The sequence below is a fragment of the Amblyomma mixtum genome, chromosome 3, assembly GCF_055824585.1.
Source record: "Amblyomma mixtum isolate Tamu chromosome 3, ASM5582458v1, whole genome shotgun sequence".
NCBI lineage: Eukaryota > Metazoa > Arthropoda > Arachnida > Ixodida > Ixodidae > Amblyomma > Amblyomma mixtum.
In genome coordinates this window covers 55,930,705-56,073,066 of record NC_143014.1, presented here as the reverse complement: position 1 = coordinate 56,073,066, position 142,362 = coordinate 55,930,705, and the positions used below count along the sequence as shown (strand labels likewise).

The 142,362-nt window shown below is 48.3% G+C and overlaps 7 protein-coding genes and 1 long non-coding RNA gene across 45 annotated transcripts; 4 read left to right on the top strand and 4 right to left on the bottom strand.

Annotated features, from left to right (window-relative positions):
• The first annotated feature begins 8,863 nt into the window (after positions 1-8,863).
• On the top strand, positions 8,864-11,089 carry LOC149350266 (uncharacterized). The gene is made up of 2 exons (XM_089579253.1): positions 8,864-10,060; positions 10,151-11,089. Exons 1-2 carry the CDS (start codon positions 9,396-9,398, stop codon positions 10,731-10,733), a joined length of 1,248 nt encoding a protein of 415 aa, XP_089435379.1. The 5' UTR covers positions 8,864-9,395; the 3' UTR covers positions 10,734-11,089.
• Positions 11,090-33,824: 22,735 nt separating this feature from the next.
• On the bottom strand, positions 33,825-69,253 carry LOC149350265 (uncharacterized). Of its 7 annotated transcripts, none has more exons than XR_016290310.1 (5): positions 69,189-69,252; positions 61,767-61,983; positions 58,892-59,051; positions 52,623-54,141; positions 33,825-35,514 (listed from the first exon to the last, which is right to left on the bottom strand). It is a non-coding gene; the product is annotated as an uncharacterized LOC149350265 (long non-coding RNA). The 7 variants fall into 7 exon arrangements; XR_016290313.1 differs by lacking the exon at positions 33,825-35,514 and adding an exon at positions 42,856-45,966 and having other exon boundaries at positions 68,405-69,253; XR_016290311.1 differs by lacking the exon at positions 33,825-35,514 and adding an exon at positions 42,856-45,966 and having other exon boundaries at positions 56,734-59,051.
• A 41-nt stretch (positions 69,254-69,294) lies between these two features.
• LOC149350264 (uncharacterized) lies at positions 69,295-75,227 on the top strand. The gene has a single exon (XM_089579248.1). The coding sequence runs from the start codon at positions 69,584-69,586 to the stop codon at positions 71,762-71,764; it is 2,181 nt and encodes a 726-aa protein (XP_089435374.1). The 5' UTR covers positions 69,295-69,583; the 3' UTR covers positions 71,765-75,227.
• Positions 75,228-75,334: 107 nt separating this feature from the next.
• Positions 75,335-99,133, bottom strand: LOC149350263 (uncharacterized). Of its 19 annotated transcripts, none has more exons than XR_016290286.1 (9): positions 99,067-99,130; positions 91,659-91,875; positions 86,626-88,943; positions 84,200-84,304; positions 83,881-84,033; positions 76,654-80,059; positions 76,428-76,593; positions 75,735-75,830; positions 75,335-75,556 (listed from the first exon to the last, which is right to left on the bottom strand). XR_016290286.1 is itself a non-coding variant. In XM_089579250.1 (7 exons), exons 4-7 carry the CDS (start codon positions 77,052-77,054, stop codon positions 75,504-75,506), a joined length of 363 nt encoding a protein of 120 aa, XP_089435376.1. In that variant the 5' UTR covers positions 77,055-80,059; positions 83,881-88,943; positions 91,659-91,875; positions 99,067-99,130; the 3' UTR covers positions 75,335-75,503. The 19 variants fall into 19 exon arrangements, 1 of the variants encoding a protein (XP_089435376.1); XR_016290291.1 differs by having other exon boundaries at positions 88,784-88,943; XR_016290276.1 differs by having other exon boundaries at positions 76,654-76,882; positions 76,952-80,059; positions 83,881-88,943.
• Positions 99,134-99,172: 39 nt separating this feature from the next.
• Positions 99,173-105,106, top strand: LOC149350262 (uncharacterized). The gene has a single exon (XM_089579249.1). The coding sequence runs from the start codon at positions 99,463-99,465 to the stop codon at positions 101,641-101,643; it is 2,181 nt and encodes a 726-aa protein (XP_089435375.1). The 5' UTR covers positions 99,173-99,462; the 3' UTR covers positions 101,644-105,106.
• A 107-nt stretch (positions 105,107-105,213) lies between these two features.
• On the bottom strand, positions 105,214-129,008 carry LOC149350261 (uncharacterized). 13 transcript variants are annotated; one of them, XR_016290304.1, is made up of 8 exons: positions 128,942-129,005; positions 121,534-121,750; positions 116,502-118,819; positions 114,075-114,179; positions 113,756-113,908; positions 106,527-109,932; positions 105,608-106,466; positions 105,214-105,435 (listed from the first exon to the last, which is right to left on the bottom strand). XR_016290304.1 is itself a non-coding variant. In XM_089579251.1 (7 exons), the coding sequence occupies exons 4-6, from the start codon at positions 106,925-106,927 to the stop codon at positions 106,373-106,375; spliced, it is 426 nt and encodes a 141-aa protein (XP_089435377.1). In that variant the 5' UTR covers positions 106,928-109,932; positions 113,756-118,819; positions 121,534-121,750; positions 128,942-129,005; the 3' UTR covers positions 105,214-105,435; positions 105,608-106,372. The 13 variants fall into 13 exon arrangements, 1 of the variants encoding a protein (XP_089435377.1); XR_016290305.1 differs by lacking the exon at positions 113,756-113,908 and adding an exon at positions 112,390-112,608; XR_016290298.1 differs by having other exon boundaries at positions 114,075-118,819.
• Positions 129,009-129,047: 39 nt separating this feature from the next.
• Positions 129,048-134,999, top strand: LOC149350260 (uncharacterized). The gene has a single exon (XM_089579247.1). It carries the CDS (start codon positions 129,338-129,340, stop codon positions 131,516-131,518), a length of 2,181 nt encoding a protein of 726 aa, XP_089435373.1. The 5' UTR covers positions 129,048-129,337; the 3' UTR covers positions 131,519-134,999.
• A 91-nt stretch (positions 135,000-135,090) lies between these two features.
• LOC149350259 (uncharacterized) lies at positions 135,091-136,901 on the bottom strand. Of its 2 annotated transcripts, XR_016290307.1 has the most exons (5): positions 136,707-136,901; positions 136,410-136,638; positions 136,184-136,349; positions 135,491-135,586; positions 135,091-135,312 (listed from the first exon to the last, which is right to left on the bottom strand). XR_016290307.1 is itself a non-coding variant. In XM_089579252.1 (4 exons), exons 1-4 carry the CDS (start codon positions 136,807-136,809, stop codon positions 135,260-135,262), a joined length of 363 nt encoding a protein of 120 aa, XP_089435378.1. In that variant the 5' UTR covers positions 136,810-136,901; the 3' UTR covers positions 135,091-135,259. The 2 variants fall into 2 exon arrangements, 1 of the variants encoding a protein (XP_089435378.1); XM_089579252.1 differs by lacking the exon at positions 136,184-136,349 and having other exon boundaries at positions 136,528-136,638.
• Between the last annotated feature and the right edge of the window lie 5,461 nt (positions 136,902-142,362).

The following is a 142,362-nucleotide window of genomic DNA, read 5'->3' as shown; positions in this document are numbered from 1 at the left end:
TTCAGCGACAAGTAACGCTCTCGCATTTATACATCACAAGGATTGCTTAAGTGCCCCCATAATCGAAATGGACTACACTTTTCCTTTACTTTACTATGAAGGAGAATTGTTTGCGCCATTGTGAAGAGATTTCATGTTCATTGTTTAAAGTTAAAATGCAGTCAGTGAGTCAGAACAGCAGGCGCACCAAAAACAGGCCTCAAACTTTTTTCAGCGAGAAAGTCTCATTGAAAGGAAAATACTCGAACAACGCCCTTTTTTTTCTTTTTTGCAGTCCATCTCGTCGAGTGAATGCGGGCATTTTTGTTTTCTTAGAAGGTGCGGAACTTTCCGGGCAGTGATACTTGTTCTGTGAGCAATCTATAATTTGCTCCCAAATTCGCCACACAATCCCTGTGCACCAAGTTGCTAATCCCCAGCGGCACTTAATTTCAGAGCGATAATATTTACATTTCCCTGTTCAGACCTTCCACACGTTCTCTCAATAAAAATAAATTGCGTACCTCAACGGCACGCACATGCGAATCTTATGGCGTACGAAGGAAAGTTTTACTCATGCTGCAAATGCACGATGTGTTTGTCTGCTGCCACTTGTCGCGCTTGGTATTTACTGTCCAAAGCAGCCTTCTCTTGGGGTCCCTCGGGAACTGAAATATTCTCCATCCATTTCTGGAGTGGTTGGTGCACTGCGGCACACAACAACCCGGCATTTTTCGATGTGCGCCCGGTCAGCACCAAGAGAAAAGGCGACAAAGCGAACGCACGTGTTACGGCCGCCGCGCCGCCGCGAGAAAGGGCATGAAAATGGCCGCCGATGGACTGTCACGGCCGGCGAGGCGGCACTCGCCCTCCCAAAGGGTGACGCCACCCTAGAGGGGGCGCGCGCGCATCGAGGCACCCTACACAAGGCCTATTTGCAAGGCTCGGGTTGTATGAAAGGCTCCTCCATTCTGCTTTCCTGCGGCGGAAGGCTGTCTCGCACGCACTGTTCCACCATGGGGATGGTGATTTACTACCAACAGCAGACCGCACAGTGAACTGGGAACTCTCAGTAGCGTTCAGAATTGAGGAAAACACCCGCTGTGCCCTGTCGATCCTACATGAACAAGAATGAGACGTAAGGGAGGAACGCAACGAAGGTTTGTGAGCTGCATGATTCACTAGTTTTTGGGCAGAGCCGTTACCTCGAAGTGGGCACACCAAGGTGGTGAAAGTAATTGTAAGACGGTCACTCGATGTACCAGAGTCAACTGTGGATCATGCCCCTATACCTACCCCACCTGCTGCCAAGGACAAATCGAGAACAACTGAACGAGAATTTCCACGGATGAAGGTTATGGCCCGATAATTGTAGCAGCGCACACAATTTACTGACATCCATGCCCATAACAGCTGACCACATGAGTTAGAGTAGTTACCCCAGACAACATGATACGAGGTGAAGACCCCTGCAAGGATGACCCAATTAGAGTTGCCAAGAGATCTATCTAAACAGTCTATTCTACATACACCTGTTGGAAAATAGTCGTTAGTGGCTGTGACAGTGGCACATTGCGGGAGGTCTACAGCTAAAGGCTCACAGTCAGGAAGCATTACCTTTTTACTTATTGCTGCCCGGTGACACAGTTTTGAAGAAATCAAGGCTAATAACCCGCCGCCCCTGCCATTTATGCGATCCGCTCGAAAGACATGAAATTCTTTTTAATGAATATGACTTTATGGGGGATCCAACCAAGTTTCTTGTAACAGCGCTACGTCTCTGTTTTGAGAAGACCAGAGAAGTTTTAAACCTGGAAGAGAAGATACAATAGAGCGCCCATTCCACTGAAGAGCCTTTACACCTGCCATGATTACTTTTCGAAAATAGAAGCTGTAACAGCCCCTTGTAGGATATCAGATTTTGGAGAGACTTCGGAAGGCCCACTTTTAGTTTTTACCTGGGGATGGGAGGACTTAGAGCGAGAGGTAGAAGCACGACGCTTCTGCGCAGGGCTGGCATGCCATTTCCACATCATTCATTCAAACACTGTTGCGAGAAAGACTGACAGGGACGCTGTCGAGAGGCGGCACGTGAGACGGCACTTTGAGTGATGACATGCCAATTAAACATTCAGCACAAGTTTGGAGTGAAGCTTGTGTTAGTGGTAATTGTTATGACCGGGCCTACAGTGACCATGAGATGCCATCCGCCGGTGGAGCCTCTCATCGCCCTTATAAAAGTGGTCTATAGACTTTCTATAGACTTCTTACAGACTCTATTGCCTTCCTATAGAAATTTGCTTTCGTCTATTCGTAGTCTAAAAATTGTATAGACAAAACTCTTACTAAAAGTGTATGGTTATAAATCTATAGACTGTGAAGACGAAGACGACCGTTCTGCTTAGCGGCGGCGCTGCCATCGCCGCGCGTGCTGTGTTCTCGCCTTCGCCGACCACGGACTGTTGCCTCTCTGCTCCTGAGGTCCCAGTGCCTTTAACAAACCCCCATCCTACATTTGGTGGAGGTGCTGGGTAACGATATCGGCTCTGGAGCTCCGTAGCCGCACTCTTCCGACACCTGCTATGCCTGTAGACATCCAACACCAAGCCGTGCAAGCAGGCCCACCGACTGTCATCTGTGCCGGCTCCCTTCGCCAAAGGGACCCGGCTATCTTCAGCGGCACAGATGACCATGACGTGGAAGACTGGCTCGCATCGTATACGAGCGGGTGAGCCTGTATAACAAGTGGGATGACGACACAAAGCTCAACAATGTAATTTTTTATCTTACCGGCGTCGCAAACTTATGGTACCGCAACCATGAAGGGGACGTTGCGACTTGGTCAGCCTTCAAGACGAAGTTCTCAGAAGTGTTTGGTCGCCCAGCTGTCAGACAACTACGCGCCGAACAACGCTTGCGTGAACGGTCGCAGCAGGTCGGCGAAAGCTTCACTAGCTGCATAGAAGATGTAATCGCCCTCTGCAACCGAGTGAACGTCAGCATGCCGGAAGCTGACAAGATCACGCAGATCTTGAAAGGCATTGATGATGACGCCTTTCAAATGCTGCTCGCTCGGGACTTGCGCACCGTTTCGGAAGTCATCACGCTGTGCCAGAGCTTCGAGGAGCTGCGTAAGCAGAGGGTCCTGACTCGTCAGCACTCAGCTCAGCCAGAGTCACTTTCTGGACTGACACCCACATCTGACAGCTCCTATCTGCTGCAGCAAATGAAGGACTTTGTACGTGAGGAGGTGGCCCGTCAGCTTTCGCTTTTGCCTAGCCCTCAAGGGTCGCCACCATATTTGGCCCCGGCTCTCCAACATGCAATTCGAGAGCAGGTTGCTGAGGTGCTTCCGTCAGCGCATTCATCACCACCTGTCGCAGCTCCGCTGGCGTACGCTGACGCCGCCCCAAGACCAGTCGCCACCCCTCTGAATTATGGCAACGTCGCCCCAAAACCTGTCGTCCGTCCAATGACTTACGCTGAAGTCGTCGCACAACCTCGGCCGCCTACGTACCCTATAATGTCAGTGCCCGTACAAGCGCCGGCACCTTATCTGCGACCATCTCCACGAGACCGAGATCCTTGGCGCACGACGGATAACCAGCCTATTTGCTACACTTGCGGATTGCCTGGCCACGTAGCCCGCCATTGCCGTCGCCGTCTCCCAGTTTCGGCACCGCCGGTCGGGTACTGGCCTTCAGCGCGTCAGTACCCCGCGTCTGCTGAGCCCCGTGCGTCCACTCGTCCTTTCTCCCCCGACCGTTCAGCGATTACCGACCGCCGTTCCCCTTCGCCGCGACGACGCTCCATTTCACCGATGCGTCGCCGCCCAAGTAATTCTTAAGAGGAAAACTAGATGTCGCAGTTCCTGACGCAAGAACTGCGTCCTCGTCGAACTACCAAAGACCTCAGCTGTCCCCTGCGAACCTTATTGACGTTTCGGTCGAGGGAATTTCTGTCATGGCCCTTGTAGACACTGGCGCCGCAATTTCAGTAATAGACGCACAACTTTGTCGCCGCTTGAAGAAAGTTAAGACGCCAATTGCCGGTCTCTCGCTGCGCACGGACAGCGCTCAGCACATCAAGCCGTCGGCAGCTTGCACCGCTCGAGTTTTAATTCAGAATGTCCTCTACACGATCGAGTTCGTCGTACTGCCGTGTTGTTCTCACTCTGTTATTTTGGGCTGGGATTTCCTTTCTCGTCATGCCGCTGTCATCGATTGCGCTCGCGCTGAAGTTGGGTTCTGTGCTCTGCCCCAATCCCTGCCGGACGCCGCTCCTTCACCGCCATGTATTAAAGCCCTCGTCACCGAAGACATCGACCTGCCTCCATGCTCTTCCGTCCTTGTGCGCCTCTCTTGTGCCCCTTCTCGTGATGACACTGTTCTTTTCACGCCAGCCCATACTTTTCTCCGGCGCAAGTGCCTTCCTCTGCCTTACGCCGTGTTGACTATTTCTGCTGGCCTTTCCGTACTGTGGGTCTGTAACCCGTTTCCCTACCCTAGTGCTTTGCGCCGTGGCGAATGTGTCGGCAGTGTCCAACCTGTCGCGTCTATTTTAACCCATGAGGAGACTGCCGGTTCATCGCACATCAGTCTCGCTGCGCTCAGCCCACCATCTTCTACACCCACTCCTTCATCTACCGAACTATTTCTCCGCTCCATCGAAGCAGATCTTCCATCGCCGCAGCGCACGCAGCTTCTCGACTTGCTCAACCAGTTCCGCGCCTCCTTCGACTGTCATCACAGCTCACTGGGCCAAACGTCGACTGTCACACATCGCATAGACACAGGTGCCCACGCTCCTCTACGGCAGCGCCCCTATCGTGTGTCAGCACCCGAGCGCCAAGTTATTGAAGATCAAGTCGACCAAATGCTCAAGAGCGGCGTGATTAAACCCTCAAGCAGTCCATGGGCTTCGCCAGTTGTGCTTGTCAAAAAGAAAGACGGCTCCGTCCGTTTCTGTGTAGACTACCGCCGCCTTAACAAGATTACGCGCAAGGACGTATATCCCCTGCCACGCATCGATGACGCGCTAGACTGCTTGCAAGGTGCCGAAATGTTTTCCTCTTTAGATTTACGTTCCGGGTACTGGCAGGTACCCATGGAAGAGGCCGATCGCCCCAAGACAGCTTTTGTAACACCTGACGCCCTATATGAATTTACTGTAATGCCTTTCGGTCTTTGTAATGCTCCCGCCACGTTTGAGCGGATGATGGATACCATTCTGCGTGGTCTCAAGTGGAAAACCTGCCTCTGTTACCTCGACGACATCGTCGTGTTTTCGCCTGACTTTGACACTCACCTTTACCGCCTGAAGCACGTTTTGACCTGCCTCTCTGACGCCGGCCTCCAGCTCAACTTAAAGAAGTGCCATTTTGCCGCTCGCCAACTCACCATTTTAGGCCACGTTGTTTCCAAGGAGGGTGTCCGTCCGGACCCGGCTAAACTTCGTTCTGTGGCTGCGTTCCCTCGACCTACTTCTATCAAAGAACTGCGCAGCTTCCTAGGGTTGTGCTCCTACTTCCGTAGGTTTATACGCAACTTCGCCTCAATCGCTGCATCTTTGACACAACTTCTGTCCGGCAGTTCCGATCTTTCGCAATGGTCCCAAGTGTGTGACGACGCCTTCGATTCCTTGCGCCGTATACCGTATTTACTCGCATAATCCTCGCACTTTTTTTCGCAGAAAATCGGTGCGAAGTTAGGGGGTGCGATAACTACGCGGGGAAAATTTTTGAACAATGCTTTGGAGTGCTGAAAGCAAATGTAAATAGGCTGTGAACCGGGGTTCTCAAGCCAGCAAATTTAACCAAAACTTCAATTGCAAGCAGGACTTACGTTTGTAATAAAACCACAGAGACGACAAACACTAGCTGCAGAAACACTTTATTTGCGAAGGCTGGCCGCCCGCAACATCACCATCACTCAGAGTCCCCGGAGTCCACGTCGACATTGCCATCGCTATCGCTGGTCGCTGCTTCGTCGGCTTCCTCAGCTTCACCCTCTTCATCTTCGTCCCACACCAAGTGGTCTTCTGTCGCGTCCAGGGCGTTGGAAATGCCAGTTTTCTTGAAACTCTTCACGACCACGTCAGCGCCAATCATGCTCCATGCATCTGCTACCCAGCTGCACAGCAGCTCCACAGATCTGAGCTGTATTTGTCTTAGGCTGTAGCTGGGTCATCCGCTCCTTTGTATCTGTTAGTCCTTTTATCATTAGTTTGGTAATGCTATATTTTGATAGTGCATGCACTTTTCCTTAGTTCTGTCGAGTGATGTTGGGGATGCGATGATTATGCGAGGAAAAAAAAATTGCAATTTTCGATAGGCAATGTGGGGGGTGCGAGCATTATGCGAGTGCGAGCATTATGCGAGTAAATACGGTACTCACTGCCCCACCGATACTGCGCCATTTCGACCCGACCGCACCCACCGAGGTCCATACTGACGCCAGTGGAGTAGGCCTCGGCGCCGTACTCGCGCAACGTAAACCTGGCTTCGCCGAATACGTCGTTGCCTGTGCAAGCCGCACGATCACAAAGGCTGAATCCAATTACTCGGTCACTGAAAAAGAGTGTCTGGCGATAGTTTGGGCCCTTACCAAGTTCCGCCCTTACCTCTACGGCCGCCCTTTTGAAGTCGTAACCGACCACCACGCGCTGTGCTGGCTGTCCTCTCTGAAAGACCCATCCGGTCGCCTCGCGAGGTGGGCCCTTCGCCTTCAGGAATACGACATCCGCGTCGTGTATCGTACTGGCCGCAAACATCAAGACGCCGATGCTCTATCGCGCTGCCCACTTCCAGCCAACACTTCGAGCCTTTCAACCTTAGACGCCTCCTCACCGATGCTTCACATCAGCGCCATGCCTTTGGCGCAGCGTGCCGACCCATGGATCTCTTCTCTTCTTGACTTCCTCACAAACCCTACGGCTGCTTCTCCGTCGCGTGCTCTTCGCCGCCATGCTTCCCATTTCTCAATTCGTGATAACCTCCTTTATCGCCGCAACTACAGCTCAGATTGCCGCAAGTGGTTGCTAGTTATTCCCCGTCACCTTCGCTCGGAAGTTTGCGCCCATTTTCACGCTGACCCGGAGTGTGGTCATGTCGGAGTGTTCAAGACCTACGCTCGCATCCGGCTACGATATTATTGGCGTGGCATGTACACCTTCATCCTCAAATACGTGCGCTCGTGCCTTACCTGTCAACGTCGCAAGCGCTCAACGTTCTGCTGGAGAATTGCAGCCGCTACCCTGCCCGCCACGCCCATTTGACCGCGTCGGCATTGACTTATACGGCCCCCTTCCGTACACTTCGGCCGGCAACCGTTGGGCTATCGTCGCGGTTGACCATTTGACAAGGTATGCCGAAACCGCCGCCCTTCCAGCTGCCACAGCCTCCGAAGTTGCCTCGTTTATTTTAAACCGATTCATCCTTCGTCATGGCGCCCCTCGCGAATTGCTGAGCGACAGAGGCCGCGCCTTCTTATCCGATGTTGTGAAGGCACTGCTCACCAAGTGCAATGTAATTCATCGCACCACCTCCGCATATCATCCGCAAACCAACGGCCTCACCGAGCGCTTTAACCGTACCCTCGGTGACATGTTATCTATGTACGTCTCTTCAAACCAGTCTAACTGGGATCTTGTGCTTCCGTATGTAACCCATGCGTACAATACCGCAACGCAGTCCACTACTGGCTTCTCTCCTTTCTTTCTCCTTTACGGCCGTCACCCTTCTGCTACCATCGACACCATTCTGCCGTACCAACCGGACGCTTCCGAGTATACGCCTCTATCTGAAGCCGCCCAGCACGCCGAAGACTGTCGCCGCATCGCCCGTGCTCTCACAACTGACAACCAGTGCAGAGAGAAATCCCGCCACGACCTCAATCAAACAACGCCACACTTCCCCAATGGCTCCCTTGTGTGGCTCTGGGTTCCGACAAATACTCCGGGCCTGTCGTCAAAATTTCTCGCCAAATACCATGGCCCATACCGTGTCCTGGCGCGTACATCTCCAGTTAATTACACAGTGTTAAGAGTGGACAACGTGGTCCTGAGAGCCGGGTGTGTCTCATCGCAAAGCAAGGGATATGACGAGGCCTGGCGCCGGCGGCAGAAGCATTGACGACGACGGACGGGGTTGTTGCACTCCAAATCACCGAACCTCCGAACCGATCGAAGGGCGCTGGTCCCACGGACCTGGGAGAAATTACTGTCAGACGAGTGTCGTCGTTAGGCAAAGATGCGGCGACAGCTTGCGACAGCAGCGGCAACGGTGAAAGCAGAGATGCACAGCAGCACGGCGGAAGCAGCGGTATACGTTGGCCGAGTCGGCCTTCGGGTCACCGGACTGGATGATGCTACGCAAGGTCACGCTGAGCGAGGCTGCTAATTGAAAGACGCTGTGTCGAAGGGGTCTCGTGCTTCGGCCATTCGGCGGGGGAGTTCGAGAAGGTTCAACCACCTGCGAGGAGACTGCGGGATTCTGCTTTCCCACGGAGGCAACGCACAGAAAACTTGCGGCAGTGGTCAAGGTGACGCATCTGTGTTTGATGACTGTCTTCCCCTTCTCATCCCCCGAGCTGTGAGAGAGCGAGAGAGCTTCAGCACCGCCCCGTGCCGTGGGTGGTACCGCCAGCGTCATCAATGGCCCATCCGATTGGACAACGTTATTCGAACTAAGTTCCCCAGTCAGGGATCTGGGGAACGCGAACCGTATTTAACGGGATGTTGTTGTGTGATCGGAGCTTTGCATAGCATTCGATTCCATTCTCTTCTGTAAATATGTAGAATAAACCCTTCTGTACAGTTTCCTCGATAGCGCAGTCCGACATCGTCATTCGGAGCCGGTACCTGCGGGGCTAAACGAGTTATACCCCTGTCACACAGGCACCATAAAGCTCCTTTATTATAAAGGCGAGCGAGCCGGTAAAGGTAGCATTATCTTAAAGTACCGGTGTCGGTGCTACACGGCGCAGAGCCGGCCTTTAGCTGCTTTCTTCTCGTGCCACCAGGGGGCCAGCACTTTCGGTTTTGTTTGCATGTTTGCGACAAAATATTACGTTCAGTTAGCATTTTTGTTTTTGTATTAGTTATTTTTGCACCCAGAACGTTTTTTTTTTTTGCAAACTCAGGCAGCGGCCTAGTAGCACAATTTATAAAACGACGTGTTTTAGGTAAATGTAGCCTTGTTCGCGTCTATCCCAGCCACCATGGACCGTTTTGCTTGTTTTGTTATTCATGCGCCTATCCGCCAGTGTCTGCGGTGACATCGTGCCAGATTTCCACAGTTCTCTAACTTTCATGTGCGTATTCAGCAAGACACTGCTAGTTTCTAGTTAACAGAGTGTCTCGCCTGTGCCTGTTGTGTGTTGAATTGTGTTTGTTGCGAGTGTTGTACGAGTGCCGCCATGAGTGACGAACGCGAGCAAGTGCGACGAAAATGCGAGATCGCGCTCGCTGTTGCAGCCATTGTGTCATCGCAACTAGATATCGAAGCTGCACGTGCGCAAGTGCGTGCTATTGAGGAGCGGCTCATCGCAAACAACGCGATACTAACTATGCTCGCAGCGTTGCCACCCCCTATGCCTCGCGAAGTCTGGGCGTACCCGAGAATCGGACGGTGGTTCGAGAACACGTTGCCAAATCTGGGAAGCCGGAATTTCCGGCAGTCGTTTAGAGTTTCGGAGACTACATTCCGGTACTTAGTTGATGCTTGCCGGCCAGAAATGGAGCGCCAACATACAGCCATGCGCGAGGCGATTCCAATCGAAAAGCGTGTTGCAGTGGGGCTCTACAAGCTTTGTTCTTCGGCAGAGGACAGGACTGTTGCCCACTTGTTTGACATTGGGAGGTCCACAGCCAACATCATATACCGAGAGTTCTGCGAAACGGTAGTGAAGGTGCTGGACAGGCAGTGGATAAAGATGGTGGCGGAGGATGACATGCCGGAACATATTATGGAGTTTCAGGCTGTGTGTGAATTTCCCCAAGCTATTGGAGCTTTGGATGGATGCCATTTTCCAGTCTCTCCACCTAAAGAACACGCCAGCGATTACTACAACTACAAGGGCTGGTAAGTGCTGAAAGCATAGAATAAATATGGATGTGTATTCATAACTTGCGATAGAGCATGTTTTTTTCATAATTGAAATTATATTTGCAGGTACAGTGTCATCCTGCTGGCCCTTGTCGACCACAAATACGCCTTCAGATTCATCAGCGTTGGCTCTCCAGGGCGTTGCCACGACTCCCATGTGTACCAAGAATCGGCCTTGGCGAAGGCTGTTTCCAGCTCCATGTTTAGAGCACCCACCGCTGTTATTAGTGGCACTGCAGTACCCCCGTTGATACTATGTGATCAGGCCTTCCCACTAACGCCAAACCTCATAAAGCCTTTCCCCAGTTCAAGCACATTACCAGACCACAAGAATTTCAATTACCATCTTTCCAAATCCCGAAGAATAGTTGAGAATGCCTTTGGGAGGCTTAAGGCTCGATTCCGCTTCACAATGAAGAGGATGGAGTGTGACATTACAAATGTACCGACTGCAATACATGCAAGCTGTGTGCTTCATAACATCTGTGAGCATTTCAAGGACTCCGTTTCGCAGCAGTGGTTGCGTGAAACCGAGATGTATAATGGTATTTTTGAGCAGCCGACACATGCTACGGATGTCCAGATTGGGACAGGAAAAGAAGTTCGAGATGCGGTTGTTCAGTTCTATAAACAACTGGGACACAGCTAAGCAGGGCACAAAAATGTTGCGCAGCTATATTCCATCTCATAAGATGTTTGTAGCAGTACGAAAGGTAGAGCTCTCTCGTCAAATCGGAATGGAGCGCACTATGTTAGTGTATTCCTACGCGCTGTCGCACTGCCAATTACTGACCGGTGGCTCCATCCATGTGAAAGAAAGCATACTAATAGCTTCTTTCTACCTCTAGCAGGTGGGGCTTGATGTCTTTTTATTCTTTCATTTGTTTGTTTTTGGACAGGCGGACGCCCGTTACGAAGGGTTTGGCCCCACTTTTTTGTCGCCACCTGTTCGTATCAGTCCCTCGGTTGTCACGTCACAGTTATTTTCAATGTTCCTGTCATGTGTTTATGAATTTATTCATTCCAGCATGGTTACTACACTATTAAGCTGGGTCGAATGCAGGCCAGGGCAGCGGTGGGCTTGTGGCCCCGTTCCTAACAACAGTCAAACCTCTCGTGCCGTCTTCTGATCGCCGCTGCCGTGGACGCGAGACTGTTCATGTCCAGCGCCTCAAGCCATTCTACGACCCAGCCATCCTGCCCGCACCCTAAGTCGCCAGGTTGGCTCCTCTTTTCCCCGGGGGCAATTGTGAAGACGAAGACGACCGTTCTGCTCAGCGGCGGCGCTGCCATCGCTGCGTGTGCTGTGTTCTCGCCTTCGCCGACCACGGACTGTTGCCGCCCTGCTCCTGAGGTCCCAGTGCCTTTAACAAACCCCCATCCTACAAGACTGACTATATACTATCTATAGAAAGTCGAGAGATTTAATAGACAAAAGTCTATGGACTAGTAATATGCGTTGTGGGGCTAGTTGGTTCATACTCAGATTTCTTTTATGCGCACAGAAAAACGACACAATAAGACAAGGTAGACAGGACGGAGCGCAACTTTCAACTACTGTTTTATTCCGGAAAAAGTACATGACATTTATACCAAAAAGAATGGATAGTCATCAGTGCCATGTGCAAGCCAAAAGCCGGGAAAAGCACATAGGAAAGGCACAGGTGACTCACCTCTTATGTAATTTATCTAAAAAGGCAAAATCTTTATCATATATTGTCACAGATGGTGCACTTACACATGAACTACTGCTTTTCCTTATATGGTAGGCCTCAGCCAATTCTCGCGCAAGCGTGTCAGTGCTCCTGCACAAGATGCTGGTGCCTTGGAGCGTAGCATCACACAGTTTTCGTGCCTTCTGTTTTTTGTCGTTATCTTTTCCACACTTACTGATGTGCGCTGGCAGGTGCGAACCGGTACCGTTCTTCAAAGACAAATTGTGTTCCCTTAGCCGCTCATTAACACATCGGCCTGACTGCCCAATGTACACCTTCCCACACTTCAACGGAATTTTGTACACTACCCCTTTTTCACACTTCACAAACTTATTAACATGTTTGATTTTGCAATCTGAGTTGCGGCTATCATCTTGCGAAACTAGACGACACAGTGAAGAGAGTTTCCTTGGGGCCGAGAAAACCACGGGTACCTTAAACTTGTTAGCCACGCGCTTGAGGTTATGAGCCACTTTATGCTGATATGGGATGACAACAGGTTTCACTTTCTTTTTTGCATCTGCAACCATTGTCTGGTTCCTATTCCTTTCTTATTTGATCTTCTTGAGAAGAGCTTCAGCAACTGAACTCACTACTATCTGGGGAAAGCCTACCTGTTTCAGCTTCGCGACCTGATCGTGAAAGCTTTCCTATGCCATGTGACAACAGAACTTTCTTAGAGATGACTCAAGGCACATCAAAGCGATAGCACGTTTAACAGTTTTCGATTGCTTGGAATCAAAAGGAAACAATCTCTTCTATGCACGCGGTTGGTACTTCCAGCAAAAGCCTTCGTCCTTAAGGGTTATTTTCAAGTCTAAAAATTGTTAACAGCTGTCATTGGTGAGTTCAAAAGTAAAATTGAATCCTTTGGAGAGTCGTCTAAAATTAGTAAGAATGTCCTCCACGACTTGTGGATAGGTCAAAGGTGATTGTTTCTTCGAAACAATGAAAAAGTCGTCTACATATCTAAAAATCTTTAGCGTGCTACCGTTTTCAAGCGCCTCGGCCAATGATCTGTCCACACCTGCGAGAAAAATGTTGCAAAGCACCGGGGCCACGCACGATCCGATACAGATCCCATTTCTTTGTACATAATTATACCCTTTAAAAGAAACAGTGGTGGAACTGAGGTAAAACTCCAGGAGTACAAGGAAGTTGTCAACCGACATACCAGCGCCGTTTTGAAAAGACACCGCTCCGTTCATTTCTATGCACAACCTGACAGCAGCCAACAGCTCGCTCTGTGGAATAGAATAAAACAGGTCAACAACATCTACAGAAACCATGTGTCCTGCAGAGTTTGTTTCATGCAAAAATTCAACAACCTCAAGACTATTCTTAATGGCAAACGGGTCATCTACTACAAGTCTGTTAAATTCCTTTAGCAGGAACCGGCTTAGAAGGTTCTGCCAGGCACCCCTTTCGCTAACTATGCACCTAAACGGAACACGCAGATACCGACGCACAAAGTCGCGCTTAGACCTCAGAGATGCAAGACGCCTGCAGAAGAAAATCCAGCGCAGAATTCAAGCCCTGCAGACACAACGTTGGAGAACATTTTGCGAGACACTTGACCCACGAAAGCCTTTGTCACGCGTTTGGAATGTGATCCGTGGCCTTCGTACGTCCCCTCAACAGCGCCACCCGTTTAAATCCCTCGCGCTCCACCAAAAACGCAGCGAGGTCGCGGTAGCCGAAGAATTTCGCGCAAGGATAACAGGCCAGCCGAACCCATACACAACGCTGCACTGCAGTGATGTTCCACCCTCGCGGGATTCACGAATGGATAACCTGTTCTCCATGGAGGAACTTGACGCTGCGCTGGCTTGTTGCAGAAGGTCGTCATCGCCGGGGCCCGATGGTGTGACATACTCCGCGCTCGCCAACCTTGGCCAAGAGGCTCGACGGGTTCTTCTGGACACATACAACAAGTCATGGTGCGAGGGCATAGTTCCTAATGCATGGAAGACCAGTCGTCTCGTACCACTCCTTAAACCGGGAAAATCGCCACTCGACATTTCAGCATACCGACCAATTGCACTCTCCAGCAGTGTCGGGAAAGTCATGGAAAGAATGTTGTTAACACGCGTGGAATGGTACCTGGAGCGATACCAAATTTACCCTGCATTTATGTCTGGGTTTCGACGTGGCCGCTCTTCCATTGACAATGTGGTTGTCCTTGTATCGTCCGTCCAGCACCAAAAAAACTTGAAAAGATTGACTGCGGCACTATTCTTGGACATCAAGGGCGCCTACGACAACGTAACGCATCAGGCCATTTTGGACGCATTAGAAGCTGCTCAGATTGGAGGCCGCATGTTCAGCTGGATACGCAGCTATTTGTCAGGGAGGTCGTGTTTTGTCCAGACTGAAGACGGACCAACCTCTTCGCATCTAAATTCGCGCGGAGTCCCGCAGGGTGGAGTGCTGAGCCCAACTCTTTTCAACATAGCTCTCGTCGGCCTGGTTGACTCATTGCCACAATCAGTCCAGATCTCAATATACGCCGATGATATCTGTATTTGGGCATCAAGCGTGACCCGTCCCCAAGTTCGTGCGAGACTGCAAAAGGCCGCAACGATACTGACGTTATACCTTCGTCAGCAGGGCCTAAATATTTCAACCGAGAAATGTTCCCTCGTGGCGTTCACGCGAAAAAAAATGACAAGTTACCCCATATATATTGTAGCGTGCAACTCCAAAAAGAACACCAGCGCAGAGACGCAAAAACCTGCGGCGGTCCCTCAGACGTTCGAGCGCGCGCGCGAGAGCCAACTAACTTCTTCCTCTTCTCGTGCATGCACTACTTCTGTCTCTTCGGATGCACGTATCACTGCCCCCCTCTTCTGCAGCATCGACACGATGTGGCTAAGAGAGAAAAGTCAGCGAAAGAGTAGAACACAGCTGCAGTGGACCGCAGTTCAGTCAGGTAGCCGGTCGTGGTAAGGCTTCATGCGAACAACGTGTACGACTTCAGTTCGGTGCGACCGGCGCGATGAACAAGCTGTCGGGGCGGGAGCAACTGCATAAGTCACATCACTGATGCGGCGCACTACTTCGTAAGGGCCGAAGTATCGGCGCAGCAGCTTTTCAGAGAGCCCGCGGCGACGAACAGGTATCCAAATCCACACAAGGTCGCCGGGCGCATAACTGACGAAACGGCGCCCATAGTTGTACCTAGCGGCGTCAGTCTCCTGTTGACGGTGGATGCGCAGGCGGGCCAGTTGACGCGCTTCCTCAGCACGCTGAACGAAGGTATCTACGTCGAGGCCAGCGTCAGAGTCGCAGTAAGGGTCGACGGGCAACATAGCATCCAACGGAGTGGTCACCTGGCGACCGAAGACAAGCTGAAAGGGGGTCAGTCGGGTTGTTTCCTGCAGGGCGGTGTTGTACGCAAACGTTACGTACGGCAGAATGGTGTCCCAAGTTCGATGCTCGACGTCAACGTACATTGATAGCATGTCGGCTAGTGTGCGGTTGAGTCGCTCTACCAACCCGTTTGTCTGCGGGTGATACGCCGTAGCACGTCGATGGCTCGTGTGCGTGAGAGTCATCACGGACTGGGTTAAGCGGGCCGTGAAAGCAGTTCCGCGGTCAGTAACAACAACGGCGGGTGCGCCATGACGCAAGACAATGTTGCGGACGAAGAACTGCGCCACTTCAGCAGCAGTGCCTTTGGCAAGAGACGTGGTCTCAGCGTACCGTGTGAGGTAGTAAGTCGCAACGACTATCCAACGCTTTCCAGACGAAGACTTCGGAAATGGATCAAGGAGGTCCATGCCCACTTGTTGGAAAGGGGTCCTCGGTGGATCGACGGGGTGAAGAAATCCGGCTGGTTTCAATGGAGGAGTCTTCCGACGTTGGCATTCACGGCACGTTTTTACGTAGGCCCGCACCGATGGGAGTAACCTGGGCCAATAATACTTTTGTCGAATCCGCGCGAGTGTACGGCTGACTCGAAGGTGGCCGGCGGATGGTGCATCATGACGGGCACTCAAGATCTCAGACCGCAGCTGTGATGGTACGACAAGTAGAAACACTTCTTCGCTGTTGGCAAAGTTGCGCTTGTAGAGGACACCAGACCGTAAAGTGAAGGTGTGAAGCCCTCGAAGAAAAACACGCGGAATGGGAGCTTCACTGCCTTCGAGGTAATCGATGAGCGGCGCCAACTCCGGGTCCGCCCTCTGAAGCTGCGCCATTTTGGTGGTACTAACAGAGCCCAGGAAAGGAAAATCATCGGTGGTTTCTTCGGTATTGATTGGGATAGGCGCGCGCGACAGACAATCCGCATCCTGATGCTTACGGCCAGACTTGTAAACTACTGTTAAGTCGTATTCTTGCAAGCGTAAGCTCTATCTAGCCAAGCGTCCTGAGGAGTCTTTGAGGCTCGCCAGCCAGCATAAGGAGTGGTGGTCGCTTACTACACGGAAGGGTCGTCCGTAGAGGTACGGTCGGAATTTGCAGATGGCCCATATCACTGCAAGACATTTTTTCTCCGTCGTAGAATAGTTGGTCTCGGAGCGCGTAAGTGTTCGACTAGCATAACTGATGACCCGTTCTGCATCGTCTTGCCACTGTATCAGCACTGCACCAAGGCCAACATTGCTGGCGTCAGTGTGGATGTCCGTGGCAGCATGCTCGTCGAAATGGCCGAGTATCGGAGTGCTTTGCAGACGGCTGCGAAGCTCGGTAAATGCAGGCTCTTCGTCGGTCCCCCACAGGAAGGGCGCGTCGTCACGGGTTAGTGCGTTCAGCGGTTCCGCGATTTTCGAGAAATCTTGAATAAAGCGCCTATAATAGGAGCACAGGCCCAAAAACCGGCGAACGGCCTTCTTGTCAGTTGGGCGTGGAAAACATGAGACGGCAGCGGTCTTATCAGGGTCCGGGCGAACACCTTGTGCGCTGACAACGTGACCAAGAAAGCGAAGTTCCTCAAAGCCAAAATGGCATTTCTCGGCTTTGATGGTGAATTGCGCGGATTTGAGCGCTTGTAGCACAATGCGCAACCGCTGCAAGTGTTGGTCAAAGGTGGTCGAAAATATAACGACATCGTCCAGGTACACCAAGCAGGACTGCCATTTCAAGCCGGAGAGAACAGTGTCCATCATGCGTTGGAACGTGGCCGGTGCTGATCACAGACCAAATGGAAGCACTTTAAACTCATAGAGGCCGTCAGGCGTCACGAAAGCAGTCTTCTCCCGGTCTCGCTCGTCCACTTCGATTTGCCAGTACCCGCTTTTAAGATCTAATGACGAGAAGTATCGGGCATTCCTCAATCGGTCGAGTGCGTCATCTATCCTGGGCAGCGGGTAAACGTCCTTTTTGGTCACGTTGTTAAGTTTCCTGTAGTCCACGCAGAAACGCAGAGTATTGTCCTTTTTTTTGACAAGAACCACAGGCGATGCCCACGGACTGGTGGACGGCTGAATGACATCGTCTGCAAGCATCTCGGCAACCTGATTCTGAATGGCTTCTCTCTCCAGCGGGGAAACACGATATTGGCGCTGGCAGACGGGTCGCGTAGTCTCGTCAGTGATGATACGATGCTTGGCGAGTGGAGTTCGGCCGACCTTCGAGCACGTAGCGAAACAGTCCGCAAAGTCTGCCAAGAGGTCCGACAGAAGATCCCTCTGAACCGACGGCAGGGCAGGATTTATTCTGACGGACTGAAGAACGTGATGTGGGCCAGCATGCTCCGGAGTGGGTCCTCCCACGGTGCACAAACCTGGAACCTCAGCAACGTCTTGGAGGAAGGCAATAGCCATGCCTTTGGCCAGGTGCTGATGTTCGTTGGCAAAGTTAGTCAGGAGGACGTGGGTGCGGCCGTCACGTAGTTGGACGAGACCTCTTGCAACGGCGAGTCCCCGCTTAAGCAGCAGTGGGCTATGGCTGTCCGCTAGGCCCTCGTAGTCGTGAAAGAGGTCATTCCGCACGAGCACCAGAACACTGCACCGCGGCGGCACCGTAACGTCGTTCTCGACAATGCGCAGGGCGTTGCTACAGGGATCGCGGTAGTCAAAGCGCGCCACAGCCTGTTTGGTCGAGAACGTGACACGTGCCTCCTGAAAGTGAATCACAGCGCCGTTCGACTGCAGGAAGTCGATCCCCAGAATCAAGTCTCTGGAACACTCGGGGAGTACGACAAATTCACCAACGTACGTGAAACCACCAATCCCAACTCTAGCCGTACACTTGCCCACAGGGGAAATTAGGTGGCCACTAGCGGTGCGAATGGGGGTCCCCGTCCACGGTGTCAGAACTTTCTTAAGTTCTCCAGCAAAGACACGGCTCATAACAGAATAATCAGCACCGGTATCGAGCAGCGCGGTAATCTCAGTGCCATCAACTGTCACACGCAAATCGGATGCAGCGTATCTGATACTGTCGCTGTCCAGGTATCGTCGGCTCGAGGGTTTCGCGATGGAGGGTCTTGACACGTCCCGACGTCAGCGGCCTTGCCTCCAGAGGTCGCTGGTGTTAGTTTTCCCGATGCGGACTCGGCGAGCGACGGCCAGCAGAGCTACTCTGGCGGCCAGGGCTGGATGAGCGATAACGGAGAGGCGAAGGAGAACGCAACTCGCGCCTTCCAGAGTAGGCAGGGTTCTGGCGTGCCCATAGATGCTGAGCAATCTCATGCGGACGTTCGCCGTTCTGAGGGCAGGGTGCGTCGGGATGGAAACCGCGAAGGCCCACTTGGCGGTACAGACATGCTCGGTAGAGGTGACCGGGCTCCCCACAGTGGTAGCACAGAGGCCTGCGGTCCGGTGTACGCCACAAATCCGACTTGCGAGGCCGTGGCGCAGCTGTAGCAGATGCGGTTGCGGAATATGCGGCGATGTTACTCACGGGGGTCGCCGGGGCCATACCGTAGCCAGGCACGCTTGAGTGACATGTGCCGATGTTGCTCCCGCCAGGCGTTGGGGTAACGGGACCGTAGCCTGTCGTGCGACGTACAACGGATGCGTACGTGGGTCTGTCATCGAACCGGGACGGCGCTTCGGGGACAGGAGGTGCCTGCGCAACCTGTCGCACCTCGTCCCTGACGACTTCAGTCAGTGCTGCCAGCGGCGCAGGTGCAACCTGGGGCAGATGGATCCGTTGGAGTTCCTCCCGGACAACTGAGCGAATTAGTTCGCGCAAGGTGTCTGCACTGCCGCCGAGACACGACGAAAAGCCTTCGGGCACCATGCAGTTGATGTCCCGGTTGTACTGGCGGGCCCGTTGTTGCAGCGTCGTCTCCATCGTGGTCGCCTCGGTTAGAAATTCCGCCACCGTGCGGGGTAGACGTTATTGAGCTTGCGCTCGTCGCACCAGCCGTTGTAGCGTGCGACCCGCTCGAAGGTCTCCAGCCAGTCCTCAGCGTCTTCGAACACGTCACCGTGAAAAGATGGCGGTGTTCGCGGTGGGTGGCAAAGGATCGGCGCCAGGGGCCTGGTGTCAGCGGCCATGGCAGTTGGACTCGACGGTAGAGGCTGGATCGGCGGCGGGGTCCTGGTGTCAGTGGCCATGTCAGTTGGACTCGGCGGTCGAGGCTGCGTCGTCCTTGTTGGCGGGGGAAGGGGCCCAAATTCAGGCGACTCTCCGCGGAGACGGCGGCTGGGTCGCTGGTGAACCGGTGTGAGGTCCGTAGTGACGCTGTACGGAGTGTGCAGGTCAGGAAGCGTACCCAGCACCTCCACCAAACTGTAGCGTGCAACGCCAAAAAGAACACCAGCGCAGAGACGCAAAAACCTGCGGCGTTCCCTCAGAGGTTCGAGCGCGCGCGCGAGAGCCAGCTAACTTCTTCCTCTTCTCGTGCATGCACTACTTCAGTCTCTTCGGATGCACGTATCACTATTAATGGCAACGCCATTCCCTATGAGAAAAACCATCGCTTCCTTGGCGTTGTTATCGATAGGAACCTCTCGTGGAGTCCCCATCTTTACGACATGCGAAAGAAACTGACAGCGATTGTTCATATTCTCTCCTTCCTCGGGGGAAAGTCCTGGGGTGCATCTGTACGCTCGATGCTTCAACTGTACCGTTCGTGTTCCTGGGATACATGCGGTATAGCTTTCCCATTTTAAACAATATCAGAAAGACAAACCTTCAGACACTTCAAAGTGTTCAAGCTCAAGCTCTACGAATCTGCCTTGGGCTACCTAAATGTGCCTCAACGGCAGCCACTATTCTTGTCGCTGGGGAGCATCCTGTTACTTCATACATTGCTGTTGAAACCATGAGAACACACATTCGGCACCTCACGCGAGTTCCGAGTCATCATCTTGCAGCTCTTCCCGTACTCAGACCACATACTGCATTTGCAAATGTAATTCAAGCTCACCGTGCCTATCTTCCTTCGCAGTTCGCCCACCCATCAAGATCATGCTCACCCATATGGAGTCTCCATGAACCCCGGGTGCACCTATCTATTCCTGGTATTAATAAGAAATCTGATTTATCATTGCCTGCTCTCAAGCAACTGACACTGCATCATTTGCATTTTAACCATACACCCCGCATACATGTCTACACAGATGGCTCAGTGACTTCAACAAGCTCTGCTGGGTCTGTGGTGATACCGGCCAGGTCTATTTTATTGAAGGTGAGGACTACCTATCTCACCTTTTCAACTGGTGCAGAACTAGCTGCCCTACGGGCTGCAGTTCAGTTCATTAGTCAGGAATCTGCACATGACTGGACAGTTTTCACCGACTCTAAAGCAGCCCTTCAAGGCCTGCAAACTGCACTACGCCGTGGGTCACACGAACAACTCGTTGCCGAAATCCGCAAGCTGTACCATGACGCCACATTGAAAGGACATGACATACTTTTCCAGTGGCTGCCGGGCCACTGCGGCATTCATGGCAATCACCAGGCTGACGAAGCTGCCCGTTCTGCCCACAATGACGGAATCCCCGTTAATATCCCCGTAACGAGAGCTGACGCAGCGTGTGGGCTTCGTTCCTTGAGGCTGGAGCTCACACTTTCAGCGTGGAACTCTGGTGAGTTGTGCAACCGTCGCCTCAGGACTTTGGACCCTGGACTGCGCCTCCGTCTTCCGTGTAATGTAGCGCGTCGTGAAGCAACACTACTGTGTCGTCTATGGCTCGGTGTTGCCTTCACGAATAAGTATGCTTTCCGGATCGCGATAGCCGACAGCCCTTCTTGTGTGAACTGCGCCTGTGATGAGACAATCACCCATATCTTGTGTGAGTGTCCTGCCTTTGTAGCCGAAAGACATAAGCTGCGATGTGCTCTGGACCACCTGGACCCTCGCCCTTTCACAGAGGCCAAGATCCTCGGTCCGTGGCCACAACAGTCAACTGCCATCAAGGCTTACAAGGCACTCTTTCGCTTTTTGAGAGCGACTGCCTTAATTGACAGACTGTGATTATTTCCCGTTACTTCTCTCTTTCCTCTTTAATTCCCCTCATTCCCTTCCCCTGTGCAGGGTAGCCAACCGGAATCCTTTCTGGTTAACATCCCTGCCTTTCCCTCTCTCTCTCTCTATCTCTCTCTCTCTAAACGGAACACTTTCTTTGTGGTTTTTTGCAGTGGAAAAAACTTGCAAGCTATTACATTTGGTATTCGGAATACTACTGGCTAACTTCTGTAGACCAAGGTTTTCGCATAACGCAATGGCTCGGCTTTTTACCTTTGCTGGTTAAAGGTAGCACGAAAACTGTGTGATGCTACGCTCCAAGGCACCAGCATCTTGTGCAGGAGCACTGACACGCTTGCGCGAGAATTGGCTGACCATATAAGGAAAAGCGGTAGTTCATGTGTAAGTGCACCATCTGTGACAATATATGATAAAGATTTTGCCTTTTTAGATAAATTACATAAGAGGTGAGTCACCTGTGCTTTTCCTATGTGCTTTTCCCGGGTTTTGGCTTGCACGTGGCACTGATGACTATCCATTCTTTTTGGTATAAATGTCATGTACTTTTTCCGGAATAAAACAGTTGAAAGTTGCGCTCCGTCCTGTCTACCTTGTCTTATTGTGTCGTCTTTCTGTGCGCATAAAAGAAATCAGTCTATAGACTATCTAAAAATATTTTGTAAGGGCGAATGCCCGGTGGCGTCGCAGCATTGGTCGCCCGTTGGGGCCCGCGATGGAAATTTCCATCACGCATTGTGCGCGTGCCAGGCCTGCTACCTAGGGACACCGAGGGACACTGGGGAGCCCTGCGGATATAATAAGAGCTGCACTAGACTCAGGAGTGTGGACTCGGGATGGAGTCGTCACGGTGTAGTATTCGATGTGTAGACCCTGTCCAAGTTTTTACTCAGTGATGTTCAGACGCGCCTCAGTGCTCTCTTACATCTTCTGTAAATAATGTACTATCGGGAACAAAAGTGGTATACTCCACGCGGCGGGAGTCAGAGCAACGGAAAACTGCGGCATTTTGGCGAACTAAAGCACGAAACATTGAAACGAGCCAAGCGACATGCCCGCTGATAATAATGCCTTTCTGAAGCAGTACGCGCAATGGTGCTCCAAGTATTTATGTGTCATTTTTAGAAGGTCTATAGAGGAAGGCGCCCTACCCGATGACTGGCGAGTTGCCAGAGTTAAACCTTTACATAAAACTGGTGACAAAACACAGGTGCAAAACTATCGCCCTATTTCACTTACTTCCACAGCGTGTAAGATACTTGAGCACATTATTCATAAACATTTATCTACCTTTCTTGAAGAACATAACGTAATATCGAAAGCTCAACATGGTTTCAGGAAAGGATATTCGACATGTACACAGCTAATACAAACAATTTATGATTTTGCAGAAGCCATAAACGAAGGAAAACAAACTGACGTAATATTTTTAGATTTCCGCAAGGCCTTTGATACGGTTTCTCATAACAAGCTAATATATAAATTGAGTTCTGTAATAAAAAACGATAAACTAATAACCTGGATTAAGGCTTACCTGACAAACAGGCGCCAGTTTGTTACACTAAATGGTGCCCTCTCACATTGCATTCCAGTTGAATCGGGAGTTCCCCAAGGATCTGTGCTTGGACCGCTTTTGTTTATTATTTATATTAACGATATCGTCCAAGATCTCTCTGTTAGTGTTAAGTTATATGCTGATGATTGTGTCCTCTATGAACGAATTAACTCAAGTGAAGATCAAATCAGGCTAAATAATGACTTTCGGAAAGTAATGCGCTGGTGTGATAGGTGGCAAATGGTGATAAATTTTGATAAAACAGTATATATGAGAATAACGCTTAAAAGGAATCCTCTTCTCTACCAGTATGGTACTTTCGATAGTGCACTCTCAGAGGTAACATGCTACAAATATCTCGGCCTATGGATTTCCAATAATCTTTCCTGGAACAAACATATTGATACCATCTCGGCAAATGCTCTGTGCAAAATATTCTTCTTGAGGCGTGCACTACGGTTCGCTACTCCTGAAACACGTTTCCTTGCGTGTAACACTATTGTGCGGCCAATCTTAGAATATGCCGTAATGATCTGGGACCCATATACCAAGATTAACATTAACAAATTAGAAAGGATTCAAAAGAAAGCAGTAAGATTTATTTATAATTCCTATGGCCGCACCTCTATCACTAATCTTATTAAAAAGAGTGGCTTACCATCCGTTACTGATAGAAACCGTATCTGTCGTTTGAAATTCTTTTTCCAGTTAATTCATGGGCAATACAACACTGACATCTCGAAAATTGTTAGTTACTCTAGTGGTTATGCAACACGCCTGAGACATTCTCTTTCCGTAAAACCTTTATCCACAAGAACGAACTGCTACAAATATTCCTATTTTCCGAGAACCATTACCGAATGGAACAACCTTGCTGGTCATATAGTCGAAGAGAATAATTTGTCCCATTTTGAGGAGCTGCTGCAACAAGTGAAGAAATTTTGAATGTTCGGTTGATGAGTAATTTGTTTAGATTTACTTAATTATATGCTTGGCTCTATGACTGCAGTATATATATTCTGAGGTTGTGAATTGATACAGTACAGTGTGATGTACTAATTTCGTTGCTGTGACGCCTTGTCTGCTGTATTTCCTTTTCTTTGTCCTTTGGTGTTACACAAATCATGTACCCACCTGCGATGGTCTTGTAGTTCAAGACCGCAGTATTTATAAATAAATAAATAAATAAGGTCACGCATTGGCTGTCTCGATCCCAGATGCCGCCTGTAGATGGCGTTGCAACGCAGTTTTTTGTTGCTCCGGCTCCCGCCACGTAGAGTATACCACTTTTGTCCCCGACAGTACATATAAACGTTTGTTCGTTCCTTCAACAAGCCCTCAAGAGTGTCCCTTCCTCGCCTGAGCGTGGGACTCGCCTTCAGCTTCCCTCGAGGTACATCACAGTATAGGTTGAAGTGGACAAGCTGCCTGGCTAGCAACAATATAAGACAACGCCTAAGTAACGCTGCATTGCATTCGCTCCACCACAGGTGAAAGAGCTTTTTCAGCTGTTGTCATAATCGTGGCAGACAATGTGGCCTTGAGGTCAGGAGCAGAGGAACGCACAAGGCTGGCGTGTGTTTTTTGCAGTCAAGGAGTGCATGGGCGTCTGCTCTCGAGCAGCGATTCTGTTGAATCATCTGCAATAAGCTTTCCTCCCGTAACCGTTTTTCGCAACTGGCATCATTAGTACTGTGGTCGCTACTGCCTAGACAACAGCTAGGCTTTCCAGCGGTGCAGCTGTCAGAATAGTGGCCTTCACCGCACACCCGGCTTCTAGTCGCCGACTTACAGGCTCTACCACTGTGTCCGAATCGCCAACAGTTGGTACATTGCAGGGGACAAGGATGCAGCGTGTGCACGCGACAGACAAATGGCCGAATTTTTCAACTTCGAGGGACGCGTGCGACCAGCAAAAGTTGTTATAACAGACTCCATTGCAACATGCACCCCAGCCACCTCGCAACACGGAAATAATTAACCCCCGCTCCTGCGCTCTGGAAATTCCTCCAAAATTTCTTGAGTGGTAGATGATGGGCCCACTCCACGCACAATGCCTTCAGCGCACGCCAGCTGTCCAGACTCTTGAGCTTTTGCTGGACTGTCTTAGGGTCATTTTTAGCGTTCCGTCGCCTATTGGTACTAGCGCCACCGGAATTGCATAGACTCAATAGACTCATAGACAAAATCAGAGGCAAGCTTTCGACCGGCAGGCTGACGAACTAAGCTGCCGAGCCCCCTCCCGGGGAGGAGAAAGACATGCCTGGGAACAACGTGACGGCAACCTCACATTACCCAAGCCTGCAAAGCGAGCCTGAAAAAGCCCCCGAACATGGTACGGCCTCACCAGAAAGAAACGCCAGGCAGCACCGGGAGACGAAGCACGCAGTGCCTGTATTCCGAGTTTGTCACAATCGGCTGCAGCGGCCACACCTGATTGGTCGAAACGCCGGAAGTGGGTGTGGTGGTACATATGCAGCGAAAACTGTCGAAGAAACGGGTCTGTTACGCCACACGCATAGCTTGCGCTCCAGCCCAACGTTACTAGAACTTTGCTCAAGCCAACAAGGCGGCGCGCTCTGAAGCGGACATGGAGGAAGGAAAGAACTCAGGAAAGGTGGTTGTGAGATTTTTTGAAGCTGGAGGTAAACACTCTCAGGGTACTAGGCCTCCACATCCAGAACAACGGGAAAAACACACCCACCATACGGAAACTCAAGCAGACGACGGTGTCGATATCCCACCTAATCCGCCGCGTTTCTGCACACCACCGGGGCATGAAAGAGCATGACCTATGTCGTCTCATTCATGCCTTCGTCCTCCGCCGCTTTCTCTTCACGCTCCCCTACCTGAAACTCCAGGCCGGGGAAATCTCCACCCTGGATGCCATGATCCGAACAGCATTTAAGACAGCACTACACCTACCCCCAAATACCTCAACCGAAAAACTTCTCCAACTAGGCCTGCACAATACGGTAGGGGAGCTTATCGAGGCCCACCGACAGGCACAATACATACGTCTCGCGAAAACCACCACCGCCAGACACATCCTACGCACCCTCGGCATCCACCTACCAGCCACGGATCCCACACAGCTCCAGGTCCCCCGCCACATTCACCGCGAATTATTTATTAAACCTCTCTCCAAAAACATGCATCCCACCTACCACGAACCCCGGCCGCAGAGCTCGCGCACGGGCACTCCACAAACACTAAGGCACGGAACCGTATGCCGTTTTGGTGGATGCCGCATGCACGGGCGAGGACGCGGTTGTAGCCATCACGAACCCCTCCGTCCAACCGATTGCCACCCTTCACATAACCCCTACTGCCACTTCGGAGGAGGCCGAAGAGGCCGCCATTGCCCTGGCCATCACACGCACGGAGGCCCGATATATTCTATCCGACTCTAAAACTGCCATACTAAATTTTGCTCGCGGGAGAGTTCACGTCCCTGCATTTCGCATACTGAACTCCCTCGCCGCCCACCCACCCCACCACATGGAGTTGATATGGGTGCCTGCCCACTCCGGGATTCCTGGTACGAGGCCGCCAACGCTTTAGCCCGAGGCTCTCTCAACCGGGCACCGGCGGCCTCCGACCTGGGGTTCTCGCGGGGGCGCATGCACTCATTCAGTGAAATGACGCAGGCCTGCAAAGCCGAGCGTCGGCTCTACCCTCCACCCCATCCCTCCCTTGGCCATTATCATCAGACACTTGGAGGCGGTTTCAAACACGCACCTTACCCTCCCCCTATATACGCTCGCGCTATCACCAAATCTACACAAACCCCTCCTGTACCGTCTGCCACCACCCTAAAGCCGCTCTAGACCATATCCTTTTCCTCTGCCCGGCGGATCCTCCCCCGCGGGGCCTGGAGCACCTTACCACTTGGGAGGCTTGGGAGACCCTACTGCGTTCTGAGGAAGCGGCCAAGCAAGCCATCACCACCGGCCGGGCTGACAGCGTCATGAGCCTCCGAGACATGAACGTTTGAGTGCAGTGGGGCCGTGCGGGGGCCCACGGACCTGTGTGTCCCAAACTCCCCAGTTGTAAATAAAGTTTTCACCACCACCACCACCACCATATATACATTTCTACGAAGAACCTGAATAATTTACAGACAGTCAGATAAAGAATTTATCTGAAAAAACTGACTCTGGAATCACATCGGAGATTTATGAGAAAACGGGAGAACAGTTCTTTAACTCAGTGAGCTTCATGAAAATTTTCGACCAACAAATGCTATCTAGTTTTCACTATCTGCATGTACCTCTTACCAGCCTCAGTTGCTGCTCCTGTCTGTCGCTGTCCAGTTAATATCCAGTGCGAGCAAAGCAGACATTATACGAGCTGTATGATACACGTATTTACACCACGATGTTCCATACTGCGCTATCAGCACACACATTGCGAACTAGCAGCCTTCTTAATACTGCGCATAATGACAACGTGTTTGTACACGCATGTCGATCTGCACTTCAGTTTGATGTCATCGTGTCTCTCATCAAGAGCATAAGGATTGCACCACTGGTAATTCGAACTAAATGCGACGATGCGTAGGGGGTGTGCACCGGGCGCACAGTGTCGGCCCACTACTTTTGACGGAGCTTATATTTGAATAAAGTACACAAGTGAACAATGCGCAGCATTTTTCGCTTTTCGCAAGTTTGAGAAACCGACGTACTCCTCATTAAAGTCGTGCGCACAACTTGCAGCTGTGATGCGACACACCACTGCCAAGACAAGGCCGTCTCAATACTCTGCAACTCCCCTGACTATGCACTACACATGGTGTATAGATGAGTAGGTGTGCCAACCAGCAGGAGAAGTGCGTGCCCTTTTTTTCATGACACAGCAGTGGCGCCACCAGCGAAATCCCAGTTTGCACCCACTTCCTCTGGCTTTTGCTCAGCCTGTATGAAGCTGGTTCACTCCAATCATTTTCAAGTGTGCTTTACTTTATTTCGAGTAAACAGCACAAGAAAAAAAGAGAGAAAAACTTATCTACACTGAAGTGGCAGGGATGCTGAGTTTGATATATTTTACATGTCCAGCCCGGTCTTGATAGGTGCGGTATCTTTTCATCTGAGTGCTGTGTGCTAAAAGGCTCTACCGGCTCTATCCTGCAAACAGGTTCGAACACCACTACGGTAACTGTTTCTAGTTTTCTTCTGGAAATGTCTGCCCCATCACGCAATTGCATATCATGTGTTTTAACACAATGCCTGCTAGTGCATTTACGTGATGAATGATGATCTCGTGAATCGGAAATGATCGATCGATAGAACATGGGCTTGCATTTTGTATTCAAAAACAATACTCTAAGTGAAGCGAATGAGTAAATAAACAAAGTAAATGAGTAAGCAATGAGCAGTTTACCAATACTTATAGTGAAATAAACTACGTGCATCTCCATGCATTCAAGCACGTGCCTCAGTGACGTACTTATTTCCTCACGCTTTAATCACGCACCGTTTTTTACTTTTTTTTAGAGAAGGAGCCTTGACCATAATGAAATGAAGGCTTGCAATAGACTGAAGCTTCCAGTCACTTTTGTTAACTGTTATATGTGCTGCCCACATCAGATCTCATGGCACTTTGAGCTAGATTGGTGAAGTCAGGCAAACTCACCTATGCTTCGTCACAGTAACCGAGCGTACAAATTGCTCTAAAGCAACAGATACAAATAGGAGGCTTCCCATTTCTACACAGGCTGGCGAGTGGCTGCAGCCACAGGGAATAACGGGAGCGCTGGCCCTAAAAAACACAAGTACCCCCCCCCCCCCCCCCCCCCCATAGCGTATTGTTGGAGTTGAGGGTTCAGGACAGGAGTGCCGCTGAGCGAAGAGCTGGGTGATGGGAGGAAGATTACAAGAGGGTTTATTTACATCTTTTTACCCAACAAACACAAAACCTCCTCAAAATCTCCCAAAAATGACCCATCGGGACATCTGGAATCTCCCCAGGAGGTGCTCATTTTTCCCGAACACATCTAAAAAACGTCCCCACAACTAGCAATGTCCAAAAAGTTGTGCGTCCCATGGAAAGCCCCAAAAGGTTAATGCTCGATTTCTCGGCTCTGGTTCAATAAAATTATTCCTTTTTCATGCGGCCGCCGCGGTGGCTCAGCGGTTATGGTGCTCGGCTGCTGACCCGAAAGACGCGGGTTCGATCCCGGCCGCGGCGGCTGGAATTTCTGTGGAGGAGAAATTCTAGAGGCCCGTGTACTGTGCGATGTCAGTGCACGTTAAAGAACCCCAGGTGGTCGAAATTTCCGGAGCCCTCCACTACGGCGTCTCTCATAGCCTCAGTCGCTTTGGGACGTTAAACCCCATAAACCAACCAAACCAACCTTTTTCATGCAGCCTGCAGGCATCCAAGCGCACATATGTGCCAAATTTCAGGTGCATACTTACTTTACAGGTGGTGTAATCCACCTTTCCACTCGTCTGAATGCGTGCTGGCTCGGCCGTTCTGCACTTATCCGTTTACGTGAAATGTCCTAGCATTTTGCACACAAAGGAAATATGAACTCAAAAAGTCACCCGATTTGGCCCATATAAGAGCAAATAGCAGCGCCATACATAAGTAATTTCAGTTTACTAGCTGTGCTCTTAGCACGAATTGCATCCTGTCGTCCATGCCGGCGACCGCACCATACACCACCACAATCAAAATGCATTCATGTTTCAGTCAAAGAAAAACAATACAGACCGAATTGAAAGTCCGTGCCGAACAAAACTTACGTTCAACGGCGCAAATCTGAATGAATACAAATAGCAGACGCAAACGTATGCACCATTTAATACACAGTGTACATACACTACGGCGCCATGCATATAATGATGACCACTTTTTTCTCCAGCCCTGAGAAATCTGCAATATGAAGCAAGTAAAACAGAATACAGGCTGAAAGTTGATGCACCTTAAACGAGCATTCTAAGGGCTACAAAAGCAGATATGCACACGCAAAAGCAAACGTATGTAAAGAGCAACTTGGGTGACAATGAAAAGACGAGATGGGCGTACGCTGCAGACACGCAGTTTCAGGTCACGAATTTTCTTCAAGTTGAAACCCCCCTCACGCTTAGAGACTCGGAGCCAGCTTCAGCGACGTGTTATCAAAACAGAAAAAAAATATTAGTTCTAATAGGCGAAAATAAAAAAATAGTGCGAAAAGGGCCTGCAGTATGCTTAAATAAATAAATTAATTAAATAATTAATTAAAATAAACCACCATACCTTGACGACGTTGCCTACGGAAACCCAGGGATGAAATAACAAGGCTGCAACAGCTGAAACCATAAATTAAACGCAGGCTTCTGTCCTGCGCCTTCTCAAAGCCCAGCGAGCGCTCAAACATACGCGTTACACACTCGTAACGATCCTGGGAGTTTTATTTTCTTGTGACTAAGTGCGGGGATAAGACTGCTTGGAGCCAGGCGGGAAGGTGAACGTGCTCAGGTACGTGCGGTGGCGCGCTGCATCCATGGTGCGGCAGACCGCGCATGCGGCACAGTACAGCTTGGGAGTCGAGATCAAGGCACTATTAATCCAGTGGGAGAGAGTCAATATAACCACGCGAACACTGCACAAACTGTACCGCTGCGGCAGGATGGCTGCGCGGTGGCGAAGTAGGTATAGCAGGCTAATCCATGGCCACTCGCAGAAAGAGAGTGGTGGGTTTCCGAAGGTCCTTCCCGCCTCAGACCGTAGTAGACGGCCACGCTGCCACCCATGGGCGTCCGGAAGGGGGGGGCAAGGGGGGGCGGTTGCCCCCCCTTGGAATTACGGATATTATTTATGCACTAGTAGAAAACAACTACATAGCTGCCGCCTCCCCCATAACCGGCCATCGGGTGCACCCCCCTGGAAAAAGTTCTGCGGACGCCCTTGCTGCCACCACCAACGTGCTGCAGTCGTCGGAGGCGCTGAGGAATGCAGGGTGCGTGCGAGGAGTCACCTATTCCCACGAACTCCGCTGCCGCGAACGCCGCCTCGAACAGCGGCATCAGTAGGGCCGTGGAGCTGCGCAAAGGACTTGCGATGCGCCGCTGCGGCATCAGTTCCAAAAGGAATGGTGTGGGCACGCCGAGGTGCGCGGGAAAACTTTCGTGAATCCGTAGCTACGAAGTCCACGACAGCCCAGTTGGCGCAGTGACGAGAGCAAGAACTGCCGCGCGCTGTGGCTTGTGCTCGAACGTCTCGGGCAGCGCGAATAAGCGCGCGCAAAATGGCGTCCGTCCAGCGAGGAAGCCGGGCGAGCGACGGGAGGCCATTACTGCACTTCTGCTAGACAGCGGCGCAGCGAGGAGTGCCGAGAGTCGGAGACGCCTGGAGGGACCACCACATAATGTTGAAGTTGGGCGCAAGCTGGGAAAACGCTAGAAGACGTGAAAGCTGGCATGGGCGTCCGGAGGGGGGGGGGGGGCAAGGGGGGGCGGCTGCACCCCCCTGGAAAATCACTCACTCTAACCGTGAGTGATGGCCGCACACCAGGGGCGGCGGTGCGCTCAGCAAAAAGAGTAAAAGCGGCCCCGCTTCCAGCTTTGGGTCACATCTGCGAAGTGCCGCGTCCGGGGACGCGTCGTTGCAGACATACAGCGGCACCGGCGAGCATGTGTTTCGAGGCGTCTTGAGATGGGTGCCTGTTTCTTTGATCTCTAGAGAGATAGCCACACGGAGGCAGACAGTGCACAATCCGGCCACCGATGAATTCTTCAGGAGGGAGGGACAAATCAGCCGTGTCCACCCCCGCTTTGTCGGGCTGCTCAAGGGCAAGCAGGCGATGAGTTGGCGCCGCCGCCGCTCGCTGTCTCCTCCGATCCACGGGAGAGCGCAGTTCGGTAGAAGCGCCGCTTTCAGAATCTTCGGCAAAGGGGATTAGCAGTTGCTTTTGTTCACGGCGACGCAGTCTCCAGAGGCGCCCCCACACCAGCGTTCCTTGCATCTTCTCCGGAAGCCAGCGCCTTTGGTCAAGGCAGCCCGATGGCGCCTGCCTGGCTCGCCTGGCTCGCCTGTCACCTCTGGCTGGGCCTCAAATCCCAACAGCGCCCATGTACTGTGCGATGTCAGTGCATGGTAAAGAGACCCAGGTGGTCGACATTATCCGGAACTCTGTACTACTCCGTCCCTCATAGCCTGAGTCGTTTTGGGGCTCTGAACCCCATAAAAACACACAAAACAAATTTTCCGACCGGAGTGGCGAGTGTCCCTTCCCCTCGGAAGTCGCGAGGCGTTCCTTTCACCCCCAAAGTGCTATTAGGAACGACGACAACAAGTCTCGCCGGGTGGCCGCCAGCACGCCTGTTTCTACTGTGTATGGCTGCTAGCGACTTGAGGGTGATTGCTTTCGGGCCTGCCGCCATGGACCACAAGCACCGAGAGGACCCAGGTGCCAGCTGACTTCAATTACGGAGTTTGCCCGGTTGGAGTGCAGGAACAAAACCAGACCCCCTTCACAAAGTGCCTGCACGTGTAGAACGCCGCCGCCGCCTCGGGGAGACGAACGTTATCTTCCCCATTTGCCGTGACCGTGCCAGGGAACAAAGGGCCTCGTCTCCGGTTGCTCTTTGGCGTGCCCAAGCACCGCGACAAGCTGGCGGGCCTCATCTCCGACCCAAGCACGAGGAACCACTTTCGGCGTTTTCGTGACCTCGCGTCTGGCCTCGAGCGGCGGGTGGCATTTGATGATCAACAGATGTCGGTGACCCGCAGAAACCTTCGGCTGGCCGGAGGCCATCACCTACCGCCGTCAACGCTACCTCGACGACAACCTTCTTTCCCTCAGACTCCACATGTGAAGGGGGCGTGACCATGAGTGCAGTGTCGTGTGTGTGCGCACAGGTGAAAGCTCTAGGCCCCTCCCACTCCAGCAAGGGCGTCCTCAACCTAGGGACTTTAGGGAACAAGAAGGATATAAAACTCGACAACGGATGCGGCAGAATCGTCTCACTTCTAACCACCAATGTAAAATGTAAATAAACCTATTCTCCTTTCGCCATCTACCTCTTCGCTCAGCGGCACTCCTGTCCTGAACCCTCAACTCCAACAGTGCGTATTCGGGGATACTGCGGCAAGTAGGCCCTTGCATGTGTGCGCGCCTCTGTGTTTGTGCTTCGGTATTTTTAGTGGCCGGTTGTCAACGAAGCTGAGAACAATCAAGACAGCGGACGAGAAAACGACGAGCGGCGAGCAGTGTGTGTGCGGTTGCTCGACTGTGCGGATGCGCGAGCAAGATGGAGCGAGGTGTATGAAGCTGCGAGCGTGCACTTTTCTTGTAAATAAGTTTTAGTTGTATATATAGTCATCTTTCGTTTTCAACGTACGCGTTCAACCGTTTTTCCAATCAATGTGTATGATGAGTGTGCACCGAGAGCGTGTAATGAAGCACAGAAATGAATTTATCACCCACGTAATCACGCAATTCGCGCAGAAAAGTCCGAGGCGCCTACATTTGCTGTTCAAGGAAGACTGACTGAGTGACTGCGTGTTTGTGACCATATTGAGCTGTGTGGTGGTCATCAATCCGGGTGAGTCGAGAACCCGTATGCAGCAAGACTGAGCACTCTTCTCCACGAAGTGACAGTATCTTTTTGCATTTTTTTATTAATTTTGATTGTTTCTTCGTTGATAAACTCCGATGTATCTCTCCTAGCCACGCTTTAATTTGCTGTTTGTAATTTTTCTTTCATGTGTGCATTTAACTTATTTTTTATTTATATATAAATAAATAAATGTACTCCGCAAATAGTGCCTTTTTGCTACGAACATACCCCCCCCCCCCCTCTCCGGCGCCAACAATAAATGAGGCCCCCCCTGCAAAAAATTCTGCGGACGCCCTTGAAAGCTGGTGACCGCCGCTGCCGGCGGCGCGATGAAAATGCAGACCGCCGCCGCCTGCCTGCAGCATGGAGCCGACAGCCCACGTGCGAGAAACGCATGCGCCGAGAGAGATCCGGGGTCTACTGTTTCCTTCGGCTGTTCGAATGAAACTGCTGTTTCATCTCTCAAAACGGCGAGTGCAAGAGGAAAACCTTCTCTCCTCGCAGCTTGTGGCGCGAGGGAGAGAGAAAAGAGAGCGAGCTGTCAATTTTTATTTCTTGTTGAAAACCATTGGTCCCAAAACGTTATACCCAGTTACCTTTCTGGGACCAAAATGCATTAATTCTTTTTTGTTGCTGCTTAAAACTCTCGAAAGAACGTTTCTAGGCCTTTAGTGGGAGCACTGCCTTTTTTCTTGTGTTTCTATGTCTTGCCTCTATGGTCTGGAAACGTTTTATAAATGCTGTACTGGGACTGGGACATTCCATCCTTTTTTGGAGTTTCTGAGGAGGTTTTGTGTTTGTTGGGTACAAGCATAAGAGACTGAAGTGAGGCTCAAGTGAGGCGAAGTGAGGCTGATCTGCCGCATTCGTTGTCGACATTTATAGCCTTCTCGTTCCCCAAAGTCCCTAGGTTGAGGACGCCCACGCCGGGGTGGGAGGGGCCTAGATCACAAACAACACAAACTTGTGCGCACAAACACACCACCGCACATATGGTCACGCCTCCTCACGTGTTCAGTCCGAGGGAAAGAAGGTTGTCGTCGAGGTAGCGTCGACTGCGGTAGGTGATGGCCTCCGGCCAGCCGAAGGTTTCTGCGGGTCACCGACATCTGTTGATCATCAAATGACACCCGCCGCTCGAGGCCGGAAAGCGAGGTCACGAAAAGGCCGAAAGTGATTCCCCGTGCTTGGAGAAGTTCGCGAAGGTCGGAGATGATGCTCGCCGGCTTGTCGCGGTGCTTGGCACGCCAAAGAGCCACAGGAAACGAGGCCCTTTGTTCCCCGGCATGGCCACGGCAAATGGGGAAGATAACGTTCGTCTCCCCGAGGCGGCGGCGGCGTTCTACACGTGCAGGCACTTCGGAAAGGGGGCCTGGTTTTGCTTAAACTCAGTCCCTTCGTTTTGGTCCTGTACTCCGACAGGGCAAACTCCGTAATTGAAGTCAGCTGTCACCTGGGTCCTCTCCGTGCGTGCGGTCCATGGCGGCAGGCCCGAAAGTAATCACGCTGAAGTTGCTCGCAGCCATATCTATACAGTAGAAACAGGTGTGCTGGCTGGCTTCAAACGAGACCCGCTGACGTCGATCTTAATAGTATGCTCTATATGGCATGTTACGTAGAAAATTATTCTGATAGGCTGAAAGCCTTACATTTAGTGCAAATTGTGTAGTCCCGTTCGATGAACTGCTCCTCGAAGTTTCATTCATGCACAAGGTTTAGTTTGGTTGGCTTATTGGGGTTTAACGCCCCAAAGCGACTCGAGCTATGAGAGATGCTGTAGTGAAGGACTCCTGAAATTTCGACCACCTGAGGTCCTTTAACGTGTTCTGACATCGTACAGCACACGGGCCTCTAGAATTTCGCCTCTATCGAAATTCGATGGAGGAGAAATTCTAGAGGCCCGAAAAAAACTACAGAGGAACTACTACAAGTACGAGAAGACGTGTTGCTGTGCACCACGGCTACATTGTGTCCAGCAAGATTTCAAGTCTCTTCAGTAGCCCGAGCCCACAGAGCGGCCATCAAACTCCTGAAAAAAGTATAAAGACCAAGCAAGCCGTGCGTGGCAAGAAGACAGCGAAGGACGCAGCCCTCCAGGTAGGAGTTGCCAAATGCCAACGCGGCTTCGCTGCTATGCCTACTGGTGCTGCGCTCAGCCTCACTGCAGATGAGGTGTCTAGCATGGGGACGCCACTGGACCCTCGGGTCGTCACTGCCACCTCCCTCTGCAAGTACAACAGCAAGTACCGGAACGGGCCTTTACAAGACTGCTGCCGTTTGAGATACCAAGCCAACACCTGGAGCGAGCACCTGGTCACAGAGCAGCGTGGACGTCCGTTCAAATACAAGGAGAGCACTCAGGCAGCTACACGAGCCCAGAAATACACTGAAGGCTATGGAGGTGCAACAAGAAGTCACTTCACTAGTGACACCTCGCAACAGACACCCCAGCTGGTCAAACTGCCAGGGCTGCCAGTTAATGCACCACCGGCAAAGAAGGTAAGGGCAGCCCCTGATAAGCCAGTTTCTGCTTGTACAACACCAGCCTTGTAGCATTCCTTCAGAGTGCACATCAGACCAACAGTACAGTTTGACATTAAGAAGATACCTACCAAAACTGTACAGAGAGTGATCGACGCAGCACTTGGTACCACAGGTTACCAGGGATTTGTAAGCCACAGGCCACAGGACGTCTAACAAAGTTACAGTGCATTTACCCACACTTCAGGATGCATGAAAAATGTGCACAATAACACAGATTCCAGTCACATCCGAGGAATATCTTTCAGTACAGACTTACTTCGCATCAGGTTCAAATACTCAGCCATGTGCCGTCTATGACCTAGGCCTACATGATTCCCCGGAGATGATGGCAAGAGAACTCATATCAGAAACACCTACTGTGCTGGCCACACGTTATATGAGAAACAGGGGCGCTTTTCTGGTCACATTACAAGGACAAGAAAATTCTACCGCAATGTTGGGCTACATAGTGCGCCCCAAAACATACAAATCTAGACCAGTGCACTGCTACAGGTGCTACAGAGAAGGGCATTTGCAAAAAATTTTGTCCACATAGAGTTAACTCAGACTGCGTGACAGAATTGGGTGAGACGAAATTTAAATGCGGCCTACGCAAATCTAATGATCATGACATCACTTCCTCTCAGTGTCCGAGGAAAAAGTGAAAGCTCAAGTTAGCAAGGGCAGGGCAACAGAAACAATGTGCACTGTTAGTGGCTAAGAACAGATTTGCTGCTCTGTCACAAGACCTGTTTGATGATGCGACTGAAGAAGAAGAGCGTGTCACGGAGGATCCGCAGAACACGATATCTTTTGCTTCAGTGCTGAAGACTGGGCAACGCACAAAACGCAGGACGCCGGAATTAACTGCCGATGATTTTCCGGAACTTGGAGATTGTACTCGCCAGCAGTATGCAATAGACAAGGAAATTGCAATGCTGGCAGCACAACTTGCATAGCTGCACCAGAAGAAAGCACATTTTGCTAAACCACACAAGGAAAGTTCAGAAAAATAGAGAGACACCTGCAGGCAGTAAGTCAGCAAGGTCAGTGGAAATGGAAACCTGCCGCCAGCACACCAATATGAGAGGTGGTACTAGACACTTTTCTGTAACTGACACAACTCATTCACAGCAGTACACATCATGGATAAAAATAGCCGAAAAAATCGGCGACAGATTACACAGTGGAACTGCAGAGGGCTCTCAAGCAAGGCTGGGGAAAGTAAGACAAAACTATTATATGGCAAGCCGCATTCAGGGGCGTTCTTGTTACAGGAACATAATCGGTTGTGTCCCATCACAGGATATATAAGGTACCAGTGCCCTTCCACCCCTGATAAAAGAGCAAGAGCAGAGATGTAAAGTCCACGAAAAGCTGCCATCCATACAGGGCCAACATTTCTCAAACACCACTTAACTTAAGTAAGTGGTGCAACACTCAGCCGGAAGTAGTTGCGGTACTTATGCGCCAATGCAAAATGCCCCTTATACTAGTGTCCGTGTATGCTCGTTCCAGAAACACAGTAATTAATCTTGGATGGGTTAAACATATTTGTCATTCATATCCTGGAACCCCAATACTAACCGAAAGAGATTTTAACGCTCTGCACACTTTTTCAGGATATGATCATGATTACAAAAGTGTTGATCAAGTTCACACTGCCCTCACAGAAATGGAGTTTACACTGCTAAATCACCCAGGGGTCGCAACAATGCCTGCAACATGAACACACTCAGCAGATCTGGCATGGAGGAAGGGCCCCAGTGCACTACAATGGCATGCAGAATTAGATCCGTGGGGTAGTAAGTGACCGTGCCCCCAGAACATAGGTTTCAATTTGAGACATTGGGATGGCATACGGCAGGATACAAGAACTCATGCAGTTAGCCCAAATATTCTTGTGCCCACCCTTCAAACAGTTCACAAGGATTGGTTAAGTTTGTTTAGGAGGTTTAACATCCCAAAGTGACTCAGGCCATGAGCGACACCACACTGAAGGGCTCCGGAAATTTTGACCACCTGGGGTTCTTAAACATGCACTGATATCACACAGTACATGAGCCTCTAGCATTTTGCCTCCCTCAAAATCCAACCGGCGCGGCTGGGACCGAACTCGCGTCTTTCGGGTCAGCAGCCAAGCATCATAACTAATCAGCCACCTCGGCGGCAGTTCACAAGGACCATACCATTATAACGACAGCGAACGAAGATCAGCCAACTCCCAACCTTCACCTTCTACAACTTTGGGTCCGCCGATATCAGGCGGAGATACAAGCTGCTCAGCATCCTGAAGATGTGCGAAGAAAATTTGAGGTGAACCAAGTGATGGCACAGGCATGCCATCATGAAAAGCAGCTAACTCATAAAAGGTGGAACCACTGGTGCAGTCGTTTGGGCTAAGGAACGACCAACAGGTCCCTCTGGAGGACTTTCAGTGGTATGGAAAAGGGGCGGCATATTAAAGAGAATGCAGAGAGTATTAGACTCGCATTACAGCTTAGCGCCAGTGGAGTTTGCAGATCAGGCTTCAATCCTTTTCTTCCAAAATCATGTACAGTAACTGGCTCATCCACCGACAAAGAATGCGGTTGACAAAATGGGGATAACATCACCATTTACCAAATTAGAGTTACTGGCTACTATCGAAGAAGCGAGTGGCAAAACTGAGCCTGGATATGACAATGTTCCTTATGAGGTCATCAAGAACTTAGAAGGAGACACAATTGACAGCCTTTTGGACATAATAAATGAGGTATGGCAAGGATGTGAAATTCCACTTGACTGGAAACACTCAGCGATGGTCCCAATATCAAAGGCTGGGAAACCTCCCATAAGCCTACAAGCCTTGTGGCCTACCTTGCTAATGCCCACATTTCGGAAGATTTATGAAAAGATTATTGCCACGCGCCTATAGTGATGGTTGGAAAATGATCAAAAATATCATGCTAAGGGAATTGGGTTCCGTACAAGCCTCGGCTCAGAAAGTGGGTTGGCTATACTGGCTGAAGAGGTCATACATGTGTCACCTCATAGCCACCTTATAAGCACTAGGGTGGCTATCGACGTGGCAAAGGCATACGACAACGTGTTACATGCTAAGAACCTTGACAGCATGAAACGTATGCGCATTCCCCTACAGGTCATAAAAGCAGTACATGAACTGCTTAAGGAGAGGATGTTTCCTGTCCGGGCAAACGGAAAAAAAAAATCGGCAATTACACCTCAAACAGAGGTGTGTTGCACCTCAAACAGAGGTTCAGTTTTAGCACCTTTGCTATATAGTATCGCACTCATGCCACTGGTGTGAAAATTAGCTGAAATACTAGAGGTGCAAAGGAATAGAAAAACCAGCAAAGCAGGGCGCGTTCACACGGCGAAGAAATACACATGGACAGTGCTGGATCCATGTGTAGAGCGGGAGATATTAGATAGACGCAGATAGAGCGGGAAATATTGGAAGCATTTAAAATTAAGAAGTTAGGCTTTGATTGCGTCAGCGACACTTCGATAAAATTTTCATCTAGAGAGTTTCAGTATATGAGTGGAACATAGTTTTCACGTGCAAGAAAACTTCTTCAACCGATAATTTGATTTTTATCTTTTCCTATGTAGGCATGAGTCTGCTTATGCGCATGTACGCCCTGCTCTGCTCGAGACTTTCAGGAAATAAAATATTCAGTTGTGTTCCAGCACTGTCCATGTGTATTTCTTTGCCGTATGAACCTTCCTGTTTTGCTGGTTTTTCTATTCCTTTGTAACATGCAACAACTGGCCCAACAAGCTACGCTTCTTCAATACCAGAGGTGCAGTTCATTATATACTCAGACGATGCCACGATTTGGACTACTCATAAACAACTTGAGACACAGAATTTCTACCTGCAAGAGGCCTTAAATACACTAGATGAGTATGTCCAGGATGCAGCCCTCGAACTGTCACCACAAAAGTCCAGCTACATTCATGTCGCAAAAAATAATGGAAGAAAGTAATTGGAAACTAAAAGAGTCCCACTAACAATTTAAAATCGGTCATTATAAGACGCAGATGAGTTGAGAGTCCTTGGCCAAGACGTTCATCAGTCTGACAAAGAAACACAATGGCTCCACAGGATGAAAAAAATTGGCGGTGGCTTAGCTCAGTTATGCTAGGATATACCTAGCGAGAGGTACGGTATATCCCTGGTTATGTCTAGTTGTTTTGCTTATAGTCATGGCTTCGACGACTCGAGTTTCTCCCGTCTCATACGCCACACAGCGTCAGCCTCGCTCTCCTTGGCCGCCATGACAGTGTGTTTTAATGGCTCATACTGTCGTCCGTTAACAGAGGGTGTCACACCTTTGGCAGCATTTAACTCATGTTAACTTGGGAACTAAAAAAGACAGGAAAAACGAATGGTTGCTTCAGATAGAGAAAAAAATGAAACTAGAAGCCAAGTTTCATGACTGTAGATTAATTAGATAATTAACTACAGGCAAAAGTGTCAAAACTGTGTCGAAATAGTGTGGACGTCGATATAGCCACGGGAAAGGTGTGAGGTCACATCCACCGGAAGTCGTCATGGCATAGTGAAAATTGTCACAGAATGTTCGGAAAAACGTCGGTTTTGTGTCAAATTATATGGAAAAATGTGTAATTAAGCGCAATTAACACTGAAGATCCCCGAAAGATGTATAATTTAGGTATCGATATAGCCACGGGAACGGTGGGACGTCACATCCACCAGAAGTCGTCACGGCATAGTGTCCTCGGCTTTCACCTCTCAACACTTTAGTTGCCAAGTGTCCTCGCAATTTTTTTTTCCCACCAAAGCATCACCATCACCTCTAGGTCAGAGGCGAGCGGCGCACCAGCTGCACAGCTGTGACGTCACTCGGCTCCTCGCACATGCGCTCAAGTAGCGCTGACGGCCCACAGCGAAACGACAAGACTGCAGGTAATGTAGCTCTCGCTACAATAAGCAGCAGTGACTTCCTCGAACTAGATCAAACACATTTCATCTACAGTTCAGAAGAGTGTATTGTCGGGCTAGTTGGTTCTGCATAGTATATAAGTGAATTGCGTAACAACTTAGAAAGGACACAGAAAGAAACACATACAACAGTTCACGAGCGAAACTACCAACTGTTTAATGGGGTGAAACAACAACAGCATATATACAGAAAAGCAGCGCATGCGTAAAGGTAGAGCAGGCACACACATCACAAAGACCGCAATTTTATACAAACGAATCACGATATGAAACTTCAGCATCATAGATCTGCAACGAAGCATCACTTACGCAGCGATCAGATAGTTTTTTAACATGGAAGGCCTCTAAGACAAGCCGGGCTTTTACATTGGTACTCCTGCCTAGAACCTTAGTCATCTCAAATCTTGCCCTACACGTGCAGGGAAAAATGTGCCTAACAAGGTTTGAATTTTTATCATTATTGTCAACATTTCTTGCATGCTACCGTCGCCGGTCATTAACGCAACGGCCAGTTTGGCCTACATAGGAAGAGCCACAAGAAAGGGGCAAGCTGTATACCACTCCTGTGGCGCACTTAACATAGGACGTGCCATGCCTTTTTTTGCAACCCCTTTCACAAACGCCAGAAATGCGGCAGCAAAGCTTTGATAGCTTGTTGGGGGCTGAGAACACCAAGGTACATGATGTCTACCGGCCACTTTCTTCAGGTTATGAGACACCTGGTGCACATAGGGGACCACAACCGGCTTTGAAGCCGAGTAGTCAGGTCTTTTTTGGGCGCCTTTTTGTTTCTGCAGGAGGGTTTCAGCGACGGCAGATATGACTTGACCAGGGAAGCCTACCGCCAAGAGGCGGGAAACCTGATAGTCGAGACTTTCCTGCATGCTATGAGGGCACGACTTGTGAAGCGCCGACTCCAAACAGAAAGACGCAATGGCTCTTTTTACAACCTTGGAGTGTGAGGAGTCGTATCTCAGTAGCTCCTTGTTAGCACGGGGGGAATACATATGGCAAACGTGGCTGCCACGGAACATAAGTTGGAGGTCCAAAAAACGTAACTCATGATTATCTGGGAGTTCATGTTAAAAACCAACCCTCGTACTAATTGATTAAAAGCAGTTAAAATCTGTGAAACAACCTGGTCAAGGGATGTAAAGGTCCCAGACTTTAAAAGGATTAAAAAATCGTCAACATATATAAAAACTTTTAAAACCGGGCCGTCACCTAGGGTTAGTTGCAATGAGTGGTCAATATAAGATAAAAAGATGTCGCATGAAATGGGTGCTACACATGGACCTATGCAAATGCCTTTGCTCTGCAGATAAAACTGGTTGTCATGAAAGATAAAGGTAACATGCAGGTAATACTCTAAAAGCTTTAAAAAATTGTATGTAGAGATGCCGGCTATGTTCTGGAATGCCACCTCCCCCGAGCTTTCGATACAATCTCTAACAGAGGCCAACAAGTCAGCATGTGGGACAGAATAAAACAAATCTTGAATATCTACAGAGAAGGCAGAACCTATCTGATCGCTATTTTGCAGAAACTCGGCAACATCAGATGACTTTTTTTACCATGAACGGATCGTTAATGGAAAGGCATTTAAGCTTAGCAAGAAGGAATCGGCCGACTTGGTGATGCCAGGATCCCTTCTCACTTACAATAGTCCTAAACGGAAGATCAGGTTTGTGCGTTTTTGCTGTAATAAATACTGACAAAGAATTCTTAGAACTGGCATCGATTGCATTTACTAAAGACATCAGTTGAAAGCTCTTACAAAAGTCAATAAAGTTGGTTTTTACTCTCACTTCGCTTTTTCCCATAGGTGCAAAGTTTTTGCGAACCGCCTCGAGTGCTTTTTTTTTTTATAGAAGTCATTAGGTGAAACTACAAATCTGCCATCTTTGTCGAATTGCAGTAAGCGCGAATCATGACTTTTGAAATGGCGCACAACAGAATTAACGTCCAAACGGCCCTTCTTACAAGTACGATAACTAGCACACCTTTTTAGGCTGTCCACACCTTCTAGGAGGCACCGTTGCTTGTCCTCATCGTTGGTCTTTGAGGCGATCTTCCTGTTCTTCCGTCCTGGAAAAAGGTCCCAAGTTTGGCATCCAACCCCAGGTACCTGCGCATGAGCTCCTCACCATAAACAGGAATATCACCTCAAAGACCAACGATGAGGACAAGGAACGGTGCCTCCTAGAAGGTGTGGACAGCCTAAAAAGGTGTGCTAGTTATCGTACTTGTAAGAAGGGCCGTTTGGACGTTAATTCTGTTGTGCACCATTTCAAAAGTCATGATTTGCGCTTACTGCAATCCGACAAAGATGGCAGATTTGTAGTTTTACCTAATGACTTCTATCAAGAAAAAGCGCTCGAGGCGGTTCGCAAAAACTTTGCACCCATTAGAAAAAGCGAAGTGAGAGTAAAAACCAAATTTATTGACTTTTGTAAGAGCTTTCAACTGATGTCTTTAGCAAATGCAATCGATGCCAGTTCTAAGAATTCTTTGTCAGTATTTTTTACAGCAAAAACGCACAAACCTGATCTTCCGTTTAGGACTATTGTAAGTGAGAAGGGATCCTGGCAACACCAAGTCGGCCGATTCCTTCTTGCTAAGCTTAAATGCCTTTCCATTAACGATCCGTTCATGGTAAAAAAAAGTCATCTGATGTTGCCGAGTTTCTGCAAAATAGCGATCAGATAGGTTCTGCCTTCTCTGTAGATATTCAAGATTTGTTTTATTCTGTCCCACATGCTGACTTGTTGGCCTCTGTTAGAGATTGTATCGAAAGCTCGGGGGAGGTGGCATTCCAGAACATAGCCGGCATCTCTACAGATAATTTTTTTAAAGCTTTTAGGGTATTACCTGCATGTTACCTTTATCTTTCATGACAACCAGTTTTATCTGCAGCGCAAAGGCATTTGCATAGGTTCATGTGTTGCACCCATTTTATGCGACATCTTTTTATCTTATATTGACCACTCATTGCAACTAACCCTAAGTGACGGCCCGGTTTTAAAAGTTTTCAGGTATGTTGACGATTTTTTAATCCTTTTAAAGTCTGGGACCTTTACATCCCTTCACCAGATTGTTTCACAGATTTTAACTGCTTTTAATCAATTAGGACGAGGGTTGGTTTTTACACATGAACTCCCAGATAATCATGAGTTACGTTTTTTGGACCTCAAACTTATGTTCCGTGGCAGCCACGTTTGCCATATGTATTCCCCCCGTGCTAACAAGGAGCTACTGAGATACGACTCCTCACACTCCAAGGTTGTAAAAAGAGCCATTGCGTCTTTCTGTTTGGAGTCGGCGCTTCACAAGTCGTGCCCTCATAGCATGCAGGAAAGTCTCGACTATCAGGTTTCCCGCCTCTTGGCGGTAGGCTTCCCTGGTCCGGTCATATCTGCCGTCGCTGAAACCCTCCTGCAGAAACAAAAAGGCGCCCAAAAAAGACCTGACTACTCGGCTTCAAAGCCGGTTGTGGTCCCCTATGTGCACCAGGTGTCTCATAACCTGAAGAAAGTGGCCGGTAGACATCATGTACCTTGGTGTTCTCAGCCCCCAACAAGCTATCAAAGCTTTGCTGCCGCATTTCTGGCGTTTGTGAAAGGGGTTGCAAAAAAATGGCTGTGGCTCAACTTGGTTAAGCCGGGAAATCGCGAAAGCAATACCCATGGCTACGCTCTCGCTCACATGATAGTCGTACTGTTGTGGTGCTGTGTGAAACTTGTTGTATACCTTGGTGCTGCTGTGGTGATCACTTGGCTATTCTATGTACAACTAGTAGTGAAACTATAATCGCTGCGGCTGTGAGAATATACTTGGTTGCTGGTGATGTTAATGCAGATTGTAGAACTGCTGTTCCTGCACTGGCTACAACGGCATGCTTGGCACTCATGGTAAGTGTCCTGGTAAATCCAAGGTACACACTAGTGACACAAGAAGACACATTGTTACTGTGGTTAATCGGTTTTATTCAAGCCAATAAACACACTTCGGTGGTCCGTGAAGAAGTGACTCTTCACTTGTACCTCTCTTATTGAATACCGGTCTGCGTTTCTGTAGGCGACCAAGTCCAAACTGCTCCCCCATTGAGTAGTTGATCTTGGCTGCTGAGGGCATAGCTGGAGGTAGTATTTTTCGTCCAAGGCCTCGATGAATTTGGGGTCTCTTCTTGGGTCCTTGTTGAAATCACCAGAGCATATGAGCATTCTTTTATCGGTGCGCTTCGGCAGGCCGTTGCGAGGGTTTTGAGTACAGCACCGTCTCCTGTTTGCGGTGAGATGTAGACACCAGCCACAACTAAGTCCAAAGCATTCAATTCAACACACACTGCTTCCCCATCTTCGGTAGGCACTGGGGGTGTCACTACGGTTGCTTCCAAGGGTTGCCTTACGTATATGCATACCCCTGCGTTTCTACTTTGGTTATCGCGCCTAGCCCCCCGACAAAGTTGAACTCAGGTATGCAGATGGGAGTATCCCCAGAGCACCCTGTCTCAGTGAATACTAGCACATGAGCTGACATTAAGAGTGTATCTGTGGCTATGTCGTGTTGATGCGCAGCAAGGGATCTCACGTTCATTGTGACAACCGTGACCTCACTGTTGGCGATTAAGTCTTCACAACGACTGAACGCAGTGACCAACCTATGGTTTTCTAGCCTTTTAAATTCTGCCACGAGAAACTTGTCGGGATTAGGCCCCTTATGGGTGAACTGTCGGCATCCATCCTTGTTTGTTTGTTTGTAGCCTTGTAAACTCGTAGCACGACTCAAGGCTACATACACCAATTTGTGGGGGTGGTTGGATGCATACTCGTAGAGGACTGCATCGAAGGTTCCACCTTGCGACTTGTGTATGGTCATTGCACTGGCAGGTATTAGTGGAAACTGCGTCCGCTTCACCGACATATGTTTGACCAGCTTTCCTTTCAATTGGAACTGCCCCGTGGTCGTGGCCGCCGCGATCTGCTCCGGCGGCGGCGCGCGCCGTTGCTCAAAAGCGCGGTTTGATCGCGGAGCCCACGCCGTGGTGGCACCGCCGCGGCTTGCGACGGCGCGAGTCGGTTGCCCTTCTCTTCGGCGTGACGTCACAAAGCACCTGTTGCGCTCCTAGCGGAGAGCGCAGGAGTTAGGCGCTGGTGGTGGCACCGCCGCGCCACGGCAAAGGCTGAAAGTGCAAGTAGTAAAGCTTTCGCTTTAAAAAGGCCTGGCACGTCCTATGTTAAGTGCGCCACAGGAGTGGTATACAGCTTGCCCCTTTCCTGTGGCTCTTCCTATGTAGGCCAAACTGGCCGTTGCGTTAATGACCGGCTACGGTAGCATGCAAAAAATGTTGACAATAATGATAAAAATTCAAACCTTGTTAGGCACATTTCTTCCTGCACGTGTATGCAAGATTTGAGATGACAAAGATTCTAGGCAGGAGTACCAATGTAAAAGCCCGGCTTGTCTTAGAGGCCTTCCATGTTAAAAAACTATCTGATCGCTGCGTAAGTGATGCTTCGTTGCAGATCTATGATGCTGAAGTTTCATATCGTGATTCATTTGTATAAAATTGCGGTCTTTGTGATGTGTGTGCCTGCTCTACCTTTAAGCATGCGCTGCTTTTCTGTATATATGCTGTTGTTGTTTCACCCCATTAAACAGTTGGTAGTTGCGCTCATGAACTGTTGTATGTGTTTCTTTCTGTGTCCTGTCTAAGTTGTTGCGCAATTCACTTATATACATTTCATCTAGGGGAATAGGAACCCCGAATGGAGATGGCACGACGTCTTGTGCAATCGGTGCTTCAACCCAGGATACACTACCAGACCCAGTTCCAATGACTGACGAGGCAACAATGGGCAGAGTTGGAAACAAAAAACAGGAACGCAATACGCACCATCACGGCTTTATTACCCCCCCCCCCCCCCTCCCGATTCTCGAGGAATTTTCACAGCTGAATACACTGACAGAACTAACTGATCAGCGAGAGACAACAAGAAATCTGAAACGAAAGTATGTTATGCCCATAGCATCCTTGTACAATGCATACATGACAGTGCAAACATGTACAATGGCTGACTCCCCTCCATGGAAATTCACAACTATTACGACAAACAAGCCGACTAAACCTTGTTGTAAAGAGAAGCCGAGAACTCGTCCTCTGGTTGATGTATGCCCAGGAACATGTATTGCATATATAGATGCGTCGATTATAGAAAACGGTGGTAGAACAGCAGCCACTAGCCCAACACAAAGAGAGCTATACATACATCATGAATATTGCTACGGACGCTGGGAGGACGACGAAGTGGTTTTGTTACGAAGACGACGCTGAGGTGCGAGCTTGTGTGCTGTGAGTCTACTTCAAGCCGTCGGTCCCTTGCGTAGCAGATTACCTCTGCTGTTTCTATTGCTGCTTCTAGCCGCCACGTATCATTTGGTGGAGGTTGCTAAATTCGATCCCCGCCCTCAAGCTGGCTCTCCGCCGTGGCCGCCGTCTCGCCACCATGTCTAACGAGTCCGAGCCATCTCCCTCTCCGTCAACACCGCCAGCGGTCGTCGTCGCCCACCACCGCGAACCGGGCACGTTCTGCGGTACCGACGACGTTGATGTGGACGACTGGCTGGCCCTTTACGAACGCGTCAGCACGCACAACAGGTGGGATCCAACGCTGATGCTCGCTAATGTCATATTTTATCTGACCGGCACCGCGAGAGTGTGGTTCGAAACCCACGAAGAGGACTTGACCTCATGGGACATCTGTAAACAGAAGCTCCGCGACCTCTTCGGAAAACCTATCGGCCGCCAACTCGCCGCCAAGAAAGCCCTCGCGTCACGCGCCCAAACTTCCTCCGAGCCCTACATAGCGTACATACAAGACGTCCTCGCCTTGTGCCGTAAAGTGGATAAAGACATGTCCGAGGCAGATCGAGTTGGCCACATACTGAAAGGCATTGCCGACGATGCCTTTAACCTGCTTCTATGCAAAGACTGCTCAACGGTCGCCTCTGTTCTTGAGGTGTGCCGGCGTTTCGAGCAAGCCAAACACCGGCGCATTTCTCACCGTTTTGACCGGCTGCCGAACACTGCTGCTAGCTCCTCCTGTGAAGATCTGCCAACATTGCGGCAGCCTTCCGACCCGGCTAACTTAACCCGTATCGTGCGCCGCGAACTGGAGGCGATGACGCCCGCTGTTTCTTCCTTGCCACTGCCGGACAACACCTTGGCCCTCATCCAAGCCGTCGTTCGACAGGAGGTTGCGAACCTGGCCGTCCCTTCTCGCGTCGTGGACACCGCTCATGCCAGCCCGGACCCTCCAGTGATCGCAGCTGCCACTTACAGTCGCAGCTTCTCGCCTCGGTACCGATATCGCAATCCTGCCGAATGGCGTACCTCTGATGACAGGCCGATCTGTTTTACCTGCTCTCGCGTCGGACACATCTCCCGTCACTGCCGCAGCCGTTGGTCCCCGCCACCTCGCCCCTACTCCTTCGTCGACCGCCGCAACGACTACGGCCCGCGCCGCTTCACCCCCCGTCCCGATCCGCTCCGTGACGAGCCCGCTCCGCAAGCTCCTGGGTCCAGCCGCTCACCTTCCCCATTAGGCCGCCGCTCCCGTTCTCCTACCACACGCCGCAGCCCTTCTCCTTCGACCTCCCGCCACTTCTCGGAAAACTAGCCGATGCAGCCCCCGGAGGTGACGCTGCATCATTGACCCGGCCTGAAAATCCTCTCTTGACCCCCGCTGCCCAACGTAATCTCTTGAATGTTCTCGTGGATGGTGTCCCGGTCCTTGCCCTCATTGATACTGGCGCCCAAGTGTCAGTCATAAGCTCTTCTTTGCGCCGCCGTCTGAAGAAAGTTTTAACGCCTGCCGCCATGTCCACGGTTCGCGTCGCCGATGGCAGCCCCGCTGCCGTGATTGGAATGTGCACTGCGAGAGTCAGCATTGCCGGACGTCATATACCTGTTCTGTTCACCGTCCTGACCAGGTGCCCTCAGGACATAATCCTTGGCCTTGACTTTTTAACCGCCCATTCAGCTCTTATTGACTGTTCCTCAGGCCTTCTCCGATTGGATCTGCCCCTGTGCAATGACGACTCCACCAGCTCACCTCGCCTTCAATCCACCGAGTTTGCTCGTCTCCCGCCACAAGCTGCTGTCTACATCCCTATGTCGCCTTCTCCTCCCGTCCCTGATGGAGACTACGTCGCCTGCCCTATCACCGCTGTGATTCTGAACCGTAACGTCCTCTTTCCCCACACCATTGTCCACATCACCAACAACTGCACCTGCCTCCCTGTCCTCAACTTCAGCCTGTCCCCTCAGGTACTTCCGACCGGCATTTCACTTGCTGATCTGTCCCCATTGACCGATTGCACAGTCTCTGTCCTGGCTCCTGACCCAACGACTGCCGCATCTAATGTCCCTACATCGCAGCCCTCCAGTGAGGATTCTATTTCCCGGATGATAGCGGCCGATCTACCCTCTGCTGATTCTACAGCTCTTCACAGTCTCTTGTCCTCCTACAGTGATATTTTTGACTTTGGGGACCGTCCCTTGGGTCAAACCTCTGTTGTCGCCCACCGCATTGACACCGGCGAGGCCCGCCCTATTCACAGACGGCCCTATAGGGTCTCCCTCGCAGAGCGCCGTGTTATTCAGGCAGAAGTGGACAAGATGCTGGCCCGCAACATCATCGAGCCTTCGAGTAGTCCTTGGGCGTCCCCTGTCGTGCTTGTTAAAAAGAAAGATCAAACTTGGCGATTCTGCGTCGATTACCGCCATCTGAATGCCGTCACAAAGAAAGACGTCTACCCTTTGCCCCGAATTGACGACGCTCTCGACTGCTTGCACGGCGCCAGTTACTTTTCCTCCATCGATCTTCGCTCAGGGTACTGGCAGATCGCTGTTGATGAACGGGATCGGGAGAAAACCGCCTTTGTCACCCCGGACGGCCTGTACCAGTTTAAAGTCATGCCTTTTGGCCTGTGCAATGCCCCTGCCACCTTCGAGCGCATGATGGACTCCCTCCTGCGCGGTTTTAAGTGGACGACATGCCTCTGCTACTTAGATGACGTGATTGTTTTTTCGTCCACATTCCAAAGCCATCTTCATCGTCTTTCCGCCATCCTTGCCGTCTTCCGTCGCGCTGGTCTTCAACTGAACTCGAAGAAATGTACCTTCGGCCGCCGACAGCTCAAGGTCCTTGGCCACTTGGTCGATTCTGCTGGGATCCAACCCGACCCCGACAAGGTCCGTGCCGTGCGTTCATTTCCTACGCCGCGCTCCTCCGGTGATGTGCGCAGCTTTCTCGGCCTATGTTCCTATTTCCGCCGGTTCATCCAGAACTTTGCGGAAATAGCCCGACCTCTTACCACGCTCCTCAAGAAGGACATCCCGTTCTCTTGGGGACCCCCCCAAGCTGACGCCTTCAGAGCCCTTATCAATGCCCTCACTGCTCCACCTGTGTTGGCTCACTTTGATCCTTCAGCCCCTACGGAACTTCGGACCGATGCGAGCGGCCATGGCATTGGTGCCCTACTTGCTCAGCGGCAACGCAACAAGCTTCGCGTTATTGCGTACGCCAGCCGTCTCCTTTCTGTGTCAGAGCGCAACTATTCTATCACCGAGCGGGAATGCCTCGCCCTGGTTTGGGCTATTGCAAAATTCCGCCCTTACTTGTTTGGGCACCCTTTCTCTGTTATCACGGATCACCACGCCTTATGCTGGCTTTCTTCGCTCAAAGACCCTACAGGCCGGCTGGGGCGCTGGGCTCTTCGCCTTCAAGAGTACACATTTTGTGTCGTCCACAAGTCCGGCCGCTTGCACCAGGACGCGGATTGCTTGTCCCGTTACCCTGTCGATGCGCCTTCCTCCAACGAATGCGAGGCTGACGCCTGCGTCTTATCCATCTCGGCCTTCCGCAACATTGCGCACGAACAGCGCTTGGATTCTTCGCTCCGTTCCCTCATCGACCGCCTCACTGCCAACCGCTGTGATGCGTCCCTCGCCCCGTTTGTGCTCCATGAGAACGCCCTCTACCGGCGCAATATGCGGCCTGACGGCGCTGACCTCTTGCTCGTGGTCCCGCAACACCTGCGCCGCAGCGTCCTTGAGCAGCTTCATGACGTTCCCACGGCCGGTCATCTTGGAGTCTCCCGCACCTACGACAGCGTGCGCCGCCGCTTCTTTTGGCCCGGTCTATACCGTTCTGTCCGCCGTTATGTGGCCGCTTGCGAGCTGTGCCAACGACGGAAGACGCCCTCGGTTCTCCCTCCCGGACACCTTCAGCCGATTCCCATCCCCGAAGACCCGTTTTCCCGTGTCGGCCTCGACCTGCTCGGCCCTTTTCCGGTGTCTGCTATGGGAAACAAATGGATCGCGGTCGCAACGGACTACTCCACGCGCTACGCTATTACGCGAGCGATCCCAACCAGCTGCGCAACTGATGTCGCTGACTTTCTCCTGCACGACGTCATACTCCACCACGGTGCTCCCCGTCACCTGCTCACCGATCGCGGCCGCTGCTTTCTTTCCAAAGTGGTCGCCGAACTGCTCCGCTTCTGCTCCGTCCGTCACCAATTCGCCACGGCCTACCATCCGCAGACGAACGGGCTCACTGAACGTCTGAACCGTACCCTCACCAACATGATTTCCATGTACGTCTCCGACCATCACCGCGACTGGGATATTAGCCTCCCATTTGTTACCTTTGCCTACAATTCTACGCGTCACGATACAGCCGGTTTCTCGCCTTTTTATCTTCTCTTTGGCCGCGATCCTTTGCTGCCCTTCGACAGTGTGCTGCCCGCCACCGCCTCCACGAGTCCTTACGCTCGGGACGCCATCGCTCGCGCCGACGCTGCCCGTCTTGTCGCCCGCCAGCGGCTGTCAGCCTCCCAAGTCAATCAGAAACGACGTCATGACTGTCGCCGTCGTGAAGTCACCTACTCTCCTGGTTCTCTTGTTTTACTCTGGGTCCCTTCCCGCCGTGTGGGCCTTTGTGAAAAACTGCTTCCCCGATATACAGGCCCTTATCGGGTCGTACGTCCGGTGACCGCGGTGACTTACGAGATCACCCCGCTACATCCGCCATCCCCGGCCGCTGCACCCCGCACCGACATCGTCCATGTGTCCCGCCTCAAACCTTACAACTCGCCGTCTAGCTGACCTGTGTAGTGCGCACCGAGACGGTGCTTTTGCCGCGAGGGGGGTCATGCTACGGACGCTGGGAGGACGACGAAGTGGTTTTGTTACGAAGACGACGCTGAGGTGCGAGCTTGTGTGCTGTGAGTCTACTTCAAGCCGTCGGTCCCTTGCGTAGCAGATTACCTCTGCTGTTTCTATTGCTGCTTCTAGCCGCCACGTATCAATATGTAACAGACTACCTGGACCCGCTTGTTATAGAACTTTATGCAATTCGCGATGCTATGGAGGCCATAAATAAAATAGACTATAACAGAAGCCTATATCTATAAAGATTCATTTGCAGCCATAAAACGAAAAAGAGTTACAAAGACACTATGTGCAACTCAGGAGATCTCTGCACTCAATAAGAAAACAAAGATATGCATCCAGATACACTGGACACAAGACGATGCTGAGAATACTGAGAAGAGAAAAGTAGACAACCTTACACACCACCTCCCAAACACTAATGCATCCCCCACCACCAGGCTCCCTTTTGATGCCAGCTCCGCTATTCCTATCTTAGCACCCTCTTCAAGGAAAAGTACACGTTCCCTCATTCCCCTGTGCGTTTTCCGCCTCCCTCATAACTTATCAAGATTGGAGGAGGTATCTCTTAGAAGTATAAGGGCTGGGGCAGCCCTTACCTCGTCGGTCACGTGCTGATGGGGCTCTGAAGAGACGCAGGACCGAGGTGTGCCACACCGGCTGTAGAGGTGGATGTTCACCACCTGCTGTGGACTTGTGCCGGGACAGGGGCTTTAAGGACACGGATTTTACAGGAAGTGGGACTAATGGCAACAAGGGAGGAGGATTTCTCCAAGTGGCTGACTGACAACAATAAGAGCAGGAGCCTGCTCCAGTTCCTGCACGAAAATACCTTACATGATCACCTATAGTATACAGCAAACCCAAATTATATATGCTATGGCAAGTGTCTGAAATTAAAAAAAAAGCTCCAAGTACCCCTTCAAGTGCTAGTTAACTTTCGAAGGAGCCTGTTAAGGCTGGTCAGGTGATCGCCACGGTCGATGAAGAACGATGATAGCACGATGGTCGGTGATCATATAAGACAGCAGTATAAAGAGCACCTTGTGTCTTCGTACGCTCACCTGGCAAAACGCTGCGGATTGGGGCAGTTAGCTTAGAACTTCTTAACAAAAATGGCTTACTAGGGACGGAAGACAACATACAAGGCAGATAAGAAAAGGCAATTTGGAAGCTGCAGAGACCAAGACTCAGCGAGCTCCGCCCACTCATTTCTTTGCAGCGCCATTTAATAGCTTCGGTAGTTGGACGAAGCTGTATGCACAATTTGTGCTCTCGTCCAGCTTAATCCATTCATAGAAAATGTCAGAAGGTACATACAAGTGGGGGGGGCCTAAGGCTTGCCAGAGCCAGACTTAGTGTACCTCGCATCTCCAGGAACGTGCAGGCAGCGCAGTTTTGTGCGGCGTCAGCTTTGGTGACAAACTAACTTTAATTGCGAGTGCCCTTGAGCATTGGCTAGACATACGGTCTAGAGTTGTTCCACAGCGAGTTGAATGGGTTCGCCCACAAATCAACTCCATTCACATATGAAGGCATGAGGGCTCGTTGAGTCTGCATAAGGGCACATGCAGAATATTATCCATCATATCAGAGCAGTGCAGCACATAAAGCAAAAGGAAGATTTTTTTCAACACGGCAATGCTGTCTAATCTAAACGCACCGGGTCATATTTTTTCACCACACTCCTGGTGGCTCTTCATTTTAATGAGATTGGCAGCAGGGAACAGGCAGTAATAAGCAATGGCACACTCATATGGCTTACAAAGACATTGAAAACCAGGCACGCTGCCACATTCATAACCCACAGAAGACGTGCCAGCATTTGCCAAGTCGCTGTGATTAGCATATTCTGTTCCTGTGTAGTTTTTGGCTGTATGTATAAAGGCATAGCAAGCAATCGTTGCCGGTTCAAAGCCTTTAATAAAACTACCAGCAGTCCTCATCTTGTAAACATATGCATACCGTTGTTTTCATCTGTAGCAAAAGGTGAGCATTTGGTGAAGAGTCCCTTTACCTCGACACTGGTTGCAAAGCAAGACATCAGCATTCACGACTCATTCACGAGCTTTGTCCGGTTCTACATGGCAGAGCTAGGTAGGCTCTAGTTTCCGCAGACTGTGAAAAAAAAAAGCATGCGAAATTCGATCACTGAGAGATCAATGTCTTTGTCTATTGGGGGTACACAGAGGACCTGCACATGGAGGTCATCGAACTGTGCTTTCCGTATCCTAACTTCAAAGGTGCCATGGAACACAGTGAACAGAGAGTTGGACCAGCATACTCAGAAAATGTGCAATGCAGGCCATCCAGGTATCCAGGGCAGACTTGGCGGAAGCCCACAAAGTGCACTTTGCAAAGCCGTGAAATGGCTGATGCACTGAGGTAGCTGTGAAAAAAACAATAGGAGAGCCTTCCAATCATATCCGGTATCTTGTGCAATGCAACAAGGATCTACTTATCCAAATCATTTCCGAACCTTGCTGCCATAAATCATTCCACAAAAAACAGATGAAGCATTTTAAATACCACTGACTTATGTTGTACATTCGTCATGATTTTTGTTTTTCTCTATCTTATTTGGCTTTTTGTTTGCCGTTCTGCCACAACCTATATTTGTTAGTATTGTAAAGTAATATATCTCAATTACAATTCAAATTTTTATTTTTAGGGCTTGCAATTTTGTTTATTAGTAACATGAAATTCCCTTACTTTATGCCCTAACGGCCCCATATATTCAATAAATGTCAAAACCCAGCTTGTATCCCTCTTTTGCCGAGGTAACAAACATCGCTCTGGCTGTATCATCAACTACCAGAGTGAACACCTTGAAAGCAACAGAAAGTAAGCTTAGTCTACAATTTTTAAAATTTACTTTTTTAGCATACCTGAATGTACCTTTTTTTTAATTAGTGCTAGCCTCTATGCCTACTCATTTGCTATATTGCGTATTCTGTCAAAAGTGAAATATGGGGAAAATCAACATTTCATAGCTGGCCACACTACTGGAAACTTGACAATGGCCTGATGCACTGCAGTCTTGTTTGAAACATCTTTGTTGTGCCCATCAGCGTTAATAGCTGCACATTTTCCAACAACCAAAATTCAAAGCTAATCGCCTACTGCCAAGCTGTTAAATGAACACTGCACCTCTGCCAGGCATGGACACATGCAACAGTGGGCATGCACAGAACTTTTTGAAGCTGGTTTATTTGACGAGAAGTACCATCTCAGTCATAAAAAAACATTTGAGCCAATTGGACATTCCAAGTGGTTGGATTTTCCAATTTGAACCAATTGGTTCCAGTTCTGTTTTTAGCCATCTGACCAATTGGACCCAAACGGATCCAACTGGACTAATTGATAGGACCCATTAGATCAGGCAGTTATTTCACCCAAAAATATTCACAAAATATAACTCACAATTCAGTTTTGAAAAACATGCAGTGTGAGAAATATTCCTACAACTTAACATATTATAATACGCAAAAGGAAAACTGATTTGTGAGGACTGCAGGGAGACATTGTGCCTGGTGCCAATCAACATTTTTCCACGGAATTGAAATTAACATGCTTTTATTGAAATCAAGGCCAATAGACACACATACAGTAGATCACACACAACAAACACTATACATTCAGACACTCGTAGCATATATTAGCTCAGTGTGTACATCCAGAGAACACACTTCTGCTCCAACTTATATACCCCATTTATGAGGCTCTCATGCTGGGGCCAGTGGCGCTTGCCCACTGAGTGCAGTTATTTAATTTAATTTCAACCGCAGTAGTGGTGCAGATGATGAATACAATTTAGTAGGTTAAGCTGCTGATAGCTCTTATTATAGCAACCATATTGGTTCTACCTTGTTTGTCAAATATGCAAACATTCATTGGATACATTAGGTGCAGTTGGGCAGCTGCAGTCTACCAATTGGATGCAATGGTCAAGACCAAGTGGGCTCACCAATTGGAAACCTACCAGGTCCAATTGGACAGTCCATTTGGACCATCCAATTAGAACACCATTCCAATTGGAAACAGCTGGGAACTAAACTGGTCCAACCTGAACCAGTTAACTAGTTGGAAATCCAATTGGTTCCAATGGTATTTTTGACTGGGATGTAAGCAACAGAGGGACTGTATGTTAGCCCTTCCGTGATGTTATACTGAAGTGCGTTGGTTACTTATACACCATGACAGTAGCAACAAGCACATAGCCTTTAGTGTCTTTTCAAACAATTCAAGCAGACGATCAGGTAATTCTAGCACGCTTGAAACTATATTTTCCTCATAACAGTGCAATCACAAAGTGGCACATACCAACAGTCACGACAATGTGCTAACAACCATTAAACCACCTCCACCATTCGTCGTCCTTCCTAGTTTCAATCACCACACTTCATTTTTGTTCCGTTCATTTTGATTATTTTAAGAAGGATGAGCTTGAACTTTGCAAAAGTTGTGGGCAATGTTTTATCCATATTGAGATGACATGGCTTGGATTTTATGTGTAAACTGCCTGAGGGTAGGTTTTCATAGTTTTTAAGATCTGAACATTGAGTTCTGTACGAATCAGGTGTGCTGCTGTTATGCTACGCATTAAAAAAAAATTGCTTCAGCCAATCGACTCCTGACATTCAAAATTACTAAAAAAGAAGGATTCCTTCACTCTGCTTTGGACCTATGCTCAGAAAACCATGCACTCACAAGATGCAGTTCAGTTTTGAAAGTCAACTGGCCAGGCTGGTTTCAGCTGGGTTCCCTCGTTCACTTGTGACAGGGGTTGCCGAAAGCCTCATGCAGAAGATGAAGAGAAAGACAGTGAGAGCTTGGGCAGATGTCCATCGAGAAGAGGTGAGACTGGCAGTGGTGCTGTATGCGCACAAGTTGCCCCGCAGTTTGAAGAACTTTGCCAGCAAGCATGGTGTACTACTCATCTTTTCAGCCTGTAGGCAGCTCGAAGGCCTTCGCACTTGGATCGGAAAAGGAAGTGAAGAGAAAAAGAGGCTGCGGTACCAAGCGTGGGTGACCTTTCATGAAGTGCACCAAAGGGGTAGTATATGAAATCGCCCTCTCAAGCGGTTGCTCCTATATTAGATAAACCGGGCGCTGTGTAAATGAGCAAATCAAGGAACATGAACAAAACACTGACCAAACTAAGGACTGCTGAAATTAAGCAAAGCACATCAGAACTTGCCCTTTGTGCTTTTGTGAGCCATGCTTTGCTGAGGTGCGATTTCTTACCAGAAGTAGGAATACGGTAGCCAGGCAACTTATTGAAGCATTCTACATCAGAAAGAAAGGTAGCTCGTGCATCAACGAAAACTCCATATCTTTGTATAAGGCCGAGAAAAAGTTTTTCGAGCATCATTTATCATATCACATTTGATCGCTAATACATTCCAGACAACCTCAAACTTCAATCAAATGATCAGGCAGGCTTTCGTAAAGGCTACTCAACAATAGAACATATTCACACTATCAATCAGGTGATAGAGAAATGCGCAGAATACAATCAACCCCTTTATATAGCCTTCATAGATCACGAGAAAGCATTTGACTCAGTAGAAACCTCACCAGTCATGCAGGCATTAAGGAATCAGGGTGTAGATGAGCCTTACGTCAAAATACTAGAAGATATCCATAAAGGCTCTACAGCCACCATAGTCCTTCATATGAAAAGTCAACAATAAAATTCCAATAAGAAAAGGTGTCAGGCAGGGAGACATGATCTCACCAATGCTATTCACTGCCTGTTTACAAGAGGTGCTCAGAGGCTTGGATTGGGAGCAGTTGTGGATAAGAGTTAATAGAGAAGACCTTAGTAACCTATGATTTGCTGATGATATTGCCTTGCTAAGTCACTCAGGGGACGAACTGCAAAGCATGATCAAGGAGTTAGGCAGAACAGAACGGTCAGTCTAAAAATTAACATGCAGAAAACCAAAGTAATGTTCAACAGTCTTGCGAGGGAACAGCAGTTTGCAATTGGTAGCAAGGTGCTGGAAGTGGTGAAGGAATTCGTCTGCTTAAAGCACGTAGTGACCACAGATCTAGATCACAAGAAGGAAATAACTAGAAGAATAAGAATGGCGTGGAGCGCATTTGGCAGGTTCTCTCAGATCATGAATGACAGTTTACCAGCATCCCTCAAGAGTATAGCTGTAGCTTACCTCTACTCACATATGGGGCAGAAATGTGGGGTCTAACGAAAAGGGTACAACTTAAATTGAGGACAACACAGCAAACTATGGAAAGGAAAATTATAGGCGTAACGCTAAGAGACCGGAAGAGGGTGGACTGGATGAGGGGACATCCTAATGGAAATCAAGAAGAAATGGGCTTGGGCAGGGCATGTAAAGTGAAGGCAAGATAACCATTGGTCGTTAATGGTAATGGACTGGATACCAAGAGAAGACAAGCATACCAGGGGGTGACAGAAAGTAAGGTGGGTGGATGAGGTAAGTAGTTTGCGAGGATAAGGTGGCTGCAGCTAATACAGGACAGGGTTAATTGGAGAGTAATGGGAGAGGCCTTTCGCCTGCGATGGACTTAGTCAGGCTGGTGATGATATTGGTTACTTGATGCATGAATGTGTTCTTTGTGCAACTGACTACTGAGAATATATATGAACGTGTTTTCTGTGAAATAAAGCAGTTGTGAGTAGCGCACTATCCTGTTGTCCAACCTTTTGGGATGTGTAGTTTCTGTGGTGCCTTTAAATAGTTACAATGAACAGCTAGCAATTCACCCAACAAGAAGTTCTCTTGAGATATAATGAGAACCACGTTTCTCTGCTCTTACCTTTGGGAGCACGGAATCATGACCACACTACAAGAATCTGAGAATTCGGCTGTATACTTGCCTCCAGATATTCAGCGTATCGGAACCTTGTTGCTGTGCCTGTCGGGAACGATGCCCCTATCTTTGCCACAACACAGGCTGGCAAGACCAGGCAATGTTTTTTTCCCAGGCAATGACACAGCCACCGAACAAACTGTCAGCATGCTGTTTACCGGAACTTTCTGGGAAAAAACAACAAAAGTACTTAGTGAATTATGCACTGTGATGACAATACATGCATGCATGCATGTTTGATGACACCAAAGGAAGAAAAAAGTCACATAGTTGTAAAAACTCAATATGCCGCAAGTCATATATCCACTATATAGTTTCCTATAACCACTTTTTCATACACAGTGCAGTGCACCAGAAATTAACTTTTTTACAGTGCATGTAGCAGAAAACGTTTACACATAAAAAATAACTGTACTATGATCTAGTGTAAAATAAGAACATTCGGATATGAACGCCCTGGTATGCTATGTTGTACAGTATGCACAGCCTAACGCAGCATCAAATGGGAACAGAACCTCACTTGTGGATATTGATGCTCATACTTTCCTATTGAGCATGTAGCTCGAAGTAAGCAATGTGGAGTACAGCGATGTTGAGGCACAGAAGGCTGAATTCCACTATAGCCTCACTATAGCGACATGTGGCGCATGCCGACGCTAGTGTGGGTGCAGATTACGTGACCACGGCTATCGCTTCCCCTGAATTACTACCACAAATTGCAACATGCTCATACACTTAACCCCTGTCACACAGGCATTTCGAAGGCCCTCGAAACGATAGTCTATCGACTCGAAGGCGATCGAGCGCTGATACACGGCCAGTTTGAATGGCCATCGAGTCAATAGTCTATCGAGTCGACGGAGCAGCCCGGAACTCTATCGAGATTTCGAGGGCCTTCGAGCGTTGCCCAAGGTTGCTAGCATTGCTTCGAACGACAACAACAAACATGGCAGCGCCCTTCAAAGCCGGACCCCTCGCTTCGGACTGAATTCTCATTGTTGCTGCCTTTTTCTGTCCGTTCACTGGTCATAAATGGGGCACCGGTCTTTCGCTTTGTCTCATCTTGCCTACAAGAAAACATATAAGTGATAAATTTGCTTTATTTTTTATTTAGAGTGACGATTCTGCCGCTGCTGGGCCTAAGAGAGTCGGTTTGTTGACAGTAATGGTTCCCGTTTTGTCAACCAGATGGCGCCACTAGAGGCTGAGTTTATTTTTGCATCTCTGCTAGCATACGCTGAACTAAATGTGGGAATGTGCCTGCGTTTAGCGTACGCAAGCGTGCATACGCTCGTAGTACATAGACAGCATAAATTTATGCTCTTTTCTCACTGTATCTGTGTACGCCACGAGCGGCGATGTGGTGCGCTCAGCAAGAAGCAGCAGCGGCGCGGCCGTTCCAACTCGCCCGGGCGTCAACAGATGAGAACAGGTCCTGGTTTTTGCGGCGAGCGAATCCGCTTCGCTTGCCAGATTTTTGAACAAGTGTGAACGCGCCTTATAACTGCAAAAAAGTGTATTTCAACATTTAGTTAAGTTTCGTCAATATACTTTTGTTATTTGCGCGAAACCGAACGTAGCGATTGTGGCGCCACATGAGCTTGGCGTAAGACCCGAGAACGATTTCAATGGCCATTGAGATTTGCCGTGTAGCAGCCCCACAACTCCCTCGAGTTCGATGGCGATCGAAAATCTCGAAGGCCCTCGTCTCGATGGCCATTGAAACTGGCCGTATGACAGGGGTATTACTCCCCTGCCTGGCCGTCAACACAGGCAGAGCTGTTGGCCACTCGGGATGCATTAAGCATCCTCTGTCCATTCCTGCCATCTAGAAGCCACCATGACATCCTCACAGACCCCTCGGCACCATCCATAGTTTGCGGCATGTTCTGGACATCAAATTATTGGCACAGCTAATTCAGGATATAATTGAAAAATTCTCCCTCACAGTTTGTGTATGATGAATTCGTCAAGATGCCCACTCAAAACAAGTTTTGGTGAGTGAAGAAAGTCATGAATCGGCTCCTCCACATCCCATTCAAGCGACCCCAAACCCTCCAGAAACAATACTCCTTCAAGAAAAAGAAAATCTCCGGCGCACCACGCGAGCATTTCTCCCACCATGTGGCACTGACTTCCCTGGTGGCCTTGCGCGCTAGGAGGAGGTCTTGCTTGGAAGGTTACGCCTCTGTGTCGCCCTCACCCCAGCGGTAACCTGGTCATGGCCGGTGCAGTATCACGCCCCTTTCGGTGACTCCTGCCCCTCCTGTCCCACTCCTGTCTGCGAGTCTAAACACTTACTTTGGACCTGCCCCTCTTTGCGTGCTGTCCAGCAGAAACACTACTCCGGTGTGGACCACCTGTAGGCTGTGCACCGGATATAGAAGATTTTTGGGCCGCACCACCGGACGTTACTGGACTTCCTTCGAGAGTCCATTGCACATCCATAGCTGTAAACAATACTTTATGCCTGGCAAGCAGGCATACTGTTGAAATAAAAAAAAAAAAGCTAATGCTGCACATGCCTCAATATCAGCAGACGCACCGCTCAACGTGTTCGCTCAGCGAAGACGCTGAGTAGCACTGCTAAGAGCTGCCGCGGTGGCACAGTGGTTATGATGCTCGGCTGCTGACCCAAAAGACGTGGGCTCAATCCCGGCCGCGGCGGCTGCAATTTCTTTGGAGGAGAAATTCTAGAGGCCCATGTACTGTGCAATGTCAGTGCACGTTAAAGAACCCCAGGTGGTCGAAATTTCCAGAGCCCTTCACTACGGCGTCTCTCATAGCCTGAGTCGCTTTGGGACGTTAAACCCCATAAACCAAACCAAACCAGCACTGCTAAGAGGACTATAATTACAAAATTCATATATGTCCGCACGTACCAGTCTCTACTCATCAGTTGTGACGGTGGCTCAGCGATGACAGCTCCCAAACATACAGCTCGGCTAGCTGCCGACACTGCAGGCCCCTTGGTGCTTGGACATTCTTGATATCCGGCCACTCCAACCGCCTCAGCCCTCAAAAGCATTGCATGCTCTATGGGGCTGAGGTCGCTGAAGTGCAGGACAGAGTTCTTTGCGTGAACTTCGTTGTCGGGATCTGGAACGGGATCCATTGCAACGCTAGTGTAAGTGTAAACGAAGTGACCGTAGATGCCTCCAACGTCCGGCCGGCGGTAGCTTTCATTACAGCTGCTACTAGACTGCACCACTCACTTTCAGCAATCACAAAGTCTGCGTTTATATCACGTTTTTCCTATTTCGTCATCAGAGTAACCCGAGTTTGAATTAGAACGGTGGCAAAACTTTTTCAACTTTGAATTCAAACCTAGATGTCGGCAATAAATGCATCGCTGGACAAGCAACAACAAAGCCATGAAATGCCGAACTATCGAATCTTGCTAACGAAAAAAAAAAAACTAACAGAGCTGTCCTCAGTGTCCCTTTAAGAGTGAAATGCGATAGCGGTGATAGCGCCCGCTCTTTATGCGATCCACAAGACAGAATCAATCCGGACTTCCTAGAGGCCCTAACGTGGAACTGTGCGAAATGGAAACTTCCGACTTGTAAGAGCACTTGTGGTAGCAATTCTCTGAGAACCATGTGACATTTAACGATGTCATAAAAACTTGTATTAGTGACATGATTGTTTCTGTTTAGATAATGTTTACAAAAAAATGTGTTAAGTCATGTGACTGTGCTTTTGGACGATATGTTTGCTGCAAGCCTCGGTGGCTCTTGTTCTCGCCCCTCTCCTCCCTCGCGCGCAGAAACACAGAGCGAGGAACGGATGAGTAGAAAAGATGCTGCTCCCAGTGCATACAACCCATACTAGCGAGGCACTCTCTGAGATAAGATGTGGAGAAGCATGTGGGTACCTTACGCGGAAACATGGTTTTCATTGGGAAAGGCTCTCTCGTGCCGCGAACGCGCATGCATCTTTGTACGCAGTTCTGTGCCCTCTGACGCCACAGTTTTTTGGGAAAAATAAAGCAGTCCGTTTCCAACCTCGCCGTTCTTCGGATGTGTCTGCCTGCTGCTTCCTGTCTATGCAAACATCTACACCCACAAACGCAATTTTTCAGACAATGGGTCTGGAAGATCACTGCAAAATTTGCAGATCAAGGAAGAGGAGCGCTGCAGAAGTACTCATGTGACTTCAAAGATGAAGATGAATGATGGACAGGGTTTGTGCGATCAGAAAAAGACCTCTCGAGTTGGAAAGAGAACCGCTGACCCTGGGCATTTCTTACAAAACTGCAAGCTCACATGACCGCCTACATGAAGGAGCCTCGACAGATGAAAAATGTAAGTTGCAAATATAATGGCTTTATTGCATGTGTTTTGGTGACGGGGATATCAATAAAAATGATAAATGTTAGCTCGAGGTACAGGTATGCAATGGAAAACAGAGCATTGAGTCTTGCATTCTCTTCATTTTGATTTTACCTTTACGTATATGTTATGCAAGCAGACAGCAGCGTTCGAAAAAACGTCAGTACTGCGCCGGTGCAAGACACAACTTGGAAGAGAGATAATTGAGGCTAATGAGATAGGAAAATCGGGTAACTCGTGTGTCAGCAATTCTTCAATTTTGCTCTCAAAAAAAGAAATCAGTTATCTTGCGCAAAATTAGAGCTCAAGACATGTATTCACTCGTGCGATGATGGGATCTGTGCTGATCTGGTATATATGTATGCGAAGTCTCTTCTTTCCCTCTTCCCGTTTGATAAGAGCAGCTGCTGTATTTAAGCAAATGTTCCGTCAATAAACACCTGAGTTGTTAGTAAGCGCTTGTCCTGTCTACCTCGTTTCTTTTGTGTCGTGTCTTTTGCGCAAAAAAACCCATAATGCAGACACCTTCTTTCTGCAGTTGCTGCACCCAACCAGTGCTGGAGAGGTTCAATTAAGCCAAAGATGCAACAAATAACTGTGAGCAGCCCTAGTTAAACATACATACAGTACATACTTCAAAAGCATAGTTATTTAAAATAACAATAGATGACAAAATATGTTGTATTCTTGTTTGGAGGTCTATGCCACTAATAACATTGCCAGACCACACCTTTATCCCTCTACTAGTATCACAAATACAAAAGCAGGCACAGTGAATGTGTTGAGTAGAACAGGCCGTCTATGCAAATGTATACACATGATAGCTTTGTCACTGTCATGAAATTATACTGAGGGATACATTACTGAATCAATTAAAACTATTGAAATGTAGTACTAGCAACATTGTTCCAAGTGAGAAAACTAAACACTATTTCCATGAACAAAGTGTCTGCTGTGTAGAAATATGAGAAAAAATTATTTAGCCATTGCATGAAAATTCAAAGAAATGTAAGAAACAACTCTCAGGATGCTACAGTCTGAGTGAAACATCTGTCAGATTGTGCCTGCCAGCCAGAAAATGAAACATCTGGTTGACTTGCAGTCTGAAAAACCATTATTTGAAGTTTTCTTAGTGTTTGCAATGCAGTAAAAGCTTGCACTACTTTGCTTTAATTTTGTTCTTGTAGGCAAATTGATGTTCTCCTCAAGCAAGGGCATCACGCCACTGTCCTTGGATATGCCATTTCGTGCAGTGTGTGTCATCAATAAGCACTGCCTTTACGGAAAGGACCGGCAGCACAGAGTACAGGAAAAAGCCAGCACAAGTGCTGCTGCCATCTCTGATAACTGGGATTCATCAGCCTTTGCAAGAAGAAAGATCAAATTGCAGGGGGCAAAGAAGAAAGGCCGCACTACAGTGCTACAGGCCAAAGTTGTCAAAGACACAAGCAACAAGCTTTGTCTATCTTTTCCATATATTAAATTTAATTCAATGTACTTATGTAATCAGTTAAGGTTGCATGCTATTATAAGGTGTGCAAAGTCCGTTCAAGGTTCAATTTGCCACTTATGTGCATTCTCCTCAGAGCTTCCTCATAAGTCAATGAAGGTCCGTGAAATGTTTTAGATGCAAGAGCTAGAGAAGTGTTACAGCATAATTAAAAGGCAGTAGTATCCTCATCACTATTAATGTAAGCTGAAATTGAAACATCATGTAAATTGTGTGGTTAGATTACTAATTCTAAAATGAAATCTATGCTTTTAATTTGTATTCTTGCATTCTTAGCCTTCAAAATATTAAAATCCCAAAGACAGAAAAAAAGTTTAGTAGCATTGCATGCCACTGGTACCAGAACAATGTTCACATATTATTTTAGATTGATGCTCCGGATAGCTGCAAGCAAAGGCTAAGGACGATGAAGTCTGCAGAGCTCGAGCAGCAAAGCAGCCAGCTGTCATCGGGACTCAAGCCTCCATTTGAAGTACGCTTCTACATGAGCATTACAAAATTGTGAGGACACTGCGAGCATGCATTAAATGATTTGGCCTGCTTTGGACAAACAGCTGATAAAAATATCATCCAGCGAATTCACCAACTCATCTCAAATGGACTCACATCAGTGAAAGAGGCCGACAAATGTATCCACTATTATGTTGAGGACGAGCTCTTTGCCAGTGTCACAAAGTGTGTGCATGCCTTATTTTTCTTTTGCGACGGAAGTGGCCACAGCTGACCACGGCACCGGTGGTTCGCAGGCATGTTGCAATGCGACGGCAACGATTTTGCACCCCTCGCGGGGTCAGTTGACCACTTGCGACGCTGGAGGGTCAAGGCTACTCCCCCCCCCCCCCCCCCCCCCCTAGGATTATCACCGGGAAGCGAGTGATTGCACGAGGTGGGGACGAGAAGTGGCCGGTTGAATGCCCTAGCACCCTTCCCGACCTTGGCAAATTAGCATCGCTCCTCGTGAGAACCATGGCTTTCCCTCGCGTTCCTTCGTGTTTTTCCCCTTCAACATCTGCAAATCATTCGCGCAGTGCCTTGAGCTTTTGTTTGTTGGGTTGTTCGCCACGAGAACACAGTGGCAGGAAAACCGCGAGCCGGGCAGTTGGCTTGGAGATTTTGGTGCGTGCGGACGTGTGTGAGGTCAGCCAGGTGAAGTGGTCGGCAAGCGAGCTAAGGCGGGTGTCTGATGCGTAGAGCGCGGCGACGGCGGCCGAGAAGACGAGTGGCCCAAGTTTACCCGTATCCGCAACCCCCCCCATTAGCCCCGTGCGCCTCCGCAGCCCGACGCTCCCTGCGACCGGACCTTGCCACCCCACAGCTAAGCCACCGTTTTTCCCCACTCGCTTGTACTCTTTTCTTTGTCCTGTCACGCTTTCTTGTCCTAACCTTTTGTATAGTATCGCTTTGTTCTTGTAACGTTGTATAGTCCTTGACCCTATGTTTTCCTTTTCTAGTTAATAGTTGTTGCTTTCTGATTCTGTGTTTATTTGCGTCGCGCCTGTGTACGCACGCTACTTCGTTGGGCATTGTTTTGTAACTTTCGTGTTGTTCTTTGCCCAAGTAAAGGTGCTTGCTAAAGAAACTTGCCTATGCCTCATGCCTCCGGTCAATGGCTAATAAGGCGTGGCCCCCATCGATGGTCAGCAGTCGAGCCTCATCTCTCGCACGCAAGGTGGAGAAGTTTGTCGCTCCTCCCCCTCCAAAATTATGGAGAGTGCTGCGGTGGGCAGGTTGACCCGATTAATTAGAATATCGGCGCCAACCAAAGATCAAGCCACCCACAATATCGTGACAGCCAGCAAGGAAGTGCCCGGGTGCAAAATGTCGAGCTTTTCATCCAACAAGGTCAGATATAGCAAACCATATCCAAGCAGCCTTGCAAGAGGAGCGCAGCAGTAATGTTGACCAGGAGAGTGCAGCTGCACTTGTATCAGAGCTAAAGGCAGCACATAAAGATGCAAAGTTTTTTTTCAGTCCACATCAAAAAATACAAGGGGAAGAACACAGTGCCTGAAGATGACAACATGGAGGAGGCAGTGGCAAAAGAATATAGTGAAACACTGCAGTTCTGCTACCAGTCAAAATTCATGGCAGAAATTATGGCTAAGTATGGAGGCAGCTTAGCCCTTATGGATGCAACATACAAGGCTACAGATTACGCACTGCCTCTATTTTTTATTTTTATAAAGACTTCTGTTGGCAACATGATTGGCAGCATCTTCATTGTGCAATTTGAGACCACATCTTGCATAGCAGAGGCTCTGTCACTGTTCCACCAGCGCTGCCCCAACTTCACTCTAGAATATTGGATGATGGACTGCTCTCAGGAACAAATGGCAGCAGTAACTGCAGTGTTTCCAGATTCCAAAGTTATGCTTTGCGACTTTCACAGGGAATAGGCATGGGACAGGTGGCTGAGAAGAAAAGAAAATGCAGTTGAAAACCATGAAAGTGCCCTTGTCCTGCTATGCAAAATTGCACATGCAAAAACACTTGAAGAGTACAAACGAGCTTGCAGCACATTGATGAAATCAGAACTGTGGGATAATCCAAATCCTATATATGTGGGTAGTGGCTTCCTCTAGCTGAAAAGAGGGTGATTTGTTGCTTCCCGCACCATCACTGATAACTGCCAACACATTGGCACCATGATGAAACAGCTGCAAAACTGAGCTCAACACTATATTCGCCAAAATCCATCCTGGCACCGCCCCTTTCGTTGCATATGTTGCTATTGGTTGAATCCAGGGCTGAAACATAGGGTTAAACATCACTACCAGTGCATGGTCCGCTAGCACGTTGGAGTCTTCATTGCAAATGTCCCCATATTTGACGAAGCCATCAAATTTTCAAGAAGCTCTGTTGAACTCTGTCGTTTCCCTTAACTTACTTTCGTCGATGATACCTGGGCCATACCTCTGATGTTCCGGCTTTCCATTAATGTTCAGCTTAATGCTTTCCAATGCAAATTTATTCATGCCATACTTGCATGGCAGGCCCCTGAGCAGCTGTATGAGGCGATTAGAGCTGGGAAGGGGTAGAATCTTCATATCAGAGAGTGTCCTATAACATTTTGGGCTAGTCAGCCTGAGGAGCAGGCACACCATGAGCCACTCTGTTGTGTACCTGTTTCCACGAGGGGACTTGACTGCTTGCTGCATTACAGCGGCACAAATGGCCACCTTCTGTGGCCCAGGTAAATCTTTTACAATGTCGTCTATGGCTGTCGTGAAAGCATTTTTCAGCTTAGCCCTCAGCCAACTTACTTCTACTTTTTTGCACTCTCTTGCAGCAGTGGTACGAATCAGACGCTTCCTAAGCACACTAGCTGCTACAGGCACTTTCTTTCTGGGCAGTTTTGATGCAGCCTTTCTCTTCAGCATTTTTGTCATGCTAACACACATGGCACACACTCCTCTGTCAGCATCTGTTAGAACTGTACAATCCTTATGGTACACAGTTCCAGTTTTGTTTGAAGAGTTTTCGGAACCACTCACAGCACTGTGGCTACATCCAAGGCAGAATTTCATGCTGTGCACAATCTGCACTACCGCTTCCACGTCTTTTAGCGAGCGAATCTGCACATCGACAAGCGATCTTTGTAAAAGTTTTCCATTCCCTGAAATAATGTATGTAAGGTCCTCCCTAACCACAACGCTTTTGAGGATGGAGAACACACCTGTTTTCATTTTTGCTTCGTAGAGAACTGCTTGCCGACGGTCACCAGGCTCCTCCACCACTACTGAAAATTGCCAGTTTCGAGGCAGTCGCAGCGACGCACCATTCTCGATGGTGTTTGCAATGTCAGTGCTATCCAAATCACCCGAAAGCTCTTGTGGTTCTTCGTGAGTGGAATGGCAAGCCAGCTCTGCACTCCTAGCAGTTCCGCCTCTCTTCTTCGGTGATCGCCGCCTTTTGGTTGTAGAAGACAGGTAACTAAGCAAATTAGGAAATAGCGTGGAAATGGCACCATTGTTCAGTGCCCACGAACCCCGTCCTAGCTCCATAACCTCACCATTGATGTTGTGCTTGAACGTTTTGACGATGTCTCACGGCTGGAAATGAACGTCGCACACTTTGCATGTTTTGCTGAGTAGCTTGTCAGCGCGGGGGATCGCTCTAGCCCACCTCTCACGGAGCAGCGAGTCCGATGGTGGAGCAAAAAAGTGCCTCTTTTCTGGGTTGCTTCGGTACCCGCTCGTACAACCAGGCACGAAGAAAAGGCAAAACAGGTCGATGAGTGCACCTCTTGGTGGCAAAAAACGGCTGGCCTGCAGCAGCCGGCCGTGGAAATCGACGACTTCTTGCAGCGTCCAAATCACTCGCTTCTCATTCCGATATGGTAAACGGCTGACTTTTAACGAAATTCACGAAGCAGTCGCACGTAAAACACGAAACCAAATTAAAATAAAATTAAAGCAGCAAAAAACGCAAAAAACCGTGGCAACGAGAATAATACATACACTGCACCGACGCATACGACGCAAGCCAAGCGTTGGCGTAACCGGCGACCGCAGCGCCCTCACACCATAGAGAAACATACTATGTTTCTCTATGCCATTGCTCACACCAACGTTTGCTCACACTCCCAAGGAAGTCGCGCCCGGCTCCAGCGGGAGAGTTTGAAGCCGAGGTCGTTACTGGGCGCCAGTTTTCTTTAGTGACTTGTTAATTTTGCACAAGAGAGCAGTAACGCACGTGCAGCGCGCGCTGCTCTGAGCGTGTCTCGTGCGTCCAGCCTGCCCGGCGCCCACAGTAGCATCCCCTTTGTGTGCGGCGATCTGTACTCGGCAAGCTACGTCTGAAGACGTTCTTTTTTTTTTTTCGGCGGCCGATGTCCGTGCTCTGAAGGACCAGCATGAAACGCAAGAGGCCCCAAGCCGAACCAGAAATTATTCCGCCGACCTGTGAAGAGGGTCTGAAGAATTACTTTAAGCACTTCGAGCTGGACATGAGGGCTCCCTGTACTCATCCCGACATATTTGAGACCCTGGCTGGTGCAGGGCCGCCGATGAGACAACACGGCTGCTGGCTCTTCAGGAAAGTCGGCGTCTGGAACCGCTTCTTCGCGAACATCGGCATCGAGCTCCGCCATGACTTGCCCGGTAAACTGTCCGTATTCACCTTCGTGCCCCGTTGCCGCCCCAGCTCAAGCGGCTACGGTGAAGTGTGCGCAACACTCCTCGCAGAGCTGCTCGCGATTCACCGGTGCATCTACTCCGTGCACTGCAGCTACGCGGGCCAACTGTTCGGGCTCAAGCAGGAGGTGTTCGACCACCTGGTCCCCAACGCCGCCCTTGAACAATTTCACCTGCGCGGATGGCGGACGGATGATGACGAGACGTACGACCTTATCAGAGCCATGTTGCGTGGACACTTGGCGACCATCAAGATCTCCTACGTGAAACTGCGCCAGTGTGACGTGACGATGCTCTCCGATTACGTCAAGTCGACCGCGTCGCTGAAAGAGCTCTGCCTTAAAGATGTCAGCATCAAAGTGGTCGACATCATCGTGCTGTTCAAGGCGCTCGAGTCCAGCAAGAGCGTAGAAATATTTAAGCTTGAGGACAACACGGTAGGCCTTCGAGGAGCGCAACAGTTTGCGAAACTTCTTCAACGGAACAACACGCTGAAGTCCGCTACTCTTCAGAAGACGAAACTTCGGGCTAAAGGGGCAATGACCATAGCGTCAGCACTCGCGGAGAACACCACGCTGATAGCGTTGCGGATTGCGAGAAACGGCATTGAATCCACAGGGACGCGAGCGTTGGCCGAAGCGTTGAAGATCAACAACTCGCTTATGATTCTGGACTTGGGTGACAACGCGATGGGCGCCGAAGGAGCGCGCGCGATCGCCGAGATGCTTACTGTGAACGCCAAGCTCGAAGAGCTGGACTTGTGTTTCAATTCCATCCCAGCCTCTGGAATCGTTGCCGTCGCAGAGTCTCTACGTCAGAATAAGTCGCTGAAGATTATTTCGCTACTTGTCAACGGCTGTCGCGAGGACGGGGTCAACGCGTTGGCCAGACTGCTGGCCAGCAACGAGACGCTGCAGCGACTCAACACCAGTCTGGAATCCACCTACAGTGACAGGAGGCCACTGGACGCCTTCACTGACGCCCTGACATCGAACAGGACCCTTCGTCATTTGCAGCTCTTCGTCTCTGGCTCTCCCGCCATGGAGCAGCTGTCACACGCGTTCCGGCTAACCGAGACCCTCCAGCACCTGTACATCGACATGTCCATACCGGAGGTAAGACAACTGTGTGCCGCGCTCGAAGGGAACCGCTCCATACAGGCCGTCGAGATCGACACCAACATCAGCTTAGATGATGGGGCCCCATTGGCGCGCCTCTTCGAGCAGACACAAACTATCCAACAAGTGAAAATCACCAGGAAGGTGATGAGCACCTTGTGCCTCGCCCGCATTTTCCAAGGACTTGCCAATAACAAGAGCATCTGGCGGTTCAGCGTCCCGTGTGGACCCCTCACGATGAGCGTTAGCAGGGCCATCGCCACCACTCTGGAGGTCAACCGGACGCTCTCCTGCATTAACTTAGGCCGGCCCTCTTACTGCGAGGAGTACATGGATGTAATCAGCGCAGGAGTTGTGAAGAACTCTATAATCCAACTTCTGGAAATGAAATACACGACTGACAGTGGCGCGGCGCTCAAGATTAGGGAACGCACCCGGCGCAACATGTCCATGATGTTGCAAGGCGTCGAGTTTGTACTGACTCACGCAGTGAGCAAGGTGGGAGCTGAAGCGTTTGAGTTGTACAAGGATCACGCATTATTTCATCGGGCACTGGGCAAGGCCGCAATAAGCAGGGGTCGTCCATCTGTACAGGAGTTGATAAGGGAGGCCCAGCGCTTCATTGAGGATAACTACTTCCGGATTACGGGGGTAGTGAACCAGGATGTCAAGTGCATTCGGCCAGAGTGCAAAAGCAAGAAGGTGACAATGTTTGACGAACTCAACGAGGACTGCTTGAAGGCAGTGCTGTCATATCTCCATGTTCACGACGTGAGGCTTTGAAGTGCGGCGGCGATTTTTTTTTTGTTACACGAAGTTAAAGGGACAGTGAGGATAGCTCTATTAATATTTTTTTAAAGGAAAATCAGATAGTTCGGCATTTCATCCATGGCTTTGTTGCCACTTGGCCGGCAGCGAAAGATGCATTTATTTCTAAGAAATTTGGATTCGAAGTTGAAAAAGTTTTTCCCGCCGCTCTGATTCAAACTTGCGCTTCTCTTATGAGGTCTGTTCGATTCAGAACTGGTTCTCTGCACCAATTCTGAAAAAGTTCCGCTGGTGCCGGCGCGGTGCAATTCCAGTTTTTTGGTGCAGGTGCAGCGCGTCAGCAGCGCCACAAATCACTGGTGCGGAGATTTTCAATCGAGCGCGTGCACGCACAGGCCTTGTCGTCTGCTATCCGGTTCTCGTGGTGGTGGTGGTGGAAAACATTTGGCGTGATCACAGTACGTCGTGGTGTGTTGTGTTGCGGTGCCTCGTTTTTCGTGCCTCGTGGAGTCATGGACGACGACATCGCCGAATCCATTTTATGCGAAGCATACTAAAATACCCCAACCCAGCTCCTCGAGCGCGGCGGTGTCGTTACCATTGACCTTTCGTGACCTCCATGTCATACCACGTGATGCGTGACGTCACAGCAGATGAAAAACGGGGGCCCAACTCGCGCCGTCGCGCGAGGCGTCGTGACCAAGGATGACCACGTGGTGCGTGACGTCACAGCAGATGAGAAACGGGGGCCCAGCTCGCGCCGTCGCGCGAGGCGTCGCGACCAAGGAGGACCACGTGATGCGTGACGTAACGACATAGGAGAAACGGGGCCCCAGCTCGCGCCGTCGCGCGAGGCGTCGTGACCAATGTGTTTCCTGCTTCTGCCGCTAGGTGCGCTGCAGTGAACACGTGATGCTGGAGCGGTGGTATACAAGGGGGTGCGCCTGCCTCTGCTAGGCGTACACGGGATAGAGATGCCTCCTGGAGACAGGGCTGCTCGTTGGAATGAGAAGCAAAAGTTGCGGCGTGCTACAGAGAGTGATGAAGAGCGTGAAAAACGTCTAGCCAAGCGGCGTGCTCGATATGCAACTCGGCGACAATATGCTTCGCATCTGACTAGGCTTAACCTAAGCTAAGCCTCAGCCATTTTTTTATGGAATTTTTGGAGTCGTCCGACAGCGAAGATGAAGAAGCCGACGCGGTGCTCTCTTTTGCAGCAACACAGTTAGTTCGGACGGACCGCAACAGAATCCCCAACTACTACGAAAGCGTAGTAGCTAGGTATTTCAACATCGAGTTCAAGAGGCTGTTCCGGCTATCGCGAGAAACGTTTGAAGAACTGTCGACACGCTTCAAAGCATCAGTGTACTTTCCGACACCTCGAGGAGGGCGCCCACAAATCCCTGCCGAGAAGACGTGCCTTATTGCCCTCAGCTACCTGGGCACGTAGAACAGTATGTACAGAATCGCCGACACATTTGATGTGTCCGAGTCGTCGGTTTCTCTGTGTTTGAAAAGAATTCTGGGCTTCCTTTTTGACATCAGTGAAGACGTTATCGTGTGGCCCACGGAGCAACAGCGAGAGAAAATAAAACAGGGATTTCTCTGCAGAAGCAACGGCAAGGGGCCAAGAAACACGATTGGGTGCATTGACGGCAGCCACGTTTAAATTCAAAGACTCAGCGAGTCGCCGAGGTCATATTATAACAGGAAGAAATACCCTTCCCTAATTATTCAGGGAATCTGTGATGATGAGAGCCGTTTTCTCGACGTGTTTGTCGGGTTCCCCGGGTCAGCACATGACTCACGGGTGCTAAAGAAGAGCCCCTTTTTTAGCGGCGCCGAGCAGAATTGCGGTACCGATTACATTCTAGGTGATTCGGCCTATCCACTCCTGCCTTGGCTGATGGCACCGTACAAGGACAGCGGAGGCTTGTTTCCGAAATACAAAGAGCAGTTCAACCGCAAGCACAGCCAGCAACGCGTCGCTATTGAGCATGCGTTTGGCCTTCTCAAACAAAGATTCCGAAGGCTTTATTTAGTGGGTGCGGAGACCATTGAAAGGTCATGTTTAATTATCCTGGGGGCATGTGTGCTGCGACAAGCGGGACATTCTCGACGATCCCACTGACCATTCCAGACGTGACGACATGGAAGAGGGTGAAGACACGAGTGAAGCTCAAAGCACTGCAGCCATCCGTGCAGGATGCGAGCAACGAAGGAAGGCAATCGCAGAAACTCAGTGCTGAGTTCAGACCCAGTATGTGAATGTGAACGGCTGGACTTGCTGCATGTCAAAAATTTCTTCATTAATTTATACATTGTCATCAATAAGCATTCATTTTCTGTCGTGTATGCCAATTATGTCAGTCTGTTATTTGTGGGAAATGGTCGTGCTGAACTTTGTGCGCTATAGAGAATTGCACACTGGGCAAATAGTATTGTGCTGTCAGTCTCTCTAAAAAGCTGTTTTTACATCCTAGGAGCTAACATTTTTTGTCGTTATCATATAATTACCTACGCTTCTCGTGAAATTGTACCAGCTCTCAGTACACTTGATGTTTTGTGTACAGAAAGAATTCTCTGTAACCTACATGGATTTCATTGGTTTTGTAAGTTGCCCACATTGTTGGTGTTCACCTAAATTGCAAGTTTTCCAAGTGGCTTAATACGTCTGTTGTTCAAATCCTATTTATGTCCCGATTTTAATCATTCCACCGCATATGGAGAAATATAGTTCGAATAAACCTTGAAAAGAAAGCCATAAGAATTACTCATGACCTGCCTTGGGACCATACCACCTTTTAATGTAGAAACATGCTGAAGAGTTCTTTAGGTAGAACTTATGGCTGGCACTTTGTTGCAAGCACAAATTGCAAAAACTGTCCATGATTAGTCTTGCAAGATCCATTTGTCATGCTCTTTGTGTCGTACCAAACAGTTTTGCGTCAGTAGACCCTGAACTATTGTACAAAGGTGTTACGGCAGCCTCACCGCTCTTCTCACTGGTGTTATAGATGCTGGCTGGAGCGTTTCAATATCTAGTCAATCCAATTCATGTCATTGTCCTTTTTCAGAAATGTGTGTTATGTGCAGTGCCAAATAGTTTATCTGACACAAGTTCTTTTCTTGCAGTATATTTAGCCAATTCTATATTGTGATAGATTTTCTTACTATGCATTATCATTCTGATCAAGTTCAATAATTCACATTTCAGTTAAGACAACATAAATCTTGTGTGTTCTCACATTCTGTATTTGCAATGTCCCTTCCGCACCGTATCTTTGATGCTTTTGTTATATAGTTTTGGGTGCTGCTGTTTTTTTTTATTCCAGGCTCGAGAGCCTGTCAAGTTCTCAGAAACTTTCTCTTCTCTCTGAAGAGAAAACCAACTCTCGTTCATGTTGTAAAACCATTTGTATCTTTTGTCACATTTATATGCTCCCAGCTAAAAAGCAAAATAAAAGTGCTAATATGATGCTGTACACATTTTACATATCCAGTCTCACACAGCTACTCCGTACTGTGGTCCTCGTCAGCCTTGCACACTGGCTTCAATTATTCTGCACAATGAGTAACACAAAGTTCAGTTCAACAGGTAGAGTCAGTTTTATTTCTTGACTCATACGCAGTAACAATAGAAGCGCCATCTTCCGCTCATGTCGGGCAGCCCTCTTCTTGGCAGGGTCATCTAGCTTTTCTAGCAGTGCTTCTATCGGTGGCTTTTCACCCTTTCTTTTCCGGCCCGCCTGGCTCACGCTTGTAGACGGAGGCAGCGCCTCAGGTTCCGGCTCATTTTCTTGTGGTCTGGAAAAAATTTTTTGCAAATCTATATCTATCTCTATGCAAATCTATATCTATATCCATATCTGTGTTAAAGATTAGGCCATAGACATTTGAAAGTAGTGCTTTTGCTCGCTTTCCTCCCACAAGACATCTGACAAGCCCACAATCACCACTATTGTGGTCACAAAATACAACTCACGGCTCTCCGCAGTCTTCTTGAGCAATCCTTTGCCCAGGAGCATACAGCACTGTCGGGGAGACATGGTGCTCCTTCTCCAGAACTTCTGCAAGCTCCCTAAATATCAAAAATATGCCACATTTGTAAAACACCAGCACTTGATGACATGAAGCTGCCAGTTATGCTAGTTTATGTATTGTGCACCTTCTGAAATTGTGCAGCAGGAGCCTTGCAACTCAAAACATCTATGAAAATATACAAAATGGAATGGAACAGCACCTCCTTAATGTAAGTTGGCTTAATAATGCTTGAGTAAATAGAGCTAGACACAATGACGGTACCTTAATCTATGATGAGGTATGAACGAGAAAAGTGATATGTGACAAAGTTAGGGCTTATGAAAGGTCAATATCAACTAAGAAAAAATATTTGCTGCATATGCCCCATTCGTAAGACTAAATGAAGAAAGCAAGAATGTCTCCAGTTGTTTTAAACATTATAATGCCCAATTTCTTCAAAGCTAGGCTACAACACTGCCAAACGTGCATGTTTAAAAATCCTTGTGACAGCAAAGCCTCAAAACGAGTAAAACCAAACTGAAAAACAAGGTACCAGGAAAACGTCGACAGTAGCTCTCATACAGGCTAGCGCAAATTATTTTTCTTTCATTTTTGAGGCACGTGAATGAGATAAAAAAAAAACGAAACGACTTACTCTTCGAACTCGCACTTTGCCGACCCACGCCCAGACTTCTCATTATTTTCCTTCGCTCGCTTGTACCCTCGCTCAAGTGACTTCCATTTGTTCTGTACTTGCAGAACAGTCAGCTGGCAGCCAAATTCCTTGTTCTGTCATTCGCTCCCACAGCTCTTTTCTGAACCTACGAAAGAAAACACTGTGTAATACGTGCACATGCAAATTTGGCGCAATTTTACCGTACCGAAACCCGCCTCGTTTGTTCAGCTCTTTGTACGTCGATATAAGGAAAAGTGTTCTCCGGCGGCTCCACAAAGGTACTTCGCTGCCTTGCGCTGATTCTGCAGTAGGACTAGACTCACTAGAGGGGCTAGAGAGCTGCAAAGATGCAGCGTTTGGCTGCATGCTGATCGCAGGGTGCGAGTCGCCTTCCTCGCTGTCTCCTAACCTCACACAGACAGTTGTTGCACCGTCTGAAAAAAAAGAAAAAGTTCATGTCACCTCGCACATGCACATGGGCACCCTGTCACAACCAAAATTACCTGCTGTTGAGTAGATTTCTCCCCCATTTTGTCGTAGAATGACGCCGGATCCGTCGATCACGGGGAAAACTTCTTTCAGTTGCCCATTGATGTTAATAAGCATTTCGTCGGCTGCGCGCGTCGTCTGCTCAGGCCGTCAAACACGTGCACCACTATCCTGCACCTCCGTCTCTGATGGTGCCGCGCAACGTTTCTAGATAAAGAAACGTTGGTGCCGCGGTTCTTTGCACCGAAGTGGCACCACGACTGCACCAAAATCAATCGCGGACGGTGGTGCAGGGGGCGCTGTGAATCGAGCGCTTTGGTACAGCGCACCGTGAACCGGTTCCGGCGGTGCAGAGAACCATGGCTGAATCGAATGCAGCTATGACGACACAGGACTAAGTGACGTGAACATGACGTGCACATGACGTAACGCAGACTCCGTGATTTCTGGCTGCAAGCAGTGCGGCCTACCAGCAGCCGAAAAGAAAGCTACCGCCGGCTACCGTCGCTTCGTTTACGTTTGCACCGGCGTTTTGCCAGCGTTACGATGGATCCCGTTCTCGAAGTCGTCAACGAAGTTCTCGCATATAGACACCTTTAGCATACCTTGTACCTTGTTACCGCTGCCGGTAAGCAGGCGCTGATTGGTCCCGATGCTGCAGGCACGCGCGTAGCTGCCGGGTACGTGGCGCCATCTGGCAACGTCAACAAGATTTGCTCAAGCATTGGCTGCGCCTCAGTGATTCGTGACATCTCGTGTAGAACCATTGGTTCTGGCAACACTGTTTTGTCCTATGACCTCATCACGCTTGTACTTGCGAGTTTGGCCTGTGGCGGCGATACCTGTATTTTGGTTCCTGCTCTTTTGTACGTTACAAGAGCTTTGTTGTTAGTATGAGTGGCGTTTTTGTAATCAGGAGCTGGTATTCTGTCGATACAAGCCAACTTCAGTTTCTCCTCAGTGTCCCTTTAAGCTTATATAGAGACCAGGTGATATAGAGAATATCACCTCAAAGACCAACGATGAGGACAAGGAACGGTGCCTCCTAGAAGGTGTGGACAGCCTAAAAAGGTGTGCTAGTTATCGTACTTGTAAGAAGGGCCGTTTGGACGTTAATTCTGTTGTGCACCATTTCAAAAGTCATGATTTGCGCTTACTGCAATCCGACAAAGATGGCAGATTTGTAGTTTTACCTAATGACTTCTATCAAGAAAAAGCGCTCGAGGCGGTTCGCAAAAACTTTGCACCCATTAGAAAAAGCGAAGTGAGAGTAAAAACCAAATTTATTGACTTTTGTAAGAGCTTTCAACTGATGTCTTTAGCAAATGCAATCGATGCCAGTTCTAAGAATTCTTTGTCAGTATTTTTTACAGCAAAAACGCACAAACCTGATCTTCCGTTTAGGACTATTGTAAGTGAGAAGGGATCCTGGCAACACCAAGTCGGCCGATTCCTTCTTGCTAAGCTTAAATGCCTTTCCATTAACGATCCGTTCATGGTAAAAAAAAGTCATCTGATGTTGCCGAGTTTCTGCAAAATAGCGATCAGATAGGTTCTGCCTTCTCTGTAGATATTCAAGATTTGTTTTATTCTGTCCCACATGCTGACTTGTTGGCCTCTGTTAGAGATTGTATCGAAAGCTCGGGGGAGGTGGCATTCCAGAACATAGCCGGCATCTCTACAGATAATTTTTTTAAAGCTTTTAGGGTATTACCTGCATGTTACCTTTATCTTTCATGACAACCAGTTTTATCTGCAGCGCAAAGGCATTTGCATAGGTTCATGTGTTGCACCCATTTTATGCGACATCTTTTTATCTTATATTGACCACTCATTGCAACTAACCCTAAGTGACGGCCCGGTTTTAAAAGTTTTCAGGTATGTTGACGATTTTTTAATCCTTTTAAAGTCTGGGACCTTTACATCCCTTCACCAGATTGTTTCACAGATTTTAACTGCTTTTAATCAATTAGGACGAGGGTTGGTTTTTACACATGAACTCCCAGATAATCATGTTACGTTTTTTGGACCTCAAACTTATGTTCCGTGGCAGCCACGTTTGCCATATGTATTCCCCCCGTGCTAACAAGGAGCTACTGAGATACGACTCCTCACACTCCAAGGTTGTAAAAAGAGCCATTGCGTCTTTCTGTTTGGAGTCGGCGCTTCACAAGTCGTGCCCTCATAGCATGCAGGAAAGTCTCGACTATCAGGTTTCCCGCCTCTTGGCGGTAGGCTTCCCTGGTCCGGTCATATCTGCCGTCGCTGAAACCCTCCTGCAGAAACAAAAAGGCGCCCAAAAAAGACCTGACTACTCGGCTTCAAAGCCGGTTGTGGTCCCCTATGTGCACCAGGTGTCTCATAACCTGAAGAAAGTGGCCGGTAGACATCATGTACCTTGGTGTTCTCAGCCCCCAACAAGCTATCAAAGCTTTGCTGCCGCATTTCTGGCGTTTGTGAAAGGGGTTGCAAGAAAATGGCTGTGGCTCAACTTGGTTAAGCCGGGAAATCGCGAAAGCAATACCCATGGCTACGCTCTCGCTCACATGATAGTCGAACTGTTGTGGTGCTGTGTGAAACTTGTTGTATACCTTGGTGCTGCTGTGGTGATCACTTGGCTATTCTATGTACAACTAGTAGTGAAACTATAATCGCTGCGGCTGTGAGAATATACTTGGTTGCTGGTGATGTTAATGCAGATTGTAGAACTGCTGTTCCTGCACTGGCTACAACGGCATGCTTGGCACTCATGGTAAGTGTCCTGGTAAATCCAAGGTACACACTAGTGACACAAGAAGACACATTGTTACTGTGGTTAATCGGTTTTATTCAAGCCAATAAACACACTTCGGTGGTCCGTGAAGAAGTGACTCTTCACTTGTACCTCTCTTATTGAATACCGGTCTGCGTTTCTGTAGGCGACCAAGTCCAAACTGCTCCCCCATTGAGTAGTTGATCTTGGCTGCTGAGGGCATAGCTGGAGGTAGTATTTTTCGTCCAAGGCCTCGATGAATTTGGGGTCTCTTCTTGGGTCCTTGTTGAAATCACCAGAGCATATGAGCATTCTTTTATCGGTGCGCTTCGGCAGGCCGTTGCGAGGGTTTTGAGTACAGCACCGTCTCCTGTTTGCGGTGAGATGTAGACACCAGCCACAACTAAGTCCAAAGCATTCAATTCAACACACACTGCTTCCCCATCTTCGGTAGGCACTGGGGGTGTCACTACGGTTGCTTCCAAGGGTTGCCTTACGTATATGCATACCCCTGCGTTTCTACTTTGGTTATCGCGCCTAGCCCCCCGACAAAGTTGAACTCAGGTATGCAGATGGGAGTATCCCCAGAGCACCCTGTCTCAGTGAATACTAGCACATGAGCTGACATTAAGAGTGTATCTGTGGCTATGTCGTGTTGATGCGCAGCAAGGGATCTCACGTTCATTGTGACAACCGTGACCTCACTGTTGGCGATTAAGTCTTCACAACGACTGAACGCAGTGACCAACCTATGGTTTTCTAGCCTTTTAAATTCTGCCACGAGAAACTTGTCGGGATTAGGCCCCTTACGGGTGAACTGTCGGCATCCATCCTTGTTTGTTTGTTTGTAGCCTTGTAAACTCGTAGCACGACTCAAGGCTACATACACCAATTTGTGGGGGTGGTTGGATGCATACTCGTAGAGGACTGCATCGAAGGTTCCACCTTGCGACTTGTGTATGGTCATTGCACTGGCAGGTATTAGTGGAAACTGCGTCCGCTTCACCGACATATGTTTGACCAGCTTTCCTTTCAATTGGAACTGCCCCGTGGTCGTGGCCGCCGCGATCTGCTCCGGCAGCGGCGCGCGCCGTTGCTCAAAAGCGCGGTTTGATCGCGGAGCCCACGCCGTGGTGGCACCGCCGCGGCTTGCGACGGCGCGAGTCGGTTGCCCTTCTCTTCGGCGTGACGTCACAAAGCACCTGTTGCGCTCCTAGCGGAGAGCGCAGGAGTTAGGCGCTGGTGGTGGCACCGCCGCGCCACGGCAAAGGCTGAAAGTGCAAGTAGTAAAGCTTTCGCTTTAAAAAGGCCTGGCACGTCCTATGTTAAGTGCGCCACAGGAGTGGTATACAGCTTGCCCCTTTCCTGTGGCTCTTCCTATGTAGGCCAAACTGGCCGTTGCGTTAATGACCGGCTACGGTAGCATGCAAAAAATGTTGACAATAATGATAAAAATTCAAACCTTGTTAGGCACATTTCTTCCTGCACGTGTATGCAAGATTTGAGATGACAAAGATTCTAGGCAGGAGTACCAATGTAAAAGCCCGGCTTGTCTTAGAGGCCTTCCATGTTAAAAAACTATCTGATCGCTGCGTAAGTGATGCTTCGTTGCAGATCTATGATGCTGAAGTTTCATATCGTGATTCGTTTGTATAAAATTGCGGTCTTTGTGATGTGTGTGCCTGCTCTACCTTTAAGCATGCGCTGCTTTTCTGTATATATGCTGTTGTTGTTTCACCCCATTAAACAGTTGGTAGTTGCGCTCATGAACTGTTGTATGTGTTTCTTTCTGTGTCCTGTCTAAGTTGTTGCGCAATTCACTTATATACATTTCATCTAGGGGAATAGGAACCCCGAATGGAGATGGCACGACGTCTTGTGCAATCGGTGCTTCAACCCAGGATACACTACCAGACCCAGTTCCAATGACTGACGAGGCAACAATGGGCAGAGTTGGAAACAAAAAACAGGAACGCAATACGCACCATCACGGCTTTATTACCCCCCCCCCCCTCCCGATTCTCGAGGAATTTTCACAGCTGAATACACTGACAGAACTAACTGATCAGCGAGAGACAACAAGAAATCTGAAACGAAAGTATGTTATGCCCATAGCATCCTTGTACAATGCATACATGACAGTGCAAACATGTACAATGGCTGACTCCCCTCCATGGAAATTCACAACTATTACGACAAACAAGCCGACTAAACCTTGTTGTAAAGAGAAGCCGAGAACTCGTCCTCTGGTTGATGTATGCCCAGGAACATGTATTGCATATATAGATGCGTCGATTATAGAAAACGGTGGTAGAACAGCAGCCACTAGCCCAACACAAAGAGAGCTATACATACATCATGAATATGTAACAGACTACCTGGACCCGCTTGTTATAGAACTTTATGCAATTCGCGATGCTATGGAGGCCATAAATAAAATAGACTATAACAGAAGCCTATATCTATACAGATTCATTTGCAGCCATAAAACGAAAAAGAGTTACAAAGACACTATGTGCAACTCAGGAGATCTCTGCACTCAATAAGAAAACAAAGATATGCATCCAGATACACTGGACACAAGACGATGCTGAGAATACTGAGAAGAGAAAAGTAGACAACCTTACACACCACCTCCCAAACACTAATGCATCCCCCACCACCAGGCTCCCTTTTGATGCCAGCTCCGCTATTCCTATCTTAGCACCCTCTTCAAGGAAAAGTACACGTTCCCTCATTCCCCTGTGCGTTTTCCGCCTCCCTCATAACTTATCAAGATTGGAGGAGGTATCTCTTAGAAGTATAAGGGCTGGGGCAGCCCTTACCTCGTCGGTCACAAGCTGATGGGGCTCTGAAGAGACGCAGGACCGAGGTGTGCCACACCGGCTGTAGAGGTGGATGTTCACCACCTGCTGTGGACTTGTGCCGGGACAGGGGCTTTAAGGACACGGATTTTACAGGAAGTGGGACTAATGGCAACAAGGGAGGAGGATTTCTCCAAGTGGCTGACTGACAACAATAAGAGCAGGAGCCTGCTCCAGTTCCTGCACGAAAATACCTTACATGATCACCTATAGTATACAGCAAACCCAAATTATATATGCTATGGCAAGTGTCTGAAATTAAAAAAAAAGCTCCAAGTACCCCTTCAAGTGCTAGTTAACTTTCGAAGGAGCCTGTTAAGGCTGGTCAGGTGATCGCCACGGTCGATGAAGAACGATGATAGCACGATGGTCGGTGATCATATAAGACAGCAGTATAAAGAGCACCTTGTGTCTTCGTACGCTCACCTGGCAAAACGCTGCGGATTGGGGCAGTTAGCTTAGAACTTCTTAACAAAAATGGCTTACTAGGGACGGAAGACAACATACAAGGCAGATAAGAAAAGGCAATTTGGAAGCTGCAGAGACCAAGACTCAGCGAGCTCCGCCCACTCATTTCTTTGCAGCGCCATTTAATAGCTTCGGTAGTTGGACGAAGCTGTATGCACAATTTGTGCTCTCGTCCAGCTTAATCCATTCATAGAAAATGTCAGAAGGTACATACAAGTGGGGGGGGCCTAAGGCTTGCCAGAGCCAGACTTAGTGTACCTCGCATCTCCAGGAACGTGCAGGCAGCGCAGTTTTGTGCGGCGTCAGCTTTGGTGACAAACTAACTTTAATTGCGAGTGCCCTTGAGCATTGGCTAGACATACGGTCTAGAGTTGTTCCACAGCGAGTTGAATGGGTTCGCCCACAAATCAACTCCATTCACATATGAAGGCATGAGGGCTCGTTGAGTCTGCATAAGGGCACATGCAGAATATTATCCATCATATCAGAGCAGTTCAGCACATAAAGCAAAAGGAAGATTTTTTTCAACACGGCAATGCTGTCTAATCTAAACGCACCGGGTCATATTTTTTCACCACACTCCTGGTGGCTCTTCATTTTAATGAGATTGGCAGCAGGGAACAGGCAGTAATAAGCAATGGCACACTCATATGGCTTACAAAGACATTGAAAACCAGGCACGCTGCCACATTCATAACCCACAGAAGACGTGCCAGCATTTGCCAAGTCGCTGTGATTAGCATATTCTGTTCCTGTGTAGTTTTTGGCTGTATGTATAAAGGCATAGCAAGCAATCTTTGCCGGTTCAAAGCCTTTAATAAAACTACCAGCAGTCCTCATCTTGTAAACATGTGCATACCGTTGTTTTCATCTGTAGCAAAAGGTGAGCATTTGGTGAAGAGTCCCTTTACCTCGACACTGGTTGCAAAGCAAGACATCAGCATTCACGACTCATTCACGAGCTTTGTCCGGTTCTACATGGCAGAGCTAGGTAGGCTCTAGTTTCCGCAGACTGTGAAAAAAAAAAGCATGCGAAATTCGATCACTGAGAGATCAATGTCTTTGTCTATTGGGGGTACACAGAGGACCTGCACATGGAGGTCATCGAACTGTGCTTTCCGTATCCTAACTTCAAAGGTGCCATGGAACACAGTGAACAGAGAGTTGGACCAGCATACTCAGAAAATGTGCAATGCAGGCCATCCAGGCATCCAGGGCAGACTTGGCGGAAGCCCACAAAGTGCACTTTGCAAAGCCGTGAAATGGCTGATGCACTGAGGTAGCTGTGAAAAAAACAATAGGAGAGCCTTCCAATCATATCCGGTATCTTGTGCAATGCAACAAGGATCTACTTATCCAAATCATTTCCGAACCTTGCTGCCATAAATCATTCCACAAAAAACAGATGAAGCATTTTAAATACCACTGACTTATGTTGTACATTCGTCATGATTTTTGTTTTTCTCTATCTTATTTGGCTTTTTGTTTGCCGTTCTGCCACAACCTATATTTGTTAGTATTGTAAAGTAATATATCTCAATTACAATTCAAATTTTTATTTTTAGGGCTTGCAATTTTGTTTATTAGTAACATGAAATTCCCTTACTTTATGCCCTAACGGCCCCATATATTCAATAAATGTCAAAACCCAGCTTTTATCCCTCTTTTGCCGAGGTAACAAACATCGCTCTGGCTGTATCATCAACTACCAGATTGAACACCTTGAAAGCAACAGAAAGTAAGCTTAGTCTACAATTTTTAAAATTTACTTTTTTAGCATACCTGAATGTACCTTTTTTTTAATTAGTGCTAGCCTCTATGCCTACTCATTTGCTATATTGCGTATTCTGTCAAAAGTGAAATATGGGGAAAATCAACATTTCATAGCTGGCCACACTACTGGAAACTTGACAATGGCCTGATGCACTGCAGTCTTGTTTGAAACATCTTTGTTGTGCCCATCAGCGTTAATAGCTGCACATTTTCCAACAACCAAAATTCAAAGCTAATCGCCTACTGCCAAGCTGTTAAATGAACACTGCACCTCTGCCAGGCATGGACACATGCAACAGTGGGCATGCACAGAACTTTTTGAAGCTGGTTTATTTGACGAGAAGTACCATCTCAGTCATAAAAAAACATTTGAGCCAATTGGACATTCCAAGTGGTTGGATTTTCCAATTTGAACCAATTGGTTCCAGTTCTGTTTTTAGCCATCTGACCAATTGGACCCAAACGGATCCAACTGGACTAATTGATAGGACCCATTAGATCAGGCAGTTATTTCACCCAAAAATATTCACAAAATATAACTCACAATTCAGTTTTGAAAAACATGCAGTGTGAGAAATATTCCTACAACTTAACATATTATAATACGCAAAAGGAAAACTGATTTGTGAGGACTGCAGGGAGACATTGTGCCTGGTGCCAATCAACATTTTTCCACGGAATTGAAATTAACATGCTTTTATTGAAATCAAGGCCAATAGACACACATACAGTAGATCACACACAACAAACACTATACATTCAGACACTCGTAGCATATATTAGCTCAGTGTGTACATCCAGAGAACACACTTCTGCTCCAACTTATATACCCCATTTATGAGGCTCTCATGCTGGGGCCAGTGGCGCTTGCCCACTGAGTGCAGTTATTTAATTTAATTTCAACCGCAGTAGTGGTGCAGATGATGAATACAATTTAGTAGGTTAAGCTGCTGATAGCTCTTATTATAGCAACCATATTGGTTCTACCTTGTTTGTCAAATATGCAAACATTCATTGGATACATTAGGTGCAGTTGGGCAGCTGCAGTCTACCAATTGGATGCAATGGTCAAGACCAAGTGGGCTCACCAATTGGAAACCTACCAGGTCCAATTGGACAGTCCATTTGGACCATCCAATTAGAACACCATTCCAATTGGAAACAGCTGGGAACTAAACTGGTCCAACCTGAACCAGTTAACTAGTTGGAAATCCAATTGGTTCCAATGGTATTTTTGACTGGGATGTAAGCAACAGAGGGACTGTATGTTAGCCCTTCCGTGATGTTATACTGAAGTGCGTTGGTTACTTATACACCATGACAGTAGCAACAAGCACATAGCCTTTAGTGTCTTTTCAAACAATTCAAGCAGACGATCAGGTAATTCTAGCACGCTTGAAACTATATTTTCCTCACAACAGTGCAATCACAAAGTGCCACATACCAACAGTCACGACAATGTGCTAACAACCATTAAACCACCTCCACCATTCGTCGTCCTTCCTAGTTTCAATCACCACACTTCATTTTTGTTCCGTTCATTTTGATTATTTTAAGAAGGATGAGCTTGAACTTTGCAAAAGTTGTGGGCAATGTTTTATCCATATTGAGATGACATGGCTTGGATTTTATGTGTAAACTGCCTGAGGGTAGGTTTTCATAGTTTTTAAGATCTGAACATTGAGTTCTGTACGAATCAGGTGTGCTGCTGTTATGCTACGCATTAAAAAAAAATTGCTTCAGCCAATCGACTCCTGACATTCAAAATTACTAAAAAAGAAGGATTCCTTCACTCTGCTTTGGACCTATGCTCAGAAAACCATGCACTCACAAGATGCAGTTCAGTTTTGAAAGTCAACTGGCCAGGCTGGTTTCAGCTGGGTTCCCTCGTTCACTTGTGACAGGGGTTGCCGAAAGCCTCATGCAGAAGATGAAGAGAAAGACAGTGAGAGCTTGGGCAGATGTCCATCGAGAAGAGGTGAGACTGGCAGTGGTGCTGTATGCGCACAAGTTGCCCCGCAGTTTGAAGAACTTTGCCAGCAAGCATGGTGTACTACTCATCTTTTCAGCCTGTAGGCAGCTCGAAGGCCTTCGCACTTGGATCGGAAAAGGAAGTGAAGAGAAAAAGAGGCTGCGGTACCAAGCGTGGGTGACCTTTCATGAAGTGCACCAAAGGGGTAGTATATGAAATCGCCCTCTCAAGCGGTTGCTCCTATATTAGATAAACCGGGCGCTGTGTAAATGAGCAAATCAAGGAACATGAACAAAACACTGACCAAACTAAGGACTGCTGAAATTAAGCAAAGCACATCAGAACTTGCCCTTTGTGCTTTTGTGAGCCATGCTTTGCTGAGGTGCGATTTCTTACCAGAAGTAGGAATACGGTAGCCAGGCAACTTATTGAAGCATTCTACATCAGAAAGAAAGGTAGCTCGTGCATCAACGAAAACTCCATATCTTTGTATAAGGCCGAGAAAAAGTTTTTCGAGCATCATTTATCATATCACATTTGATCGCTAATACATTCCAGACAACCTCAAACTTCAATCAAATGATCAGGCAGGCTTTCGTAAAGGCTACTCAACAATAGAACATATTCACACTATCAATCAGGTGATAGAGAAATGCGCAGAATACAATCAACCCCTTTATATAGCCTTCATAGATCACGAGAAAGCATTTGACTCAGTAGAAACCTCACCAGTCATGCAGGCATTAAGGAATCAGGGTGTAGATGAGCCTTACGTCAAAATACTAGAAGATATCCATAAAGGCTCTACAGCCACCATAGTCCTTCATATGAAAAGTCAACAATAAAATTCCAATAAGAAAAGGTGTCAGGCAGGGAGACATGATCTCACCAATGCTATTCACTGCCTGTTTACAAGAGGTGCTCAGAGGCTTGGATTGGGAGCAGTTGTGGATAAGAGTTAATAGAGAAGACCTTAGTAACCTATGATTTGCTGATGATATTGCCTTGCTAAGTCACTCAGGGGACGAACTGCAAAGCATGATCAAGGAGTTAGGCAGAACAGAACGGTCAGTCTAAAAATTAACATGCAGAAAACCAAAGTAATGTTCAACAGTCTTGCGAGGGAACAGCAGTTTGCAATTGGTAGCAAGGTGCTGGAAGTGGTGAAGGAATTCGTCTGCTTAAAGCACGTAGTGACCACAGATCTAGATCACAAGAAGGAAATAACTAGAAGAATAAGAATGGCGTGGAGCGCATTTGGCAGGTTCTCTCAGATCATGAATGACAGTTTACCAGCATCCCTCAAGAGTATAGCTGTAGCTTACCTCTACTCACATATGGGGCAGAAATGTGGGGTCTAACGAAAAGGGTACAACTTAAATTGAGGACAACACAGCAAACTATGGAAAGGAAAATTATAGGCGTAACGCTAAGAGACCGGAAGAGGGTGGACTGGGTGAGGGGACATCCTAATGGAAATCAAGAAGAAATGGGCTTGGGCAGGGCATGTAAAGTGAAGGCAAGATAACCATTGGTCGTTAATGGTAATGGACTGGATACCAAGAGAAGACAAGCATACCAGGGGGTGACAGAAAGTAAGGTGGGTGGATGAGGTAAGTAGTTTGCGAGGATAAGGTGGCTGCAGCTAATACAGGACAGGGTTAATTGGAGAGTAATGGGAGAGGCCTTTCGCCTGCGATGGACTTAGTCAGGCTGGTGATGATATTGGTTACTTGATGCATGAATGTGTTCTTTGTGCAACTGACTACTGAGAATATATATGAACGTGTTTTCTGTGAAATAAAGCAGTTGTGAGTAGCGCACTATCCTGTTGTCCAACCTTGTGGGATGTGTAGTTTCTGTGGTGCCTTTAAATAGTTACAATGAACAGCTAGCAATTCACCCAACAAGAAGTTCTCTTGAGATATAATGAGAACCACGTTTCTCTGCTCTTACCTTTGGGAGCACGGAATCATGACCACACTACAAGAATCTGAGAATTCGGCTGTATACTTGCCTCCAGATATTCAGCGTATCGGAACCTTGTTGCTGTGCCTGTCGGGAACGATGCCCCTATCTTTGCCACAACACAGGCTGGCAAGACCAGGCAATGTTTTTTTCCCAGGCAATGACACAGCCACCGAACAAACTGTCAGCATGCTGTTTACCGGAACTTTCTGGGAAAAAACAACAAAAGTACTTAGTGAATTATGCACTGTGATGACAATACATGCATGCATGCATGTTTGATGACACCAAAGGAAGAAAAAAGTCACATAGTTGTAAAAACTCAATATGCCGCAAGTCATATATCCACTATATAGTTTCCTATAACCACTTTTTCATACACAGTGCAGTGCACCAGAAATTAACTTTTTTACAGTGCATGTAGCAGAAAACGTTTACACATAAAAAATAACTGTACTATGATCTAGTGTAAAATAAGAACATTCGGATATGAACGCCCTGGTATGCTATGTTGTACAGTATGCACAGCCTAACGCAGCATCAAATGGGAACAGAACCTCACTTGTGGATATTGATGCTCATACTTTCCTATTGAGCATGTAGCTCGAAGTAAGCAATGTGGAGTACAGCGATGTTGAGGCACAGAAGGCTGAATTCCACTATAGCCTCACTATAGCGACATGTGGCGCATGCCGACGCTAGTGTGGGTGCAGATTACGTGACCACGGCTATCGCTTCCCCTGAATTACTACCACAAATTGCAACATGCTCATACACTTAACCCCTGTCACACAGGCATTTCGAAGGCCCTCGAAACGATAGTCTATCGACTCGAAGGCGATCGAGCGCTGATACACGGCCAGTTTGAATGGCCATCGAGTCAATAGTCTATCGAGTCGACGGAGCAGCCCGGAACTCTATCGAGATTTCGAGGGCCTTCGAGCGTTGCCCAAGGTTGCTAGCATTGCTTCGAACGACAACAACAAACATGGCAGCGCCCTTCAAAGCCGGACCCCTCGCTTCGGACTGAATTCTCGTTGTTGCTGCCTTTTTCTGTCCGTTCACTGGTCATAAATGGGGCACCGGTCTTTCGCTTTGTCTCATCTTGCCTACAAGAAAACATATAAGTGATAAATTTGCTTTATTTTTTATTTAGAGTGACGATTCTGCCGCTGCTGGGCCTAAGAGAGTCGGTTTGTTGACAGTAATGGTTCCCGTTTTGTCAACCAGATGGCGCCACCAGAGGCTGAGTTTATTTTTGCATCTCTGCTAGCATACGCTGAACTAAATGTGGGAATGTGCCTGCGTTTAGCGTACGCAAGCGTGCATACGCTCGTAGTACATAGACAGCATAAATTTATGCTCTTTTCTCACTGTATCTGTGTACGCCACGAGCGGCGATGTGGTGCGCTCAGCAAGAAGCAGCAGCGGCGCGGCCGTTCCAACTCGCCCGGGCGTCAACAGATGAGAACAGGTCCTGGTTTTTGCGGCGAGCGAATCCGCTTCGCTTGCCAGATTTTTGAACAAGTGTGAACGCGCCTTATAACTGCAAAAAAGTGTATTTCAACATTTAGTTAAGTTTCGTCAATATACTTTTGTTATTTGCGCGAAACCGAACGTAGCGATTGTGGCGCCACATGAGCTTGGCGTAAGACCCGAGAACGATTTCAATGGCCATTGAGATTTGCCGTGTAGCAGCCCCACAACTCCCTCGAGTTCGATGGCGATCGAAAATCTCGAAGGCCCTCGTCTCGATGGCCATTGAAACTGGCCGTATGACAGGGGTATTACTCCCCTGCCTGGCCGTCAACACAGGCAGAGCTGTTGGCCACTCGGGATGCATTAAGCATCCTCTGTCCATTCCTGCCATCTAGAAGCCACCATGACATCCTCACAGACCCCTCGGCACCATCCATAGTTTGCGGCATGTTCTGGACATCAAATTATTGGCACAGCTAATTCAGGATATAATTGAAAAATTCTCCCTCACAGTTTGTGTATGATGAATTCGTCAAGATGCCCACTCAAAACAAGCTTTGGTGAGTGAAGAAAGTCACGAATCGGCTCCTCCACATCCCATTCAAGCGACCCCAAACCCTCCAGAAACAATACTCCTTCAAGAAAAAGAAAATCTCCGGCGCACCACGCGAGCATTTCTCCCACCATGTGGCACTGACTTCCCTGGTGGCCTTGCGCACTAGGAGGAGGTCTTGCTTGGAAGGTTACGCCTCTGTGTCGCCCTCACCCCAGCGGTAACCTGGTCATGGCCGGTGCAGTATCACGCCCCTTTCGGTGACTCCTGCCCCTCCTGTCCCACTCCTGTCTGCGAGTCTAAACACTTACTTTGGACCTGCCCCTCTTTGCGTGCTGTCCAGCAGAAACACTACTCCGGTGTGGACCACCTGTAGGCTGTGCACCGGATATAGAAGATTTTTGGGCCGCACCACCGGACGTTACTGGACTTCCTTCGAGAGTCCATTGCGCATCCATAGCTGTAAACAATACTTTATGCCTGGCAAGCAGGCATACTGTTGAAATAAAAAAAAAAAAGCTAATGCTGCACATGCCTCAATATCAGCAGACGCACCGCTCAACGTGTTCGCTCAGCGAAGACGCTGAGTAGCACTGCTAAGAGCTGCCGCGGTGGCACAGTGGTTATGATGCTCGGCTGCTGACCCAAAAGACGTGGGCTCAATCCCGGCCGCGGTGGCTGCAATTTCTTTGGAGGAGAAATTCTAGAGGCCCATGTACTGTGCAATGTCAGTGCACGTTAAAGAACCCCAGGTGGTCGAAATTTCCAGAGCCCTTCACTACGGCGTCTCTCATAGCCTGAGTCGCTTTGGGACGTTAAACCCCATAAACCAAACCAAACCAGCACTGCTAAGAGGACTATAATTACAAAATTCATATATGTCCGCACGTACCAGTCTCTACTCATCAGTTGTGACGGTGGCTCAGCGATGACAGCTCCCAAACATACAGCTCGGCTAGCTGCCGACACTGCAGGCCCCTTGGTGCTTGGACATTCTTGATATCCGGCCACTCCAACCGCCTCAGCCCTCAAAAGCATTGCATGCTCTATGGGGCTGAGGTCGCTGAAGTGCAGGACAGAGTTCTTTGCGTGAACTTCGTTGTCGGGATCTGGAACGGGATCCATTGCAACGCTAGTGTAAGTGTAAACGAAGTGACCGTAGATGCCTCCAACGTCCGGCCGGCGGTAGCTTTCATTACAGCTGCTACTAGACTGCACCACTCACTTTCAGCAATCACAAAGTCTGCGTTTATATCACGTTTTTCCTATTTCGTCATCAGAGTGACCCGAGTTTGAATTAGAACGGTGGCAAAACTTTTTCAACTTTGAATTCAAACCTAGATGTCGGCAATAAATGCATCGCTGGACAAGCAACAACAAAGCCATGAAATGCCGAACTATCGAATCTTGCTAACGAAAAAAAAAAAAAACTAACAGAGCTGTCCTCAGTGTCCCTTTAAGAGTGAAATGCGATAGCGGTGATAGCGCCCGCTCTTTATGCGATCCACAAGACAGAATCAATCCGGACTTCCTAGAGGCCCTAACGTGGAACTGTGCGAAATGGAAACTTCCGACACGTAAGAGCACTTGCGGTAGCAATTCTCTGAGAACCATGTGACATTTAACGATGTCATAAAAACTTGTATTAGTGACATGATTGTTTCTGTTTAGATAACGTTTACAAAAAAATGTGTTAAGTCATGTGACTGTGCTTTTGGACGATATGTTTGCTGCAAGCCTCGGTGGCTCTTGTTCTCGCCCCTCTCCTCCCTCCCGCGCAGAAACACAGAGCGAGGAACGGATGAGTAGAAAAGATGCTGCTCCCAGTGCATACAACCCATACTAGCGAGGCACTCTCTGAGATAAGATGTGGAGAAGCATGTGGGTACCTTACGCGGAAACATGGTTTTCATTGGGAAAGGCTCTCTCATGCCGCGAACGCGCATGCATCTTTGTACGCAGTTCTGTACCCTCTGACGCCACAGTTTTTTGGGAAAAATAAAGCAGTCCGTTTCCAACCTCGCCGTTCTTCGGATGTGTCTGCCTGCTTCCTGTCTATGCAAACATCTACACCCACAAACGCAATTTTTCAGACAATGGGTCTGGAAGATCACTGCAAAATTTGCAGATCAAGGAAGAGGAGCGCTGCAGAAGTACTCATGTGACTTCAAAGATGAAGATGAATGATGGACAGGGTTTGTGCGATCAGAAAAAGACCTCTCGAGTTGGAAAGAGAACCGCTGACCCTGGGCATTTCTTACAAAACTGCAAGCTCACATGACCGCCTACATGAAGGAGCCTCGACAGATGAAAAATGTAAGTTGCAAATATAATGGCTTTATTGCATGTGTTTTGGTGACGGGGATATCAATAAAAATTATAAATGTTAGCTCGAGGTACAGGTATGCAATGGAAAACAGAGCATTGCGTCTTGCATTCTCTTCATTTTGATTTTACCTTTACGTATATGTTATGCAAGCAGACAGCAGCGTTCGAAAAAACGTCAGTACTGCGCCGGTGCAAGACACAACTTGGAAGAGAGATAATTGAGGCTAATGAGATAGGAAAATCGGGTAACTCGTGTGTCAGCAATCCTTCAATTTTGCTCTCAAAAAAAGAAATCAGTTATCTTGCGCAAAATTAGAGCTCAAGACATGTATTCACTCGTGCGATGATGGGATCTGTGCTGATCTGGTATATATGTATGCGAAGTCTCTTCTTTCCCTCTTCCCGTTTGATAAGAGCAGCTGCTGTATTTAAGCAAATGTTCCGTCAATAAACACCTGAGTTGTTAGTAAGCGCTTGTCCTGTCTACCTCGTTTCTTTTGTGTCGTGTCTTTTGCGCAAAAAAACCCATAATGCAGACACCTTCTTTCTGCAGTTGCTGCACCCAACCAGTGCTGGAGAGGTTCAATTAAGCCAAAGATGCAACAAATAACTGTGAGCAGCCCTAGTTAAACATACATACAGTACATACTTCAAAAGCATAGTTATTTAAAATAACAATAGATGACAAAATATGTTGTATTCTTGTTTGGAGGTCTATGCCACTAATAACATTGCCAGACCACACCTTTATCCCTCTACTAGTATCACAAATACAAAAGCAGGCACAGTGAATGTGTTGAGTAGAACAGGCCGTCTATGCAAATGTATACACATGATAGCTTTGTCACTGTCATGAAATTATACTGAGGGATACATTACTGAATCAATTAAAACTATTGAAATGTAGTACTAGCAACATTGTTCCAAGTGAGAAAACTAAACACTATTTCCATGAACAAAGTGTCTGCTGTGTATAAATATGAGAAAAAATTATTTAGCCATTGCATGAAAATTCAAAGAAATGTAAGAAACAACTCTCAGGATGCTACAGTCTGAGTGAAACATCTGTCAGATTGTGCCTGCCAGCCAGAAAACGAAACATCTAGTTGACTTGCAGTCTGAAAAACCATTATTTGAAGTTTTCTTAGTGTTTGCAATGCAGTAAAAGCTTGCACTACTTTGCTTTAATTTTGTTCTTGTAGGCAAATTGATGTTCTCCTCAAGCAAGGGCATCACGCCACTGTCCTTGGATATGCCATTTCGTGCAGTGTGTGTCATCAATAAGCACTGCCTTTACGGAAAGGACCGGCAGCACAGAGTACAGGAAAAAGCCAGCACAAGTGCTGCTGCCATCTCTGATAACTGGGATTCATCAGCCTTTGCAAGAAGAAAGATCAAATTGCAGGGGGCAAAGAAGAAAGGCCGCACTACAGTGCTACAGGCCAAAGTTGTCAAAGACACAAGCAACAAGCTTTGTCTATCTTTTCCATATATTAAATTTAATTCAATGTACTTATGTAATCAGTTAAGGTTGCATGCTATTATAAGGTGTGCAAAGTCCGTTCAAGGTTCAATTTGCCCCTTATGTGCATTCTCCTCAGAGCTTCCTCATAAGTCAATGAAGGTCCGTGAAATGTTTTAGATGCAAGAGCTAGAGAAGTGTTACAGCATAATTAAAAGGCAGTAGTATCCTCATCACTATTAATGTAAGCTGAAATTGAAACATCATGTAAATTGTGTGGTTAGATTACTAATTCTAAAATGAAATCTATGCTTTTAATTTGTATTCTTGCATTCTTAGCCTTCAAAATATTAAAATCCCAAAGACAGAAAAAAAGTTTAGTAGCATTGCATGCCACTGGTACCAGAACAATGTTCACATATTATTTTAGATTGATGCTCCGGATAGCTGCAAGCAAAGGCTAAGGACGATGAAGTCTGCAGAGCTCGAGCAGCAAAGCAGCCAGCTGTCATCGGGACTCAAGCCTCCATTTGAAGTACGCTTCTACATGAGCATTACAAAATTGTGAGGACACTGCGAGCATGCATTAAATGATTTGGCCTGCTTTGGACAAACAGCTGATAAAAATATCATCCAGCGAATTCACCAACTCATCTCAAATGGACTCACATCAGTGAAAGAGGCCGACAAATGTATCCACTATTATGTTGAGGACGAGCTCTTTGCCAGTGTCACAAAGTGTGTGCATGCCTTATTTTTCTTTTGCGACGGAAGTGGCCACAGCTGACCACGGCACCGGTGGTTCGCAGGCATGTTGCAATGCGACGGCGACGATTTTGCACCCCTCGCGGGGTCAGTTGACCACTTGCGACGCTGGAGGGTCAAGGCTACTCCCCCCCCCCCAGGATTATCACCGGGAAGCGAGTGATTGCACGAGGTGGGGACGAGAAGTGGCCGGTTGAATGCCCTAGCACCCTTCCCGACCTTGGCAAATTAGCATCGCTCCTCGTGAGAACCATGGCTTTCCCTCGCGTTCCTTCGTGTTTTTCCCCTTCAACATCTGCAAATCATTCGCGCAGTGCCTTGAGCTTTTGTTTGTTGGGTTGTTCGCCACGAGAACACAGTGGCAGGAAAACCGCGAGCCGGGCAGTTGGCTTGGAGATTTTGGTGCGTGCGGACGTGTGTGAGGTCAGCCAGGTGAAGTGGTCGGCAAGCGAGCTAAGGCGGGTGTCTGATGCGTAGAGCGCGGCGACGGCGGCCGAGAAGACGAGTGGCCCAAGTTTACCCGTATCCGCAACCCCCCCATTAGCCCCGTGCGCCTCCGCAGCCCGACGCTCCCTGCGACCGGACCTTGCCACCCCACAGCTAAGCCACCGTTTTTCCCCACTCGCTTGTACTCTTTTCTTTGTCCTGTCACGCTTTCTTGTCCTAACCTTTTGTATAGTATCGCTTTGTTCTTGTAACGTTGTATAGTCCTTGACCCTATGTTTTCCTTTTCTAGTTAATAGTTGTTGCTTTCTGATTCTGTGTTTATTTGCGTCGCGCCTGTGTACGCACGCTACTTCGTTGGGCATTGTTTTGTAACTTTCGTGTTGTTCTTTGCCCAAGTAAAGGTGCTTGCTAAAGAAACTTGCCTATGCCTCATGCCTCCGGTCAATGGCTAATAAGGCGTGGCCCCCATCGATGGTCAGCAGTCGAGCCTCATCTCTCGCACGCAAGGTGGAGAAGTTTGTCGCTCCTCCCCCTCCAAAATTATGGAGAGTGCTGCGGTGGGCAGGTTGACCCGATTAATTAGAATATCGGCGCCAACCAAAGATCAAGCCACCCACAATATCGTGACAGCCAGCAAGGAAGTGCCCGGGTGCAAAATGTCGAGCTTTTCATCCAACAAGGTCAGATATAGCAAACCATATCCAAGCAGCCTTGCAAGAGGAGCGCAGCAGTAATGTTGACCAGGAGAGTGCAGCTGCACTTGTATCAGAGCTAAAGGCAGCACATAAAGATGCAAAGTTTTTTTTCAGTCCACATCAAAAAATACAAGGGGAAGAACACAGTGCCTGAAGATGACAACATGGAGGAGGCAGTGGCAAAAGAATATAGTGAAACACTGCAGTTCTGCTACCAGTCAAAATTCATGGCAGAAATTATGGCTAAGTATGGAGGCAGCTTAGCCCTTATGGATGCAACATACAAGGCTACAGATTACGCACTGCCTCTATTTTTTATTTTTATAAAGACTTCTGTTGGCAACATGATTGGCAGCATCTTCATTGTGCAATTTGAGACCACATCTTGCATAGCAGAGGCTCTGTCACTGTTCCACCAGCGCTGCCCCAACTTCACTCTAGAATATTGGATGATGGACTGCTCTCAGGAACAAATGGCAGCAGTAACTGCAGTGTTTCCAGATTCCAAAGTTATGCTTTGCGACTTTCACAGGGAATAGGCATGGGACAGGTGGCTGAGAAGAAAAGAAAATGCAGTTGAAAACCATGAAAGTGCCCTTGTCCTGCTATGCAAAATTGCACATGCAAAAACACTTGAAGAGTACAAACGAGCTTGCAGCACATTGATGAAATCAGAACTGTGGGATAATCCAAATCCTATATATGTGGGTAGTGGCTTCCTCTAGCTGAAAAGAGGGTGATTTGTTGCTTCCCGCACCATCACTGATAACTGCCAACACATTGGCACCATGATGAAACAGCTGCAAAACTGAGCTCAACACTATATTCGCCAAAATCCATCCTGGCACCGCCCCTTTCGTTGCATATGTTGCTATTGGTTGAATCCAGGGCTGAAACATAGGGTTAAACATCACTACCAGTGCATGGTCCGCTAGCACGTTGGAGTCTTCATTGCAAATGTCCCCATATTTGACGAAGCCATCAAATTTTCAAGAAGCTCTGTTGAACTCTGTCGTTTCCCTTAACTTACTTTCGTCGATGATACCTGGGCCATACCTCTGATGTTCCGGCTTTCCATTAATGTTCAGCTTAATGCTTTCCAATGCAAATTTATTCATGCCATACTTGCATGGCAGGCCCCTGAGCAGCTGTATGAGGCGATTAGAGCTGGGAAGGGGTAGAATCTTCATATCAGAGAGTGTCCTATAACATTTTGGGCTAGTCAGCCTGAGGAGCAGGCACACCATGAGCCACTCTGTTGTGTACCTGTTTCCACGAGGGGACTTGACTGCTTGCTGCATTACAGCGGCACAAATGGCCACCTTCTGTGGCCCAGGTAAATCTTTTACAATGTCGTCTATGGCTGTCGTGAAAGCATTTTTCAGCTTAGCCCTCAGCCAACTTACTTCTACTTTTTTGCACTCTCTTGCAGCAGTGGTACGAATCAGACGCTTCCTAAGCACACTAGCTGCTACAGGCACTTTCTTTCTGGGCAGTTTTGATGCAGCCTTTCTCTTCAGCATTTTTGTCATGCTAACACACATGGCACACACTCCTCTGTCAGCATCTGTTAGAACTGTACAATCCTTATGGTACACAGTTCCAGTTTTGTTTGAAGAGTTTTCGGAACCACTCACAGCACTGTGGCTACATCCAAGGCAGAATTTCATGCTGTGCACAATCTGCACTACCGCTTCCACGTCTTTTAGCGAGCGAATCTGCACATCGACAAGCGATCTTTGTAAAAGTTTTCCATTCCCTGAAATAATGTATGTAAGGTCCTCCCTAACCACAACGCTTTTGAGGATGGAGAACACACCTGTTTTCATTTTTGCTTCGTAGAGAACTGCTTGCCGACGGTCACCAGGCTCCTCCACCACTACTGAAAATTGCCAGTTTCGAGGCAGTCGCAGCGACGCACCATTCTCGATGGTGTTTGCAATGTCAGTGCTATCCAAATCACCCGAAAGCTCTTGTGGTTCTTCGTGAGTGGAATGGCAAGCCAGCTCTGCACTCCTAGCAGTTCCGCCTCTCTTCTTCGGTGATCGCCGCCTTTTGGTTGTAGAAGACAGGTAACTAAGCAAATTAGGAAATAGCGTGGAAATGGCACCATTGTTCAGTGCCCACGAACCCCGTCCTAGCTCCATAACCTCACCATTGATGTTGTGCTTGAACGTTTTGACGATGTCTCACGGCTGGAAATGAACGTCGCACACTTTGCATGTTTTGCTGAGTAGCTTGTCAGCGCGGGGGATCGCTCTAGCCCACCTCTCACGGAGCAGCGAGTCCGATGGTGGAGCAAAAAAGTGCCTCTTTTCTGGGTTGCTTCGGTACCCGCTCGTACAACCAGGCACGAAGAAAAGGCAAAACAGGTCGATGAGTGCACCTCTTGGTGGCAAAAAACGGCTGGCCTGCAGCAGCCGGCCGTGGAAATCGACGACTTCTTGCAGCGTCCAAATCACTCGCTTCTCATTCCGATATGGTAAACGGCTGACTTTTAACGAAATTCACGAAGCAGTCGCACGTAAAACACGAAACCAAATTAAAATAAAATTAAAGCAGCAAAAAACGCAAAAAACCGTGGCAACGAGAATAATACATACACTGCACCGACGCATACGACGCAAGCCAAGCGTTGGCGTAACCGGCGACCGCAGCGCCCTCACACCATAGAGAAACATACTATGTTTCTCTATGCCATTGCTCACACCAACGTTTGCTCACACTCCCAAGGAAGTCGCGCCCGGCTCCAGCGGGAGAGTTTGAAGCCGAGGTCGTTACTGGGCGCCAGTTTTCTTTAGTGACTTGTTAATTTTGCACAAGAGAGCAGTAACGCACGTGCAGCGCGCGCTGCTCTGAGCGTGTCTCGTGCGTCCAGCCTGCCCGGCGCCCACAGTAGCATCCCCTTTGTGTGCGGCGATCTGTACTCGGCAAGCTACGTCTGAAGACGTTCTTTTTTTTTTTTTCGGCGGCCGATGTCCGTGCTCTGAAGGACCAGCATGAAACGCAAGAGGCCCCAAGCCGAACCAGAAATTATTCCGCCGACCTGTGAAGAGGGTCTGAAGAATTACTTTAAGCACTTCGAGCTGGACATGAGGGCTCCCTGTACTCATCCCGACATATTCGAGACCCTGGCTGGTGCAGGGCCGCCGATGAGACAACACGGCTGCTGGCTCTTCAGGAAAGTCGGCGTCTGGAACCGCTTCTTCGCGAACATCGGCGTCGAGCTCCGCCATGACTTGCCCGGTAAACTGTCCGTATTCACCTTCGTGCCCCGTTGCCGCCCCAGCTCAAGCGGCTACGGTGAAGTGTGCGCAACACTCCTCGCAGAGCTGCTCGCGATTCACCGGTGCATCTACTCCGTGCACTGCAGCTACGCGGGCCAACTGTTCGGGCTCAAGCAGGAGGTGTTCGACCACCTGGCCCCCAACGCCGCCCTTGAACAATTTCACCTGCGCGGATGGCGGACGGATGATGATGAGACGTACGACCTTATCAGAGCCATGTTGCGTGGACACTTGGCGACCATCAAGATCTCCTACGTGAAACTGCGCCAGTGTGACGTGACGATGCTCTCCGATTACGTCAAGTCGACCGCGTCGCTGAAAGAGCTCTGCCTTAAAGATGTCAGCATCAAAGTGGTCGACATCATCGTGCTGTTCAAGGCGCTCGAGTCCAGCAAGAGCGTAGAAATATTTAAGCTTGAGGACAACACGGTAGGCCTTCGAGGAGCGCAACAGTTTGCGAAACTTCTTCAACGGAACAACACGCTGAAGTCCGCTACTCTTCAGAAGACGAAACTTCGGGCTAAAGGGGCAATGACCATAGCGTCAGCACTCGCGGAGAACACCACGCTGATAGCGTTGCGGATTGCGAGAAACGGCATTGAATCCACAGGGACGCGAGCGTTGGCCGAAGCGTTGAAGATCAACAACTCGCTTATGATTCTGGACTTGGGTGACAACGCGATGGGCGCCGAAGGAGCGCGCGCGATCGCCGAGATGCTTACTGTGAACGCCAAGCTCGAAGAGCTGGACTTGTGTTTCAATTCCATCCCAGCCTCTGGAATCGTTGCCGTCGCAGAGTCTCTACGTCAGAATAAGTCGCTGAAGATTATTTCGCTACTTGTCAACGGCTGTCGCGAGGACGGGGTCAACGCGTTGGCCAGACTGCTGGCCAGCAACGAGACGCTGCAGCGACTCAACACCAGTCTGGAATCCACCTACAGTGACAGGAGGCCACTGGACGCCTTCACTGACGCCCTGACATCGAACAGGACCCTTCGTCATTTGCAGCTCTTCGTCTCTGGCTCTCCCGCCATGGAGCAGCTGTCACACGCGTTCCGGCTAACCGAGACCCTCCAGCACCTGTACATCGACATGTCCATACCGGAGGTAAGACAACTGTGTGCCGCGCTCGAAGGGAACCGCTCCATACAGGCCGTCGAGATCGACACCAACATCAGCTTAGATGATGGGGCCCCATTGGCGCGCCTCTTCGAGCAGACACAAACTATCCAACAAATGAAAATCACCAGGAAGGTGATGAGCACCTTGTGCCTCGCCCGCATTTTCCAAGGACTTGCCAATAACAAGAGCATCTGGCGGTTCAGCGTCCCGTGTGGACCCCTCACGATGAGCGTTAGCAGGGCCATCGCCACCACTCTGGAGGTCAACCGGACGCTCTCCTGCATTAACTTAGGCCGGCCCTCTTACTGCGAGGAGTACATGGATGTAATCAGCGCAGGAGTTGTGAAGAACTCTATAATCCAACTTCTGGAAATGAAATACAAGACTGACAGTGGCGCGGCGCTCAAGATTAGGGAACGCACCCGGCGCAACATGTCCATGATGTTGCAAGGCGTCGAGTTTGTACTGACTCACGCAGTGAGCAAGGTGGGAGCTGAAGCGTTTGAGTTGTACAAGGATCACGCATTATTTCATCGGGCACTGGGCAAGGCCGCAATAAGCAGGGGTCGTCCATCTGTACAGGAGTTGATAAGGGAGGCCCAGCGCTTCATTGAGGATAACTACTTCCGGATTACGGGGGTAGTGAACCAGGATGTCAAGTGCATTCGGCCAGAGTGCAAAAGCAAGAAGGTGACAATGTTTGACGAACTCAACGAGGACTGCTTGAAGGCAGTGCTGTCATATCTCCATGTTCACGACGTGAGGCTTTGAAGTGCGGCGGCGATTTTTTTTTTGTTACACGAAGTTAAAGGGACAGTGAGGATAGCTCTATTAATATTTTTTTAAAGGAAAATCAGATAGTTCGGCATTTCATCCATGGCTTTGTTGCCACTTGGCCGGCAGCGAAAGATGCATTTATTTCTAAGAAATTTGGATTCGAAGTTGAAAAAGTTTTTCCCGCCGCTCTGATTCAAACTTGCGCTTCTCTTATGAGGTCTGTTCGATTCAGAACTGGTTCTCTGCACCAATTCTGAAAAAGTTCCGCTGGTGCCGGCGCGGTGCAATTCCAGTTTTTTGGTGCAGGTGCAGCGCGTCAGCAGCGCCACAAATCACTGGTGCGGAGATTTTCAATCGAGCGCGTGCACGCACAGGCCTTGTCGTCTGCTATCCGGTTCTCGTGGTGGTGGTGGTGGAAAACATTTGGCGTGATCACAGTACGTCGTGGTGTGTTGTGTTGCGGTGCCTCGTTTTTCGTGCCTCGTGGAGTCATGGACGACGACATCGCCGAATCCATTTTATGCGAAGCATACTAAAATACCCCAACCCAGCTCCTCGAGCGCGGCGGTGTCGTTACCATTGACCTTTCGTGACCTCCATGTCATACCACGTGATGCGTGACGTCACAGCAGATGAAAAACGGGGGCCCAACTCGCGCCGTCGCGCGAGGCGTCGTGACCAAGGATGACCACGTGGTGCGTGACGTCACAGCAGATGAGAAACGGGGGCCCAGCTCGCGCCGTCGCGCGAGGCGTCGCGACCAAGGAGGACCACGTGATGCGTGACGTAACGACATAGGAGAAACGGGGCCCCAGCTCGCGCCGTCGCGCGAGGCGTCGTGACCAATGTGTTTCCTGCTTCTGCCGCTAGGTGCGCTGCAGTGAACACGTGATGCTGGAGCGGTGGTATACAAGGGGGTGCGCCTGCCTCTGCTAGGCGTACACGGGATAGAGATGCCTCCTGGAGACAGGGCTGCTCGTTGGAATGAGAAGCAAAAGTTGCGGCGTGCTACAGAGAGTGATGAAGAGCGTGAAAAACGTCTAGCCAAGCGGCGTGCTCGATATGCAACTCGGCGACAATATGCTTCGCATCTGACTAGGCTTAACCTAAGCTAAGCCTCAGCCATTTTTTTATGGAATTTTTGGAGTCGTCCGACAGCGAAGATGAAGAAGCCGACGCGGTGCTCTCTTTTGCAGCAACACAGTTAGTTCGGACGGACCGCAACAGAATCCCCAACTACTACGAAAGCGTAGTAGCTAGGTATTTCAACATCGAGTTCAAGAGGCTGTTCCGGCTATCGCGAGAAACGTTTGAAGAACTGTCGACACGCTTCAAAGCATCAGTGTACTTTCCGACACCTCGAGGAGGGCGCCCACAAATCCCTGCCGAGAAGACGTGCCTTATTGCCCTCAGCTACCTGGGCACGTAGAACAGTATGTACAGAATCGCCGACACATTTGATGTGTCCGAGTCGTCGGTTTCTCTGTGTTTGAAAAGAATTCTGGGCTTCCTTTTTGACATCAGTGAAGACGTTATCGTGTGGCCCACGGAGCAACAGCGAGAGAAAATAAAACAGGGATTTCTCTGCAGAAGCAACGGCAAGGGGCCAAGAAACACGATTGGGTGCATTGACGGCAGCCACGTTTAAATTCAAAGACTCAGCGAGTCGCCGAGGTCATATTATAACAGGAAGAAATACCCTTCCCTAATTATTCAGGGAATCTGTGATGATGAGAGCCGTTTTCTCGACGTGTTTGTCGGGTTCCCCGGGTCAGCACATGACTCACGGGTGCTAAAGAAGAGCCCCTTTTTTAGCGGCGCCGAGCAGAATTGCGGTACCGATTACATTCTAGGTGATTCGGCCTATCCACTCCTGCCTTGGCTGATGGCACCGTACAAGGACAGCGGAGGCTTGTTTCCGAAATACAAAGAGCAGTTCAACCGCAAGCACAGCCAGCAACGCGTCGCTATTGAGCATGCGTTTGGCCTTCTCAAACAAAGATTCCGAAGGCTTTATTTAGTGGGTGCGGAGACCATTGAAAGGTCATGTTTAATTATCCTGGGGGCATGTGTGCTGCGACAAGCGGGACATTCTCGACGATCCCACTGACCATTCCAGACGTGACGACATGGAAGAGGGTGAAGACACGAGTGAAGCTCAAAGCACTGCAGCCATCCGTGCAGGATGCGAGCAACGAAGGAAGGCAATCGCAGAAACTCAGTGCTGAGTTCAGACCCAGTATGTGAATGTGAACGGCTGGACTTGCTGCATGTCAAAAATTTCTTCATTAATTTATACATTGTCATCAATAAGCATTCATTTTCTGTCGTGTATGCCAATTATGTCAGTCTGTTATTTGTGGGAAATGGTCGTGCTGAACTTTGTGCGCTATAGAGAATTGCACACTGGGCAAATAGTATTGTGCTATCAGTCTCTCTAAAAAGCTGTTTTTACATCCTAGGAGCTAACATTTTTTGTCGTTATCATATAATTACCTACGCTTCTCGTGAAATTGTACCAGCTCTCAGTACACTTGATGTTTTGTGTACAGAAAGAATTCTCTGTAACCTACATGGATTTCATTGGTTTTGTAAGTTGCCCACATTGTTGGTGTTCACCTAAATTGCAAGTTTTCCAAGTGGCTTAATACGTCTGTTGTTCAAATCCTATTTATGTCCCGATTTTAATCATTCCACCGCATATGGAGAAATATAGTTCGAATAAACCTTGAAAAGAAAGCCATAAGAATTACTCATGACCTGCCTTGGGACCATACCACCTTTTAATGTAGAAACATGCTGAAGAGTTCTTTAGGTAGAACTTATGGCTGGCACTTTGTTGCAAGCACAAATTGCAAAAACTGTCCATGATTAGTCTTGCAAGATCCATTTGTCATGCTCTTTGTGTCGTACCAAACAGTTTTGCGTCAGTAGACCCTGAACTATTGTACAAAGGTGTTACGGCAGCCTCACCGCTCTTCTCACTGGTGTTATAGATGCTGGCTGGAGCGTTTCAATATCTAGTCAATCCAATTCATGTCATTGTCCTTTTTCAGAAATGTGTGTTATGTGCAGTGCCAAATAGTTTATCTGACACAAGTTCTTTTCTTGCAGTATATTTAGCCAATTCTATATTGTGATAGATTTTCTTACTATGCATTATCATTCTGATCAAGTTCAATAATTCACATTTCAGTTAAGACAACATAAATCTTGTGTGTTCTCACATTCTGTATTTGCAATGTCCCTTCCGCACCGTATCTTTGATGCTTTTGTTATATAGTTTTGGGTGCTGCTGTTTTTTTTTATTCCAGGCTCGAGAGCCTGTCAAGTTCTCAGAAACTTTCTCTTCTCTCTGAAGAGAAAACCAACTCTCGTTCATGTTGTAAAACCATTTGTATCTTTTGTCACATTTATATGCTCCCAGCTAAAAAGCAAAATAAAAGTGCTAATATGATGCTGTACACATTTTACATATCCAGTCTCACACAGCTACTCCGTACTGTGGTCCTCGTCAGCCTTGCACACTGGCTTCAATTATTCTGCACAATGAGTAACACAAAGTTCAGTTCAACAGGTAGAGTCAGTTTTATTTCTTGACTCATACGCAGTAACAATAGAAGCGCCATCTTCCGCTCATGTCGGGCAGCCCTCTTCTTGGCAGGGTCATCTAGCTTTTCTAGCAGTGCTTCTATCGGTGGCTTTTCACCCTTTCTTTTCCGGCCCGCCTGGCTCACGCTTGTAGACGGAGGCAGCGCCTCAGGTTCCGGCTCATTTTCTTGTGGTCTGGAAAAAATTTTTTGCAAATCTATATCTATCTCTATGCAAATCTATATCCATATCTGTGTTAAAGATTAGGCCATAGACATTTGAAAGTAGTGCTTTTGCTCGCTTTCCTCCCACAAGACATCTGACAAGCCCACAATCACCACTATTGTGGTCACAAAATACAACTCACGGCTCTCCGCAGTCTTCTTGAGCAATCCTTTGCCCAGGAGCATACAGCACTGTCGGGGAGACATGGTGCTCCTTCTCCAGAACTTCTGCAAGCTCTCTAAATATCAAAAATATGCCACATTTGTAAAACACCAGCACTTGATGACATGAAGCTGCCAGTTATGCTAGTTTATGTATTGTGCACCTTCTGAAATTGTGCAGCAGGAGCCTTGCAACTCAAAACATCTATGAAAATATACAAAATGGAATGGAACAGCACCTCCTTAATGTAAGTTGGCTTAATAATGCTTGAGTAAATAGAGCTAGACACAATGACGGTACCTTAATCTATGATGAGGTATGAACGAGAAAAGTGATATGTGACAAAGTTAGGGCTTATGAAAGGTCAATATCAACTAAGAAAAAATATTTGCTGCATATGCCCCATTCGTAAGACTAAATGAAGAAAGCAAGAATGTCTCCAGTTGTTTTAAACATTATAATGCCCAATTTCTTCAAAGCTAGGCTACAACACTGCCAAACGTGCATGTTTAAAAATCCTTGTGACAGCAAAGCCTCAAAACGAGTAAAACCAAACTGAAAAACAAGGTACCAGGAAAACGTCGACAGTAGCTCTCATACAGGCTAGCGCAAATTATTTTTCTTTCATTTTTGAGGCACGTGAATGAGATAAAAAAAAAACGAAACGACTTACTCTTCGAACTCGCACTTTGCCGACCCACGCCCAGACTTCTCATTATTTTCCTTCGCTCGCTTGTACCCTCGCTCAAGTGACTTCCATTTGTTCTGTACTTGCAGAACAGTCAGCTGGCAGCCAAATTCCTTGTTCTGTCATTCGCTCCCACAGCTCTTTTCTGAACCTACGAAAGAAAACACTGTGTAATACGTGCACATGCAAATTTGGCGCAATTTTACCGTACCGAAACCCGCCTCGTTTGTTCAGCTCTTTGTACGTCGATATAAGGAAAAGTGTTCTCCGGCGGCTCCACAAAGGTACTTCGCTGCCTTGCGCTGATTCTGCAGTAGGACTAGACTCACTAGAGGGGCTAGAGAGCTGCAAAGATGCAGCGTTTGGCTGCATGCTGATCGCAGGGTGCGAGTCGCCTTCCTCGCTGTCTCCTAACCTCACACAGACAGTTGTTGCACCGTCTGAAAAAAAAGAAAAAGTTCATGTCACCTCGCACATGCACATGGGCACCCTGTCACAACCAAAATTACCTGCTGTTGAGTAGATTTCTCCCCCATTTTGTCGTAGAATGACGCCGGATCCGTCGATCACGGGGAAAACTTCTTTCAGTTGCCCATTGATGTTAATAAGCATTTCGTCGGCTGCGCGCGTCGTCTGCTCAGGCCGTCAAACACGTGCACCACTATCCTGCACCTCCGTCTCTGATGGTGCCGCGCAACGTTTCTAGATAAAGAAACGTTGGTGCCGCGGTTCTTTGCACCGAAGTGGCACCACGACTGCACCAAAATCAATCGCGGACGGTGGTGCAGGGGGCGCTGTGAATCGAGCGCTTTGGTACAGCGCACCGTGAACCGGTTCCGGCGGTGCAGAGAACCATGGCTGAATCGAATGCAGCTATGACGACACAGGACTAAGTGACGTGAACATGACGTGCACATGACGTAACGCAGACTCCGTGATTTCTGGCTGCAAGCAGTGCGGCCTACCAGCAGCCGAAAAGAAAGCTACCGCCGGCTACCGTCGCTTCGTTTACGTTTGCACCGGCGTTTTGCCAGCGTTACGATGGATCCCGTTCTCGAAGTCGTCAACGAAGTTCTCGCATATAGACACCTTTAGCATACCTTGTACCTTGTTACCGCTGCCGGTAAGCAGGCGCTGATTGGTCCCGATGCTGCAGGCACGCGCGTAGCTGCCGGGTACGTGGCGCCATCTGGCAACGTCAACAAGATTTGCTCAAGCATTGGCTGCGCCTCAGTGATTCGTGACATCTCGTGTAGAACCATTGGTTCTGGCAACACTGTTTTGTCCTATGACCTCATCACGCTTGTACTTGCGAGTTTGGCCTGTGGCGGCGATACCTGTATTTTGGTTCCTGCTCTTTTGTACGTTACAAGAGCTTTGTTGTTAGTATGAGTGGCGTTTTTGTAATCAGGAGCTGGTATTCTGTCGATACAAGCCAACTTCAGTTTCTCCTCAGTGTCCCTTTAAGCTTATATAGAGACCAGGTGATATAGAGAATATCACCTCAAAGACCAACGATGAGGACAAGGAACGGTGCCTCCTAGAAGGTGTGGACAGCCTAAAAAGGTGTGCTAGTTATCGTACTTGTAAGAAGGGCCGTTTGGACGTTAATTCTGTTGTGCACCATTTCAAAAGTCATGATTTGCGCTTACTGCAATCCGACAAAGATGGCAGATTTGTAGTTTTACCTAATGACTTCTATCAAGAAAAAGCGCTCGAGGCGGTTCGCAAAAACTTTGCACCCATTAGAAAAAGCGAAGTGAGAGTAAAAACCAAATTTATTGACTTTTGTAAGAGCTTTCAACTGATGTCTTTAGCAAATGCAATCGATGCCAGTTCTAAGAATTCTTTGTCAGTATTTTTTACAGCAAAAACGCACAAACCTGATCTTCCGTTTAGGACTATTGTAAGTGAGAAGGGATCCTGGCAACACCAAGTCGGCCGATTCCTTCTTGCTAAGCTTAAATGCCTTTCCATTAACGATCCGTTCATGGTAAAAAAAAGTCATCTGATGTTGCCGAGTTTCTGCAAAATAGCGATCAGATAGGTTCTGCCTTCTCTGTAGATATTCAAGATTTGTTTTATTCTGTCCCACATGCTGACTTGTTGGCCTCTGTTAGAGATTGTATCGAAAGCTCGGGGGAGGTGGCATTCCAGAACATAGCCGGCATCTCTACAGATAATTTTTTTAAAGCTTTTAGGGTATTACCTGCATGTTACCTTTATCTTTCATGACAACCAGTTTTATCTGCAGCGCAAAGGCATTTGCATAGGTTCATGTGTTGCACCCATTTTATGCGACATCTTTTTATCTTATATTGACCACTCATTGCAACTAACCCTAAGTGACGGCCCGGTTTTAAAAGTTTTCAGGTATGTTGACGATTTTTTAATCCTTTTAAAGTCTGGGACCTTTACATCCCTTCACCAGATTGTTTCACAGATTTTAACTGCTTTTAATCAATTAGGACGAGGGTTGGTTTTTACACATGAACTCCCAGATAATCATGTTACGTTTTTTGGACCTCAAACTTATGTTCCGTGGCAGCCACGTTTGCCATATGTATTCCCCCCGTGCTAACAAGGAGCTACTGAGATACGACTCCTCACACTCCAAGGTTGTAAAAAGAGCCATTGCGTCTTTCTGTTTGGAGTCGGCGCTTCACAAGTCGTGCCCTCATAGCATGCAGGAAAGTCTCGACTATCAGGTTTCCCGCCTCTTGGCGGTAGGCTTCCCTGGTCCGGTCATATCTGCCGTCGCTGAAACCCTCCTGCAGAAACAAAAAGGCGCCCAAAAAAGACCTGACTACTCGGCTTCAAAGCCGGTTGTGGTCCCCTATGTGCACCAGGTGTCTCATAACCTGAAGAAAGTGGCCGGTAGACATCATGTACCTTGGTGTTCTCAGCCCCCAACAAGCTATCAAAGCTTTGCTGCCGCATTTCTGGCGTTTGTGAAAGGGGTTGCAAGAAAATGGCTGTGGCTCAACTTGGTTAAGCCGGGAAATCGCGAAAGCAATACCCATGGCTACGCTCTCGCTCACATGATAGTCGAACTGTTGTGGTGCTGTGTGAAACTTGTTGTATACCTTGGTGCTGCTGTGGTGATCACTTGGCTATTCTATGTACAACTAGTAGTGAAACTATAATCGCTGCGGCTGTGAGAATATACTTGGTTGCTGGTGATGTTAATGCAGATTGTAGAACTGCTGTTCCTGCACTGGCTACAACGGCATGCTTGGCACTCATGGTAAGTGTCCTGGTAAATCCAAGGTACACACTAGTGACACAAGAAGACACATTGTTACTGTGGTTAATCGGTTTTATTCAAGCCAATAAACACACTTCGGTGGTCCGTGAAGAAGTGACTCTTCACTTGTACCTCTCTTATTGAATACCGGTCTGCGTTTCTGTAGGCGACCAAGTCCAAACTGCTCCCCCATTGAGTAGTTGATCTTGGCTGCTGAGGGCATAGCTGGAGGTAGTATTTTTCGTCCAAGGCCTCGATGAATTTGGGGTCTCTTCTTGGGTCCTTGTTGAAATCACCAGAGCATATGAGCATTCTTTTATCGGTGCGCTTCGGCAGGCCGTTGCGAGGGTTTTGAGTACAGCACCGTCTCCTGTTTGCGGTGAGATGTAGACACCAGCCACAACTAAGTCCAAAGCATTCAATTCAACACACACTGCTTCCCCATCTTCGGTAGGCACTGGGGGTGTCACTACGGTTGCTTCCAAGGGTTGCCTTACGTATATGCATACCCCTGCGTTTCTACTTTGGTTATCGCGCCTAGCCCCCCGACAAAGTTGAACTCAGGTATGCAGATGGGAGTATCCCCAGAGCACCCTGTCTCAGTGAATACTAGCACATGAGCTGACATTAAGAGTGTATCTGTGGCTATGTCGTGTTGATGCGCAGCAAGGGATCTCACGTTCATTGTGACAACCGTGACCTCACTGTTGGCGATTAAGTCTTCACAACGACTGAACGCAGTGACCAACCTATGGTTTTCTAGCCTTTTAAATTCTGCCACGAGAAACTTGTCGGGATTAGGCCCCTTACGGGTGAACTGTCGGCATCCATCCTTGTTTGTTTGTTTGTAGCCTTGTAAACTCGTAGCACGACTCAAGGCTACATACACCAATTTGTGGGGGTGGTTGGATGCATACTCGTAGAGGACTGCATCGAAGGTTCCACCTTGCGACTTGTGTATGGTCATTGCACTGGCAGGTATTAGTGGAAACTGCGTCCGCTTCACCGACATATGTTTGACCAGCTTTCCTTTCAATTGGAACTGCCCCGTGGTCGTGGCCGCCGCGATCTGCTCCGGCGGCGGCGCGCGCCGTTGCTCAAAAGCGCGGTTTGATCGCGGAGCCCACGCCGTGGTGGCACCGCCGCGGCTTGCGACGGCGCGAGTCGGTTGCCCTTCTCTTCGGCGTGACGTCACAAAGCACCTGTTGCGCTCCTAGCGGAGAGCGCAGGAGTTAGGCGCTGGTGGTGGCACCGCCGCGCCACGGCAAAGGCTGAAAGTGCAAGTAGTAAAGCTTTCGCTTTAAAAAGGCCTGGCACGTCCTATGTTAAGTGCGCCACAGGAGTGGTATACAGCTTGCCCCTTTCCTGTGGCTCTTCCTATGTAGGCCAAACTGGCCGTTGCGTTAATGACCGGCTACGGTAGCATGCAAAAAATGTTGACAATAATGATAAAAATTCAAACCTTGTTAGGCACATTTCTTCCTGCACGTGTATGCAAGATTTGAGATGACAAAGATTCTAGGCAGGAGTACCAATGTAAAAGCCCGGCTTGTCTTAGAGGCCTTCCATGTTAAAAAACTATCTGATCGCTGCGTAAGTGATGCTTCGTTGCAGATCTATGATGCTGAAGTTTCATATCGTGATTCGTTTGTATAAAATTGCGGTCTTTGTGATGTGTGTGCCTGCTCTACCTTTAAGCATGCGCTGCTTTTCTGTATATATGCTGTTGTTGTTTCACCCCATTAAACAGTTGGTAGTTGCGCTCATGAACTGTTGTATGTGTTTCTTTCTGTGTCCTGTCTAAGTTGTTGCGCAATTCACTTATATACATTTCATCTAGGGGAATAGGAACCCCGAATGGAGATGGCACGACGTCTTGTGCAATCGGTGCTTCAACCCAGGATACACTACCAGACCCAGTTCCAATGACTGACGAGGCAACAATGGGCAGAGTTGGAAACAAAAAACAGGAACGCAATACGCACCATCACGGCTTTATTACCCCCCCCCCCCCCTCCCGATTCTCGAGGAATTTTCACAGCTGAATACACTGACAGAACTAACTGATCAGCGAGAGACAACAAGAAATCTGAAACGAAAGTATGTTATGCCCATAGCATCCTTGTACAATGCATACATGACAGTGCAAACATGTACAATGGCTGACTCCCCTCCATGGAAATTCACAACTATTACGACAAACAAGCCGACTAAACCTTGTTGTAAAGAGAAGCCGAGAACTCGTCCTCTGGTTGATGTATGCCCAGGAACATGTATTGCATATATAGATGCGTCGATTATAGAAAACGGTGGTAGAACAGCAGCCACTAGCCCAACACAAAGAGAGCTATACATACATCATGAATATGTAACAGACTACCTGGACCCGCTTGTTATAGAACTTTATGCAATTCGCGATGCTATGGAGGCCATAAATAAAATAGACTATAACAGAAGCCTATATCTATACAGATTCATTTGCAGCCATAAAACGAAAAAGAGTTACAAAGACACTATGTGCAACTCAGGAGATCTCTGCACTCAATAAGAAAACAAAGATATGCATCCAGATACACTGGACACAAGACGATGCTGAGAATACTGAGAAGAGAAAAGTAGACAACCTTACACACCACCTCCCAAACACTAATGCATCCCCCACCACCAGGCTCCCTTTTGATGCCAGCTCCGCTATTCCTATCTTAGCACCCTCTTCAAGGAAAAGTACACGTTCCCTCATTCCCCTGTGCGTTTTCCGCCTCCCTCATAACTTATCAAGATTGGAGGAGGTATCTCTTAGAAGTATAAGGGCTGGGGCAGCCCTTACCTCGTCGGTCACGTGCTGATGGGGCTCTGAAGAGACGCAGGACCGAGGTGTGCCACACCGGCTGTAGAGGTGGATGTTCACCACCTGCTGTGGACTTGTGCCGGGACAGGGGCTTTAAGGACACGGATTTTACAGGAAGTGGGACTAATGGCAACAAGGGAGGAGGATTTCTCCAAGTGGCTGACTGACAACAATAAGAGCAGGAGCCTGCTCCAGTTCCTGCACGAAAATACCTTACATGATCACCTATAGTATACAGCAAACCCAAATTATATATGCTATGGCAAGTGTCTGAAATTAAAAAAAAAGCTCCAAGTACCCCTTCAAGTGCTAGTTAACTTTCGAAGGAGCCTGTTAAGGCTGGTCAGGTGATCGCCACGGTCGATGAAGAACGATGATAGCACGATGGTCGGTGATCATATAAGACAGCAGTATAAAGAGCACCTTGTGTCTTCGTACGCTCACCTGGCAAAACGCTGCGGATTGGGGCAGTTAGCTTAGAACTTCTTAACAAAAATGGCTTACTAGGGACGGAAGACAACATACAAGGCAGATAAGAAAAGGCAATTTGGAAGCTGCAGAGACCAAGACTCAGCGAGCTCCGCCCACTCATTTCTTTGCAGCGCCATTTAATAGCTTCGGTAGTTGGACGAAGCTGTATGCACAATTTGTGCTCTCGTCCAGCTTAATCCATTCATAGAAAATGTCAGAAGGTACATACAAGTGGGGGGGGCCTAAGGCTTGCCAGAGCCAGACTTAGTGTACCTCGCATCTCCAGGAACGTGCAGGCAGCGCAGTTTTGTGCGGCGTCAGCTTTGGTGACAAACTAACTTTAATTGCGAGTGCCCTTGAGCATTGGCTAGACATACGGTCTAGAGTTGTTCCACAGCGAGTTGAATGGGTTCGCCCACAAATCAACTCCATTCACATATGAAGGCATGAGGGCTCGTTGAGTCTGCATAAGGGCACATGCAGAATATTATCCATCATATCAGAGCAGTTCAGCACATAAAGCAAAAGGAAGATTTTTTTCAACACGGCAATGCTGTCTAATCTAAACGCACCGGGTCATATTTTTTCACCACACTCCTGGTGGCTCTTCATTTTAATGAGATTGGCAGCAGGGAACAGGCAGTAATAAGCAATGGCACACTCATATGGCTTACAAAGACATTGAAAACCAGGCACGCTGCCACATTCATAACCCACAGAAGACGTGCCAGCATTTGCCAAGTCGCTGTGATTAGCATATTCTGTTCCTGTGTAGTTTTTGGCTGTATGTATAAAGGCATAGCAAGCAATCGTTGCCGGTTCAAAGCCTTTAATAAAACTACCAGCAGTCCTCATCTTGTAAACATGTGCATACCGTTGTTTTCATCTGTAGCAAAAGGTGAGCATTTGGTGAAGAGTCCCTTTACCTCGACACTGGTTGCAAAGCAAGACATCAGCATTCACGACTCATTCACGAGCTTTGTCCGGTTCTACATGGCAGAGCTAGGTAGGCTCTAGTTTCCGCAGACTGTGAAAAAAAAAAGCATGCGAAATTCGATCACTGAGAGATCAATGTCTTTGTCTATTGGGGGTACACAGAGGACCTGCACATGGAGGTCATCGAACTGTGCTTTCCGTATCCTAACTTCAAAGGTGCCATGGAACACAGTGAACAGAGAGTTGGACCAGCATACTCAGAAAATGTGCAATGCAGGCCATCCAGGCATCCAGGGCAGACTTGGCGGAAGCCCACAAAGTGCACTTTGCAAAGCCGTGAAATGGCTGATGCACTGAGGTAGCTGTGAAAAAAACAATAGGAGAGCCTTCCAATCATATCCGGTATCTTGTGCAATGCAACAAGGATCTACTTATCCAAATCATTTCCGAACCTTGCTGCCATAAATCATTCCACAAAAAACAGATGAAGCATTTTAAATACCACTGACTTATGTTGTACATTCGTCATGATTTTTGTTTTTCTCTATCTTATTTGGCTTTTTGTTTGCCGTTCTGCCACAACCTATATTTGTTAGTATTGTAAAGTAATATATCTCAATTACAATTCAAATTTTTATTTTTAGGGCTTGCAATTTTGTTTATTAGTAACATGAAATTCCCTTACTTTATGCCCTAACGGCCCCATATATTCAATAAATGTCAAAACCCAGCTTTTATCCCTCTTTTGCCGAGGTAACAAACATCGCTCTGGCTGTATCATCAACTACCAGATTGAACACCTTGAAAGCAACAGAAAGTAAGCTTAGTCTACAATTTTTAAAATTTACTTTTTTAGCATACCTGAATGTACCTTTTTTTTAATTAGTGCTAGCCTCTATGCCTACTCATTTGCTATATTGCGTATTCTGTCAAAAGTGAAATATGGGGAAAATCAACATTTCATAGCTGGCCACACTACTGGAAACTTGACAATGGCCTGATGCACTGCAGTCTTGTTTGAAACATCTTTGTTGTGCCCATCAGCGTTAATAGCTGCACATTTTCCAACAACCAAAATTCAAAGCTAATCGCCTACTGCCAAGCTGTTAAATGAACACTGCACCTCTGCCAGGCATGGACACATGCAACAGTGGGCATGCACAGAACTTTTTGAAGCTGGTTTATTTGACGAGAAGTACCATCTCAGTCATAAAAAAAACATTTGAGCCAATTGGACATTCCAAGTGGTTGGATTTTCCAATTTGAACCAATTGGTTCCAGTTCTGTTTTTAGCCATCTGACCAATTGGACCCAAACGGATCCAACTGGACTAATTGATAGGACCCATTAGATCAGGCAGTTATTTCACCCAAAAATATTCACAAAATATAACTCACAATTCAGTTTTGAAAAACATGCAGTGTGAGAAATATTCCTACAACTTAACATATTATAATACGCAAAAGGAAAACTGATTTGTGAGGACTGCAGGGAGACATTGTGCCTGGTGCCAATCAACATTTTTCCACGGAATTGAAATTAACATGCTTTTATTGAAATCAAGGCCAATAGACACACATACAGTAGATCACACACAACAAACACTATACATTCAGACACTCGTAGCATATATTAGCTCAGTGTGTACATCCAGAGAACACACTTCTGCTCCAACTTATATACCCCATTTATGAGGCTCTCATGCTGGGGCCAGTGGCGCTTGCCCACTGAGTGCAGTTATTTAATTTAATTTCAACCGCAGTAGTGGTGCAGATGATGAATACAATTTAGTAGGTTAAGCTGCTGATAGCTCTTATTATAGCAACCATATTGGTTCTACCTTGTTTGTCAAATATGCAAACATTCATTGGATACATTAGGTGCAGTTGGGCAGCTGCAGTCTACCAATTGGATGCAATGGTCAAGACCAAGTGGGCTCACCAATTGGAAACCTACCAGGTCCAATTGGACAGTCCATTTGGACCATCCAATTAGAACACCATTCCAATTGGAAACAGCTGGGAACTAAACTGGTCCAACCTGAACCAGTTAACTAGTTGGAAATCCAATTGGTTCCAATGGTATTTTTGACTGGGATGTAAGCAACAGAGGGACTGTATGTTAGCCCTTCCGCGATGTTATACTGAAGTGCGTTGGTTACTTATACACCATGACAGTAGCAACAAGCACATAGCCTTTAGTGTCTTTTCAAACAATTCAAGCAGACGATCAGGTAATTCTAGCACGCTTGAAACTATATTTTCCTCACAACAGTGCAATCACAAAGTGCCACATACCAACAGTCACGACAATGTGCTAACAACCATTAAACCACCTCCACCATTCGTCGTCCTTCCTAGTTTCAATCACCACACTTCATTTTTGTTCCGTTCATTTTGATTATTTTAAGAAGGATGAGCTTGAACTTTGCAAAAGTTGTGGGCAATGTTTTATCCATATTGAGATGACATGGCTTGGATTTTATGTGTAAACTGCCTGAGGGTAGGTTTTCATAGTTTTTAAGATCTGAACATTGAGTTCTGTACGAATCAGGTGTGCTGCTGTTATGCTACGCATTAAAAAAAAATTGCTTCAGCCAATCGACTCCTGACATTCAAAATTACTAAAAAAGAAGGATTCCTTCACTCTGCTTTGGACCTATGCTCAGAAAACCATGCACTCACAAGATGCAGTTCAGTTTTGAAAGTCAACTGGCCAGGCTGGTTTCAGCTGGGTTCCCTCGTTCACTTGTGACAGGGGTTGCCGAAAGCCTCATGCAGAAGATGAAGAGAAAGACAGTGAGAGCTTGGGCAGATGTCCATCGAGAAGAGGTGAGACTGGCAGTGGTGCTGTATGCGCACAAGTTGCCCCGCAGTTTGAAGAACTTTGCCAGCAAGCATGGTGTACTACTCATCTTTTCAGCCTGTAGGCAGCTCGAAGGCCTTCGCACTTGGATCGGAAAAGGAAGTGAAGAGAAAAAGAGGCTGCGGTACCAAGCGTGGGTGACCTTTCATGAAGTGCACCAAAGGGGTAGTATATGAAATCGCCCTCTCAAGCGGTTGCTCCTATATTAGATAAACCGGGCGCTGTGTAAATGAGCAAATCAAGGAACATGAACAAAACACTGACCAAACTAAGGACTGCTGAAATTAAGCAAAGCACATCAGAACTTGCCCTTTGTGCTTTTGTGAGCCATGCTTTGCTGAGGTGCGATTTCTTACCAGAAGTAGGAATACGGTAGCCAGGCAACTTATTGAAGCATTCTACATCAGAAAGAAAGGTAGCTCGTGCATCAACGAAAACTCCATATCTTTGTATAAGGCCGAGAAAAAGTTTTTCGAGCATCATTTATCATATCACATTTGATCGCTAATACATTCCAGACAACCTCAAACTTCAATCAAATGATCAGGCAGGCTTTCGTAAAGGCTACTCAACAATAGAACATATTCACACTATCAATCAGGTGATAGAGAAATGCGCAGAATACAATCAACCCCTTTATATAGCCTTCATAGATCACGAGAAAGCATTTGACTCAGTAGAAACCTCACCAGTCATGCAGGCATTAAGGAATCAGGGTGTAGATGAGCCTTACGTCAAAATACTAGAAGATATCCATAAAGGCTCTACAGCCACCATAGTCCTTCATATGAAAAGTCAACAATAAAATTCCAATAAGAAAAGGTGTCAGGCAGGGAGACATGATCTCACCAATGCTATTCACTGCCTGTTTACAAGAGGTGCTCAGAGGCTTGGATTGGGAGCAGTTGTGGATAAGAGTTAATAGAGAAGACCTTAGTAACCTATGATTTGCTGATGATATTGCCTTGCTAAGTCACTCAGGGGACGAACTGCAAAGCATGATCAAGGAGTTAGGCAGAACAGAACGGTCAGTCTAAAAATTAACATGCAGAAAACCAAAGTAATGTTCAACAGTCTTGCGAGGGAACAGCAGTTTGCAATTGGTAGCAAGGTGCTGGAAGTGGTGAAGGAATTCGTCTGCTTAAAGCACGTAGTGACCACAGATCTAGATCACAAGAAGGAAATAACTAGAAGAATAAGAATGGCGTGGAGCGCATTTGGCAGGTTCTCTCAGATCATGAATGACAGTTTACCAGCATCCCTCAAGAGTATAGCTGTAGCTTACCTCTACTCACATATGGGGCAGAAATGTGGGGTCTAACGAAAAGGGTACAACTTAAATTGAGGACAACACAGCAAACTATGGAAAGGAAAATTATAGGCGTAACGCTAAGAGACCGGAAGAGGGTGGACTGGGTGAGGGGACATCCTAATGGAAATCAAGAAGAAATGGGCTTGGGCAGGGCATGTAAAGTGAAGGCAAGATAACCATTGGTCGTTAATGGTAATGGACTGGATACCAAGAGAAGACAAGCATACCAGGGGGTGACAGAAAGTAAGGTGGGTGGATGAGGTAAGTAGTTTGCGAGGATAAGGTGGCTGCAGCTAATACAGGACAGGGTTAATTGGAGAGTAATGGGAGAGGCCTTTCGCCTGCGATGGACTTAGTCAGGCTGGTGATGATATTGGTTACTTGATGCATGAATGTGTTCTTTGTGCAACTGACTACTGAGAATATATATGAACGTGTTTTCTGTGAAATAAAGCAGTTGTGAGTAGCGCACTATCCTGTTGTCCAACCTTGTGGGATGTGTAGTTTCTGTGGTGCCTTTAAATAGTTACAATGAACAGCTAGCAATTCACCCAACAAGAAGTTCTCTTGAGATATAATGAGAACCACGTTTCTCTGCTCTTACCTTTGGGAGCACGGAATCATGACCACACTACAAGAATCTGAGAATTCGGCTGTATACTTGCCTCCAGATATTCAGCGTATCGGAACCTTGTTGCTGTGCCTGTCGGGAACGATGCCCCTATCTTTGCCACAACACAGGCTGGCAAGACCAGGCAATGTTTTTTTCCCAGGCAATGACACAGCCACCGAACAAACTGTCAGCATGCTGTTTACCGGAACTTTCTGGGAAAAAACAACAAAAGTACTTAGTGAATTATGCACTGTGATGACAATACATGCATGCATGCATGTTTGATGACACCAAAGGAAGAAAAAAGTCACATAGTTGTAAAAACTCAATATGCCGCAAGTCATATATCCACTATATAGTTTCCTATAACCACTTTTTCATACACAGTGCAGTGCACCAGAAATTAACTTTTTTACAGTGCATGTAGCAGAAAACGTTTACACATAAAAAATAACTGTACTATGATCTAGTGTAAAATAAGAACATTCGGATATGAACGCCCTGGTATGCTATGTTGTACAGTATGCACAGCCTAACGCAGCATCAAATGGGAACAGAACCTCACTTGTGGATATTGATGCTCATACTTTCCTATTGAGCATGTAGCTCGAAGTAAGCAATGTGGAGTACAGCGATGTTGAGGCACAGAAGGCTGAATTCCACTATAGCCTCACTATAGCGACATGTGGCGCATGCCGACGCTAGTGTGGGTGCAGATTACGTGACCACGGCTATCGCTTCCCCTGAATTACTACCACAAATTGCAACATGCTCATACACTTAACCCCTGTCACACAGGCATTTCGAAGGCCCTCGAAACGATAGTCTATCGACTCGAAGGCGATCGAGCGCTGATACACGGCCAGTTTGAATGGCCATCGAGTCAATAGTCTATCGAGTCGACGGAGCAGCCCGGAACTCTATCGAGATTTCGAGGGCCTTCGAGCGTTGCCCAAGGTTGCTAGCATTGCTTCGAACGACAACAACAAACATGGCAGCGCCCTTCAAAGCCGGACCCCTCGCTTCGGACTGAATTCTCGTTGTTGCTGCCTTTTTCTGTCCGTTCACTGGTCATAAATGGGGCACCGGTCTTTCGCTTTGTCTCATCTTGCCTACAAGAAAACATATAAGTGATAAATTTGCTTTATTTTTTATTTAGAGTGACGATTCTGCCGCTGCTGGGCCTAAGAGAGTCGGTTTGTTGACAGTAATGGTTCCCGTTTTGTCAACCAGATGGCGCCACCAGAGGCTGAGTTTATTTTTGCATCTCTGCTAGCATACGCTGAACTAAATGTGGGAATGTGCCTGCGTTTAGCGTACGCAAGCGTGCATACGCTCGTAGTACATAGACAGCATAAATTTATGCTCTTTTCTCACTGTATCTGTGTACGCCACGAGCGGCGATGTGGTGCGCTCAGCAAGAAGCAGCAGCGGCGCGGCCGTTCCAACTCGCCCGGGCGTCAACAGATGAGAACAGGTCCTGGTTTTTGCGGCGAGCGAATCCGCTTCGCTTGCCAGATTTTTGAACAAGTGTGAACGCGCCTTATAACTGCAAAAAAGTGTATTTCAACATTTAGTTAAGTTTCGTCAATATACTTTTGTTATTTGCGCGAAACCGAACGTAGCGATTGTGGCGCCACATGAGCTTGGCGTAAGACCCGAGAACGATTTCAATGGCCATTGAGATTTGCCGTGTAGCAGCCCCACAACTCCCTCGAGTTCGATGGCGATCGAAAATCTCGAAGGCCCTCGTCTCGATGGCCATTGAAACTGGCCGTATGACAGGGGTATTACTCCCCTGCCTGGCCGTCAACACAGGCAGAGCTGTTGGCCACTCGGGATGCATTAAGCATCCTCTGTCCATTCCTGCCATCTAGAAGCCACCATGACATCCTCACAGACCCCTCGGCACCATCCATAGTTTGCGGCATGTTCTGGACATCAAATTATTGGCACAGCTAATTCAGGATATAATTGAAAAATTCTCCCCACAGTTTGTGTATGATGAATTCGTCAAGATGCCCACTCAAAACAAGCTTTGGTGAGTGAAGAAAGTCACGAATCGGCTCCTCCACATCCCATTCAAGCGACCCCAAACCCTCCAGAAACAATACTCCTTCAAGAAAAAGAAAATCTCCGGCGCACCACGCGAGCATTTCTCCCACCATGTGGCACTGACTTCCCTGGTGGCCTTGCGCACTAGGAGGAGGTCTTGCTTGGAAGGTTACGCCTCTGTGTCGCCCTCACCCCAGCGGTAACCTGGTCATGGCCGGTGCAGTATCACGCCCCTTTCGGTGACTCCTGCCCCTCCTGTCCCACTCCTGTCTGCGAGTCTAAACACTTACTTTGGACCTGCCCCTCTTTGCGTGCTGTCCAGCAGAAACACTACTCCGGTGTGGACCACCTGTAGGCTGTGCACCGGATATAGAAGATTTTTGGGCCGCACCACCGGACGTTACTGGACTTCCTTCGAGAGTCCATTGCGCATCCATAGCTGTAAACAATACTTTATGCCTGGCAAGCAGGCATACTGTTGAAATAAAAAAAAAAAAGCTAATGCTGCACATGCCTCAATATCAGCAGACGCACCGCTCAACGTGTTCGCTCAGCGAAGACGCTGAGTAGCACTGCTAAGAGCTGCCGCGGTGGCACAGTGGTTATGATGCTCGGCTGCTGACCCAAAAGACGTGGGCTCAATCCCGGCCGCGGTGGCTGCAATTTCTTTGGAGGAGAAATTCTAGAGGCCCATGTACTGTGCAATGTCAGTGCACGTTAAAGAACCCCAGGTGGTCGAAATTTCCAGAGCCCTTCACTACGGCGTCTCTCATAGCCTGAGTCGCTTTGGGACGTTAAACCCCATAAACCAAACCAAACCAGCACTGCTAAGAGGACTATAATTACAAAATTCATATATGTCCGCACGTACCAGTCTCTACTCATCAGTTGTGACGGTGGCTCAGCGATGACAGCTCCCAAACATACAGCTCGGCTAGCTGCCGACACTGCAGGCCCCTTGGTGCTTGGACATTCTTGATATCCGGCCACTCCAACCGCCTCAGCCCTCAAAAGCATTGCATGCTCTATGGGGCTGAGGTCGCTGAAGTGCAGGACAGAGTTCTTTGCGTGAACTTCGTTGTCGGGATCTGGAACGGGATCCATTGCAACGCTAGTGTAAGTGTAAACGAAGTGACCGTAGATGCCTCCAACGTCCGGCCGGCGGTAGCTTTCATTACAGCTGCTACTAGACTGCACCACTCACTTTCAGCAATCACAAAGTCTGCGTTTATATCACGTTTTTCCTATTTCGTCATCAGAGTGACCCGAGTTTGAATTAGAACGGTGGCAAAACTTTTTCAACTTTGAATTCAAACCTAGATGTCGGCAATAAATGCATCGCTGGACAAGCAACAACAAAGCCATGAAATGCCGAACTATCGAATCTTGCTAACGAAAAAAAAAAAAAACTAACAGAGCTGTCCTCAGTGTCCCTTTAAGAGTGAAATGCGATAGCGGTGATAGCGCCCGCTCTTTATGCGATCCACAAGACAGAATCAATCCGGACTTCCTAGAGGCCCTAACGTGGAACTGTGCGAAATGGAAACTTCCGACACGTAAGAGCACTTGCGGTAGCAATTCTCTGAGAACCATGTGACATTTAACGATGTCATAAAAACTTGTATTAGTGACATGATTGTTTCTGTTTAGATAACGTTTACAAAAAAATGTGTTAAGTCATGTGACTGTGCTTTTGGACGATATGTTTGCTGCAAGCCTCGGTGGCTCTTGTTCTCGCCCCTCTCCTCCCTCCCGCGCAGAAACACAGAGCGAGGAACGGATGAGTAGAAAAGATGCTGCTCCCAGTGCATACAACCCATACTAGCGAGGCACTCTCTGAGATAAGATGTGGAGAAGCATGTGGGTACCTTACGCGGAAACATGGTTTTCATTGGGAAAGGCTCTCTCATGCCGCGAACGCGCATGCATCTTTGTACGCAGTTCTGTACCCTCTGACGCCACAGTTTTTTGGGAAAAATAAAGCAGTCCGTTTCCAACCTCGCCGTTCTTCGGATGTGTCTGCCTGCTTCCTGTCTATGCAAACATCTACACCCACAAACGCAATTTTTCAGACAATGGGTCTGGAAGATCACTGCAAAATTTGCAGATCAAGGAAGAGGAGCGCTGCAGAAGTACTCATGTGACTTCAAAGATGAAGATGAATGATGGACAGGGTTTGTGCGATCAGAAAAAGACCTCTCGAGTTGGAAAGAGAACCGCTGACCCTGGGCATTTCTTACAAAACTGCAAGCTCACATGACCGCCTACATGAAGGAGCCTCGACAGATGAAAAATGTAAGTTGCAAATATAATGGCTTTATTGCATGTGTTTTGGTGACGGGGATATCAATAAAAATTATAAATGTTAGCTCGAGGTACAGGTATGCAATGGAAAACAGAGCATTGCGTCTTGCATTCTCTTCATTTTGATTTTACCTTTACGTACATGTTATGCAAGCAGACAGCAGCGTTCGAAAAAACGTCAGTACTGCGCCGGTGCAAGACACAACTTGGAAGAGAGATAATTGAGGCTAATGAGATAGGAAAATCGGGTAACTCGTGTGTCAGCAATCCTTCAATTTTGCTCTCAAAAAAAGAAATCAGTTATCTTGCGCAAAATTAGAGCTCAAGACATGTATTCACTCGTGCGATGATGGGATCTGTGCTGATCTGGTATATATGTATGCGAAGTCTCTTCTTTCCCTCTTCCCGTTTGATAAGAGCAGCTGCTGTATTTAAGCAAATGTTCCGTCAATAAACACCTGAGTTGTTAGTAAGCGCTTGTCCTGTCTACCTCGTTTCTTTTGTGTCGTGTCTTTTGCGCAAAAAAACCCATAATGCAGACACCTTCTTTCTGCAGTTGCTGCACCCAACCAGTGCTGGAGAGGTTCAATTAAGCCAAAGATGCAACAAATAACTGTGAGCAGCCCTAGTTAAACATACATACAGTACATACTTCAAAAGCATAGTTATTTAAAATAACAATAGATGACAAAATATGTTGTATTCTTGTTTGGAGGTCTATGCCACTAATAACATTGCCAGACCACACCTTTATCCCTCTACTAGTATCACAAATACAAAAGCAGGCACAGTGAATGTGTTGAGTAGAACAGGCCGTCTATGCAAATGTATACACATGATAGCTTTGTCACTGTCATGAAATTATACTGAGGGATACATTACTGAATCAATTAAAACTATTGAAATGTAGTACTAGCAACATTGTTCCAAGTGAGAAAACTAAACACTATTTCCATGAACAAAGTGTCTGCTGTGTAGAAATATGAGAAAAAATTATTTAGCCATTGCATGAAAATTCAAAGAAATGTAAGAAACAACTCTCAGGATGCTACAGTCTGAGTGAAACATCTGTCAGATTGTGCCTGCCAGCCAGAAAACGAAACATCTAGTTGACTTGCAGTCTGAAAAACCATTATTTGAAGTTTTCTTAGTGTTTGCAATGCAGTAAAAGCTTGCACTACTTTGCTTTAATTTTGTTCTTGTAGGCAAATTGATGTTCTCCTCAAGCAAGGGCATCACGCCACTGTCCTTGGATATGCCATTTCGTGCAGTGTGTGTCATCAATAAGCACTGCCTTTACGGAAAGGACCGGCAGCACAGAGTACAGGAAAAAGCCAGCACAAGTGCTGCTGCCATCTCTGATAACTGGGATTCATCAGCCTTTGCAAGAAGAAAGATCAAATTGCAGGGGGCAAAGAAGAAAGGCCGCACTACAGTGCTACAGGCCAAAGTTGTCAAAGACACAAGCAACAAGCTTTGTCTATCTTTTCCATATATTAAATTTAATTCAATGTACTTATGTAATCAGTTAAGGTTGCATGCTATTATAAGGTGTGCAAAGTCCGTTCAAGGTTCAATTTGCCCCTTATGTGCATTCTCCTCAGAGCTTCCTCATAAGTCAATGAAGGTCCGTGAAATGTTTTAGATGCAAGAGCTAGAGAAGTGTTACAGCATAATTAAAAGGCAGTAGTATCCTCATCACTATTAATGTAAGCTGAAATTGAAACATCATGTAAATTGTGTGGTTAGATTACTAATTCTAAAATGAAATCTATGCTTTTAATTTGTATTCTTGCATTCTTAGCCTTCAAAATATTAAAATCCCAAAGACAGAAAAAAAGTTTAGTAGCATTGCATGCCACTGGTACCAGAACAATGTTCACATATTATTTTAGATTGATGCTCCGGATAGCTGCAAGCAAAGGCTAAGGACGATGAAGTCTGCAGAGCTCGAGCAGCAAAGCAGCCAGCTGTCATCGGGACTCAAGCCTCCATTTGAAGTACGCTTCTACATGAGCATTACAAAATTGTGAGGACACTGCGAGCATGCATTAAATGATTTGGCCTGCTTTGGACAAACAGCTGATAAAAATATCATCCAGCGAATTCACCAACTCATCTCAAATGGACTCACATCAGTGAAAGAGGCCGACAAATGTATCCACTATTATGTTGAGGACGAGCTCTTTGCCAGTGTCACAAAGTGTGTGCATGCCTTATTTTTCTTTTGCGACGGAAGTGGCCACAGCTGACCACGGCACCGGTGGTTCGCAGGCATGTTGCAATGCGACGGCGACGATTTTGCACCCCTCGCGGGGTCAGTTGACCACTTGCGACGCTGGAGGGTCAAGGCTACTCCCCCCCCCCCAGGATTATCACCGGGAAGCGAGTGATTGCACGAGGTGGGGACGAGAAGTGGCCGGTTGAATGCCCTAGCACCCTTCCCGACCTTGGCAAATTAGCATCGCTCCTCGTGAGAACCATGGCTTTCCCTCGCGTTCCTTCGTGTTTTTCCCCTTCAACATCTGCAAATCATTCGCGCAGTGCCTTGAGCTTTTGTTTGTTGGGTTGTTCGCCACGAGAACACAGTGGCAGGAAAACCGCGAGCCGGGCAGTTGGCTTGGAGATTTTGGTGCGTGCGGACGTGTGTGAGGTCAGCCAGGTGAAGTGGTCGGCAAGCGAGCTAAGGCGGGTGTCTGATGCGTAGAGCGCGGCGACGGCGGCCGAGAAGACGAGTGGCCCAAGTTTACCCGTATCCGCAACCCCCCCATTAGCCCCGTGCGCCTCCGCAGCCCGACGCTCCCTGCGACCGGACCTTGCCACCCCACAGCTAAGCCACCGTTTTTCCCCACTCGCTTGTACTCTTTTCTTTGTCCTGTCACGCTTTCTTGTCCTAACCTTTTGTATAGTATCGCTTTGTTCTTGTAACGTTGTATAGTCCTTGACCCTATGTTTTCCTTTTCTAGTTAATAGTTGTTGCTTTCTGATTCTGTGTTTATTTGCGTCGCGCCTGTGTACGCACGCTACTTCGTTGGGCATTGTTTTGTAACTTTCGTGTTGTTCTTTGCCCAAGTAAAGGTGCTTGCTAAAGAAACTTGCCTATGCCTCATGCCTCCGGTCAATGGCTAATAAGGCGTGGCCCCCATCGATGGTCAGCAGTCGAGCCTCATCTCTCGCACGCAAGGTGGAGAAGTTTGTCGCTCCTCCCCCTCCAAAATTATGGAGAGTGCTGCGGTGGGCAGGTTGACCCGATTAATTAGAATATCGGCGCCAACCAAAGATCAAGCCACCCACAATATCGTGACAGCCAGCAAGGAAGTGCCCGGGTGCAAAATGTCGAGCTTTTCATCCAACAAGGTCAGATATAGCAAACCATATCCAAGCAGCCTTGCAAGAGGAGCGCAGCAGTAATGTTGACCAGGAGAGTGCAGCTGCACTTGTATCAGAGCTAAAGGCAGCACATAAAGATGCAAAGTTTTTTTTCAGTCCACATCAAAAAATACAAGGGGAAGAACACAGTGCCTGAAGATGACAACATGGAGGAGGCAGTGGCAAAAGAATATAGTGAAACACTGCAGTTCTGCTACCAGTCAAAATTCATGGCAGAAATTATGGCTAAGTATGGAGGCAGCTTAGCCCTTATGGATGCAACATACAAGGCTACAGATTACGCACTGCCTCTATTTTTTATTTTTATAAAGACTTCTGTTGGCAACATGATTGGCAGCATCTTCATTGTGCAATTTGAGACCACATCTTGCATAGCAGAGGCTCTGTCACTGTTCCACCAGCGCTGCCCCAACTTCACTCTAGAATATTGGATGATGGACTGCTCTCAGGAACAAATGGCAGCAGTAACTGCAGTGTTTCCAGATTCCAAAGTTATGCTTTGCGACTTTCACAGGGAATAGGCATGGGACAGGTGGCTGAGAAGAAAAGAAAATGCAGTTGAAAACCATGAAAGTGCCCTTGTCCTGCTATGCAAAATTGCACATGCAAAAACACTTGAAGAGTACAAACGAGCTTGCAGCACATTGATGAAATCAGAACTGTGGGATAATCCAAATCCTATATATGTGGGTAGTGGCTTCCTCTAGCTGAAAAGAGGGTGATTTGTTGCTTCCCGCACCATCACTGATAACTGCCAACACATTGGCACCATGATGAAACAGCTGCAAAACTGAGCTCAACACTATATTCGCCAAAATCCATCCTGGCACCGCCCCTTTCGTTGCATATGTTGCTATTGGTTGAATCCAGGGCTGAAACATAGGGTTAAACATCACTACCAGTGCATGGTCCGCTAGCACGTTGGAGTCTTCATTGCAAATGTCCCCATATTTGACGAAGCCATCAAATTTTCAAGAAGCTCTGTTGAACTCTGTCGTTTCCCTTAACTTACTTTCGTCGATGATACCTGGGCCATACCTCTGATGTTCCGGCTTTCCATTAATGTTCAGCTTAATGCTTTCCAATGCAAATTTATTCATGCCATACTTGCATGGCAGGCCCCTGAGCAGCTGTATGAGGCGATTAGAGCTGGGAAGGGGTAGAATCTTCATATCAGAGAGTGTCCTATAACATTTTGGGCTAGTCAGCCTGAGGAGCAGGCACACCATGAGCCACTCTGTTGTGTACCTGTTTCCACGAGGGGACTTGACTGCTTGCTGCATTACAGCGGCACAAATGGCCACCTTCTGTGGCCCAGGTAAATCTTTTACAATGTCGTCTATGGCTGTCGTGAAAGCATTTTTCAGCTTAGCCCTCAGCCAACTTACTTCTACTTTTTTGCACTCTCTTGCAGCAGTGGTACGAATCAGACGCTTCCTAAGCACACTAGCTGCTACAGGCACTTTCTTTCTGGGCAGTTTTGATGCAGCCTTTCTCTTCAGCATTTTTGTCATGCTAACACACATGGCACACACTCCTCTGTCAGCATCTGTTAGAACTGTACAATCCTTATGGTACACAGTTCCAGTTTTGTTTGAAGAGTTTTCGGAACCACTCACAGCACTGTGGCTACATCCAAGGCAGAATTTCATGCTGTGCACAATCTGCACTACCGCTTCCACGTCTTTTAGCGAGCGAATCTGCACATCGACAAGCGATCTTTGTAAAAGTTTTCCATTCCCTGAAATAATGTATGTAAGGTCCTCCCTAACCACAACGCTTTTGAGGATGGAGAACACACCTGTTTTCATTTTTGCTTCGTAGAGAACTGCTTGCCGACGGTCACCAGGCTCCTCCACCACTACTGAAAATTGCCAGTTTCGAGGCAGTCGCAGCGACGCACCATTCTCGATGGTGTTTGCAATGTCAGTGCTATCCAAATCACCCGAAAGCTCTTGTGGTTCTTCGTGAGTGGAATGGCAAGCCAGCTCTGCACTCCTAGCAGTTCCGCCTCTCTTCTTCGGTGATCGCCGCCTTTTGGTTGTAGAAGACAGGTAACTAAGCAAATTAGGAAATAGCGTGGAAATGGCACCATTGTTCAGTGCCCACGAACCCCGTCCTAGCTCCATAACCTCACCATTGATGTTGTGCTTGAACGTTTTGACGATGTCTCACGGCTGGAAATGAACGTCGCACACTTTGCATGTTTTGCTGAGTAGCTTGTCAGCGCGGGGGATCGCTCTAGCCCACCTCTCACGGAGCAGCGAGTCCGATGGTGGAGCAAAAAAGTGCCTCTTTTCTGGGTTGCTTCGGTACCCGCTCGTACAACCAGGCACGAAGAAAAGGCAAAACAGGTCGATGAGTGCACCTCTTGGTGGCAAAAAACGGCTGGCCTGCAGCAGCCGGCCGTGGAAATCGACGACTTCTTGCAGCGTCCAAATCACTCGCTTCTCATTCCGATATGGTAAACGGCTGACTTTTAACGAAATTCACGAAGCAGTCGCACGTAAAACACGAAACCAAATTAAAATAAAATTAAAGCAGCAAAAAACGCAAAAAACCGTGGCAACGAGAATAATACATACACTGCACCGACGCATACGACGCAAGCCAAGCGTTGGCGTAACCGGCGACCGCAGCGCCCTCACACCATAGAGAAACATACTATGTTTCTCTATGCCATTGCTCACACCAACGTTTGCTCACACTCCCAAGGAAGTCGCGCCCGGCTCCAGCGGGAGAGTTTGAAGCCGAGGTCGTTACTGGGCGCCAGTTTTCTTTAGTGACTTGTTAATTTTGCACAAGAGAGCAGTAACGCACGTGCAGCGCGCGCTGCTCTGAGCGTGTCTCGTGCGTCCAGCCTGCCCGGCGCCCACAGTAGCATCCCCTTTGTGTGCGGCGATCTGTACTCGGCAAGCTACGTCTGAAGACGTTCTTTTTTTTTTTTTCGGCGGCCGATGTCCGTGCTCTGAAGGACCAGCATGAAACGCAAGAGGCCCCAAGCCGAACCAGAAATTATTCCGCCGACCTGTGAAGAGGGTCTGAAGAATTACTTTAAGCACTTCGAGCTGGACATGAGGGCTCCCTGTACTCATCCCGACATATTCGAGACCCTGGCTGGTGCAGGGCCGCCGATGAGACAACACGGCTGCTGGCTCTTCAGGAAAGTCGGCGTCTGGAACCGCTTCTTCGCGAACATCGGCGTCGAGCTCCGCCATGACTTGCCCGGTAAACTGTCCGTATTCACCTTCGTGCCCCGTTGCCGCCCCAGCTCAAGCGGCTACGGTGAAGTGTGCGCAACACTCCTCGCAGAGCTGCTCGCGATTCACCGGTGCATCTACTCCGTGCACTGCAGCTACGCGGGCCAACTGTTCGGGCTCAAGCAGGAGGTGTTCGACCACCTGGCCCCCAACGCCGCCCTTGAACAATTTCACCTGCGCGGATGGCGGACGGATGATGACGAGACGTACGACCTTATCAGAGCCATGTTGCGTGGACACTTGGCGACCATCAAGATCTCCTACGTGAAACTGCGCCAGTGTGACGTGACGATGCTCTCCGATTACGTCAAGTCGACCGCGTCGCTGAAAGAGCTCTGCCTTAAAGATGTCAGCATCAAAGTGGTCGACATCATCGTGCTGTTCAAGGCGCTCGAGTCCAGCAAGAGCGTAGAAATATTTAAGCTTGAGGACAACACGGTAGGCCTTCGAGGAGCGCAACAGTTTGCGAAACTTCTTCAACGGAACAACACGCTGAAGTCCGCTACTCTTCAGAAGACGAAACTTCGGGCTAAAGGGGCAATGACCATAGCGTCAGCACTCGCGGAGAACACCACGCTGATAGCGTTGCGGATTGCGAGAAACGGCATTGAATCCACAGGGACGCGAGCGTTGGCCGAAGCGTTGAAGATCAACAACTCGCTTATGATTCTGGACTTGGGTGACAACGCGATGGGCGCCGAAGGAGCGCGCGCGATCGCCGAGATGCTTACTGTGAACGCCAAGCTCGAAGAGCTGGACTTGTGTTTCAATTCCATCCCAGCCTCTGGAATCGTTGCCGTCGCAGAGTCTCTACGTCAGAATAAGTCGCTGAAGATTATTTCGCTACTTGTCAACGGCTGTCGCGAGGACGGGGTCAACGCGTTGGCCAGACTGCTGGCCAGCAACGAGACGCTGCAGCGACTCAACACCAGTCTGGAATCCACCTACAGTGACAGGAGGCCACTGGACGCCTTCACTGACGCCCTGACATCGAACAGGACCCTTCGTCATTTGCAGCTCTTCGTCTCTGGCTCTCCCGCCATGGAGCAGCTGTCACACGCGTTCCGGCTAACCGAGACCCTCCAGCACCTGTACATCGACATGTCCATACCGGAGGTAAGACAACTGTGTGCCGCGCTCGAAGGGAACCGCTCCATACAGGCCGTCGAGATCGACACCAACATCAGCTTAGATGATGGGGCCCCATTGGCGCGCCTCTTCGAGCAGACACAAACTATCCAACAAGTGAAAATCACCAGGAAGGTGATGAGCACCTTGTGCCTCGCCCGCATTTTCCAAGGACTTGCCAATAACAAGAGCATCTGGCGGTTCAGCGTCCCGTGTGGACCCCTCACGATGAGCGTTAGCAGGGCCATCGCCACCACTCTGGAGGTCAACCGGACGCTCTCCTGCATTAACTTAGGCCGGCCCTCTTACTGCGAGGAGTACATGGATGTAATCAGCGCAGGAGTTGTGAAGAACTCTATAATCCAACTTCTGGAAATGAAATACAAGACTGACAGTGGCGCGGCGCTCAAGATTAGGGAACGCACCCGGCGCAACATGTCCATGATGTTGCAAGGCGTCGAGTTTGTACTGACTCACGCAGTGAGCAAGGTGGGAGCTGAAGCGTTTGAGTTGTACAAGGATCACGCATTATTTCATCGGGCACTGGGCAAGGCCGCAATAAGCAGGGGTCGTCCATCTGTACAGGAGTTGATAAGGGAGGCCCAGCGCTTCATTGAGGATAACTACTTCCGGATTACGGGGGTAGTGAACCAGGATGTCAAGTGCATTCGGCCAGAGTGCAAAAGCAAGAAGGTGACAATGTTTGACGAACTCAACGAGGACTGCTTGAAGGCAGTGCTGTCATATCTCCATGTTCACGACGTGAGGCTTTGAAGTGCGGCGGCGATTTTTTTTTTGTTACACGAAGTTAAAGGGACAGTGAGGATAGCTCTATTAATATTTTTTTAAAGGAAAATCAGATAGTTCGGCATTTCATCCATGGCTTTGTTGCCACTTGGCCGGCAGCGAAAGATGCATTTATTTCTAAGAAATTTGGATTCGAAGTTGAAAAAGTTTTTCCCGCCGCTCTGATTCAAACTTGCGCTTCTCTTATGAGGTCTGTTCGATTCAGAACTGGTTCTCTGCACCAATTCTGAAAAAGTTCCGCTGGTGCCGGCGCGGTGCAATTCCAGTTTTTTGGTGCAGGTGCAGCGCGTCAGCAGCGCCACAAATCACTGGTGTGGAGATTTTCAATCGAGCGCGTGCACGCACAGGCCTTGTCGTCTGCTATCCGGTTCTCGTGGTGGTGGTGGTGGAAAACATTTGGCGTGATCACAGTACGTCGTGGTGTGTTGTGTTGCGGTGCCTCGTTTTTCGTGCCTCGTGGAGTCATGGACGACGACATCGCCGAATCCATTTTATGCGAAGCATACTAAAATACCCCAACCCAGCTCCTCGAGCGCGGCGGTGTCGTTACCATTGACCTTTCGTGACCTCCATGTCATACCACGTGATGCGTGACGTCACAGCAGATGAAAAACGGGGGCCCAACTCGCGCCGTCGCGCGAGGCGTCGTGACCAAGGATGACCACGTGGTGCGTGACGTCACAGCAGATGAGAAACGGGGGCCCAGCTCGCGCCGTCGCGCGAGGCGTCGCGACCAAGGAGGACCACGTGATGCGTGACGTAACGACATAGGAGAAACGGGGCCCCAGCTCGCGCCGTCGCGCGAGGCGTCGTGACCAATGTGTTTCCTGCTTCTGCCGCTAGGTGCGCTGCAGTGAACACGTGATGCTGGAGCGGCGGTATACAAGGGGGTGCGCCTGCCTCTGCTAGGCGTACACGGGATAGAGATGCCTCCTGGAGACAGGGCTGCTCGTTGGAATGAGAAGCAAAAGTTGCGGCGTGCTACAGAGACTGATGAAGAGCGTGAAAAACGTCTAGCCAAGCGGCGTGCTCGATATGCAACTCGGCGACAATATGCTTCGCATCTGACTAGGCTTAACCTAAGCTAAGCCTCAGCCATTTTTTTATGGAATTTTTGGAGTCGTCCGACAGCGAAGATGAAGAAGCCGACGCGGTGCTCTCTTTTGCAGCAACACAGTTAGTTCGGACGGACCGCAACAGAATCCCCAACTACTACGAAAGCGTAGTAGCTAGGTATTTCAACATCGAGTTCAAGAGGCTGTTCCGGCTATCGCGAGAAACGTTTGAAGAACTGTCGACACGCTTCAAAGCATCAGTGTACTTTCCGACACCTCGAGGAGGGCGCCCACAAATCCCTGCCGAGAAGACGTGCCTTATTGCCCTCAGCTACCTGGGCACGTAGAACAGTATGTACAGAATCGCCGACACATTTGATGTGTCCGAGTCGTCGGTTTCTCTGTGTTTGAAAAGAATTCTGGGCTTCCTTTTTGACATCAGTGAAGACGTTATCGTGTGGCCCACGGAGCAACAGCGAGAGAAAATAAAACAGGGATTTCTCTGCAGAAGCAACGGCAAGGGGCCAAGAAACACGATTGGGTGCATTGACGGCAGCCACGTTTAAATTCAAAGACTCAGCGAGTCGCCGAGGTCATATTATAACAGGAAGAAATACCCTTCCCTAATTATTCAGGGAATCTGTGATGATGAGAGCCGTTTTCTCGACGTGTTTGTCGGGTTCCCCGGGTCAGCACATGACTCACGGGTGCTAAAGAAGAGCCCCTTTTTTAGCGGCGCCGAGCAGAAGTGCGGTACCGATTACATTCTAGGTGATTCGGCCTATCCACTCCTGCCTTGGCTGATGGCACCGTACAAGGACAGCGGAGGCTTGTTTCCGAAATACAAAGAGCAGTTCAACCGCAAGCACAGCCAGCAACGCGTCGCTATTGAGCATGCGTTTGGCCTTCTCAAACAAAGATTCCGAAGGCTTTATTTAGTGGGTGCGGAGACCATTGAAAGGTCATGTTTAATTATCCTGGGGGCATGTGTGCTGCGACAAGCGGGACATTCTCGACGATCCCACTGACCATTCCAGACGTGACGACATGGAAGAGGGTGAAGACACGAGTGAAGCTCAAAGCACTGCAGCCATCCGTGCAGGATGCGAGCAACGAAGGAAGGCAATCGCAGAAACTCAGTGCTGAGTTCAGACCCAGTATGTGAATGTGAACGGCTGGACTTGCTGCATGTCAAAAATTTCTTCATTAATTTATACATTGTCATCAATAAGCATTCATTTTCTGTCGTGTATGCCAATTATGTCAGTCTGTTATTTGTGGGAAATGGTCGTGCTGAACTTTGTGCGCTATAGAGAATTGCACACTGGGCAAATAGTATTGTGTTATCAGTCTCTCTAAAAAGCTGTTTTTACATCCTAGGAGCTAACATTTTTTGTCGTTATCATATAATTACCTACGCTTCTCGTGAAATTGTACCAGCTCTCAGTACACTTGATGTTTTGTGTACAGAAAGAATTCTCTGTAACCTACATGGATTTCATTGGTTTTGTAAGTTGCCCACATTGTTGGTGTTCACCTAAATTGCAATAGTTTTCCAAGTGGCTTAATACGTCTGTTGTTCAAATCCTATTTATGTCCCGATTTTAATCATTCCACCGCATATGGAGAAATATAGTTCGAATAAACCTTGAAAAGAAAGCCATAAGAATTACTCATGACCTGCCTTGGGACCATACCACCTTTTAATGTAGAAACATGCTGAAGAGTTCTTTAGGTAGAACTTATGGCTGGCACTTTGTTGCAAGCACAAATTGCAAAAACTGTCCATGATTAGTCTTGCAAGATCCATTTGTCATGCTCTTTGTGTCGTACCAAACAGTTTTGCGTCAGTAGACCCTGAACTATTGTACAAAGGTGTTACGGCAGCCTCACCGCTCTTCTCACTGGTGTTATAGATGCTGGCTGGAGCGTTTCAATATCTAGTCAATCCAATTCATGTCATTGTCCTTTTTCAGAAATGTGTGTTATGTGCAGTGCCAAATAGTTTATCTGACACAAGTTCTTTTCTTGCAGTATATTTAGCCAATTCTATATTGTGATAGATTTTCTTACTATGCATTATCATTCTGATCAAGTTCAATAATTCACATTTCAGTTAAGACAACATAAATCTTGTGTGTTCTCACATTCTGTATTTGCAATGTCCCTTCCGCACCGTATCTTTGATGCTTTTGTTATATAGTTTTGGGTGCTGCTGTTTTTTTTTATTCCAGGCTCGAGAGCCTGTCAAGTTCTCAGAAACTTTCTCTTCTCTCTGAAGAGAAAACCAACTCTTGTTCATGTTGTAAAACCATTTGTATCTTTTGTCACATTTATATGCTCCCAGCTAAAAAGCAAAATAAAAGTGCTAATATGATGCTGTACACATTTTACATATCCAGTCTCACACAGCTACTCCGTACTGTGGTCCTCGTCAGCCTTGCACACTGGCTTCAATTATTCTGCACAATGAGTAACACAAAGTTCAGTTCAACAGGTAGAGTCAGTTTTATTTCTTGACTCATACGCAGTAACAATAGAAGCGCCATCTTCCGCTCATGTCGGGCAGCCCTCTTCTTGGCAGGGTCATCTAGCTTTTCTAGCAGTGCTTCTATCGGTGGCTTTTCACCCTTTCTTTTCCGGCCCGCCTGGCTCACGCTTGTAGACGGAGGCAGCGCCTCAGGTTCCGGCTCATTTTCTTGTGGTCTGGAAAAAATTTTTTGCAAATCTATATCTATCTCTATGCAAATCTATATCTATATCCATATCTGTGTTAAAGATTAGGCCATAGACATTTGAAAGTAGTGCTTTTGCTCGCTTTCCTCCCACAAGACATCTGACAAGCCCACAATCACCACTATTGTGGTCACAAAATACAACTCACGGCTCTCCGCAGTCTTCTTGAGCAATCCTTTGCCCAGGAGCATACAGCACTGTCGGGGAGACATGGTGCTCCTTCTCCAGAACTTCTGCAAGCTCCCTAAATATCAAAAATATGCCACATTTGTAAAACACCAGCACTTGATGACATGAAGCTGCCAGTTATGCTAGTTTATGTATTGTGCACCTTCTGAAATTGTGCAGCAGGAGCCTTGCAACTCAAAACATCTATGAAAATATACAAAATGGAATGGAACAGCACCTCCTTAATGTAAGTTGGCTTAATAATGCTTGAGTAAATAGAGCTAGACACAATGACGGTACCTTAATCTATGATGAGGTATGAACGAGAAAAGTGATATGTGACAAAGTTAGGGCTTATGAAAGGTCAATATCAACTAAGAAAAAATATTTGCTGCATATGCCCCATTCGTAAGACTAAATGAAGAAAGCAAGAATGTCTCCAGTTGTTTTAAACATTATAATGCCCAATTTCTTCAAAGCTAGGCTACAACACTGCCAAACGTGCATGTTTAAAAATCCTTGTGACAGCAAAGCCTCAAAACGAGTAAAACCAAACTGAAAAACAAGGTACCAGGAAAACGTCGACAGTAGCTCTCATACAGGCTAGCGCAAATTATTTTTCTTTCATTTTTGAGGCACGTGAATGAGATAAAAAAAAAACGAAACGACTTACTCTTCGAACTCGCACTTTGCCGACCCACGCCCAGACTTCTCATTATTTTCCTTCGCTCGCTTGTACCCTCGCTCAAGTGACTTCCATTTGTTCTGTACTTGCAGAACAGTCAGCTGGCAGCCAAATTCCTTGTTCTGTCATTCGCTCCCACAGCTCTTTTCTGAACCTACGAAAGAAAACACTGTGTAATACGTGCACATGCAAATTTGGCGCAATTTTACCGTACCGAAACCCGCCTCGTTTGTTCAGCTCTTTGTACGTCGATATAAGGAAAAGTGTTCTCCGGCGGCTCCACAAAGGTACTTCGCTGCCTTGCGCTGATTCTGCAGTAGGACTAGACTCACTAGAGGGGCTAGAGAGCTGCAAAGATGCAGCGTTTGGCTGCATGCTGATCGCAGGGTGCGAGTCGCCTTCCTCGCTGTCTCCTAACCTCACACAGACAGTTGTTGCACCGTCTGAAAAAAAGAAAAAGTTCATGTCACCTCGCACATGCACATGGGCACCCTGTCACAACCAAAATTACCTGCTGTTGAGTAGATTTCTCCCCCATTTTGTCGTAGAATGACGCCGGATCCGTCGATCACGGGGAAAACTTCTTTCAGTTGCCCATTGATGTTAATAAGCATTTCGTCGGCTGCGCGCGTCGTCTGCTCAGGCCGTCAAACACGTGCACCACTATCCTGCACCTCCGTCTCTGATGGTGCCGCGCAACGTTTCTAGATAAAGACAGTTGGAAAACTCTCTCCGGGTATGCGGCCCCTTTCTGTCGCCGATTTCATCTCAAAGAGATGCGAGCGCCATCTCTTGGGTGGTGGGAGTACCGCGTTTGTTTTCTATGGCCTCCGTGACCAGCTCAAGCATCGGTACCCTAACACCGCGCTTAATCTCAGAGGCCACGATTTCTCTTCACCGCCGCGGCGCCCATTGACTGCGCTTGGTCACTGTTTGCTGCGCGAATGATTAACGTTAGTTCGCGCCTCGCATCGTCTGCGCCGGGGGCGGCTGCTTCTAGCCGCGCTCATCTACGAATTGCGAAGTCCGCGTGCGCTCCACGTCTGGGGTACGTGAGGGCAGGATGCTCGAGGTTGAGCTTTTGGCTGTGAATATCGGAGAAAACTGGAAGCCCTTCTTTCCGCGGTTTAGAGAAACATGACGTACCGCTTGCCTCCTCGTAGTTTATGTTGATAATATTCCTCGGGTGGGTAATATTCCTTAAATACGTTGTTTTTTTAACGGACGCGAGCCATCTCCTTCCAGCAACCCTCAAGCTGGGAGTAGCAGACGACGCGCTCATCCTAAAGCGACCGCAGCGCCACCGCCTAGACGGCGATCGCGAGGAGCCGCTCTGCTCCCTGGCTCGCCGGCGCAGTTTCCCAACTGTCTTTATCTAGAAACGTTGGTGCCGCGGTTCTTTGCACCGAAGTGGCACCACGACTGCACCAAAATCAATCGCGGACGGTGGTGCAGGGGGCGCTGTGAATCGAGCGCTTTGGTACAGCGCACCGTGAACCGGTTCCGGCGGTGCAGAGAACCATGGCTGAATCGAATGCAGCTATGACGACACAGGACTAAGTGACGTGAACATGACGTGCACATGACGTAACGCAGACTCCGTGATTTCTGGCTGCAAGCAGTGCGGCCTACCAGCAGCCGAAAAGAAAGCTACCGCCGGCTACCGTCGCTTCGTTTACGTTTGCACCGGCGTTTTGCCAGCGTTACGATGGATCCCGTTCTCGAAGTCGTCAACGAAGTTCTCGCATATAGACACCTTTAGCATACCTTGTACCTTGTTACCGCTGCCGGTAAGCAGGCGCTGATTGGTCCCGATGCTGCAGGCACGCGCGTAGCTGCCGGGTACGTGGCGCCATCTGGCAACGTCAACAAGATTTGCTCAAGCATTGGCTGCGCCTCAGTGATTCGTGACATCTCGTGTAGAACCATTGGTTCTGGCAACACTGTTTTGTCCTATGACCTCATCACGCTTGTACTTGCGAGTTTGGCCTGTGGCGGCGATACCTGTATTTTGGTTCCTGCTCTTTTGTACGTTACAAGAGCTTTGTTGTTAGTATGAGTGGCGTTTTTGTAATCAGGAGCTGGTATTCTGTCGATACAAGCCAACTTCAGTTTCTCCTCAGTGTCCCTTTAAGCTTATATAGAGACCAGTTCCTCTTTTTTTTTTTTTACATATGGACAAGTTTCATTTCCTTCTTGACCTTTTAAAGGGATGAAACGCTTGATGCAGCTTTTATTTCGAAACGCGCTCCGGCTTTTGATGTGCGTGTGGATGCGTGTGTGGATGAATGGATGAAGTGTCTGGTTCTAATCCCGATTTAAATTTATTGAATTTTTTACGTAAAAATTATTTCATAATAAATAAGTCGTTTGAGATATGTGCCGAAATTTTTTTTGAACATTGTCTGCTCTAATTAATGGAGCGAGAGCTCCACAACTGGAGGCTTCCGCAGGTGTGGCTATGACATCATACCCCGTGATTTGTCGCAGCTGTTTTACCGCTCGTTATACCGCTGCGCTCTCTAGAATATTGTAGCTGCGCCGACCGCTCGCTCTCGCCAGCTGTGTCACGTGATTCGCTCTTGATGAATAAAGGGCAGCGCTCGCCACCTATGCGGTACTGCCGCTGCGCCGCGCCAAAGCTAAACCGTGTGTAGCCATGTTAAATCGACCTTTCGCTCTGGATAACCTGGATCAGCTTGTGTTGAGCCAAAGCCAATTTTTTTTCCATTCCCGACACCCACACGTGACGTCGGTTTCACGTGCAAGCGAAAATGCTAGCGAATCCTGTCGCCGCGGCGAGGTTCCAACAAGTTAGAAATTTTCGCTGCGACGCGCCGCTTAATCGCTTGCATGTGAACCAGCCTTGACGTGCGTTTCTGGCCGCAACGCCGACGCCGCCTTTTCCGCTGAATGGGAGCTTTAAAGTTATAGCTGAGAGGACGTACTACGTCCGCCGCTTTGGACTAGGGTGGCGCTGGTGAACACTGTAAAGGTTAAATTACAAGCGCAACATAAACGAAAGCATCGGACTGAAGAGCCGCCGCCGTAGCTCAGTTCGGAGAGCACCGGACGCGAAATTCGGAGGTCGTAGGTTCGGACCCAACGGCTGCATGTGGTTGTTTCAAGGAGACAGCCTTATAACCTAGCCCCATTACGAGAAAACTGGCGGCGTCAGTATGTGTATGGAGATGGTATAAAAAGGAGGGTGTGCCTACATCACCAAGAAGTTGATAGGGTGGATTAATAGTGAGTTACACACACACACACACACACACACACACACACACACACACACACACACACACACACACACACACACACACACACACACACACATATATATATATATATATATATATATATATATGAGAGAGAAGCCAACAGCCACAGATACCAAAGGACACAGGGGATTTTTTTTATTTATTTATTTTGTGTGCTGAATATGTTATCGTTTAAAGCTAATCGATTAGAAAAGCAGAAGAAAAAACAACCACATGCCGCTGGTGGGATCCGAACCCACGACCTCCGAATCACGCGTCCGGTGCTCTAGCTACCTCTGAGCTACGGCGACGGCTGTCAAATCTTCTGCTTTCGTGGGTATTTATGTTTACAAAAAACCTAACCTTGAGAGTGTTCATCAGCGTCACCCACGTTCGTAAGCGGCGAACGTAGAACGTCCTGAGTTACCGCTGGTGTGACGTGGAACGTCATCGAACGGCGAGGGTAGAAGCTGTGTGAGAACCCTCTTACATTCACACTTGCGAGTCGCAAAGGGCGTGCGACTCGCAGTCGCTTGCGACCAAGCAGCAGCTCGACAACACCGTTGTTCACACTTGCAAGCGCGACCAGCGGGTCGCCTTCTCGTTATATTCTCGTTTGAAGCGAAAACTCTCGGGAATGACGTTGTTCGCGCGCGCTTTCGAGAGTTTCACCTGTTTTGGCCGCGCCTCCTGTACTCGCGCTCGATAGTCTAAACTGCTATTCGCAATGTAATACAACTACCCGAGCGAAGATTAGGTTGTCGTGACGGTTTTGATGTGCACCGAGGTCGTACAAGCGTCACGATGACAGAGGCGCGCTTCTCTGTAGGGCCGGCCTACCAGCTTGCAGTACGCCGGCCGCCGCGGCGTCACAAAAATGCGCAAATATTGCTTGTTCGCGTTCATAAAAAGCCCTTGGGTACAGGAATGTAAAAAATGAATCGTTTTTGAAGATCGCTGGCCAGTACCGAGTTGCTGGTAGAAGGGATAACAGCGACAAAAGCAAATTTCTTCCCAGAGCCGCTTTGCTGCTGCTGCTCCATGCGGCTCGACTGTTGTCTGCTAGCTCCGCTGCTGAAGGCGTCGCGGAAGTCGAGCATGTCTTGATATTATTATGATACAAGGTCCACAATAAAGTGGTAACGAAAGCAGCATCTTAATTACTAGCGCTGGCCAGGATCCGAAGCGCCCTCAGTTGCGACATCGATATGAAACCGGCTAGGCTTAGCGACGACTACGGCAGCCCGCTGGGAGCAGCGCAGGTCGTCGCCCGGCGCGCCCGCGAGCGGTGTCGTTGCCGAAAGCTTGGCTCGCTCGCTGATTGGTTCAGAGGTTTGCGACTCGTAGTCGCGAGGCTGAAAAATCGAGCACCGAGCGACTGGCCCGCGACTGTCGCTTTTCGACCAGGGCGACCGTTTGCGACTGTCGCTTTTCGACCAAAACAGTCGCGCGACCTCTGCGACTCGCAAGTGTGAACGGGCCTTTATGCTTCCTATGGCGACCTATGACCACAATATATATATATTGTGGTCATAGGTCGGCACACTCACGTCTGTGAGTGTGAATGAGTGGTCGTGAGTGCGAGTGAGTGGATGTGAGTGTGGGTGGTCATGAGTGTGCGTGCGAGTGAATGGTCGTGAGTGCGAGTGGACGTGAGTGTGAGTGAGTGGGTGTGGATTGTGTGTGGTCATGAGTGTGAGTGGACATGAGTGCGAATGCGATTGAGTGGATGTGAGTTGAGGTGAGTGGGCATGATTGATGAGTGGATGTGACTGTGCGTTGTGGGCGTGAGTGGCAATGAGTGGTTGTGAGTGGCAATGAGTGGATGTGAGTGGTGGGTGGACGCGACAGTGAAGTCGGTCGCCTATGTTTCGCGACGCTGATATTCGCTTAGCTATTTTCATGTTGTTGACAGCTGCGGGAAGCAAATATTCACTACTGAAGGCGCAGCATAAGGCATCATGCCGGTGTCCTTGGACAACCGAAGGAAAGGATTCCGCTGGCATGGGAACGGTAATCTTTCGTTGCTTGTGTAGTTCACCGTTGGCACGGGCGCAGGCCCTTTGCGGATGCAGTGAGCCGCTGAGTTTTGTGAGACCATTTATCGAAGTGCTGCAGCGGACTTAGGTTTTTTTCTTTGCCCAGGTGTGCGCATTGCAGAGCTCTTCTCTGGCCGTAATTTGTTCATAGGCTCTGACCCACGCGGTAACCCGATCTACTTGGCCCAGCTCTTGAACTGCATAAACCCGGCTCAAGCCCGGAAACGACGCGAAAACCAAGTGCGCTTTTCGGTAACGCCAGACGATTCTTGTTTCTATGATGTACTTGAAAGAGCCCAGCGTCGCGAATCAAGCATGTGGTTTTTATAATTTATTTTTATATACATAGCATCAGGCATGGTAATGCCTTTGACGCCCAAGGAGATATCCAAAACGGCAATATTTTATGTTTTAATCTGCGCCAGAAATTGTCGTCTCGTGCTGATGATGATAGTGAAGTTCGCGGTCCTGTGCATTGTTTGCCGCGTCAGGGTTCGCGATAAAGGAATTTCCATTGAGTTTTCTTTTTTCTGCCCTCCGCACAACTGCAGAGAAGGGGGCGAGTCACACTGGCTACCCAGAGGTATAAGGGGAGCCGGATAGCGACGGATTCAGAAAATAAGGGAAAGGTCAAACACCCTCGGGGAGCATATACGTCAGGTCGCATCCCACTGTGCACGTTCTTGCGGAAAGGCGTATTCTCGTCGTGTGGCTTTTGTCCCGTGTCTATGGCAGCACGCGTTCACAGCTTGAGGCGCGGTCAACAGGACATTGCTACGCTAGCTACAGGCATGAAGACAGTTAAGCAAACAAGGGAAGGGGAATGAGGGGCTCGTTGTAAATATGACAGAATCCAACAGCCACA

Coding starts and splice junctions, on each gene's coding strand:
- LOC149350266 (XM_089579253.1), top strand. CDS start 9,396: ATGAGTGACGAACGCGAGCAAGTGCGACGAAAATGCGAGATCGCGCTC. Junction 10,061..10,150: donor TACTACAACTACAAGGGCTG/GTAAGTGCTGAA, acceptor TTATATTTGCAG/GTACAGTGTCATCCTGCTGG.
- LOC149350264 (XM_089579248.1), top strand. CDS start 69,584: ATGAAACGCAAGAGGCCCCAAGCCGAACCAGAAATTATTCCGCCGACC.
- LOC149350263 (XM_089579250.1), bottom strand. CDS start 77,054: ATGCTTATTAACATCAATGGGCAACTGAAAGAAGTTTTCCCCGTGATC. Junction 75,831..76,771: donor GCAGCTCTCTAGCCCCTCTA/GTGAGTCTAGTC, acceptor TTTGATATTTAG/GGAGCTTGCAGAAGTTCTGG. Junction 75,557..75,734: donor CAAGAAGACTGCGGAGAGCC/GTGAGTTGTATT, acceptor AATTTTTTCCAG/ACCACAAGAAAATGAGCCGG.
- LOC149350262 (XM_089579249.1), top strand. CDS start 99,463: ATGAAACGCAAGAGGCCCCAAGCCGAACCAGAAATTATTCCGCCGACC.
- LOC149350261 (XM_089579251.1), bottom strand. CDS start 106,927: ATGCTTATTAACATCAATGGGCAACTGAAAGAAGTTTTCCCCGTGATC. Junction 106,756..106,824: donor AGAAATCTACTCAACAGCAG/GTAATTTTGGTT, acceptor CTTTTTTTTCAG/ACGGTGCAACAACTGTCTGT. Junction 106,467..106,526: donor AACAAACGAGGCGGGTTTCG/GTACGGTAAAAT, acceptor TTTCTTTCGTAG/GTTCAGAAAAGAGCTGTGGG.
- LOC149350260 (XM_089579247.1), top strand. CDS start 129,338: ATGAAACGCAAGAGGCCCCAAGCCGAACCAGAAATTATTCCGCCGACC.
- LOC149350259 (XM_089579252.1), bottom strand. CDS start 136,809: ATGCTTATTAACATCAATGGGCAACTGAAAGAAGTTTTCCCCGTGATC. Junction 135,587..136,527: donor GCAGCTCTCTAGCCCCTCTA/GTGAGTCTAGTC, acceptor TTTGATATTTAG/GGAGCTTGCAGAAGTTCTGG. Junction 135,313..135,490: donor CAAGAAGACTGCGGAGAGCC/GTGAGTTGTATT, acceptor AATTTTTTCCAG/ACCACAAGAAAATGAGCCGG.